Raw genomic sequence first — 140503 nt, 5'->3', positions numbered from 1 at the left:
CCACCAACAAGGAACCTTTGTGTTTCCCCCAGAGTCATCTAGGAACAGGGCTGGACATCAAATATCATGTATAAAACACCAAGCTCCAGTCCTCCTCTTGGCCTTTCCAGGGAAAGGCAGGACCCAGAACACATCCAACCATGCATTCAGAAGTTTGCAAGACCACTTGTATGGCCTGCTTTGTGTGATGCTAATGTTCCAAGTGAATGGCTCATTGCTCTGCACAATAAACCTTCTTCTCTTCATTCAATGCTCTTTTCCAGAAGGTCTTCTTTGTCTCCATGACGACAAATAAATTGCTTCTTGTTCACTGAAATCTGCTAAAAAGCTCGTTATTAAGCTAATGTGCCCAGGGTGCAGAGGAAGACGGTCCTGCTCCAGCAAAGGATGCTTTTCTTCTTGGTTTCCCATGTGGACACCACTTCTCTGGGCTCTCAGGACGGTGTTGCTCTCATTTGCTGTCAGAGATGCTTCAAAAAATCAAAGATATTTGAGAGAGGAGGAGAAAAAACTCTTGAGTGTGAGCCAAAGCCACTGATAATTGTCTGCCTGCCCTTTCCATCTGCCTCTCTGCCTTCTGCTGCACTCCTTCCAAGCTCTGCTTCCTCCTGTGCTGCCTCCAGCACACAGAGATGCAGGGGTGTCCCCAGGGCTGGGGTGCCACCAGTGCCCTGCTCCAGGGTGCTGCAGGGGGACAGGCAGCATGGGCAGGGGACAGGCAGCATGGGCAGGTGGCATGGGGTGAAGGGATGTGCTGTGCTCTGGCTCTCCAGGGTTCTCCAGCACTTCACCTTGGAGAAGAGAAGGCACCTGAGAGATTCCACAGGATCCTCAGGAAAACCCCCAGGAGTTGCTGGTGGCTTCTCGTGGGTTGCCAACACCATTTAGCATTTCAATGTTCACCTGCTCCTTTCCCAACCACAGCATTTTTTACCATTTCTTGCTCTCCCCACAATCCAAAGTGCTAAAAGGTCCCGTGAGAGTGAACGGTGAGAGCTTTCATGTGGTTTCTGTCACTAGGGAAACCACTTCCTTGTGATTCACATGTGCTCTGAGGCTCTCTTGGTTTCCCTCAGCTTTCAGAAAGGTAATATTGTGCTGGTACACGGGGGGGTGGGGCAGGGAACAGGCAGAGGCAGCAGGAAAATGGATGAACATGCAATTGATTGCAGCGTTTGGGGGGAAAAAACAACATCGTGCCAGGGTAGGGTGGAGCTCATCGTTAGGGAAGGATAAATATTCAGAAAAAGTAAAAAAAAACCCAAACTGACTCAATGCAACAGTCCCACCAAAAAAAAAAAGAAAAAAGAATAATTAAAAAAAGGGCCTTTTCTCCCCTTCTGATATTACTTTTCAACCTGATCACAAAAGAGCCCATCATTAAGACAGGCAGACAAACTACCACCATTTCTCTTCTCTTCTCTTCTCTTCTCTTCTCTTCTCTTCTCTTCTCTTCTCTTCTCTTCTCTTCTCTTCTCTTCTCTTCTCTTCTCTTCTCTTCTCTTCTCTTCTCTTCTCTTCTCTTCTCTTCTCGTGGAAGAGCTGCTGGGAAGAGGGAAAGTGGGAAGTGCCCTCTGCACACCCAGGTAGGTGGGGCAGGAGAGGGAGGGTTGCCCAGCAGGTCAGAGAGGGGCACAGACACAGGGCTGGGGTGTGAGACAGGGCTGTGGAATCAGCTGGGATGAAATAACAGCCAGGCAGCAGAAACCCAGGACTTGGAGAGCATCTCAAAGCTCAGAATCACAGAATGGTTTGTGTGCAAAGGAATCTTAAAAAATCATCTCATGCCATGGCAGGGACACCTTCCACTGTCCCAGGCTGCTCCAATCCCATCCAGCCTGGCCTTGGACACTGCCAGGGATCCAGGGGCAGCCACAGCTGCTCTGGGCACCCTGTGCCAGGGCCTGCCCACCCTCACAGGGAAGTTTTTCTTCCATGTATCTGACCTGAATCTATCCTCCCTCAGCTTAAAGCCATTTTCTTCCTGGGCCTGTCACCACCAGTCCTTGTTCCCAGTCCCTCTGCAGCTCTGGGAGCCCCTCAGGCACTGGAAGGGGCTCTGAGCTCTCCCTGGAGCCTTCTCTTCTCCAGCCCCAGCTCTCTCAGTCTGGTTCATGTGCTGGAAGTTTGGAGCCCAGGAACACAGAAGAAACATGAAAGCCCTGGGTTATTCCTTGTGCCTCAGCCCCCAGGCTGGGGCCAGAATAAAGGGCTGCAGAAATTGATGCTTTCTTCAAACACAAATAAACACACTTATTCTTGCTTAAAGAAAAAAAATTACTATCCTTTGCATTAAGAGAAAAATTTTAAATTGAGATTATTTTTTATCTACCCCCAGTTTTTCATTTATATTCATTTTTGCAAAACATGTTTTAATTCAGAAGAAAGTGATGATTTAGGGGAGGTAGAAGAATGAAATCTCTGAAAAGAAAAAGGCTGCAGTCAGCCCTAATCTCAGTCAGTTCCTGGTGTGCTCCAAGCATGACAGAAGTCACCAGGTCTCTGGAAGAGTTCCCATGCAGAGCTGGGATGGGAATGTCCATCCTGGAGCTTCATCCCATCTGTGTCTGTGCTCTGTCCCTGCCTCCCTTTGCAGCACCTCGCTGAAATCACATCTGTGCTGCCTCAATTTGCTGCCCCACAAATTGAGTTAACATTCCAATCCCTTTTATAGCCATGGAAGGTAGGTGCTTAAATCAAATGAAGATGAATATATTTGCTGACATATAATTGTTTTCTTTAGTAATTGCACTCAGGTCTCTTTATATCTGCCCGTTAATGCTGGGTGAGGATTATTTGTGAAATGTCTCATTGTTTCTGATGAATCCTATGAAAAGTGACATTCCTGATTATTTTGCCATGCAGGAGATTACACCAGGCTCTACTGCTAAGCAGTATTGATAGACCCTGTGCTGTCTTTTACTGTTTAGTTGCTACTAATAAATCAGAACTTGGTCTCTTCTCCATGTGCTGAATCTTTTATCTCATGCAGACGTGAGAAAAGAGCTTTGGATGTGGCAGCTTCCCAGGGATGTCACATGGAGGGGTGGAGATGCTGGTGCTGCTCCAGCATGGGGCTCAAGCAGGGGGTCCTGAACACCTTCCTGGTGACCCATGGTGGCAGCAGGACCTGGCTCCTGGTTATCTCATGGCATGCCAAGCTTTTCTGTGGTTCTGGGCTTGGCAGAGGCATGGCCTGATCCCAAAAGGGAGATCCCAGCACCTGCAAGGTGCAATTACAGCTGCCTGAGCTGAAACACTGTGAGCAGGAGGTGACAGAAAAGTGATGTGATGTGTTTCAAATCCAAGAGTTGCTGTTCTCTGAGATCCCCATGACAAACCCACAGCCAAAGGGAGCACAGAGAAGTGTGAGGGGTAGGAGGGCATGATGTGCCCATCCCAGGGTACAGGGACATGCCCTGGAGCCTCCCATGTGTGCCCTGCCTGGCAGCATCCAGGACAGGATGCCATGGGCAGCTGGGAAATATCCCTGGTGCCAAAAATCTCAGCCCCAGCCCAAAGCCAAGCTGGGAGAAGAAAGGTGTTCAGGAATGTCAAAGCTCAGGCTGGAGCACTCCCAGTGCTCCCAGACATTCCCCAGGTGCCACCAGGGATGGCAGTGGCTCCATCCATCCCCTGGGGGATGCCCATAAACCTCAGGGCCTGCAGGAGGGCCTGAGGGGTCCAAGAGGGAGAGTGAGAAGAAGCACACACACGCCTCTGCATCCCCCCCAGCCTAATTGAGCTAATTAATTTAGCAAAGAGACAGCACTCTGTAATTTGCCTAATTCACTGAGAGGAGAGGCAGCAGCAGCAGCAGCAGCCAGCCCTGCTCCCCTGGATCCTCTCCTGGTCCTGCCAGGGGCTCAGCCCCCACAGCTCCCACCAGCCCAGGCTCAGCACCAGCAGCAGCTGCCCTGGAAACCCCATGAACATTCCTCACATCTGAAATTCCCAACAGGAATGGAGTGACTCAAAGCGAGCCCCTGACTGTCAGGAGCAGTGAGACCTCCTCTGCTCTCCCTTGTTTATCCTCCCAGTGTCAGGGTCCCCTTGCTGCAGTGGTGACAAAGCTCTTGGATAAGCAGTTTTTCACAGTCCCCTCTTCCACAGGCTGCTTCCCTGCCTTTCTTGCTTTTCTCTCTCTCCCTTAACGAAGGTGCTGTTGGCTCAGCTCTGAAGGGGTTCTGGATAGGGATGAAGATGTGGAAAATGCCATTACAGGAGGCTGAAGTGAGCAGGCAGCTGCAGGTTGATGAGGAACCACTGAACCCCCTCCTGCATGGCCCCGGTGCGGGAACGGGAGGGACTTCTACTCTGAAATGGAATGCAAAATAAAAATTGCATCGAGCTGAGGTCATTTCTTGCATGATGTATCTTGGGAAAAGAGGGGTTTCTCTTCTTTCCCTGAGATATTCAGAAATTCAAAATAAAAGCTTTTTGTTGAGGTGAGCAGCATGGCAGAGCAGCACAGGCAGGAGCTCAGAATACTGTTAATTTTGCCTTGATTTTTTCCTCCCTATCTGGCAATCTTTAGGAAAAAAAAAAAATCTTGACATTTTTGTTTCCTTATTTGCTTGTCTTCTCAATATGTCAGGAAAGAGATGAGATTATAACACAATCCCTGCTTGCAGCAGACATATATTTGCCATCCAAACAGGTTTTCCCCTTTTAATGCAAGCTATTAGCCCAAGTTATTGCTATAAATGTAGCAAACCCCATCTATTTTAATCAGCTTGTTTATGAGCATCTTTCCATTCCCAAATTGCACAGGAGCTCTCCTGCTAAATACCCCTTTCTTTTTCAGGTAAGATAATTTCTGGGACAAAATGTCAGGGAGCTCAACATATCCCTTCAATTACTGCTGTACAGATTTTCTCTGAGCTACTGGACAATAAGTAGCTTTCAGGGAAGCATTAAGTAGATTTGCCCTCAAGGGTTTGCATTTCAGTGGAGTGACAGTTATTTTTGTAAATACAAAATAAAAAAATAAAAAAAAGAGGAAAGAAAATAAGGAAAAAGCATACATATGCCATCCCCCAGCTCCAAGAAAATAGACAGACACGGGCTAGACAACTGCTTATTATCTGAGAACCTTGAATCAGATAGGAAAACCAGAGTTCCTAATGTCTTCAAATGTCACAGCATTATGATTTATACCAGAACACAGTGTACCATGCTTCATTACAGTGAAAAAAATAAAGAAAAATTGAATTACTGAACTAATGTCTTCCCCCCTTTTTTTTTCAGACTACTCCGAGGATATAAAATCCATCATTAGTTGTTTTTAAGCTTGTCTCTAATGATGAAAAAAATAATGGGGCATGAAACTCAGACTTAACAAAACAAAAATACAAAACACAGCATTTTACAGACTTTACGTAAACATAATGTGACAATGCACTTCCTTTCATTCTCTGCTATGACAGTTAATTCCAGACCAGGAAAACTGTCAAAAATGTTTAGTTCTGCTTGGGTTGAGTTAATTACAGGCCCTGGGGCTGTGTTGACTTTCTCCTGCTAATGGCACTGTGCTACAGGTAAAAATCCATTTGCAAGAATGTTTTCAGAGCTACAGATCTAATTTACTGAATATCAAATATTTATGCCATTGCAATTAAAGTGACAACATTCCACCCCTCTTCAGCATACGAGCTTGGGCTTTTTAATAGAATTTATTATACAGTAAACATTTGGTAAAAAGTTTTGCTGGAGCTTATAATGTGAAAGCTTTGAATATTTTATTGATTTTATTTCTTTTGCACTCTATCCCTATCAATGCTGGGACATTATGAACTTCTGCAGCACATGGAAGAGCATTCTTTACTGTCAGAGGCAGAGGAGCTCACAGACAGAGGCTGGCACTGAGGGATGGAGCTGTGCTCTCACTGTCACACCAGGAGGAAGAGGAGGGACAGAGGCAGGGACAAAGTGACTGGCCAAATCTGCCAAGTTGGAGCACCAAGAAAATTAATTTTCCTCGTTGGATGGATGGGTGAGGGGTTGTTCTGGTTTATATCCCCAGTCAGATCCATCAGCACAGGGAGCCCAGGGTCACCCCTGGCACCCCCCAGGCAGAGGGACCCGTGTGCCAGAGGGAGCAGCGTGGCTTTGCTGAATCCAGGGAGCCTTCACGAGGCTCTCCTGATGTGGGTGATGGTGGAGGGTGTCCTGGGGAGGGGAGAGGCTGCTTTTCCTTTGCTGGTTTGGGTTTTGACAGCAGAGGTCAGGCTGTGAATTCTGCACTTTGTGCAACTCCCCATCCCCACCCCCCCCTCACTTGGACATTTGCCATTGTTTGGCTCTGTTCACTACAAACCTTGCAGGTAACTTCTTTTCTTTTTTTTCTTTTTTCTTTTTTTTTCCATCTGAAGGATCTGACAAACCTGCTCAGTCTTATTTACTTCTGCTGAAGATATTTTTATTTGCAGGGAGAAAAATCAAAAACAAAAAATATTGTTTCTGACCACATGTTTTAAAAAGTCATCTTTGGTTAAGATCCTAAACATTTCCTGCAAAGAAAAGAGCTGTGCAAAAGGGAAATAAAGAGGGTGAGGAGCCACTAAAATTGTCTGTTCTGCCTTAGGGCCTGTTCTGCCTTAGGGGCAGCATCCAGTCTTGCTCTGGATTTGGGAACAGAAAATCATAGAATTATGGAATTGTAGAATTACTTGGGTTGGAAAGGATATTAAAGATCACCCAGTCCTACCCTCTGCCATGGGCAGGAGCACCTTCCAAAGACCAGGAGCTCCAAGCTCCCTCCAGCCTGGATTTGAGCTCTTCCAGGAGAGATCGCCCTGTCCTGTCCATTCTCTCTGTGCCTTGCTGTCCATGAATTTGTGCCAGCCCCTCCTTGGGACAGCCAGCTCCAACAATCAGCTGGGAAAAGCAGTGCTCTGACTCTGTTTTAAACCAATCCCCAGCAGCTTTACTGAATTCCCCTTGAGCTGCTCTGCAGCTGCTTGCTCTCTGCACAGCTCTGGTGTCCTTCTCTCTCATTTTTAGGCAGTTCCCTTATTGCAGACAAGCACCAGGTGACAGGGTGGTTCACCTTGCTGCCCTCACTGCCAAGCCTGACCAAGGACAGGGGATGCCCCCCTGCACCTGCATCAAGACTAAACCAGAGCAGCATTGCCCCTCACAGGCTGTACAGCTGATCCTCCTGGGACACACATTTGTCACATCCACAAGTGCAGTCCCCAGTGCAAGCACTGACCTGGCTTGTCTGTGAGTAGCTGACACTTCCCACCTGGCCTAAATTTGCAGCTTTGCTCATCCCATTCAATGTTTCCCCACCACTGCTCTCAGGGTAGAATCACCCTGCAGTGTATTTTTGTTATTAAACCTGGGGTTTGCCACCCACAGGGATCCCCTCAGGCTCCTTTTTCCACCTGGTGTTTTAATCATGCTCTGCTTTCTATTGCCATGTCCTGCTACCCTCCCACCACCCTGCTGTGTTCCCACAGTAAAGCAGCACCTTCCTGGGTTATCCTCCCTCAGCAGGGCTCCCAGATGCCCATGGAGCTGGGGTCAGGGGTGATGCCAGGCAGGTGGGCTCATTCCCCTCCTTCATTCATGGTCATTGTTGTGTCCAGCCAGTCCTTTTGGAGGGGAATTGGGCTGCACCCACTAAAACAGCCAAACAGGTCACCTGAACCAGGCACTCCTCCTCCAGCTGTCCCCAGGATAAACATGCCCCAGGATCTCTTTGGATGATGCCAGCCCTCGTGTGGCTCTGCCAAGGTTAAGGTGCAGCCCCCCTGTCCTGTCCTGGGTCCTCACCTCCTGCTCTGCCCCTCCTCTCCTCTGAGCACCATCATCTCACCATCACACCAACACTCCTGCTTCCTGCCTGCCCCTCAGTTTGAGGATCACCCTCAGTATCCCCAGGGTGCTGCTGCAGCAGTTCTGGAAATCAGCCTCTGCTCAGCAGCCTGAACCTCCCAGAGCAGCCACTGCACTCCTGCCTACAGCACTGGCACCAACACAGAGCACAGCAGCTGTCAGTACTCACCTGGATTCATCCTGTGTTCTAATAACGCACCCCTGGGAGTGTCCCAGGCCAGGCTGGATGGGGCTCTGACCAACCTGGTCTAGTGGAAGGTGTGGGTGGGACAGGATAAGTTTTAAGGTCCCTTCCAACCCAAACCATTCCATGATTCCATGAATAATTACATTTCCCAATACAACCACTCAGGTCTTGTCTTGGAGGATTCTCTGCTGTGGGAGCATTTTTGATAAGAAGACCCTGGAGGGGAACTCAGCTACACAAAGTCCTCTCATTGATTTCCTTCTGCAGGTCTTACATCTTTCCCCATCAGAGCCAGGCCTGCTGTGTGACATCCCTGCAGGTCTCAGGCAGGAGCTGCTGTTCCCTGAGCCACCCCACCAAGCCTCTCATGGCAGGAGGAAACAAGTGCAGGAGAGAGGGGAGGTCACCAGGAATGTGGCACTCTGTGTAATAAATGGAGTAGTCCCAGCTCCTGGGGAACACCTATGTGCCTCTTGGGCTTAAATGAACTTAGAGTCTCTCAAAAGGAAGGGTTAAAATCACTCCCATGAAACCAGCTCAGTGAGAAACACCCAGCAGCAGCAGAGCAGCCCACAGCCCCCTGCTCTGCAGCCCCTGGAGCTCAGGTTCTGCTGTGACCTGGCTGTTCCACTGCTGCCTTTATCCTGCCCTGGCTCTGCCCCAGGGCCACATTCAGACCCGCAGAGACAGGACAAGAAAGCCACGTGGATGTTCAACTCTCCTGTGCTGAGTGGAGAAAGAGGTGAGAAGGAAGGTGATGGAGCAGTGTGGCATTGCAGGCTACAGCCAGGGGTGAGGCAGGCTGTTTGCAAAATCCTGCAGCAGGAGCAGGAGGCTCCCTGATCCTGAGCTCACAGCTGCCTCCTGGAGCAGGTCAGCTGGTGTGCAAGGTCACTGCCATCCCCATACCAATGTTCAACCTGAAGAGTCAGAATTTGAGCTGGGATTTCTAACCATCAGACAAGAAGAGGACAACAGTTAGGATGTATTAGGAATCCTGGTATCAGGAAAGGTTGTTGCCCAGAGGGTGCTGGCACTGCCCAGGCTCCCCAGGGAACGGGCACGGCCCCGAGGCTGCCAGAGCTCCAGGAGCTCCAGGACAGCGCTGCCAGGGATGCTCAGGGTGGGGTTCTGGGGGTGTCTGTGCAGGGCCAGGGGCTGGGCTGGCTCATCCTGGGGGTCCCTCCCAGCCCAGGGTACCCTCTGATCTCATTGTTCTGTGTTCCCCAGTGTGGGGGCACCTTTGTGCCTGCCTCCAGCTGTCCTGCTGGATGTGCTGCTGCTGGGCAGCTGCAGGGGGACAGAGAGGGGACAGCAGTGCCACAGACACCTGTACAGCCCAGCCAAGTCCTCCCAGAGTCACTCACACCACACTCTGCTGGCCATGGGCAGGGTCCCCTCGGGTGAGGGTGCTCAGAGTGCCCAGCTCTGTCCTGCCAGCCCAGGGCCCTGCAGTGCCCACCACAGCGATCCTGTGCTCTGCCAGCCCTGCCAGCCACTTGACCTTCATCCTCCTGCCTCTCTGCACATCCAACACAGGCACTAATCACTTCAAACCCCTACTGCTGTCATGTCTTATTGCTTAAACACCAGCTCTGCCAGCTGCACATTTACATCCTCAGCATTGACTCAGCTAATGTAGCTGTCATTTAAGCACCAGTGATCTGCCAGAAATAATACTGGGTACAGCAGCTACAGAGGGTCGAGGCTTGGGGTTTTTGCTTGCATGGAGCAGTACCTGGATGCCCCAAGCAGGGCTTGTGGCAGCTCCCACTGAGGGATATTTTCAGGGTGCAGGTGAGCAGCATATCCTCACACTTTGTCAGGGATCTTTGTCAGGTCCACAGCCCCTGCAGCCCTCCTGGGAAGGGCTAGAGGTGAACCCAAAGGATGTGGGATGAGTTCTTGGAGGGGTTGCCAGGGTTCAGGGTTGAGGTGAGTGTGGTAGCATCCCTGGGATGGGATGTGAGCAGAGGCAGAATTCCTGCTGGACAATTCCTAAAGGTGGAAACCTGCTCTGATGTGAAGGTAGATGGCTGTTCAAAGCTGCTGTGGAAGCTGCTCCAAACATGGGCTGCTCCCACATAGCACTCACAGGAATTTGTTCTCTCTACCCCACCCCTCTCCTCTCCCACCAGGGTCTAGAATTGGCTGAATAGAGCTGAGGGCAGCACAGCCCCTGAGCTGAGGCAGAGGAGAGACTGGCAGGCTTTACAGGAGGATTCCATGCTGGAAAAGAGCCCCTGCATGCACTCAAATCCCCTCTGATTGCACCCCTAACTGTGGAGGTCACATCCTCCAGTGCAGCTCTGCAGAGCTCAGGAGCTGCTCCCAAACCTGCCCCAGAGCTCAGCTCCCTCTTTCCAAGCTTTCTCATCTCTGACTGTCTCAGTACATCCTGGGGGCCAAACCCACACACTGGAGGGACCAAGGAGCTCTCAGAGAGCACACCTGGAGGTGCCATGGCCACAAGGACATCCCCTGCAGCGCGGATCAGAGCTGCTGTGACAGGCTGCCCTTCCTGGCATCACTGCCTGGTCCCTGAGCTGGGCCTGGAGGCTCCTCCTGAGCTGCTGCCAAGGGAAGAGCTCATGTTCTGCCTTTGTCACTGCCTTGTTTCCATGAAAGTTTAATGCACTCCCCTCTCTCCCTGGAAGTGAGATGCCTCCTGTGTCCCTGCACAGCACAAAAGCCAGGCTGGGGAGGATGAACCCAGCCTTGCCTTCTGCAGCCCCTGCATCAAAGCAGCACAGTGGAGATCAGAGCAGAGATCTTTGGCTAAATCCTCCCCACAGGTGAGGTGTGTGTGAAACAGGAGGTCCAGCACTGGTGCTTAAATAATCTGGGCCAGGGCCTGGGGGAGCTTGTCCAAGGTCTCACTGAGCTTGAGGAAGCAGGCAGACATAATGAAATCTTTCATTCGTCAGTAAATGTCACTGTATGAAGTGTAATTAATGGATTTACCAGGGCTGGATGTAGCCCAAGCTGAAATATAAGCACTCAGGGAGCAGGCTGGGAGCAGTGTCCTCTACACCCTTAATTATAAGGTCACTGCCAGAGCACGGGGAGCTCCGCTCACACTCCAGCTTGGGGAAATCTTGCCAGCTCAGAGATGTTCTCCAGCTGAATGATGGCTTTTGGTGGGCAGGGAGCACTGCCCTGCAGGCAGCCCTGAGCAGGGAGGTGGGGCAGGGATGCAGGTAGGGCTGGGCAGTGTGGATGTGGGATGGATGTGGAATGGATGTGGAGCCTGGTGTGCTCCCAGCTCAGGGCAGAACTGGACAGGTCTGCACTTGGCATCCAATTTTGTCCCCATCTGGGGGTTTTTCTGCTGGTGCCTCTGTGGGTGTGCTGTCTCACAGGTGCCCTGAGCTGCAGGGGGTGGGTGATGCAGGGGCATTAAGGATAATGAATCTCTGACTGGCTTCCAGGCTTGGCATCGGTGGCACCTCATTTGCTCCATGCCTGCAGCATCCTGCCATGCCCAGCAGGAGCCACATTCCCAGTGTCCCTCCTCTCCACCAAAGTTCCTCAAGCAGAAAGTGGTGAATATTAGCACTGAAGTGTTTTCCTCCCCAGCAGAAGGAGCCTGGCTGCATGGAGCTGGTCTCACTGGCTCCCAAAATCTCTCTGTGACCAAATACATTTCCACTTCTGTCCTGAAGTGATTAACATCGATCCCTTGCAGCTGAAGGAGCTTCATACATGAAAATAAATCTTGTGCACAGAGCCAGGCAGAGTTTTTTTTTTTTTTTTTTCCTCAAGATTATCCTTCAGACTAAACATCCTTGCATTCAGGATGTTCAGCAGAAAGTCTCACCCTGGTTTTTCAGGTGCCACCAGGGCCTCCAGCTGTTTACAGGGCAGCCTTGGAGTGCAGGTAGCCCTTCCTCCTTGGGAGCCTCATGTCTCCAGCTGGAGAATTTATTCAGCCAGGATATATCTAACTCCCATTGAGCCCCAGCAGGAATGGATCTCCAGTTTTTCTACTATAAAAATAATAAATAATGGTCAAAAAAAGTCTGCAAAGAGACAGAGACAAGCATGAGTCTCCTGTAACCTGTTTCATTCCTGATGAGGATGTGGATTCTCTGCAGCATATTTCAAAAACCCCAAACCCATTATGAGGAACAATCAGCAGCAGATTTTAATAGATGCATTTTGCACTCAGCTGTCACCATCTGTGTTTCCCCATTAGAAATGCAGAATGAATGAGCTGCACAATTACAGCTGGGAGGGTCTGGGAGGCCCAGCACCCCTCCTCTCCTCCTCCTGGGGAAATCCTGTCCCTCCAGCAGGGCCAGCTGCAGCTGGGGCCAGGGCTTGGGCAGGAGGGTGTCCCAGGCATGGGGCATCACCCTGTATGTCCTGCTCAGGGGAGGTGTGCAGCCTGGGGGACCCCAGCCCCAGTTTGTCACTCAGAAATGGTGCATGATGGCATGAGACACTTCCAAAGGACAGGCTGGGGGTGCTGCCTGAGTGCCCCAGACCTCAGAGGGTTCCTGTGCACGCTCCCACAGGCTGGGGAGGGCACAAAGCAGGAGCTGAGGCTGCCCAGAGGAAGCTGTGCCTTTCCCTCCAGCCTTTCCCTGCCTCCAGGAGGCTCTGGAGGGAACCTGAGGGCTCCTGACCCAGCCCCATGGGCACCCAGAGCTGCGCTCAGCTGCCAGGGGAGGGGGATGAGTGGCACTGCTTGGGCTCTGCCTGCAGCTGGGGGACAGGAATGACAGAACCAAGGGATATCCTGTGCTGGGGGCACTCACAAAGTTCAAATCCATCTCTGGACTCAGCACAGGACACCCCAACAAATCCCACCCAGCCCCCAGAGCAGCCCCAAAGTACGTCCAGAGGGAGGAGAGGAGAAGCAGCTGTGCCTTGGCCTGGCACAAAGTTGTTGTGTCCCCTGGGGATTCTGCAGAGGAGCCCGAGCTGGAGGAACCTGGCAGGACGTGAGAATCCACGAGCTGGCAGGATAATTACTTTTTTAATCAAGTCTTTTCAAAACATCTAATTTTATTACTTTATTCTTCCATTTCAATAGCAGAACGATTAAGATGGAATCTTAAAGGAATTCTTCACAACAGTAATGACGTCTCTTATCGCAAGAGGCAGTCTCTGTCTGCTCCGTCCTGCAAATTCACAGCATTTGAATATTAAATATATTCAATATATCAAAAAAATCCATTTCAGTCCGGAAAAATAATAAAGAAGAGAAAAAAAATCTGCATGCAACAGAATTTTTCCCCTCCTTCTGCTGAAAAAAAAATCAAAATTAAACAGCTCCCAATTCTTTTCCCCTCCAAACTGCCTTTCCAGGAGGGAGCAGGACAGACCTCCTGCTGCTGCCAGGCCAGGCACTTCCTCAGCTGGAAAATGAACCTTTCCAGAGCTCTGATGCTACAGAAGCCACCCAGGATGTGCTGCTGGGTTTGGAGGAGGATTGGGCTGGGCTGGTGCCTTAGGAAAGCAGCTCCATCACTTTGTGAGGCTGATGCAGACAGGAGGATGCCAGCCCTGGTTCCCAGCACAGTTTTGGGACCCCAGCTGGGTTGCTGTCTGCCATGCCAGTGCTTGATTTGATCACAAGAAGAGACAGTGTCATCTAAATTTGGGGATCCTGAGTAATGCAGGCTGTGTTTGCACCCTTCTCTTTTCTAGGAGAGCACATGGTGAAAGGAAAGTCGTGGTGCAAGTGGTCAGGGGAGGGGAGTGGCAGTGATAGGAATGTGTTTGCAGTGTGATTTTGGGTTGTTTGTGACAGGACAGACCTAAACTTACCTTTCAGAGCTTGGGCTGCAGAAGGAAAAATCCAAAAGCCTTGTTTTGAGAAAGTGCCCACGGAAATAAGATAAAATGTTGGAAATAAACACAGATGACCCTGAGCTACTGTCTCATTCCAAAAGCATGCATGTAATTTCCTAACTTGTTTTGCTTTGCTTTCTAAAGGAAAGAGGTAAAAACAAATTCTACTGTGTCAAACATGCTTTGGATGGTTTCCCTTCCTGCCCCAATTCTGTGGGGATGTGCAGCAGGAGCTGCTGTGTAACACCCCAGGTCTTCCCTGGGACAAAGCCCTTGTCTCCATCACCTGGAGCCTGCAGTGAAAGGAGATGGGAAACAGCCCCAGAGTGATCAGCTGTCCTCATTTTTAATTGTCTGTGTAACAATTGCAGTTTCTTTACAATAGCCATAAATAATTATCTTTCCTTACAATGATTTCCTCCATTTTCTCTCCACGTCCATCCCAGTGACTCCTCTGTCTCACAGGTTCCTCTTTGGGAAGTGTTTCAGGGGTGTCCAGGGCCTCTCCAGTGCTTTTCCCCCAGCACAGCTGCTCCATGCAAACCCCAGGGAAGCTGGGCACCCAGCACCCATCGTGCAGGCCAGGGCTGGGTTTGGTACCAGCACTGGCAAGGAGCAGCTCAACATCCTCTCATGAGACCCAGGACCAGCCCAGGGTCTGGGAGAACCAGCTCCAGAGCTCTGATGGACAGCTTCATCCCAAGCCTCAGTGAAACACGATGGGAAAGAGCATCTGAGTGATCAGCAATTGTTTGGATACTTGATGCTGTGATTTCCCACCCCAGGTCACTCCAGGCCTGGGGAATGTCCCTGCATCAGCTCAGGGGCACCCAGGGCACTGCTCACTGCAGGTCTGGCAAATAAACCCCACCAGGGGACAGGGGAGTCTCAGCTGTTTGTAACTAACCTGGGTTGGGGCTCTGGGGCTCTGGCAGGTGAGGGATAACACAGGTGTTGGACTGCAGGAGCAGTCCTCAAGAAAACCAAGTTTATTCCTGTGGTGTCCCATAGACCCCTGAAGCTCAAGGAATTTGCCTGGCTTTTCTGTGCCTCAGTTTCCCCACGAGCAGAATGGCATTTTCAATTATCCCTGAGGTACATTTCCCTGGACTGCCTGCAGAAGCAGCTGTGGGGAGCCTGGAGGCTCTCATCTGTTTGGCATCAGTCTCCAGAACTCTTCCCCACACACATCATGAACTTTTGGGTCAGGATGCTCTGATAACTCCCTACAACAGCATTTTGTTTTTGAGGGGGGCCCTGGGTTTGGATCAGTTACCCAATGACAATTCTTTAATGTTTTCCTTCTGTATTGACTCCTGCAGATGAGGAATTTTAAATTGATGTCTAACAGGCTTCCCTCAGTCTCCCCTAACATCAGCTGCTGAGCTGCTGGTTAGAGATGAAAATCTGCTCAAGCCTGAGCAGCAGCACTTCATCAATGACAGTTGTTTCACTAGTTGATGTGAACCCACTTAAAATAAATTCTAATTAAACCAGAAACTGAAATCATACATTTTTTGACCACTCCTATGCTGGTGGCATGCTCTGCTCTGCTCTCCCCTTTCCAGACCTGTTATTACTCAGTCCCTCGCCTTGCCTCTGGTGATGTATCAGACAACAACAAATAAATAGTGTTTTCATTAAAGTCTTTGCCAATCCACCAGCAGATTGAATTATTTGTCCCTCAAGGTGCATGTGAATGAGAGGGAAAAGACAGAAAAGGGAAGAGAGCAGTGTGCTCCTGTCTTGACCAAGCTGGAACCAGGGCTCATCCTCTTTTCCTGGCTGGGATGCCTGGAAAGGAGGTTTAAAGGAAGGGGCCCTCTGGGAGCTGCCTGCAGTGGCACCCAGGTGTTGTTTGGTGCTGGCACATAACACCCCCAAGTATTTGCCACCATCAGGAATTCCCTGGGACAGGCTGCCCAGGGAACTGGCGCAGTCACTGTCCCTGCAAGTGCCCAAAAATCAGGTAGATATGGGACTTTCTGACATGGGTTAGTGGTGGGCTTGGCAGTGCTGGGTCAATGCTTGGACTCGATGATGTTGGAAGTCTTTTCCAGGCTTAATGATCTGGGATTCTAAATTCCCTGATGTTGGTTGAATCCTTTGTACCACACAAGAGAAAGGCAGCACTGGAGCCTGCAATTTGTGCAAAGAATTGGGCAGCTCTGCAGAGGTGGAGGGATGTCCCAGAGGGGGTCAGGGTGTGCCTGCTGCCTATCCCAGGTCCTAATGCCCTCCCAGGGCCCCCCCAGCCCTATTCCAGTGCCCACCTCCCATCTGGGATGCACCAGCTGCCCCAGAGCAGGTACAGCCAGCGCCTTGGTGGCCATGGGGTGTCACACAGAGCTTGGCTGGCAGGTCACAGGTAAAGCAATCAGCACTGACAGGGCTGCACCCCACCCCCTGCCCCTTTGCTCCCAGGCCAGTCCCAAGCCCCTCACTCCATCCCTGACCCGGGCAGTGCTGCCCTGAGGAGCTGGGACAGCTTCTTGCCACCCATACATTTTGGTTTTTAGGCTCAGTTCCCACAGCACACAATTTCAGAAATGCAAATGGGCCTGCCTGCAGATTTTCAGGCAGGTGCCAGGGAAGGAGAGGGACAGAGACAGAGAGGGATGCTCTGATTTTATCAAAATCAGTTTTCCTGCCCAGGGGAGGATGGAAAGCAGCTAGTCAGTCTCAGGAAGACGATTCTATTTAAACCACAGGATCATGTTGTAGCTACTTCTTATTTACCAGACTGGAAAGTTACATTAAGAAGTTATCACTTATCTTGCAGGGGAACAGATTAAGAGTGAAGGACCATTCCCTGGTTTGCATAGAGCTGCACTTCCCAGGTTACTAAAAAGACAATTGATGTAGCAGTTCAGGAAGAAATATGATTTTCATTACGATACGCAGGCATCAGGGATTGTGTTCTAATGGTCCCCTGTCACCAGTGAAGAGCAAAATGGCCTGTGACCACTGTAATGGGAAAAAGCTTTCTGTGGTGTTGTGCATAGCATGGAGGCAACTTTCTGTTTGGGGTTGGGGTTTTTTTTTGGCTTGTAACCTCCTGTTGGTAGCATTAAAGGGAACAGCACCTGCTTTTTCTGAATAAAGGATTCAGGGCCCCACTGTGAGAAACTTCTCCCCACTCACAGCAGAATATTTATGTTTGAAGTGAACTTTTATCCATGAGGTAAAACAGCAGGCTGCATTTTCAGCAGGAGGCTTCTCCCAGACTCTCCTCACACCTCTTTGGGCAGCTGAAATAGGAAGGTTGTATGGAGTTCCCTCATGGTACAACTCTTTTTCAGGGTCCATTCAAGCTTTTTTGAAGTCAATGTGCTTCAGGCTGTAGGAAAGCACCCAAGGGCAAAAAATGCTGGTTGGTATTTAAACTGTTGTCTTGGTTTGGAGGACAGGTGTCTGCTAAGAAAGGCAGAAGCCTCTCTTTGAAATGGAGAATGTAAACCCCCTCCCTCCAAATTATTATAATTTTGAACTCAAGGGGCTTTCAGGCAAAGATATGGGAATTAGGAATAACAGTTCTTTACTAGGGAAATTAAAATAGAAATACAGTACTACAAAGAACAAACCCAAAACACTGACAGAGTCAGAATCCAGCCTGACACCCATCAGTCAGGCAGGGTGTTGGCAGCAGTCCCATTCCATGGTGGCTGCATCCTCCTGCAGTGACAGATGTGGCTCAGTTGGAGCAGTGCTCCTGTACAAGGTGCAGTTTCCTCCAAAGGCCCAGTGATGATGTGGAAGGGTCTGGTTTTCCTCTGGAATCCAGTGGAAAAGGCTGCTCTGATGTTCCAAATCTCAGATTTTATCCGGGTAGGAAATGTTTGGCTCCTCCCCCTGGCTGGAGCATCTCCCCATGGGATGATGGAATTTTATCAGTCCTGCAGTGGGACTCAATGGCCATGAACAGGAGATATCTCCTGGAGGAAGGATGGGCTGTGAAAAGATAAAGAACAGTGCCCCAGCTGGTTTAACAGATGGTGACAGAATCCACACTGCTGGTCACATCCTGCAGTGCAGCCCAAGACACCTGCAGACCCTGTCTGAGTCACAGGGATTGCATCCAAGCTGTGTCAGCCCCATGCCCAGCCCCAGCCCCTCCACTGCCCCTTTCCTCTTCTTTTCCCACCATGGGCAGTTATTTAATGGAGGAGGAAAGTGTGAGTGAACACTTCACCAAAAGCAGAGCTGTGTTTCATCACAAAGTAGGATCTTCCACCCCAGTATTCCTGCCTCATTGGCTGGGAAGCAGAACCAGCCAGGCAAGAGGCAGGAGCACACAGATGGCTCACCCCACCCAAGGGCAAGATGGGAATATTGCTTATTTCACACAAATTATTCAGGGGTAATTCCCAAAGGGAGAATAGAAAAAAATCTAAACCAAATTTGTGAATTATAGAAATTTTTAATAATTGATAAATTAAAGGCATTCACTTTGAGTTTCAGAGCAACAAGGAAGATGGGGAGGATGTAGCAGTAAGTGATGTGATTTTTCTCTCCTGTTTAATTACTTGACTGTTGTAAAAAACCAAACCAGGTTTCAAAGGTAAATCAAATCCCCCATCACTAAACAGCACAGAGCCCTTCCCATCCTGTGAACTTGCAGACAGCTGGGCTGAGCAGCTTTCCTTTAAACCCACCTAAGTTAAAGACAAACAATTTAGGTCCATTGATCTGGAGTTGCGGAGCCTCCTGTTTAAACTCGGGGAGATGGAAGGAGCAAAAAGCGAGTGCATAGGATTTTCTTTGCATTGCTTAGATTAAAGGACATCAGGATGAGTGCTTTGTGTGATGATCAAAAGATTCAACACACTCTGCACCTGTCACAGGTACGAGCTCAATTCCTTATGGATAAAAACAGAGCGGAGCTGGCAGAGCATGAGAGACTTGCAGGAAGGGATGCACAGGGAGTATATTTAAAGCAGGCTGCATGAATATAGGATTAAATGTTAGTATTGGATGATAAAATATTAATTTTTCTTAATTAGGCTGTTTCTAGCATAGAGTTGCTGTTGATCAGAGCACTCCCCACCAGATACAGAGTGTGATAGGGAATTGTCTTCATAGAAATAAGAGAAAGATTCTAAATAGGGATTTGGGAAAAAATAAAACCAGTAAATGGCTGAATTGATTGTTTGCACCAGGCCCTATTGCCTGACTGGTATGGAGAAAATGGGAAACTCATCTAAATTGGCTGTTTTACTCTTCCTCCATAGGGTCTGACTTGCCCATGAGAATGTGGAGTCTCTCTACTTTCACCACTCCTAAAATTGGACTGGAAATCTGGAGACTGCTGGGACATGAAGAGGGCTGCCCTGCCCTCCCCAGATGCATTTCCATGGTCAGAGATTGTTATTCCATGACAGCTGAACTCAGCTGGAGAGATTGCATATTCTGTTAGACCCTTTTTTACAATTTTTACCAATTTAAGCAGTTCCTGGCCCAGCATCCACCTGCAGAGCCCAAGCAGCTCTGATGCTCAGGATTCCCCACTGTTGCACCTCCAAGAAGCCTCCAGCCAAGGAATGATCTGTGCAGGGAAGAGGATCCTGAGCAAAGGGTGCTGCTGCTGGGAGGGAAAATCCAGCTGTGGGATGCACACTGGATCCACCAGTCTTGCCACAGGGCTTTAGCTGCCATCTGCCAGGATTTGGCACATCTGGAGCCTGAAATTTTCACAAATTCCTTCTTCAGGGAAAAAAAAAAAACCATGAGGAGTCAACCTCTCTGGAAAAGACTGCTATGTTAAGTGATCTCCTAATGCTGAATTTCCATTTTTCCATGCTCACAGCAAGTTAAAAATAAATAAATTCAGAAAAACCATTAGACAATTAATGCCTGTATCAAGATGGAACAGGCATGATGCCAAGGAACAGGCAGTGGGGTGATGTTGATTTGGTGATACTTTGCATTTTACACCAATTCCTGCTGATTACTTGTGTCACACCAGTGTCACTGGGCTGCCATATCCCCGCTGCCCATGTGCATCAAAAGGCACAAGCAGAGAGGAGAAAAAAAAGCTGGCAAGGTGCAGGAGCTGTGCTTTGCTCTTTCCTTCTCTACCCAAGGACACAAAAATCAGCTCCAAAGATTTCTGTTTCGTTGGGAATTAACTCCTTACATTTCAAATCCTTTATTGGACTAAAAGCCCATCTTAAGAACAGGGAGATTCAAGGAGGAAGGTGCAGAGAAGGGCAGGGACAACAGCAGGAGGCACAGATCTGCAGCTGGCCTGGAATGCCATGGATGAGGCAGTGCAGATGTGCTCCTTGTGCTTTCACCTGCATGGACCATTCCATGTCCCTGCCACACTGTGTGAGCCAGGGGAGCCTGCAGGCAATGCCACACTTGGATTTTCATATTATCCAAGCTGTCCAGGAGAGACAATGGCTCAGGGACAGCTTTTGGAAAACCAGCACCAGCCCTGCAGGAGGTTGTGGATGTTGAGAGCTCCAACTCTTTGACCAGAGATCTCAAGTGCCCCAAGAAACCAAAGAGTTTGTCCTGGGTGTCACTTGTCCCTTCAAGAATCTGCCAAGATGGGTCTAAATCCCTTCTGGCAGCTTTTGTAACCCTGCTTTGCACCCCTGCTTTGGTCATTGCTGCTTCCACTGAGCCAGCCCTGTCCAGCCTGGCCTTGAACATTTCCAGGGATCCAGGGGCAGCCACAGCTGCTCTGGGCACCCTGTGCCAGGGCCTGCCCACCCTCACAGGGAGGAATTCCTTCTGCATATCTAATTAAATTTCCCTTCTTTCAGTTGGAATTGTTGTGATTTCAGCAAGTGCTTCTCTGAAGGAACAAATTCCAAGCAGGGATTCTTCCTCTGGCTGCTCACGGATGCACAACTCCAATTTTGACAATCTGACCAAGTGTCCCTCCTTCCCCACACTCCCTGTCCAAGGCCAGGTTTGACCTGGGACAGTGGAAGGTGTCCCTGCCCATGGCAGGAGGTGGAATGAGATGAGCTTTAAGGTCTCTTCTCCCCCAAGGCACTCTGTGATGCTGTGACACAGAAACAGCCACCAAGAGTGACACTGAGCTGGCAGGTGGGCAGGTACCACAGGTACCCCTCCCTCATCCCTGGGAAATAAAACTATCCCAGTGCTGGGCTTGGAAAGGGTTATTCTTCATCGAGCAAAAAGAATACTTAAGACTGCAAAACTTCTTTTGACAGGGTTGTCTTTTAATTACCCTGTGGAATGATAAAATCCCAGCACTGAAAATGTGTCTTTACAAATCTCTAGCTGGAGTAATTAGTCCCGTGCCTGGCTCTCCTGAGAGATTATTCTGCCTTCTTTTCAGATTACTTACCCAAATAGAAGTGGAATCATTGCTATGTTTGACAGTGAGATATAAAATATCAGATAAAGCTGTTAAAATACTGTTTCACACGCTGGGTTTCTGCAGAGTAAGGAAGCATCTGCTCTCTCAGTATCAGCAGCAGAGCTGAGCAGAAAATTCACAGCTGAGGGCTGAGAAGATGAATCTCACTTCTCTTTTTCTTTTTTTTTTTTTTTTTTTTTTTTTTTTTCTGTTCCTGGCCATTCCTAGAAAGATCCAAGTAATCAAGAAATGAGTTGTTAATAAATACTGAATAATGTTTGTATCCATTTTAAGGCTTGAATGTGTTGGTAGGGTTTTGGGTGAGCCCCTCTTCTGGTCTGAGGAACTCAGCCAGGATATTTGTGTGATAAAGGCAGAGGGGTAGCACTGAACCCTGCAAAATCCAGGTCTTGTGGCATCAGGCAGAGATTCCAGGTGTAAAGTCTCAATGCAGAGGTACTTAGAGGGGATGCAAACACAGGTAACATTTCTCCTGTTACATCCTTAATGGATACACTCAGAAGGAAGTTTCTCAGTAAATATGGCACAGATCTGCAGTGAAATTTGTCTCAAAGAAATTCCAGTTGCTATTTATTACTTTCTAGGGAAACAAAAATAATCTTTCTCTGGGAATTAAAGTGCTTCCTACATTATGTCAGGCTGCTGAGCTCACAGTGCTCAAAAATGCGTTAGTGACAATCCTCATCAGTGGCTGAGCTGTTGTGCAGATCCCATCCTGCTTATTCTCCTCTTTCCTCATGCACAGGGCAGATTTAAGCCCATGGAAGGGTGTTCCCAGGCTGGTGTAGGTGAGGTTCTGGCTGCAGGGGCAGGGTGTGCTCCTGCCTCAGGGAAGGAGCATCCCAGCCTGTTCAATAATCTGTTTCCTGCCATCTCAAATGTTTTTGTGTCATTCTCAGTCCTCCCAAGGCAGCTTTTGTGCCTCATTGACTTCTGATGTAACTCAGCATCACAATGCAGACATTCCCTGGGTCACCAGAGAGACAAGGAGAGCTCAGGCAGCTCAGTAGGATGAGGAACCACCAACTACCCTGTGTCCAGCGAAATTAAAAACATCCTGACGCCTTCCAGGAACAAACTTTATGGGGCAAAAGTGTGCTCTGAAAGTGTCTAGTCCAGCCCATACACTCAAGTGGGTCCAGCTGCAGCAAGTTCTTCAGGACCTTCCTCACTGGAGTCCCAGCTGTCTCTGGGAACAGAGACTCCACCAGTTTCTCTGAGCCTCAGCTCCGATGTCTCACCACCATACAGTGACATCATTACAATACAGAGTGTGATAAAAGGTATCTGTTCTATCACCATCTGTTGAGGGTGGGGGCAGTGATCCTTATCTCTGTGGGAGATATTCTGCTAATGGGCCATCCATTGAAGCCAGGCAGGGCATTGTTCTTTATCTTTTCACAACCCATCCTTCCTCCAGCCAGTCATTTTCTGCTCATGGCCATTGAGTCCCACTGTGGGACTGATAAAATTACTGCATCCCATTGGAAGTTGCTCCAGCCAGGGGGAAGAGCCCAACATTTCTTACAAAGATAAAAACAGAGGCTTTGGGACACTAAGGGAGCCCCTTTCTCCACTGGACTCCAGAGGAAAACCGGATTTCTCCACATCACCACTGGAGCTCCAGAGGGAAACTGCACCTTGTACAGGAGCACTGCTCCAACTGAGCCACATCTGTCACTGCAGGAGGATGCAGCCACCATGGAATGGGACTGCTGCCAACACCCTGCCTGACGGGGTGTCAGGTTGTACTCTGACTGTGTCAGGGTTTGGGGTTTGTTTCTTTGTAATACTGTATTTCTATTTTAATTTCCCAGTAAAGAACTGTTATTCCTAATTCACATATTTTTGCCTGAAAGCCCCTTGATTTCAAAATTACAATAATTTGGAGGGGGTTTACATTCTCCATTTCAAAGAGAAGCTCCTGCCTTTCTCAGCAGATACCTGTCCTCCAAACTAAAACAGCAACTTTTCGTTCTTTGTCCGTATATAAGCCGCACTTCGGGTTCGGACCAAAATTTTAGTCAAAATTTTGCGGCTTATAATCGTGAAATTACTGTACTTTTATAACTGAGTAGAACTTTCGTGATGCCTTTCATTGTCCCACTGCGTGCCTTTGGAAGAGCCTGACCCATCTTCCATGCACGTGTCAGCAGTGAAACCTCCCCTCTCTCTCTGAACAGCCTCAGCTCTGCCCCTCAGCCTCCCCCACCTGTCCCTGCTCCAGCCCTGCACACTTTGGCATCCCTCAGCCACCCACTCCTGTCCAAGGGCAGCACTTTCCTTGTCCTAGGGAATCCCAAACCAGCACAATGTGAAACACATCTGGCTTTTCCCACTCTGGAGCCAGACTGGGGCTGTCTGGTGAAAACCAGGAATGCTGACAGGTGGGAGCAGAGAGACCTCCAACACCTGACTGGCTCAGGACCTGCTCCTGGGATCAGAGACTGACAACCACCCCAGCATGTAAACGGGTTAACTGCTCCATCTAATTAGTGGTTTGTCTTCATTTCCTTCTGTTTGCGCTCAGAGTTAGGATTAAAAACACAGAGGAGATTAATTTTCTCGGGTTTGGGCTTGGTTGTTTATTAAATCTTATCTAAAGTACAGAGAGTTCTGCAACACTTCTAGCTATCAGCTAAAAGTGAGCAAAATGGAGGTGAACTTAGCTAGTCACAAGGTCTCTTAAAGCTAAACAGTTCAATAAAGAACTAACACCTATATTATTTATACTTTTGACCCAATGACCCTCAGGGCAGCACTGACTGTCCAACCAAAAACTGCTGCCTGAAACCATGAAGAAGAAGGAAGAAGAAGACAGAAAGAGACAACACCCAAGAATGTCCATCTTGTCCCATACCTATTACTGTATTCTGGAAACCCAAAATTCCAAACCTCTCACCATGTGAAAGCACACACTTCTATTTAACTACACACCCGTGATCCCAACTCCATCACTCAAATTTGGAGCCTTCTCCAAGGCCTCAGGTCACAGCAGTGTTCTCCTGGGGGTCAGGGTCAGAAAGCACAGAAAGCTCAAAACTCCCAGAGTTCAGGGCTCCAACACCCCCACCCCTTCCTGGTGCTTCCCACAGCCTGGAGGGGGGAAACATGAAAAGGTTTGAGCCAGGGATGCAGCTGGGCTCTGCTGCAGCTCCTGCAGCTCCTGCAGCTCCTGCAGCTCTGAGGGGAGCTCACGCTGGGATGGGCACAGACCAAGCCAGTCCTGTGGTTTTGCTGCATCAAGGATCGTGGTCCCAAGGATCTGCCCACCCCTCTGCCCTGGCACTGTGTCCCCAGCACCGCTGCAGAGCCCCATGCAAGGTCACCCACGGGGCTAATGCTGCATTATTGGTGATAATTGGTGGCAGGCATTAATTTCTGAGAGCACAAGCTGCTTCCCTTTATTGCATTTGATTACACTTTTTTTGGTTTTGCATGATTCCCTGCAGTAAGTAGCTCATAATTAACAGTGGATGAATAACATTTCTGCCACTGTGTGTATTAAGTTTTCTCACAACAAATGAAAACATAATTGCCGTTCCACAGCGCCCTTATCGGAGTGAACACGCCGCCTTGGGATGGGGGAGATTGGCTGATAGGCACAACTTCCACAGCTGCTTAGGGATGGGAACAAAATGCTGCTGGCTGAGGGGCTGGAGCTGTTGGGCATGCTGATCTGGCTTCCTGCAGCATCTCCTGGCTGTCCTCTCCATAGGCTCACTGCCAGGAACAGCTCATGGGCTCTGCAGCTGAGGAATCTGAGAATCACAGCATGGTTTGGATCGGAGGGACCTTAAAACCCATCTCATTTCATCCCCTGCCATGGCAGGAACACCTTCCCCTGTCCCAGGCTGCTCCAAGCCCTGTCCAACCTGGCCTTGGGCACTGCCAGGGATCCAGGGGCAGCCACAGCTGCTCTGGGCACCCTGTGCCAGGGCCTGCCCACCCTTCACCTTCTGCTGCTGCTTCTGCTATGAAGTGTTCTTGGAAAGGCTGGTCTGGTATTTCTCTTTTCTTTTTTCCCCTTTCTTTTCAGTTTTTTATCCTCCTTCAGTAAGTTCAGTTAAAATAGAGACTCTTCAACCATATCAGCACTGCTCTGCCTGAATCTTGAGTCTCTCCATTTGTACAGTGATAGTTTGCCCCCAGAGGGAACACCCTGGAGCATCTCTTCATGCTTTGCTGGTTTGCATCTGTAAAAGTCCCAGCTTCACAGCCACTGTCATGATGCTGGTGTAATACCACAGACAAAATGTTTAGGGGGGATATAATTGGCTTCATGAGCTGCCTCTCAAAATCTTACCTGGACTCTTTGTGAGTTCTCATCACAGGATAGGAGAAATAATGAATTTCTGAGGACAGGCTGTGTCCTGGCTATAATTCCAAAGCAAACAGGGGCACAGAGCACAGACAGGCAGAAAATGCTGAACTACACTGGTGGGTTTCAGGAAAGAGCCTCTTCACCCATGTGCTGGGTGTGATTAGCACTCATTAGAGCTACTTATTGTACAGACACTCCCAGAGGCCCTGCCAGGAGTTCTGCTGGGCACTGAGCAAATCCATGGAGAGAAACTCCTTGCTTCCAAGCCTCAATATCTGAAAAGAATCTCTCAAGGGCAAAGAATTCAATCAGTTCTGAGGTGCAGATTGATCTCCTTGCCCAAGTGATGCACAGTGGAGTTTCCTGCATATGCAGAGGGCAGAACTTGGTGTCACACGGGCTCCTCTGCTCCACTTCTCCTCCATGAAGAATCATGGAATCATTTAGGTTGGAAAACACCTCCAAGATCATTGAGTCCAAGCTGTGACTGATCCCCACCTTGTCACCCAGACCGAAGCACTGAGGCTTTCCTGAATACCCAACAGATTGATCACTTGGCCAGGTATGTTCCTGCAGCCAGGCCAAAAGATTCTCCTTTTCCCAAGGACCATACATCCAACACATACCCAAAACTGAGCTCTGATATCCCCCCTTGGAGCAGTGATGGTGGAGGCCCCACACTAACAGGGCACCATGTCCCAGCACCCTCCAGGTGAGCCCCCATTGCCACATTCTGCATCAGGGGCTCCCCGACCCTGGGCACCTGGACATCCAGAAAAATATTTATTTATCCTTTTGGAAGTTTTGTTGAAATCCTGTTGCCATGTCCCAAACAACCCCAGCTGCAGGCTTGTCTACTCACAGGTTTTAGAAAAGCTGGATTAGAAACAAACAAAGTTACAAAAATAAACCAGTTTCTCATCATGTTACTCCAGGGTGGATGTACCTACTCAGGGATGCCCTGTGTAACTACACCAGCCCTGGAGTTACAACCACTCTGTCTTTGGACAGCTCCCTCCCAAATCCCATTCCATTTTTATTTGTCAACCACAAGTGATGAGCTGGAATCCAAATACAACACGAGTGAAAACCATTCCTCCCAAAGGGATTTACAGCCTTTAAAAGATTTAAAGCAGTCCTTCCAGAACGTTCCCAGGGCTTGGAGCTGCACCTTTTGCTCCTCACACAAACTTTGAGGATTAATACACTGTTTTCAGAGTGGCCACAGGCCATGGAGCAGCAAAGGGAGGCAGAGCTTTGGTGACAGTGTGTCAAACGATGTAGGGGCACACCCTGTCCCCTGTAATTTGCATGTGGATGTCATCAAAAGGCTGTCACCATACAGCAGTGATGTAAGAGTCTCAGGATATATCACAATAAAGTACTTTGTAATTAAAAAATAGCCCTCTGTGTTTTTTGAATACTACAAGAGTGCCTAAAAAGCTAGAAGTGAACAAGAAGGCATCCAAGATCTTTTGAAAATGAAGAATTCTCTTGATAAATGCATCTCTTAATGAAATACAAGCAATTAAACTAAAAGCCCTATCGAATACTGCTTGTCACTCCACACATCGACATTTAATTGAATTTTTTTCCATCCCCTGGTCCTTTTTCCCTGATAAACAAATTCATTCACAACGGATCAGGTTTCACTAACCCAGTAACCAGATGATAGTCAATCAACTAATTGACACAACAAAGACTTTTATACGAAAAAAAATTGTCTAATTAAAGCTGAAATGAAATTTAACGATACACAGACATCTCATAGCAATGAAAAGTCCTCTTGTATTAATTACTTGGAGTTTAACGCTTTCCCTTCTGGTCACTGAAATCATGAGAAGGATGATTGAGGCAGAGGCAGTGCTGAAGCTGCTGTTTTCATCCAAGAGATGGCAGAGTTCCTGATTGAGCAGGGAGGACCCAAAGCCTCCTTGGCTCCTCAGGGTAAAGTCAGTTAAGTGTCACTGTCACCTGTATTTCTTCTTCCCTGCCTGCCCGATGGATGGATGATAGATGGATGGTGGATGGATGGATGGATGGATGATGGATGGATGGATGATGGATGATGGATGGATGATGGATAGATGATGGATGGATGAGGGATGGATGATGAATGGATGATGGATGGATGATGGATGGATGATGGATGGATGGATGATGGATGATGGATGGATGATGGATAGATGATGGATGGATGAGGGATGGATGATGAATGGATGATGGATGGATGGATGGATTGATGGATGATGGATGGATGATGGATGGATGGATGGAGGGATTGATGGATGATGGATGGATGATGGATGGATGATGGATGGATGAGGGATGGATGATGAATGGATGATGGATGGAAGGATGATGGATGGATGATGGATGGATGGATGGATGGATGGATGGATGGATGATGGATGATGGATGGATGATGAATGGATGGATGGATGGATGGATGGATGGATGGATGGATGGATGGATGATGGATGGATGATGGATGGATGGATGATGAATGGATGATGGATGATGGATGATGGATGGATAGATGATGGATGGATGGATGGATGGATGGATGATGAATGGATGATGAATGGATGATGGATGGATGATGGATGATGGATGGATGGATGATGGATGGATGGATGGATGGATGGATGGATGGATGGATGATGGATGGATGGATGATGGATGGATGGATGGATGGATGATGGATGGATGGATGGATGATGGATGGATGGATGGATGGATGGATGGATGGATGGATGGATGGATGATGGATGGATGATGGATGGATGATGGATGATGGATGGATGATGGATGGATGATGGATGGATGGATGGATGGATGGATGATGGATGGATGGATGATGGATGAATGATGGATGGGTGATGGATGATGGATGGATGATGGATGGATGATGGATGGGTGATGGATGATGGATGGATGATGGATGGATGGATGATGGATGATGGATGGACGGATGATGGATGGATGGATGGATGGATGATGGATGGATGATGGATGGATGATGGATGGATGATGGATGGATGGATGGATGATGGATGGATGATGGATGGATGGATGGATGGATGGATGATGGATGGATGATGGATGGATGATGGATGGATGGATGGATGGATGGATGGATGGATGGATGATGGATGGATGGATGATGAATGGATGATGGATGATGGATGGATGGATGATGGATGGATGGATGGATGGATGGATGGATGGATGATGGATGGATAGATGGATGGATGATGGATGGATGATGGATGATGGATGGATGATGGATGGATGATGGATGGATGGATGGATGATGGATGGATGATGGATGGATGATGGATGGATGGATGATGGATGGATGGATGGATGATGAATGGATGATGGATGATGGATGGATGGATGATGGATGGATGGATGGATGGATGGATGGATGATGGATGGATGATGGATGATGGATGGATGATGGATGGATGATGGATGGATGGATGGATGATGGATGGATGATGGATGGATGGATGGATGGATGGATGGATGGATGATGGATGGATGATGAATGGATGGATGGATGGATGGATGGATGGATGGATGGATGGATGATGGATGGATGGATGATGAATGGATGGATGGATGATGGATGATGGATGATGGATGGATGGATGATGAATGGATGGATGGATGGATGGATGGATGATGGATGGATGGATGGATGATGAATGGATGATGGATGGATGGATGGATGGATGGATGGATGGATGGATGGATGGATGATGGATGGATGATGAATGGATGATGGATGGATGGATGGATGGATGGATGGATGGATGATGGATGGATGGATGGATGGATGATGGATGGATGGATGGATGATGGATGGATGAATGGATGGATGGATGGATGGATGGATGGATGGATGGATGATGGATGGATGATGGATGGATGATGAATGGATGATGGATGATGAATGGATGATGGATGGATGATTGATGGATGATGGATGGATGGATGGATGGATGGATGGATGAATAATGGATGGGTGATGGATGATGGATGGATGATGGATGGATGATGGATGATGGATGATGGATGGATGATGGATGGATGGATGGATGATGGATGGATGATGGATGGATGATGGATGATGGATAGATGGATGATGGATGAATGATGGATGGGTGATGGATGATGGATGGATGATGGATGGATGATGGATGATGGATGGATGGATGATGGATGATGAATGGATGATGGATGGATGATTGATGGATGGATGATGGATGATGGATGGATGCATGGATGGATAATGGATGGATGATGGATGATGGATGGTTGATGGATGATGGATGGATGATGGATGGATGGATGAAGGATGGATGGATGATGGATGGATGGGCAAAGTCTTTCTTCTCTCACTGCAATGCATCAGAAGCCGTTGGGAACATCATTCTGACCCAGAACCACAAAAAATACTCTCACAGAGAGACCCCAATCCCTGCCCTGCCTTCAGTGAGAGCAGGAGAAGAGAGCCCACCCCTCACTCAAAATTTACCAAAGCATTGAAAGCACTTGGGATTTTATCTCATGCTTAAGAACTTTTCTGAAAAAAAGTTAAGCTTGAGTATATGAATAATGTTCAGTGAGTGAATGTTTTATTGGATCAGGGCTTTGGTCTGCCACAAATCTGAACCAGCCTGGGAGAGAAGCTGAAAATGTCTCAGTGTCTGAAGTGAAAAATTCAGAAACTAAACACATAAAGGGAAGCACAGCAGATACTTCATCCCTGAAGTACCTCAAATCTTAAATATCTTTGTAAAAACATTGAACCATAGATTGTCCTGATCTGGAAGGGTTCACCCAGCCCAGCCCCTGTCCCTGCACAGACACCCCCAGAACCCCACCCTGAGCATCCCTGGCAGCGCTGTCCTGGAGCTCCTGGAGCTCTGGCAGCCTCGGGGCCGTGCCCGTTCCCTGGGGAGCCTGGGCAGTGCCAGCACCCTCTGGGGAACAACCTTTCCTCATCTCCAACCTGACCCTCCCTGGCACAGCTCCAGCCATTCCCTGGCTCCTGTCACTGTCACAAAGATCAGAGCTGCCCCTTGGGAGGAGCTGCAGCCCCTGAAGGATCTGACCTCAGGCTCCTCTTCTCCAGCTGAACAAAACAAGTGGAGAGATCACGGAGAGACCCTTGGAGCTGCTGCAGTGGCTGGGTTGGGGCAGTGGCCCATGTCCCTCAGCAGGAGCAGGGCTTCACCTGCACATCCTCAGTGGCTGGATCCTGGGGGCTCCCACAGTATGTGGAACCAGTCTTGATCAAAGCAAGGTAGAAAAACATCCCAAAAATAATGAGCAGCCATTCGTGAAAAAGCCAAATAGAAGGAAGAGAGAATAGCTCAGCAGAGGAATAAGTTTTTAAACTGTCTAATTGTTCGTGCAAGCTGAACCCACGAGGGTGTCAAGTGCCTTTTCCCTTCCAGCTCCTCCTGCTGCTGCTCTTGGCTCTCTCATCAAGAAGTAGCTATTATTTTCACAATCATTTTCTAGTGCACTTTACACCACTAACAGAGCATGCTGTTGTGAATGGTCATTTTGCTTCCAGGCAAGTTTGGACACAAACAGCACCGAGCTCTTTCACCAGCTGAAAACAGCCTGGGCTTCTCTCTCTGCCCGAGGGTTTGGAGTCTGCCAAGTGCCCGGGGCAATCCTGAGCCACGCTGCTCCCTGGGCAATGCCTCTGCTCTCAGAACTCACTTATGCTAAACAAAAGTTAATGGGGCACAGAGCGAAGAGGAAAGGGGAATTAGCAGCTCTGACAGACTCCTTCAGGTAATTATGTTTTTTCTATCTAAAAATTACAGCTGGTCTGGAAATACCACTTTATTCTGCTGTGTGTTTGGGATAAGTGTGAATGGAGAAGAGGTAGTTCTGCATGGGGAAAGCTTTGATTTCCAACAGGTTTGTCACAGGTGAAATTGCTGCAGAATTTCTTGTGACCAGGAAGAAATCAACTTCTGGTCATTGCTGAACCCAAGGGATTTAAAGATACAAGACCACACAGCTGGAGCAGCTGGATGAAATTCTTCCTATCATCCCAAAGCAGAGGTTCCCCATCTCCACCCACCAAGCAGCTCAAAGCCAGGCAGCCTGGATAGGAGGTAACTCAGAAAAGCCTGAGGCTGCTGGAGAGGACAAAGAGACAATGCACGAGAATCTCCCCAGAAAGTCTTTTTTTCACAGAGCCTTCAGTGATGGAAGCAGCTTGTCCTGATCCCTGAGTGCTCCCAGCCCTCTCCCCAACACCTCAGCCCACCAAAGCCCCTGTCCAACAGAGGTTCCTGAGCCCAGCCCAGCCCCCCAAAGGCAGAGAGGCTGTGCTGGTGCTGGCACTGGGACAGGTCAGGAGAGGGCTGTGACAGGGCCCCACGCCACCAAGGAGGCAGGTACGACAACTGAGTGGGCACAGTGGGACCAAAGAGCCCTCCAGAGTGACAGGAGTGTCTGCAGCACCTGCAGAAAGCCCTTCCCAGACCCTCAGGAGTCGCTCCTGGCTCCTGTGGAAGAAGGAACACGGGTGAGAGAGGCTGCAGGGCTTGTCTGAAGTGCAGCTGAATTTTCCCTGATATATTTAGACATATTTCTTGACATTCCCAGAGATGGCAGCCTGACAAATGCAAGTACTCCAAGGGTTAAGCGCTTTTAAATGTCTTGGGAGTTATTTGTAAAGCTATTACTTCTGAGTCTGTTAATAAATCAGGATTTAATACACCTGAGTTACATTATCTCCCTGTTCTAATGTATAAATCCTGTCACTAAACCTTCAGGCCCAAGTGCTGTGTGCTTTTAGTCTTAGCTTTAGCTACCTGGTTTCTAAAACGTTGGATTGTTTCACAAGTCAAGAGATGGATTTTTAAATCCTTCACATCTCTCAGCAAGTATACAAATCTGTGTCTGGAGTTACAAATCCGATCAGAAGGTTTGTAAATCCTAAAAAAGATTTATTTGAAAAAGTTTTCATTTACAAATTCTTGCTTTGCCTCTGGGATGTGTAAGTGACTTATTTGCCAAGGAGGATTCAGCAGCCCTGGGTTAGATGGAGAAATCCTTCCCTGCACTCGTGGCACACAATGCTGGATAAATCCTCACCCAGCCAGCCTGTAGCTGTCTCCCAAATGAAGTTTGGGGTTTGCAGGGAGCTCCAGAAAAGTCACTGGAGAGGGATGGATGCCCTGGAGGGGTGGGTCAGGCACAGTGTTGGGATGTTGGGCTCTGGAGACGGCTCCTCTCCCCACTGCTCTGAGAGGGAGCCACAGCTGACAGGAAAGGATTCATGTGAGAGAGCCTGGGGGGATGCACCTGCCCCAGAGTGAGCATGAGCATCACCAGACCCCAGCACTTTGTTGGAGCAGGTCAGGGAGGGGCAGGAGCACTGCAGGAGCACTGCAGCCATCCCCACCTGTCCCAGGCTTCTTCCTCCTGGAGATGGATCCTGTGGGGTGTGAGCAGCCACAGGAGCACCTGGCACTGCTGAGCTGGGGGTGGCAGGCACCAGTGACAGCTCTGAGTGCCTCAGTGAGGGCAGTCCCAGCACAGGACCTGGCATAGCCACCCCTGCCTGAGCAGGATCCACCCCAGAGCCCAGAGCTGAGCCCAGAGCTGAGCCCAGAGCCCAGAGCCCCAGAGCCCAGAGCTGAGCCCAGAGCTCAGAGCTGAGCCCAGAGCCCAGAGCCCAGAGCTGAGCCCAGAGCCCAGAGCTGAGCCCAGAGCTGAGCCCAGAGCCCAGAGCCCCAGAGCTGAGCCCAGAGCTGAGCCCAGAGCCCAGAGCCCAGAGCCCAGAGCTGAGCCCAGAGCTGAGCCCAGAGCTCAGAGTTGAGCTCAGAGTTGAGCCCAGAGCTGAGCCCAGAGCCCAGAGCTGAGCCCAGAGCTGAGCCCAGCAAAGCCAGAGCAAGGCTGGGCTGGGTCACCCCAGCACACACTCCGGTGTCCCCTCAGGAACTCAGCTTCCAGCACGTTTGTTTCCTGGCAGGAACAGCTGTCATGCTGGAAGAATAAGGCAGGGTGTGGATGTGGAGGGAAGGCAGCTGAGCTGCAGCACCCACCTGGTGATGCTCGAGCCCACCTTGACTGCAGTGAAACCTCCAGCACCTCCCACTCTGCCCCTGAGCCAGTTTCCATGGCCCTGTCCCTTCTGTAGGCACTCCCATCACCAGGGATAGAGTGGTTAAAGAAATTGGGAAGATCAGTTTGGGTTGCATCAAATATTTGACTTTTTAAAATAATTTATTTTTTACTTTGCTGCTTCACTTTCTGGTTTCAGACCCTTCCATTCACCTTAGAAAATTTTGCTGAGACATGGACCTCTGAGGATATGGAGGCAAATACAAAATGAGATGAAAAAAAATCAGGGAGGTTTTATCAAAAGTAGAGCACATAAAACTAATTTAATATCATTTTAATAGGAAAAGAGAGAGGAGTAGAGGAACTAATCTGTCTAGGTTTAAACAAAATATTGCATACAGAGCCTGATGGGAAATCAGTCTTTCAACAGAGATTTTTCCCAGAATCTCCATGGGAAGAGTTACAGGAGTTACAAAGGGGCTGTGGGTCCAGCTGAAGGGAAGGCTGTGCTGGATGAAATCACCAGAGCCAAAGGAGCTGCTCAAGGACCTCCTGGGGGTCTTCATGCAAAAATCAGGGCTGTGCTTACGAAATGGGAGAGGTTATGGAGTTAGAAGTTATTGCAGTGCTGAAGGAGTCTGGGCTGCCAGATTAGAGACGTGGAAATGGATCCCAAAAAAAACATGGTGTGGCCACAGTGACTCCTGCCTTGCCCAGGACAGACTGGGTCAGGAATTGTCCCAGGAGGAGAAGGACCACAGGGGTTTTCTCTGTAGGATGGGAAGTGCTCTGGTGTCCAGATGAAGTGGCTGTGGTGGGAGAAGACACCAGCAGTGCCAAGGGCAGCCAGTGCTGCTCTGTCCCTCTGTCCCACGGGGTTTGGGCTGATCTGGGAGGTGGCCAAGGCTGCAGAGACCAGGCTGGGCCTGTGGGGCTGGAGCCCAGCCTGGCTGGAGGTCAGAGAACCTGACAATCATGGAATGGGTTGGGCTGGATGGACCTTAAACCCATCCCATCCCATCCCATCCCATCCCATCCCATCCCATCCCATCCCACCCCTGCCATGGCAGGGACACCTCCCACTGTCCCAGGCTGCTCCAAGCCCTGTCCAACCTGGCCTTGGACACTGCCAGGGATCCAGGGGCAGCCACAGCTGCTCTGGGCACCCTGTGCCAGGGCCTGCCCACCCTCATAGGGAAGAATTTCTTCCTCATCTCTAATCTAAATGTTCCCAGTCTCTGTCCCTGCCAGTTTGAGGCCATTCCCCCTTGTCCTGGCACTCCAGGCTCCTGTGAACACTTTCTCCATCTTTCCTTAGGCTCCTTCAGGAACCAGAGGTGGAGGAGAGAAGATGGTCAGGACCTTCCTCTGACCTCCAGGTGCCAAAGGCATGGCTCTGAGCCACAGGAGCCTGCATGCAGCCATCCCAGGGATCCTGGAGCTGCAGATTCCCTGGAGAGCTGATTCCCTGTGCATTGGGCTGGGGGTTTGAACACAGCAGCAAATAAACACCATCCCTCCTTTGGTCCACTGCAATAAGGGTGGGCTAATGTGATATGGCACTTTTAAATTATTAAATCACCAACATCAAATAAAAGACATATTAAACCTTCCAGGAATGGATGCAGCTTTAAACTTTGGCTTTAAATTAAAATAAAAAATCCCCAAAGCTGGTTCAGTGCTGCTTCTCTGCGCGTCTGAAAATCAGAAATGGCTTTGCCATCTCATACTGCTTCTGTTTGTCCATTCTTCCTGTCTCTGTTTTCATGTTTTCATTTTTCTATGGCTGTGTGGAACACATTTCTCAGTTAAGTACTTGCTTTTGAGAGTTGTTGCCATAACAACCGTTTCATTCCACGATATGCACACTATCTCTGAAATACAGAATTTCTCCTTAAAGGAGCATGTGCCACACACATCAAAGAGGAATATGGACTCATTATTTTTACATTATTTTGTGGGCAAATAGATGTTTTCCAATACAGTTTTTTTTTTTTTCTTTTCTAACTGGATTTTCTTGTTCAGTGAAACTATGGGTTTTTTAAGCATTCCCATCTCATAGTATAATTTTTTGCCTGAAACCCAGAATATTAGAAGACAAGAATCTTTATTGTAGTTTCTTTTCTCCAAAGGTCTGAGAGAACCATGCTGCAGATAATGCATTAAAAACCCATCTTATTAGACAGAAAAATTATGTAAATAAAATCCATTAAAAATGCATAGTTCTTGAAGTAAAACCTCAATTTTCCTGCATGAATTGCTGGTGGAAGGAGGGAAAGGGCCAAGAATAGGTTGCTTCATTTTTTAGTATCCTGCTTTTGATGGTCTCTGCAAGAAGCATTATGTGTGCAACTGAACAGCAAATCTTCCCCAAAAAATGCCCCACAAAATGATTCTATTTCTGAAATGTCAGAAAACCAGAGTTTGCAATGAGATGATCTTTAAGGTCCCTTCCCACCCAGGCCATTCTGTGCTTCCATGTGCTGCTCAAACAGGAGTCCTGTGCTTTGCTCACCACCCAGCAGAGGTGTGAAGCCATGAGCACCAGAGTGAAATTGGATTTATATATTGATTTCCTAGGAAAGTCAAGCCTTGCATTGCTAACCCAGGGAGATCCCTGCCAGGGGGGATGGAGCTCTGAGCATCCTGCTCTGGTGGAAGATGTCCCTGCTCATGGCAGGGAATGAGATGGGCTTTAATGTCCCTTCCAAACCATCCTGTGACTCTGGGATGGAGGAGGCTGTTCCTTCCAACCCCAGACCCTATTACCTGCATTGCTTCCCCCACCACAGGGGACAGACACTGCTTGGCACCACAGGGCCACCACACTCCTGTCCCTGCATCTGTGTCACTGTCACAGCCCTCCTGAACCTGCACAGGAGCTGTCACAGCCCTCCTGTCCTACACAGGAGCCATCCTATCCCATCCCATCCCATCCCATCCCATCCCATCCCATCCCATCCCATCCCATCCCATCCCATCCCATCCCATCCCATCCCATCCCTCCTGTCCCTGCCCAGGAGCCCCCAGAGCCCATTGTGGTCTCTCTCTGGTGTCCCCATGTCCCGCAGTGTCACTGTCACAGGTGGCAGTGCCACCCCTGCCCCACACACCCACAGCACGGTGACACCCAGAGCCAGGTCAGAGTCAGCTGCTGTCCCAGCCCTCGCTGTGACAGGCCATCAGCCAGCTTTAGGATCAGCAGGGGGAAGCTGGAGCACCCAACAGCACGGAGCTGGCAGAATTGCCAAGATCCCAAAGCCATTTCCCTCCCTCTTGCACCAAAATCTCTCTGTAGAGCCACGAGCAGAGCCTGCTCCCAGCCTTGGAGCAGCCAGGAGATGCAGGCTGGGAGCAGGAATCTGGATCTGCAGTTCTTCTAGGAATCTGGATCTGCAGTTCTTCCAGAAATCTGGATCTGCAGTTCTTCCAGGAATCTGGATCTGCAGTTCTTCCAGGAATCTGGGTCTGCAGTTCTTTCAGAAATCTGGATCTGCAGTTCTTCCAGGAATCTGGATCTGCAGTTCTTCCAGGAATCTGGGTCTGCAGTTCTTTCAGAAATCTGGATCTGCAGTTCTTCCAGGAATCTGCATCTCCAGTTCTTCCAATAATCTGGATCTGCAGTTCTTCCAGGAATCTGGATCTGCAGTTCTTCCAGGAATCCGGATCTGCAGTTCTTTCAGGAATCTGGGTCTGCAGTTCTTTCATTGTAGTTCTTTCAGGAATCTGGATCTGCAGTCCTTTCAGCTCACATTTACAGGCTGAGAGCCCCAGCAGTGGGAGGATGTGGTGTTAAAAACGCTGCCAGGACAGGAGCTCCTCAGCAGCTCGGAAAAGTGCTTGAAAGGTGCCTTGCTCTGCGAGGTGGGTGCTGGGGAGGGGAGAGCAGCCAGAAAACACCTTTATTTCTGACATTGTCTGGTCCTGCTTCCAGCTCTGAGAGGAAAAGATCTGTGAATTGGTGCCCCATGCCCTGGGGATGAAGCTGGACTCACTCGTGGCCTCCAAAATCAGCTCTGGACAGCGATGCTGGATTTTACACAAATCGTGTAGTGAGAAAGAGACTGGGGGGAACTGAACTCCAGGTCAGTTCTGAAGGCTGGGGGAGAGCAAAATTTAAGCTCCAGGACCACAAAAAAGCAGAGTAGCTGCAGCAGGAGTGCTCCCCATGCAAAATATTTCACATGTGCATCAGCACAGGGGTTCTGAACCCCACACATGACTGGAGACCGATCCACCCTGTCAGTTCTGTCGTGAAGTATCCCAAGGGGTCTGAGAGAGAGGAAGAGGAGCTGTCCTTCAGGAGTCAGGGACCTGATCCCCAGGATGTGCAGGAGGTCCCACAGTCAGAAATGTCTGAGTCCATCAGGTAACCAACAGCAGAAGTGTTGAGGGAGAGGGGATGGAGGCAGAGAAAATCAGTCATTTATCAGAAAACATGGCTTTGTAAGGGCCATACCACAGCTCATCTGACCTGCAACAGCATCTCTCTGATTATCTGGGGGTTGGGGGCCTCTGTAGGAGCCACTTGAGATCTCCTGTGCAATGGATACAGGACAAGAGCGAGGATGTGCTCTGTGAAATCAAACTTCCTCTGCAGTGCTGGGGTGCAGGGCTCTCCCAGCCCAGGGCCTGCTGCTCCTGAGACAGCCCCAGTGCTGCAGCAGATCCCCCAGGGCAGGTCCAGCACCACCCTCCTCCATGAGCAGGGGCACTGTCCCTTGGGTCCCTGAGCACCCTGCAGTCACCAGCTCCTCTCACAGCTGGGACAGAGCCATCTCCTGCCCAGCTCCCCAGAGCTGCTTGGAACCCTCTGCCAGCTCAAATATTCCATTGATTTATTAATGAAGGGTGCTCACAAACACATGCTGGTGAGCTCCATGAAATAGCCTTTAGCTCGTGCTGATTACTCATGTTTTACATCAGCCTGATGTTTTCTAGATGCATTTCAATCAATACAATGGCCTTTTTAGCACACATTACCACTCGCCTTTGGCTAACCAACCATCACATTTCTCCTCAAGTGCCCATTTGCATCAAACTAACCCCAAAGATGCATCAGCTCTCCTTTGACTGCCACCTGAGCTGATGCAAACGTTCCCATTTAGGTTTCAAAATGCCTTGCATGCTCAAGCTTCCTTGCTGAGTGCTTCAGACAAGATGTTGGATGTGTTGTGTCATTCATGTCAGAGTTATTCTCCACACAACTTTCCTTGCAACTGCAGCATGAATATTCAACTCACTCTTTTTTCCTCCAGATTCAACGTTTTCCTGATCTAGGCTTTGGGGTCAAGGCAGCTCAAAGAAGTAAATGCCAGCAGCCAGCTGAGAACAGGGCAAATATTTTGGCTGAGCACGTGTGGAGTTGTGCACTGATGTGGTGCCATCCCTTCTGGTACCCCTGTGGCCCTTTCCAGGCCAGCTCAGATTTGGTCCCCAGAGCTGCTCTCATCTGCTTTGCTCAGCACCAGACAACCCCTGCTCCTGGATGCCATCCAAGGTTTTCATCCAAGATTTTCACTGAAAAGCAATGGCTATGGTATCCCAGTGACCTTTAGAAAAATAGTAGCACTAAGAGAGATTTTTAAATTTTTTAAATGTTTGATCCCATCTTTGAAATCCTTAAGGTTTGCCATTACAGTAATATGTGGCAAATGGCTCTGCTCCTAAAGCAGCGTAATTGTCCTTTTGATCACCATTCCAGTTAGTCCAGCCAACCCCAACCATCCCTGCCACCAGCTCTGCTTTTACTGCTCCAGCTGCACTTTTATTGTTTGGGTCATCCTGGCCAAACCTGCAATTCCACATTTCCCTGGAAGGGCACAGAGCATTTTGCCTGTTTTAAAGGCCCATTCTCTGCTGGTAGTAAAACCCACACTGTTAAATAACACAGCTGTTGTCTTCATTTGCTCAGGAGTGAAGGAAAAGCAAACAGGGAAGGGGGAAGGGACCCTCTTGTGCTGACACACACACACAAGGACAAGCTTCCCAAGCCCAGGGTTTCCTTATTTAGATGCTGACTTTGGTGAACCCTTCTGGGCGTACCCCAGCCACCACTTGGAGCTTGCTGGCATTTATTTAGACTCTGAGCATGACAGTGATGACAGGCCAAGGACAGTGGCATTCCTGCTTGCCCTCCCCCAGTCACACAGGCCATCCAAGCCAAGGTGGTTTGTCACCAGGGGGGACACTGGAGCCTGCACATGCAGGTGCCTTTGAGCCTTGCTGAGCAGAATGGTGCTAAACACAGGGACTGAGATGGAAGGTGCTTGGGCAGCAGGGTCTCTGGCAGGCCCAGGGAGGTGTGGTGCTTTCAGGCCATAGCTGAGCCACCAGAGCTTCAGCAGAGGAGCAGGTGCAGCCTCAGGAACCAGTTAGACATCAGCAAGTACCAGAGCACCTCGGGCACCAAGCAGTGAGCTCTTTCACCCCTGGATTGTGGGAAGCCCAGGTTGGGCAGGGATCACTGCAGCTCTCTCCCCTTCACAGGGCTCTCTGTGTGACCCACACCCAGCCATGCTCCAGTGCTGCCCTGCTGGGGAGGTGTTTGCCTGTTTTCCTGCAGTGCTTTGTCCTTCCTCATGTTCAGCATTTGCCCTGGACTTGAAAACATGTTTCACAACAAGCAGCCCAGAAAACTCCTGCTGGCAGACATCAGCTTTTCCAGGTATCAGCATTCCCATCACTTAAATTCCCTGTACAAACCCAGAGCTGCTCTAGCTTTGAGGTCTATACAAGCACACACCACTGCAGCTCAGGGGCAGCCCTGGAGCTCCAGAATTCCAGGGACACACTGGATATCTAAACATAGACAGATTTTACCACAGAAATGGGACAGCTGAGAATTCCTCATGGATGCAATGGGACCTATGGGAGACCCACTCCCTCCTGACACTCTGAGGCACCTTAGATTTCTGACTTAAGGCACTTTATTCACAAACCCCTGCTTTCTTTTTGTGAGAATGTTTGAATGGATGCTCCAGGATCTGCAGGACACCTGCACCCCATGTGTGGTGGGTGCTGTGCATGAGAACCATGGGGCAGGAGTGTGGTCCAAAAACTGACCTAAGCTGTGAGTGGGTTTAGAAAATACCATAGAAAACTTTGGCAACAGAAATATTCCTGCAAATAACCTGGATTGACAGGATGAGAGGGCATTAGGGGGCTATTGATGGCCCATGAAGGACTCTGCTCCTTGCCATGAGCCCCATTTGCTTCTGGCATGGCTGTTTCCAAACTCCAGTGTAACAGTGGATGATGAGAAAATGATGACAAACTTTGTGGTCCCCTGTGCTGTAAAAGGTGAGAACTGCGACAAGGAAGGGAGAGGGGAAGGTGAGGCAAAAAGGCAGCAGTGGGTATCGGTGTGTGGGCCTGGGCAGGGAACTTGATTGCTATTTTTACCAGGAATATCAGCTCATCTCACATTTCTGAGCCCAAAACACCTTTCTGAAGGCAACAAAAGTGGATCTGGTTCATCATCTTGTCTCCAGTCAGTTGCTCCTCCCTGAGAAGAGGGAGGAGATACTCACCTTTGCATGGTCAGTAGAGAGGATGTGTTAATTATACCTTTATTCCATGCAGGCAGTGAATAGCCAATCCAAGCCCAAATCCTGATTAGGTTCTCAGCTTGGGAAAAACTCCCTCATCCTGCTGTTCCAGACTGGAGCTGTCACTGTTCTGGTGAGCTGCTTCCCCTGGCTCCTGCACTGAGGTGGCTGCTCCCAACTGGCTTTTGCTGCTGGGTTTGCTCTGGTTTAATGTCCTTGGTCAGGGCTGGACAATGCTCAGTGCTGTGGCAGAAAGAGCTGTGCATGCATCAGCAGCTCCTCCCTGCTGCCCTCAGCTCTGCTCCCTGGCCAGGCAGCCCAGGAGAGGGTCTGTGTTACAGGTGAAATCATCTGGTCTGGGGGGCTCCAGACGAGACAGGAGAGGGTCAGAGGCACTGCCTGTGCTGCAGAGCTCAGAACACATCTCTTCTTTCTAGAGACAACATGTCAAGCTAAATTGAAGATACTAAATGTAATTGCAGTTTGCTTTAGCAAAATACACTCTCAGCGTTCTGCGAGAGACGTTGAAGCACTGAGTGCTCCTGATCCAAATATTAGCACATTTGTGGGATTACAGCTCCAGCCCACCCCTGATGGGAGCTCTGCACTGCCTCAGTGGGCACTCCAGGGCTGGGACTGGAGTTCCCAGGGTGGGTTAACCCCTTCTGCAGACACCAGGTGATCAGGATGGCAGCACTGTCCCTCCAAGGGACAGGATGGCCCGAAGGCCACTCCAAGCCAGGGGCACTTGCCATCAGCCTGTGCACCATGGAAACCATTGCCTTTAGCAGGAAGGACCTGGGCAGCAAACCAGGAGCTCCTACAAAACCAGAGGTTTTATCATAACAATATGAAATGGGAATATGAGGAGGGCAACAGGAGGCTTGAGTGGCTTCCCAGAGTGAGATCTATCAGGTTCTGGAATAATCCCTCCAGGGAAATGGTGGCAGGTCCACACCTTTGGAAATGTAAATTAAACTAAACACAAGACAAAGGAGAGGAATGTATTTGCGGTGCCTTTTCCAGTGTGATGGAGAAAGGGAGTCTGCAGGAGGACAGTGAGGAAAACCCGTGGTCCAGATTTGCACCAGGCTGCCAGAAATGGAGAGGGAAGAGGGGGGAGAGCTGATGGATGGCAGTGCTGGGACACAGCTCTGCCTCCTGAGGGACAGAGCAGCTGTGGGCAGTGACAGTGCTGAGCCACTGACCTGGAGGATGGAAAACTGAAAAACACAACAGAGATCCACACCTGCATGGTGCTCTGAGGTGGGATGGGGAGACAGAAAGAGATGAGTCTCAGGTCCAAGTGAGGGAAGTGCTGAGGGAAAGGGGAGGTGGTGGTGAGGACAGGAGGAATCCTGAGCCTGACCCAGCCCTGGTGATCCCCAGACAGGCAATGCAGGCACCAGCAGTGGCCCCAAACCAGCTGGAAACTTCCTGGATTCTGCCCAGGCCTGCCATCCTGGGAAAAGCAGTTCCAGGCATGAGCTCCTTCTGCCACCCAGCAAAAGCCTCCCCTTGCTCTGCTCTGGGGCTCTGTGCCCAGGAGGGGCAGAGCCAAGGGACCACCATGGTTGATGTTGCTTCTTCATACTTCGCTCTTCTCTTCCCATTTTTCTTGGAGAGTGAGGGAGAATGAAAAGCCATCAAGATGAGAATCGCTGAACTTTCAAACTTTCAGGGGGCTTAATGCAAGTTGTTTCACCTGCTGAACATGTAGCCTGAATCTATGTTTCCAACCATAGAGAAGAATTTACTTTGGCATTGGCTTTTTGTTGAAAATAAAACTGAACTGAGGGCAGGATGTTGTCCTTAACTAGTTTGAGATGACTAATTATTAAACTCATTTTCTAAAGGTTACCATATACAGAAAAGCAATTACACAGAGATTAAAACTAGTTCAGAAACCTGATTCATTCTGAAACTATGGTAAACCCAAATCTTGTACTATTTCTGATTTTTAATGACCTCAGGAACATTTTATTTAACTTAGATGTCAAATGCAATTCTGAAATGAGAGATTAAATATATTTCGTGCTTTTCTTTCCTTTTTTTTTTTTCCTTCCCCCTACATAGCACAGTGCACAAATTTCCAGTGCTAATTCTGTTAGTGGATTTCAGCAGGCTGGCAGGAAAGCTGTGCATGGAGAGAGGATCCTGGTTAACCCCTGGGTGGCTGCACTCCTTTGAGACACTCCTGGCTGGGGCATGGGTGCCTTGGGGTGCAGAATCCCCACCCTCCCTCAGACCCCTCTAAACCACAGCCTGTGCTTTGGGCTCTGGGGGTGAGAGCAAACAGGGTCTAATACTGTTGTTTCTCCTCAGGGCTGCTCCCCATTTGTTCTGGTCCTGACACAGTGACCCCAAATCCTTCTCTGGAGGCTTTTGCTCACATGGATTACCTGTAAAAGGCAAAAGACAAAACATTTGTTTTGTTTTGTGGTTTGGCAGTTCCTCTGAACCCAGTCCCTCAGGGGCATCCTGCCTCAGGGTGCTGGCACTGAGCTGTACCAAATCTTTGGTCTTCTCTGCCAGGAGCTGCCTTGGGGCACAGGGCAAGGAGAAAATGTCCATTTTTAAACAATCCTTCAGGACAGAAGGAAGGTTGACATGAGATATGATGTACACCTGTACCATTCTTGCTTTTTTGGTGTCTGCCTCTGACCACTGAGATGGAGCCTCCATCCCAGTCCTTGGGGTCATTCCTGGGACGTGAACATCAGTCAGGTGATGTTGAAATAAATCAGCTCATCCAGGTAGTGAATGGGAGTGCAAGAGGAAGAAAGAATACATTTTGGAAAGATTCTGGGGGAAATATCACCTTGCTTTTGTTTCTTGTCTTTTTAATTTGGGCTCCATAGACGGGGAAAACAAGTAAAAGGGATTTAGGACTGAGCATTTGGGTTTGGCTTCTAACAGAACCTGGAGCTGTACTCCTGGACATCCCAGTTTCCCCCAGGCTGGCCAAAGACAGATGCTGTCACCCACAGGAACAATGCTGGTCTCATCTTCTGTCTCCAAAAGATAGAGGCAGCCAAGCAATACACAAGGTTTTTAAAAACACCAAGTGTAGGTGAAGAGTTCCCAAAACAGCTGCACTGTGGAGGGGCTCCCACAGCAGGACTCTCCCCTCTGGCCCTTCAGCCCCTCTCACAGCAGTGCCACCCCCCAGCTCATCCCCCAGTGCCACCTCCCAGCTCATCCCCATGGCTAAAGAGGCGCCCAGCTGGAGCTGTGACTGGCACATTTGGGCTAAATGCACCAGTTTAGGCCAGAGTTTCAAAGCTGCATGTCTCATTTTGACATGCACTACCAGAGGCTCTGCTGTTACCGAAATGATCTCGTATGGAGAAAGGTGTCTCAATTTGCTGCTGCTGCTCACATTGAGGGCAAACTTGTGTGAAACAACATGAAACACTCCATCTTCACTTCAACCAAGCATTGCAATGAGTTTCTCTTTTTCCTCAGAAACTGGTTTCCCTTTTCAGGGCCATCCCAAGCTCACAGTCTGCAGCCACAGAGGGTTTATGTGCCAGCTCCAGCCGGGCTCTGGTGCCCAGATGGCAGTGGCACAGCACAGGGAGCTGTGGGACCTGCTCTGCCACCACAGTGCCCCAGCTGTCCCCAAGGACACTCGGTGAGTGTGCCTGCCTGGCTCTGCAGGGCTGGAGAAGAGGATCTGAGCAGGTCCCATGCTCAAACCATGACAGCACAGCAGGATTTTCCAAGCTTCTCCAGGATTACTCAGTGCTCATAGCTGGAAGGGTTTCCCCATCCCTCTGGGGACAGCCACCTGGGCTGCCCTGCCTGTGTGACAGGGCTCCATCCCACAGCAAACACGCTGCTCCCGATGGCTGGGGTTAATTAGTGCGCTGGCATCTTAATTCCAGGTGCACACTGGCCTCTAGCGGGCACAGGCAAATCCTGGGTGACAGCAGCTCCGGAGCTGCCACAGCAACGGGGGACAGCACAAGTTATACCAGTTACGTAAAAAAAAATATAAAAATATATATATATATGTACGCACATACTGTCATATATGTCTGTTCATGCTTTATACATACACACACATTTCTGTTTTTTCTATGCACACAAATAAATATCTATTTGTCCATGTATTTATACATACACACTGCATACATACTGTTCTATGGATGTCATACCTGACCCCAGCACTGCCTAGCACTTGATTTCTCTCTCATCTCAAACCCCAAGAGCTCCTTTCTGGCAGAATCAAACCATGAAGTGAAGTTGAACCATGGATTAAAATCCAGCAGAGCTCTGAGCTTGGTGGGGCTTTGGGGAATCTACAGACACCACAAACTGACTGATGGCTTTACTGGGTTCAGTGGGCTGCAGTCCAGAAAGAAGAGTGACAAAACTGGGGGGAAAGAATCATCTTGAGACTTTGAGATGAAAAATAGCTCTTCTATGAAAATTCAGGAGGGAGAGAAGTTGGTTTGGGCACACAGGGCAGGTAGGACATCAGAGGGGTCTGACCAAGCAGATCCCAGAAGTGGGAGCTCTGCTGAGCCTGAGGAGCAAGGACTGCCTGGACTGAGCTCCAAGGGAACATCAAAGGGCTGCACTTGTTTCTCCTGGAATAAGCAGTACATGAGCAGATTCCCTTGGTTCATGGCAGATCTGAAGGGGAGCTCAGCCAGGTCCCACCCTGCTCCTGGAACCTCCTGCTGCACTCAGGCTGGGGGAGCAGGGGAAGCTGCACGTGAGGCTCACTGGGAAGGAAGAAACTCCTGACATCCAGTTTTGGGGAATCTGATTGCCCAGCGGCTGATGGAGCTCTGTCTCAGGGGTGGAGGGGTAATTTGGTTTAAAAGGGACCACTAAAAATCTTCTAGTGCAACCTCCAGAGACTTCTCTCTGCTGCTGATGGTTGTATTTGTTAATGGAGATGATGCTTTAAGGTGTTTAATGCCTGGGCCAGGACACAGGGGCTCCTGGAGAACCAGGACAAGAGAAGAGCCCCCAGCACTGCCCTGTGCTCTGCTGAGCTCCTTCATTAACTCCTGTCCTCCTGTTCAACCTCCAGAGGATTGCCTCCTACCCAAGGGGATCTGATCCTTCATTCCTCTTCCTTCCCAGATCCTGGTGCATAATAAATGTGCCACACTTTCAAATATGTTTCTTGCCACCTCCAGCCCTCTCACTGGGCAGCTGCCACCTTCAGCACCCACCTGACATGCCCAGTTACCTGCACTGGGAGGTGCCCAGCTAGGATGGGTCTCCTGGCAGAGCCCACCTGGAGCTGCTGGGGCAGCTCTGCAGAGCATCAGGGCAAAGACATCAGATCAATCACCCTTGAGTGAGTGAGGGAATGGCCACAGACAGCCCCAAAACCCTGCTGGTCCTCACACCTCCAGGCTGCTCTGGCCATAAATGTATTTATGCCATGGGGCAGCTCCCACAGGGAGGAAATGAGCCACTTATGACCTAAGGAATCACAGCAGCTCTAGCAGCTGTCAGCCACCTTATCTGCTAGGCACTGGGAAAAGGGATATTTACTGACTGCAGGATGGCAGAAAAAAGGAAAGGAGAGTGAAGGAGAGGAAGAGAAGAGAAGAGAAGAGAAGAGAAGAGAAGAGAAGAGAAGAGAAGAGAAGAGAAGAGAAGAGAAGAGAAGAGAAGAGAAGAGAAGAGAAGAGAAGAGAAGAGAAGAGAAGAGAAGAGAAGAGAAGAGAAGAGAAGAGAAGAGAAGAGAAGAGAAGAGAAGAGAAGAGAAGAGAAGAGAAGAGAAGAGAAGAGAAGAGAAGAGAAGAGAAGAGAAGAGAAGAGAAGAGAAGAGAAGAGAATTCTGAATGCTGCTTAGGGATATATATACATTAACATTTCTCACACTTATGGATCCTTTGGGTGTCCTCTAGTTGTCTTCCTTTAAACTACATCCACATCACTTTGTGCTTTTCCCTACAAACACCAGGACACAAAGGTGATGCAGAATAAAAACTGAATCTTTGTGGTGCATGCCAGCTCTGAGACTTTAGCTGGTTCACAAACCAGCTGCACTTCAGATGAACTGAAAATTTCCTCACTCAAGAGTTTAGTACAAAAACATTCATCAAGCTCCACTGAAAGAATTTTTTCTAACTGTAGAGGTGAATTTTTGGCACAAGTGGAGCTTCAGGAGCTTCAGCTATAAGAAAAATATTGGTCCCAGGTGAGACATCAGACAGTGATCTGCAAAACTGCTGCAAACCTCCTAAAAGCCCACAAGAGACAGCAGATAAAAATCTGTGGGTGTCTATTATCTGATGACTAATAATGTTGATCAAAATGTTTGTAATTCTTACAGTGACAATATGTGCTGGCAAACTCAGATATTGCTCAGCTCAACACAAAGGTCTCCTTCCAACCACCCCACTGGGGTGCTGTGCAAGGAGGGCTGTGGGATTTACTGCAAGGGTTGGATTGTCAGAGAATCATGGAATCATTCAGGTTGGAAAGGCCTCTAAAACCATCCTGTCCAACAATTCCCCCAGCACTGCCACCAACCCATGTCCCCAAGAGCCACATCCACAGGGCTTTTGAATCCCTACAGGGATGGGGGCGGTACCACAGCCCAGAGCTGCCTGTCCAGTGCTTGATCACCTTTTCTGTGCAGAAATTTGTCCTAATCTCCAGTACAAATCTCTCCAAGTTTAAAGCTGTTTCCTCTCACCCATGCCTTGTTCCCTGGGTCACCCTTGTGCAGAGCCACAAGGTCCCCCTGAGCCTCCTTCTCTCCACACTGAGCCCCTTTCCAGCTCCCTCAGTCACTCCTATGTTTGTTTTACCAGAAATGCTTGTCTTTCAAGTTTTGTTTCAATGTGCATTTCATGTTAGATCTCATGGTGAGAAGGACCAGAAGTCACCCAAGCCTTGGAGGTGCCACCAGGAGGCAAAACAGCACGAGATCACCCATTCCCACCTGGCCACCCCTCTCCCAGTTGTGAGTGTCCTGGTAGGAATTTCCCACCTTCAAGTCTTTGGGCAAGGGTACTTGAAGTTCATATCAGCTGTGAGAGCTGGGGGGACTCCCAGGCAGATGGCAGAGAGACAAAAAGAGAGCTGTCATGGCTGAGCACACAGAAAGCAGCAGAAAATGGGATGTGTGCTGTTTTCAGCAGCTCAGTGCCCCAGTGCTGGGCAGGGAGAGATGGATCCTGACCCCAGGATTTTATCCCACCAGTGGGGAGGAGAGGACAGGAGGACAAGGACAGACAGAGGGATCCATCAGAAGTGTACCTGGCTGCTCAGAGCTGTGCTTGACCCACACCTGGGAAGATTCAAGGCCAGGCTGGATGTGGCTCTGAGCATCCTGGCCCAGTTAAAGATGTTCCTGCCCACTGCAGGGTGAGTTTTTATGTCCCTTCCAACCCAGACCACTCTGGGACTCCGAAATAAGAAAGGCTCTGAAAAACACAAAGGAATTGCAGGCTCCCTTCAGAAACAGCTCCAGGGCAGGGCAGGGGTTGGAGCAAACTCAGACAAACATGGAGAAACAAAGATTTTCTCTGGACCCTTCACCCTACAGGATGAGAAGCCAAAGTAGAGGGGCAGAGAGGAAAGATCACCACGGACAACCTGATCTCAGCATTAGTTCCCTCTCTAACACAAGAAGCAGACCTGAGCTGCCTATCAAATTGTTGCCATAAATATTTCTGCTTAGCAGCCAACACAAAAATGAACACGAGTTCTTGATCCAGGCCCAGCAAGGACACGTTTTTTTTCTCCCACCTAAGTGAAATAGGACAAAAAATAAAATCAGGGAATGTTTTGACTCCCTTTGAAACATTTTGACTTCCACTGAAAAAAATCCCTTGGGTGCCTGGGCATTATTTACCACTGAAAATGGTTTTTCTGCCTTTGTAGTTTGAGCTCTCCCAGGCAGGTGCCATCTCAAAATAAAAGTGGGAAGATTTTGTTTTGGAGATTTTAAGCTGATTTTTTCCTTATCTTCTCTTTTTTTGTCAACTACCAAGTGAAACATTTTGTTCAAAAAATGCCTAAACAAAATATTTTGACATCTTCAAAATGTTCTCTTGTTCCCTTTAGCCAAAACACGTTGCTATATTCAAAGCAAATTCACAGATCCCTTCAGCCCTTCCAAAATTCTCTGGGTTTGCTGAACTGCACTTTAATGGAGAGATAATCCTGCAGCCACAGAGGCTGAGTGAGGGACAGGGAGCAGGGAGGGAACTGAGATGGGCTTTGAGAAGTCAGAGAGGGAAAAATAGGGAAACAACAGCTTGGGGTGCCAGGAGGAGGTGGGAGAAGCTGGGAGAGGATGAGCAGCTCACAGAGATGGAAACAGTCAGGAGGGTGAGCAGCTCCATGGGTGTGGATGAGGTTCATGAGGTGGCTTAGGGGCACAGAAACCTGCCCAAACCAGGGCCAGACACAGCTTTTGTGCTACCACCTGTGCTCCAGCTGCTGTGGGGAAGAGGCAAACCCATCCCTGCTCCACACCTGGCCATGCAGACACTCAGATGGGCTGAGACTCCCATCCCCTGACACACCAAAACTCCTGCAGGAGAGCTCTGCTCACAGCTTTCCCCTCTGGAGAAACAGGAGGAAAGCAAAGTAGCCACACCTGAAAGGCTCCAGCAGTTGTGTTTAGTGGCAGCCCTGCCCAGAGGGTGTCAGTGGAGAGAACCCAGCCAGCAGCAGCACGGGGAGCTGCTCCCAGCTCTCATCCTGCTCCAGGGGGATGGGACACTGTGTGAGGCAGAGGGATGGGCACCATGCATTCAGCCCTCTCCAGGCTGGCCAGGACTGGGTGCCATTTGGGCTGGATGTTTCCTGCAGAAGCTGGACTGGCAGAGGTGCACTGGGAGCTGTGGGGCAGCTGCTGTGGGGCTCAGCTCTCCCTGCCAACCAGGAGAGGAGGCAAACCCAGCTCCTGGATCCAGGAGAGAGGCAGCTGCAGAGCATCTCCCCTTCTGGGTGCCATCCAAGCCTGTTTCCATGGCAAAGGGAGAGGCAGGGATGGCGCTATCAGCACAGTCAGGGGTGGGCTGATGTCTGGCTGTGCCCGTATTTCCTGTTATTTCACCAGAGTTACAGGTGAATTCAGGGCTGAATCACTGAAGGTTCGTGACCTTCACAGATACCCGGGTGTTGGGGACACTGTGGGAGGCTGCTATAATTAGTGACTAATTTGGTGAATTCAGCAAGTTAGAACTCACATCACCCTGGCACACTGGGTGCCAGCCAGCCTCGAGCTCAGGGGCAGCTTGGGCACAGCTCCCCTCGGGTGTCCCTGGTTTGCAGCACAGCTGTAAAGGCAAGGAGGGGAAGGTGCACTAAGATCCACGTCCAGACCCACAACAGACATCCCAAGCTCCCCAACACACAGCACAGAGTGATGATGGTCTACACATCATCTGCATCCTCCCCAAAAACAGCCCCTGGAGCCCCATGATGGAGAAACCCCTGTGCCTGCAACAGCAGGAAAAAAGGGGATGCTGAGAGGAAGGCAAAACAAATGGAGTTTGAGGGAGACTGTGGAAGGATGGGATCTGTTTGGTGTTTTCAGCATCACACAACTGGAAGATGTTCTGGAGCTCAGCTCTGGGGCCTGACCTCACCCCAGGCTGGCTAATGAAGGTGACCCAAACTGGGAGCAGCAAAGAAGAGATTTGGAGAATTCAGGTGAAATCTCTCAGCATGAAGGCAGTTCCAGGTTGGCCAAGCTAGATGAAGACCCTGCTCTCAGCCTTCTGGAATTGGTCAGGAGCCAAGACATGACCTGGTGGGACAATCTCAGAAGCTTTAAAGAGACCCACATTCTAAAAAAGCAGAGCATCCCTCCACTCCCACCCTCCACCACCTCTCCAGAGCTGCCTGGGACCATTGGTGCCTTCCACATAACCCAACACAGTGTGGGGTCTTCTGGGCAGAACTCAGCACATCCCCATCTTGACCATGCCACTACAAGGCCAATTTTCCCAGCAGAAGATTTGGCCCAGCAGTTTATTGTCCCATCAGCAGCACAGAGCTGCACAGATGGAGGATTTCAAGGGGAAATTATTTAGATAAGAGATTATCAGGTATACCTTGATGTCAGCTGAGCTTATGGGCTTAATGCAGAATGATGAATCACCCATCCAAACACATATTATTTTCCCTGGAGGCATTGTCCTGTGAAATTTATTTCCCACTGAAGGGCCTTGTAAATCATTTGTAGCAAATAAACCACAGTATTTCCAACCCTACATGTTCTAAACTCTGGACTCATGTCTGAAGACTGGCCTAAAATGGGATCTTTCCCTTCTCTCAGTTTCAGGAGATGGATCTTTCTCTGCTTTCTGACCTTTTTCTGCTGGCTCACCCATTTCCCAAGCTTCCCCCTCCTGGCTGTGTGTTATGTATTAATTTCCCCGTTCTCGTGGTGCTGGAGGACACGATTTGCCCAAAAGCATTTGCAAACCCAGGCACTGAATCACTCCCACCACAGTAGCAGCAAAGGGCTGCTGGTGGGATTTGGCATGCAGGGATTTTTGGCACGAAGGGATTTTTGGCATGCAGGGATTTTTGGCATGCAGGGATTTTCCCTGATGGGGAGCAGTGCATGTGGCACACACTCTACGGTAGCTCTCTGGCTTTTTCCAGGTTTGCTGGGTTATCCATGACAGGCTGTGCTGTCTCTTTGGCTCAAGCCATTGTTTGAGGCTCTGTGGGGTGATTTTGGCAATGATTCCATTCTCCCTTCTCCACTCCAGGGAATGGATGCAGAGAGACTCGTGTCCCAAGCATGGATGAAGGATAGCAGACAGTTTCCTCTGCCTGGGCACAATCCTGATTCACTGCTCCATCTCACCCCAGCTTGATGCTCTCCTCTCTTTCTGCCTCTTGGAGCTTCATTTAGAGTTGGACATTCATTGAGTTGGGCTTGATGACCCGTGTAGGTCCCTTCCAACATTCTGATTCCATGATTTCTGGGCACCCTTTCTTGGTGTCCTTTTCAGCCATCCTTCACAGCAGAGGCATCTTCACTCCCACCCTGGAGACAGCCATGAACCTGATGGTCAGAGACCAGCCTGAGCCTCCACCACTGCCCTCCAGTGCAGCAGATCCTTTGGCCACCCCCAGAGCCAGCCCACGCTTTTGGGGCATCAACATCCACTTCTGCTCGAAACAAGGTGGTGGAGGAGACCCTGTCCAGCAAGTCTCTCTGGAGCAATGCTTGTGACAGGAAATGTAATGGGAAATGGCTCATAGCAGGACCAGCACTCCCTGCAATCAACCTTGGGGCCCGAGTTTTCTGAAATACTGAAGATCATGGGTGCTGTAACAGCAGATTTTCAGCTTCCAGTGGACATTAGGGAGGAATAATTTGTGCAGAGCAAAGTCTGCAGCAGTTGCTGCCTCATATCTGATCATCTCCCACGATAGGAGCGCAGCCCTATCTGATCCAGCAGTTATTGAAAACTCAGCTGAGTGTGACTGGGATCATTTTTCAGGGTTTTCATGTTGCTCTTTAACCACAGTGAAAATTAAAGAGCCAACTGTGGAACGGGAGAAAGCGCTGTACTTTCACTATGACACTTTCTGGTAATGAGATATTTATTAATGTTCATTTCTTCTGAAAGGAAACAAACCAAACCCAATCCCTTATCTCTCTCTCAGTGTTTAAGTTATGAGTTACACGGGAAGCTTTTAGGCCATGAGACAGCAAATACACCCTGCTTGGGAGCCTGTGGGTGTAGGAGATGCAGTGATAAAGTCAAGATAGATCAAATCAACCCAATTTACCTAGAGCTTTCTGCAACTCTTGAAATGATGGGGGGATTGAAAGATGCTTTGTCTTTTTTATGAGAAAAGCAGCTGTGATTTAGCAGTTTAATCACTTTTGTAACAAAGAAATGCAAAACAAAGCCCATCACCGGGATAGATTTTTTTTCAAAGCTGTGTTTTGTTTCCTGTCGGTGAGGAATGATTTTAAATGCTAATGGTGGGCTGAGATAGACACATAGGAAACAAAGTCATTGCTTATACAGCAGCCAGGCACAGATCAGCTCCCTGAAGCTGCCATCCCACTCGTGGTCCAACTCTGCTGATTTTGGGGGCTCAGCAGGTTGTTGGGGCAGCTGGCTGACCGGAGGGTGATTTGGAATTACCACATAATCAAGAGCTGCCTTAGCACCTGGCAGGGTTTGGCTCACAGGTTTTGACTCCTGAATGACCTTGTTGAAGCTGAGCTCCCCTGCACTCACACCTGGCACACACGACCTGAGCTCTGTTGGTCTCAACTCCCACACTCCAGACCTGCAAACTCCTCACTGAGCCCTGGGGTGCGAGGAGACGAGTTTCTGAAGAAGAAGTAATTATTTCCTTTGTCATTATGATCATGCTCATGTGATTTATTAGCAGGGATGGAAACTTCACAGAGCTGTGCCAAGGAAGCTGTGGGTCTCACCAAAACCTGCTGGCACTGCCCCCACCCCAGCCACAGCTCCCTCCACCAGGTGATTTCCCAGCTGCCCAGCCCCAGCTCCTCACAAGAATCACAGAAAGGTTTGGGTTGGAAGGAACCTTCCAGATCATCTTGTTCCAACCCCTGCCATGGGCAGGGACACCTCCCACTATCCCAGGTTTCTCCAAGCCCTGTCCAACCTGGCCTTGGACTCTTCCAGTGATGGGAATTGCTTTGGGATCTTTGTCTTACACCCTCCTATTCCCTGTTCCTCACTGCAGCCCAGCTCTCCCAGTGCATACAGGGGAATCCATTTCCCAGCCTTGGCTGGTGCAGATGGGAGATGCAAAACAACCTGACTTCCATTTGAGTTGTTTGCTAGATGAGATTTCTCCAAAGCTTTGTGGTACAGCTGGATTTGGGGCATGGTATCCCCACAGCAAAATGGCCATCTGTTCCCAGGCTCCAAACCCTTCCTAAGCCTTCCCAAAGAAAGGGATCATGAGGAATTTTGTAATACATCTTATGTTTTTACACCTTAAAAATGGTGCTCAAAGGATCCAAAGCTCACATTCTGCTGCCAACCTGGACGAGAGCAGTTATACAAGATGTGGAAGCTTTGTTTCCTCAGGAGTCTTTTTTAAAACTCATTATTAATTCCCTATTTGTTGGCTTTGATGTATGACTGCATTTCCCAGTGTTTGGCTGTGGCAGTGCAGGAAAAGGTCTGGCTGTGCAGGAGAGCACAAGAGGTGATGGCTTCCCACTGCCAGAGGGCAGGGTTAGATAGGATTTCAGGAAGAAATCTTTCCCTGTGAGGAAGATGAGGCCCTGGCACAGAGCTATGACTGCCCCTGGATCCCTGGAAGTTTCCAAGGCCAGGTTGGATGGAGCTTGGAACAACCTGGTCTAGTGGAAGGTGTCCCTGCCTATGGCAGGGGGTGGAACCAGGTGGGCTTTAGGGTCCCTTTCAGCCCAAACCATTCAGTTACTCCATGTCCTTCACCCTCCAGCACTCAGGGAGCATTCCTGGGATCTGGGATGCACCTTTCCTTCAGCCCCACTGGTGAGCATGATGGAATTTCAGTACCAAGAACCACCCATGCCCAATCCTCTCTCAGAACTCGTCTTGGCAATCACCATTCTGTGATTCTAAGACTCAAGACAAAGACTGGAAGGGGAAAAGTCTTCATGGAGCTATGGAGAAGCCCTTCTCCTGGGTGGGCTGTGGGGGTTCCCCACCTGGACACTTGCTGGGTAGCCTCCAAACCACTCAAGCAGAGGCACTGCATGGTTGTTCTTTTGGAGAAAGGCCTTTCCCCAGGGTCTGCACAGCATCCCACAGGGGACACATGGTGTTCCCATGTCCTGCTCTGGCTGCACATCCATCCCTGCCCCTGAGCAGGGGAAAAATGCAGGCAGGAGACAATAAATGAGCATTTACCTTCCTTAGTTATACAGATGGGGAGTGGGGAGTGGAGACTGAGAGACTCCCACTTCAGTGAGGGGTGGATGGGAGTGAGCCTCCCAATGGGAGATGTGGGGAAACACCACACAAGGAACATCAGCTCCCAAGTGGGTCTGGAGCAGGAGACAGCACGGGTGAGAAGGCAAGAGCCAGCCTGGCTGGGAAGGACAGGTCCTGCTTCTCATGAGAAACTTCAGAAAGCCACATTTCCACGGCAGCGCGGAGCGGGAGCGTGTTTGTACCCACAGGCAGCGCTCAGAGCGGGCTGGCTGCTCCTCACCCGCCCCTGGAGCACAGCACCTCTGATCTTGGTGGCATTTCCCAACAGCACAGCAGTGACAGCAGTTGTGAGATGAGCTGGCCGCTCACCTCGCAGCACCCGCTGCACCTCTGCTGCCACGGGGCGCTTCTGGGGCAAACTGGGCTCAGGGGACACCAGCAGACCCTAAAAAGCCACAGCTCCAGCCCTTGTGAGGTGATCAATACCATGGGACATGGCAAACCCCAGGCTGGTGCTCCACATCCTGCCACAGCAGGCAGGGCAGGCAGCACGGGTGCTCCTGTCCACGATGCTCTGGTGCCGTCCCAACGTTGATTAAAATTTCAGGAGGTGGCAGTGCCTGGAGAAGGCACTGATGCACCACCAACTTCCACTGCTTTGGCCAAGCACCAGGGGCTCCCAGGAGTTCTGCTTGGTTTCCAGTGACATGAAGCTGTGTGATTAGGGTGGAGATGAGGAAAGGTTGTTCCCCAGAGGGTGCTGGCACTGCCCAGGCTCCCCAGGGAACGGGCACGGCCCCGAGGCTGCCAGAGCTCCAGGAGCTCCAGGACAGCGCTGCCAGGGATGCTCAGGGTGGGGTTCTGGGGGTGTCTGTGCAGGGACAGGGGCTGGGCTGGCTCATCCTGGGGGTCCCTCCCAGCTCAGGACATTCCAGGATTCTGTGATTCTCTCTCAGCCCAGGTGATGCCACCCAGTTAAAGAGTTCAGCTGTCACTAAGAAAAATGAAGTTTGAAAAGATCTTGGACCCTTTAAGTCACTGAAACAAGGAGGAAAACAGGCAGAGCTCAAAAGTTTTAAAACCCTTTATAATTTTGCAGCCCATATCCTGATTGCTGTGTCCTGCTGGGCCCTCAAACCTAATACAGGGATCATTTATCATCTGCTGCACAGACCAGTGAGGACCCTTGCAGAGGACACTGAGCTTTCCTTGACTGCAGGTTAAAAGATTACTCCCTAATCTGCAAAATATATCTCTCAGAGTGGTTTTCATTGGATTTTTTTTCTATTTTCAGAGAGCAGAGGGAAGTTCCACAATTTCTGAAAGGTCATATTTTCCCCTTTCAGCTATGAAAGCAGCTTTCAGTGTATACATGTGCAAAAATTCAGAAAGAGTGTGTTGGTACAAGGTATTAGCCACAAAGACACAGATAAGCATCATCTGAATTTTAACTTCATTTCACTTGCTTCACTGCATTTTTGAGTGAATGATACATGAAGATGTTCTCCAAGATGTCTTTAAAACACTCAAGCACGGTCCTGTAAACTTGAAACCCATTTCTATTGTTAACTTTCATTGAGTTTTGTTACACCACAGAAAAAACCCAACAAAAAACCCCACCAATAAAAAAAACAAACAAAAAACAAGAAAGTGGAAAAGACAGGAAATGAGCCCAACCAACCAGGTCTCAAAATGAGCAAAATTTAACTCAGACTTGTTGGCAAGAATCCTATCAAACCTGGTGCCAGAGCTGCAGGGTGTTGTTGTGGTAGGGTGGTACCTTGTTATTGTTATTTGCCTGTTGCTGCTCGTCCAACTTACGAGAAATCACAACTGCAAAGTTGAGCTGCACAAGCCACAGCCCTGAGATGTTTGCCATTGAAAAGCAGGTGTGACACAGGCTGGAATGGGGATTTGTGAGGCTACAGCTGATCAGTGACAAATTATATACAAATTATATACAAATTATATACAAATTATATAAAATTATTATTATATAAAATAATATATTATTATATAAAATTATTATTATATAAAATACAAACCACTGTAGGAAAGATCCAAGAGAAGGTCCTGTGCCCCCACTGACCATGGCATCCTCCACCCTCTGAGCTGCTGATAATGGTGCCATGATTGTGGCTAGGTGTCCCTTTGTGTCACTGCTGCTTTCTTCTTTGCACACCAATAAAATAAAAAGGGTTTGGTTCAGGGGTTGGCTTTGTCCTGAACTCAGTGGTGGACATCAACCTTCAGAGCTCAGAGCTCTCACTGATGAACAGGAACCTGTTTTAGCAGAGCTGGGAGGTCACTGTGGGGAGTTTTGCACTGTCATTTTCCCACCTGGGAGCCTGTCCCTTTGGAATCCACTGCCACCATGTCACCTCATGCCTCAGAGGAGCTCCACAGCTGCAGTGGTGACAGATTTTGTCTGGTAGGAAAATGGAGCCAGCACTTGCCTTCAAGGGTCTCTAGAAGACTCTAAATAACATAAACAGAGAAAAAAACAATAATTGAAATAAATATCATCTTCAAACAAGAGAAGCAGGAGCAGTCCAGCCCACTGACATTTGAGTATTCAGACAGCAGCAGCAGAACTGCCATGAAAATGTCCTCTCATGACATGGGGGCTACTGGACCACTCACAGTGATTGTTAATAAAGACACAACAGATTTCCTTTAAAATCACTTCCATGTTGGCAGCTCTGGCAGCTACAGCATTGTGCTCATTCCTGTGCCTTCAGGCAGCACAGAATGGGCATTTCCCCTGGGAGGAGAGGAGACCAGAGCATCACAGAGCCACAAAATCCCAGCATGGGTGAGGCTGGAAGCGACCACAGTGCTCAGCTGGTGGCACCTCCCTGCTCAGGCAGGGCCATCCCAGAGCACAGGGCACAGGGCTGTGTCCATGTGGCTCTGGAATATCCCCGGGAGGAGGCTCCAGCCCCTCTCTGGGCTCTGCTCAGGGCTGGGCACTGCCCAGGGCACGAGTTGTGCCTCCTGTGCAGGGGGAATTGCTGGGCTCAGCCCCTGCCCGGGGCTCTGGGGCCATTGCTGGGCCTGGAGCAGAGCCTGGGACTGCTCTGAGCCTGCCTGGGCACACGGACAGACAGACAGGGACAGGGACAGACAGACAGGGATAGACAGACAGGGACAGACAGACAGGGATAGACAGACAGGGACAGACAGGGACAGACAAACAGGGACAGACAGACAGGGACAGACAGACAGACAGGGACAGACAGACAGAGACAGGGACAGACAGACAGGGACAGACAGGGACAGACAGGGACAGACAGACAGACAGGGAGAGACAGGGACAGACAGGGACAGACAGGGACAGACAGGGACAGACAGACAGACAGGGACAGACAGAGACAGACAGGGACAGACAGACAGGGACAGATAGGGACAGACAGACAGACAGGGACAGACAGAGACACCTGAGAGCGACAGGGATAGACACAGGGACAGACAGAGAGACAGGGACAGGCACCCAGGGACACTCAGGGACACCCAGGGCTGAGCCCCTCTCACTGGGGCTCCTCTCCAGGCTCAGCCCCCCCAGCTCCCTCAGCCTTTCCTGGGCACTGAGATGCTCCAGCCCTTGCTCAGCTCCAGGAGCTCCTGTCCTGCTGTGCTGAGGATCCAGGGCTGGGCACAGCACCCAGAGCTGGGAACAGCACCCAGAGGTGTCCCCAGAGCTGGGTACAGCACCCAGAGGTGTCCCCAGGGCTGCCCCAGGGACAGGATCACATCCCTGAATGGCACAGCAGAAGCAGTGTCCCTCCCAGAGCCCCAGAACAGGCAGGGGTGCTGAGCCCAGAGGGACACAGGCACAGCAGAGATGTCCTTTCCTGTGCTGGACACGGATGGACAGCCCTGGTGCAGTCACAGTGCTGGGGTTGTGTCTCACAGCCCTGCCCAGAGGGACAGGAGCTCTGAGCACACAGAGCAGGCACTCAGCGTGCAAAGCTGCCTTAAAAACAGCTCTGGTTGACTGTGGAGGGTTGACCATGAGGTGTTTAGCCACCAAATCCTATTCTGAAAAGCCACTGCCAGTGAAAAAATTCTTGGTTTTTATCAATAATCCCAAACTAACAACTGAAAACTGAAAGTTTTGCTTTTAAAGCAAAGTTGCCATTATTTCAGTCGGAGAGGAGAGGAGAGGAGAGGAGAGGAGAGGAGAGGAGAGGAGAGGAGAGGAGAGGAGAGGAGAGGAGAGGAGAGGAGAGGAGAGGAGAGGAGAGGAGAGGAGAGGAGAGGAGAGGAGAGGAGAGGAGAGGAGAGGAGAGGAGAGGAGAGGAGAGGAGAGGAGAGGAGAGGAGAGGAGAGGAGAGGAGAGGAGAGGAGAGGAGAGGAGAGGAGAGGAGAGGAGAGGAGAGGAGAGGAGAGGAGAGGAGAGGAGAGGAGAGGAGAGGAGAGGAGAGGAGAGGAGAGGAGAGGAGAGGAGAGGAGAGGAGAGGAGAGGAGAGGAGAGGAGAGGAGAGGAGAGGAGAGGAGAGGAGAGGAGAGGAGAGGAGAGGAGAGGAGAGGAGAGGAGAGGAGAGGAGAGGAGAGGAGACTCCACCATCTCCTTCCACACCACAGGAGGGGAAGAACAGCTCTGTGGGAAGGAGTGTCAGGAAGGACAGGGTCAGGAGCCACCTGCAGAGTGAAGCTTTTAAGGAAATCAGTTTGCTGCTGGAATCCTTCTCATCAAACATGGATGAGATACTGAAAATGCCATTATGAAGATGCCCAGGAAGGGAGGCCAGGACCTCACCAGGAGGAGGTTATTCAGTGTGTGAGTGCACAAAGGGGGATGTAAGTTTTGAAGGCACTGAGTGCCAACAGCATGGACAAAGAAAAGCAGGGGTTTGTTGCAGAAAATGCAGCTGGGAATTCTCTCACAGCCAGCTGATGGAGGACAGAGATGTCCCAGGCTCTGGGGTGCATTTGGGCTGTATTTAATTGCCCAGATCATCACACCTCTTGCAGGGAGGAGTGAGGCATAGCCAGCACATGGATCCCACCCAGATCCTGCCAGGAGCAGGCACTGGTGCCCCTCAGGTGGCTCTGGCTCCTGGGCAGAGCTCCTGTGAGCCAGCCCAGGCGAGCAGGCATCCCCATGGGAGATGTCACCAAAGCCAGCTGGGCTGGGGCTTCCCTCTGCTCTGCCTTCCCACTACAAACCACCCTCTTCCCAAGCCACAGAGGGTGGCCACTTCCATTAATGACCATTTCCAGAGATCATTTGTGCTGTTTACATGGGAATCTCTACATCACAAAATTGGCAATGGTCAAATCAAAGTAATATCAACACAGTCTCAAGCTGCACCAGGGGAGATACAGGCTGGACATTAGGAAAGTTTTTCACTGAAAGAGTGATCAAGTACTGGAATGGTCTGCCTGGGGAGGTGGTGGAGCCACCATCCCTGGATGTGTTTAAAAAAAGACTGGATGTGGCACTGGTTCAGTTGAGGTGTTGAGCTGGGTTGAACTTGATGACCTTGAAGGTCTCTTCAGTCCCTGTGATTCTGTGAATTCTGTGAATTTTCACAGAGAAGGGTTTTCCACATTCTTACCCCAAGCAGGTTGAAACAGCACTATCAGGGAGGAGCTTACTCTTTATCCCTGTCACCAAACCAGTCTGGGGACAGAGGCAGCCATCAGGGCTGTCACCCAAATGCCTTACTGTGACACACACTGTGTAGCAGCTGTAACCATGGAATCCTATAATGGGTTGGGTTGGGTTGGGTTGGGTTGGAGCTGACCCTAAAGTTGCTCCAGCCTGGCCTTGGACACTTCCAGGGATGAGGCAGCCAGGCACAGCTTCTCTGGGCAGCCTGTGCCAGTGCTCCAAGTGGTTTTAGGTTGTTTTAAAAGGCAAACCCAAGGGGAATGCTGAAGTGCCTCCTCCAGATGTGCTCTGCTGCATCTCTGTGCTGTTCACACCACAGAACAGTGCCAGTGTCTGTTACCAGGCTCCTGTGTAAACCCCAGCCTGAGCCCAGACTGTCCCAGAGTGGCTGCTGGTGCTGTCCCTCTTCCTGCCCTGTCCCTCCTCAAAGCCTCAGGACAAAAATCCCTTTTCCCAAGTGACAGGGAAATCTCTCAGCAGCTCCAAACTGCCTCCCCCAGTCCTGCAGCCCAGTGTGGAGTCAGGCACCCCTGCACACAGTCCTTGTTCCTTGTCTGCAGCTCAGAAACAAGCTCAGCCCTGCCCTGCCCTTTGCCTAGCAGCAGCAGAGCCAGGCTCACTGACAAGTTGCAGTGGATTTGTTTTACATGACCATAAACCAGGGAATAAAATGTCTCTGCCACCTGTGTTTCCAGACAGCCATGGGAATTTTTTCTCATTGCTTCTCTCCAGCTGTAAACTCAGCCCTTCTTACCAAACTCAGCCTTTCTTACCAAACTCAGCCTTTCTAACCAAACTCAGCCCTTCTAACCAAACTCAGCCTGTCTTACCAAACTCAGCCTTCCTTACCAAACTCAGCCTGTCTTACCAAACTCAGCCTTTCTAACCAAACTCAGCCTTCCTTACCAAACTCAGCCCTTCTTACCAAACTCAGCCTTTCTAACCAAACTCAGCCCTTCTTACCAAACTCAGCCTTTCTAACCAAACTCAGCCTTCCTTACCAAACTCAGCCTTTCTTACCAAACTCAGCCTTTCTAACCAAACTCAGCCTTTCTAACCAAACTCAGCCCTTCTTACCAAACTCAGCCTTTCTAACCAAACTCAGCCTTCCTTACCAAACTCAGCCCTTCTAACCAAACTCAGCCCTTCTTACCACACTCACAGTGCTCATGTGAAAGGTGAGGGATTCTCCCCAGCACAACAACCATTTTGAAATTCAAAGTCCAAATTCTGGCTGAGCTGGAGCCACTAACCAAACTTTCCCACTATGTGTAAAGCTAAACAACCATTCTTATACATTTTTTTTTTCTTTGCAAGCCCAGCAAGGAAAGCAAATTATGCAGTAGGAGCCCGTGCAGACCCTCCTGACCATCGTGGTGCAAGGGGCTGTGAGCACACAGACCCTCACCTGTCCCCTGAGGATCTGCTCCTTGACTGTGGGGACATAATGGATTTATGGCACAGAAATTCTGCCTGTCCCCTCTGCCTACAGGCACCACTCACCTGAACACCTCGAAATCTGCCAGGTAAAAAAAGCATCAAAACCACATTCCCCATGGGAAAATCCTTGAATAAAGAAAATGAAGCCTCATTCACACAACTTGGGCAGTTCTGGACTTTATCAATGTCAGGTCATGTGGGTGCCACAAGTCCCCATTCTAAAAACCAAGACACATTGATACTAACTCGGTTTTATTTTTCCTTTCTCACTTGTTAAGATCCCCACAGCAAGACAGACTTGCACAAAACATTCAAAGTCTACACAGAGCCACAGTTCTTAGTGAACACAGTGCAAAAACTTCTGCATGGCCCAGTTTAGAAGAGACCTGGGGCAGAAGCCTGGCTTAAAATCACATCACCTAAAGGAAGGCCAGAAACCAGGGAGCCCATCAGTTTTCTGTATTTTCTGGTTTCTCCTTTATTATGTTAGTCAGGTGCTAAACAAATAAAATCAATTCTGAACTTATAAAAAGCAATTGGAAATGTCTTGTCTTTTGTAGTGAAATCTCAACTTAAGCAGCCCACAGCACTTGGAGAAAAATCAATCATCATTTCCATCCTGCTACGTGTGCTACTAAAATTAAGAATTGATGTTTGGCTGCAAAGGAAAATTATTTCAAGAGAACCACCTTAGCAACAGTCTTCAGTGTTCATAAACCTCCTATTTACAGTTCTTCTCATGGCAGACAAACTCCTACATCCCACCATGAATTATAAATATTAACCAGGGATCCTGATTTACATACAGTTTCCATCTTAATGGGCATCAAAATTGCAAGCAGGGCAACAGCACCACTAGTGGTAACAGCAAGTAGTAAAGGTGTCCTCAGCCTAAAGAGGTCATAAACCAGTGTTAAATGTCCCTGTACTTGCAGCCTCTCCCATATCCAAACTAAAGTTCAGATGATTTTGCCAGTAGCCTTTCCATAAAGAAAGCCTGGAATGGGGTATCTGAAGAAGCACTTTGCTCTGATGCAGCCTAAATATTTTAGCAACTTGCTCTGCCCATTTGGAAGCACCACTCCCTGCATCTTCTTTGGCTTACTGCAGCCCAGCCTATGGAACTTGTATGATATGTGCAAATCACATTAACATCTTCCAGAATATACCACAGCCACAGAGAAAGCCATCCCTTCCTCCAATCATCTCCATCAGATCTATTAATTAATGAGTGATTTCTAGGCCACATGTGTGACACCCTGAGCACACTGCTGTCCCCTCCAGCCCACCTGGCTTCCCAAAGACTTTTCTGTGGTGGGGTTTGTGGTGGCCACAAGAGTCACTTTGCTCAGGTGGGTTTGTAATCAACCTATGGCTCTCAGGAGGTTCCTGGGAGGGGACAGCCCCATCTGCCCCCCAAACCCACCCACAGGGGGCTTGGCTGCCTAAGGAGACGCTGAGGAGGGTGATGATCACTGCACCAAACCCAGTTTTTTAAAGTTTTTTCCACCCAGGTTTGATCCAGCTGGCTCTCCCAGCCGTTGGTTTCTCACCCACCAATCCCTGGATTCAGTCCCACTTACCCCATCCTCTGTTCATCCCCTTTTGATCTGTGATTAGTGCAATTAGCACATGAGATGTGGCCTCAGTGGCAGAGCATTCCGGGGACACTGCTCCTCCCTCTGATGCCAGGAGGGTACACTGCATGGCTCTGTCTCTGTCCAGTTCTACTTCTCTTGCATTTGTTTCAAAAAGATTTCAGTGAACTTTGAGATTTGAATAACTCTTAGATAGGGAAATTACTGTTCCAGTATGCACCACACAGCAGTGCTCTAGAACACTGTTACATCAGTCTGGAAAACGAACTTTCATAAAAAACATTCCAGTAATGTATTGTGACAGCTTTTAGTGAAATCAGCTCCAACAGTTTGATTCTCCCAGGGACACAGCAAGACACTCCCGCAGCCTTGAGCCATGGCATCAGCAAGCAGACACTTTTATGATAAATGGCCCCAGAAATCCAAATTATAGCTGCAGCAAATGAACAGTATGTTGAAAATTACTCGGTGGCTTTTTGTCGGGGTCTTTGTGCTGCTACCTGGGTGTGCACTGACACCTAGTGGGATGGCCCCCGGCTGGAAGCACAGGGGTAAACTTGGTTATTTTCTTAAAGAATATCAACATCTCTTGATGCTAAACCTCTGTGTCCACCGTGGGGTGGTTGGAACTGAGTGATCTTTGGGGTCGTTCCCAATACAAATCATTCTATGAGTCTGTATCTGCCATGAGATGACAGTGCTGGGTTATTTGTGCCTCTTCCTCTCCTGCAATCAGTGTTTTAGTTTTGATTTCTGCATGTCACCCCTCTGCCAGCTAAAGGGTTAATTCATCACTTCTCTTGTTTCTGCTTTCCCTGCCAGGGTCACCCCCTCCTCATTTATGGGCACAGGTGGGAAGAACAGCAGGGATTTGGTGTGGATCAATCCAAGTCTAGAGAACAAACGTAGAGAGAACCCAGCCAATCTCTGATGTTGAAATTCGCCATACTGGTTGAACTGCAGGGTGCCAAAATCAGCGTGGCCATACTGGGTGTGCAGGCTGGGGAACCTTTCCTGGTGTGAGCCACAGCTCACCACAGAATCCCAGAGCGGGCTGGGTCAGAGGGACCTCAAAGCTCCTCTCATTCCACCCCTGCCATGGCAGGGACACCTTCCACAGTCCCAGGGTGCTCCAAGCCCTGTCCAACCTGGCCTTGGACATTTCCATGGATGGGGTAGCTCATATCCACGGCTTCTCCGGGAATTCTGGACAGCCCAGGGGACTCTGCCCTCCCAGGAACTGGGCTGCTTCCAGGTGTGCTGGACCCACCTCTGCCCTAAGACACAGCACACTGGGAACCATGCCAGGGCAGGAGGGTGGCACCACTGCGGCACCCCATGGATCGGGCACTGGGTTCCAAAGCAGAAACCTCACCCAGAGCTAGGTTTGAATTACGTGAGGAAGGTTTGTCGGGAGAGATGATCACAGACCAACAATCTCCCAATTGCTTCGCTAATGTTCCGGCCCATTTCCAGCCCCAGCTCCCGACAGGAACCACGGCCCCTCCCACACGGGACCAGCACCTCCCTGGCTCTAACACCTCACCCCAATGGGAGCGTCACAGCACTCGTTATCTTTATTTTGGGGCTTGAGAGCAGCACCTGAAGCGCTGCCCGCTCAGCTCTTTCCTGTCATCAGCACAGCGAGTCACAGCCTCCCGAGAGGTACTGCAAGAACCTCCCGCTTCTCTGCGAGCAGTGCCCGCGATAATTCCCGCAGCCTGGGCCCCGGGGCCCCGCCGAGCCGCAGCAATGTCCCCAAGCACCGCCACCGCGTCCCGAACAGCCCGGACACATCCCCGCCGTGCGCTTCCGCCAGCGCGTGCGCTGAGCGCTCGCCGCTCCCATTGGCTGGAGGCGAAGGAGGGGCGGGGCCAAGGGAGCGGAGACGTCTTCCATTGGATGGAAGGAGCGACGGGGCGGGGCCGGAAGAGGCGGAAGCCTCTCCCATTGGTTGGAGGCGGAGTAGGGGCGGGGCCAAGGCTGAGGCGGCCCTGAGGGCGCTTGGGGCTGGGTAGCGGGAGGGACCGGGAGCGAGTCCCGGTGAGGGACCGGGTGAGGGACGCGGCCATGGCGGGCCCTGGCGCGGCCGTGCAGCGCTTCCTCGGCCCGCTGCTGTGCCTCTGGGTGCTGCGGCTCCCGGCGGGCAGCGGCGCGGCCGCCCGCGGGCTGGACGTGGCTTCCTACCGGTGAGTACGGAGCGGGCGGTGCGGGGCCCGCCCGGGCCGGGGCTGAGCGCGCCGTGCTTGTGCCGCAGGGAGCGGGTCCGTGCCATGTTCTACCACGCCTACGAGCACTACCTGGAGAGCGCCTTCCCTTACGATGAGCTGCGGCCGCTGACGTGTGACGGGCAGGACACCTGGGGCAGGTAAGGGCTGGGGATGGGGTGATGGGGATGGGGATGGGGATGATGGGGATGGGCCGCCCCCTCCGCCGGGTCTCACCTCGCTTCTCTCCTCCGCAGCTTCTCCCTGACCCTGATCGACGCCCTGGACACCCTGCTGGTGAGTAAGAGCCAGGCCCACAGCCTGCTCAAGGCCCCTGCGTGCCACCTGTACACCTGGATTTGATGTTCTGGTGCCAGAAGTCTGTTATTCATTGACCTGAGAACTTTGCTTTTCCCTTTACATCAGCCCTGGGAAGGGTGGCTGAACACCCCTTTCCTCACACCCTCTGCAGTAAAGACCTAAAGTGTGGAAAAAAAGGTGAAACAAGCTGTCATTTTTTACTAATATCTGTAACTAATGATTTCACAAAATAATAAAACCAAACTAAAATCAGCCCCAAATATTGAACTGCTTTTTTTTTTCTCCCGTGAACTCTAAGCCTGATTCTCTGTTTCCCTGCAGATCTTGGGAAATGTTTCTGAGTTCCAGCGAGTTGTCAACGTGCTGCAGGAGGGGGTGGACTTCGATATTGATGTCAATGCATCTGTCTTTGAAACAAACATCCGAGGTGAGGTGGGGTTTGTGGTGGGTTTCCTTCCTGCACGAGTCTCAGAGCTGGTGGTCAGAGGGAATTTGGGATGCAGAGAGAAAAACCCCAAACAAACGTCACTTCCTTTCAGTCTTTGCACATGCCTTTTTGCTTCCTTTCTCAAGCAGATGTGGCACTTTCAGTATTCTGGTGTGACGTTCTCAGCTTTGGAATAAATATATTTTTCGCTGGAAGCATACAGATTTTATCCTGTTGTCTTTTGCATAATGTTTTGGAGTAGAGATTATCGATTCCTAGGATTATACTTTTTTTTTTTCCTTCAAAATCACAAAGGCCTTTGGAGTCTTGCACCTTGAATACCTGACTGCTTCAGTGCCATCCAGATAAAAGACACTAAGGGCACAAAACTTAGTTATGCTTTTGTTGTTTGTCCTGCCAAATATTGCTGTGCCAATCTTTGCAGCAGTGTAATTTTTCTGTGGTTGTTATGTGACCACAGACAAGCCTGTGAAATAATTAATATTAGCTAATACAGCTGTATTAGTATAGCTATATAAGTAATAGCTGAATATAGTTAATAAATCACAGCTGCTGTCACACAGAAATTCTTGACTCTTCCTAGAAAAAATAAATACATTATAGAATCTGAGAGGTTTGGGTGGGAAAGGACCTTAAAGATCATCCATTCCACCCCCTGCCATGGGCACCTCCCACTGTCCCAGGTGCTCCGAGCCTTGTCCAACCTGGCATTGGACACTGCCAGGGATCCAGGGGCATCCACAGCTGCTCTGGGCACCCTGTGCCAGGGCCTGCCCACCCTCACATGGGAGAATTCCTTCCCAATATCCCATCTAACCCTCCCTATGGCAGTGAGAAGCCATCACCCCTTATCCTATCACTCCACACTTTCCTGCTGCCCTGCAAACAAGCAGCAAGAAACAAATCACTCCTCTTTTGAGCATTTGAATGAGACTCATTCGTCCTCAGACGGTGTAATGGCTTGTGATGTGTCCTTGCAGTGGTGGGAGGGCTCCTCTCTGCTCACCTGCTCTCCAGGAAGGCTGGGATTGAAGTGGAAGCAGGCTGGCCGTGCTCAGGACCTCTCCTGAGGATGGCTGAGGAAGCAGCTCGCAAACTGCTGCCAGGTGAGCCCCTGTGTGCTGTGTGTCACTGTGCTGGGGATCATGGGCTGCCTGCTGCCTCTGGTGGGACATGCACTGCTGGATGAGCCAGCTCAAAAACCAGTCCTGTGCTCCCTGAGCTCCAGGCTCAAGTTTAATTTGTAGGGAAGATGTTGTATGTGTGCATGTCAAGTGCTGTGTGTGCTTGTTGAGGGGAGCTATATTGAATGTAAATAATAAATAAAGGCTCAGAGACAGCAGCTTGTACAGACAGGAAGATGCTGCCTCGTGCTCTTTGGGGGCTGCAGCTGGGCTGTGTGCCCTTGTGGCATGGCACTGTTCCCTTGTGTGCACCCATGGAGTGATCACAGCCTCACTGTTGGCACTTTGCTGACCAGTGTGTTTAGTGACCACCTTGCTTGTGCTGTAAAAAATGTGGGGATGCAGTCTGCTGCTCTGGCAAGGTGGAGGAGATCCCCAGGACCTTCCCAGGACTGTGTGCATCTTGGGATACCCTCGCTGACCCTCCCAGGATCACACTCTACTGCTCATTCTATTCTCTGCAGTTCCTCCAGGTCCATTTCCTGTCCATGTGCATGTGAGGCACATGTTTACTTAAGAGTCTGTTCAACATGACATTGAGCACTTCTATGACCCCAAAATTCTGTGTTTCAGCTTTCCAGACCCCAACTGGGATGCCCTATGGCACAGTGAACCTTCTGCATGGAGTAAACCCTGGGGAGACCCCAGTCACCTGTACTGCTGGAATTGGCACCTTTATAGTGGAGTTTGCCACCTTAAGCCACCTCACTGGTGACCCAGTGTTTGAGGATGTTGCCAGGAAGGCTTTGAAGGCCCTGTGGAAAAATCGCTCAGATATTGGGCTGGTGAGTGAGGAATGGACTGGGAATGTGCTGGGCTGCTTTTTGGGTAGCTTTGTGGATGCAATTCTAGGCTTAAAAAATCATCAACAGAGAGGAGATAGAGTTGGATAAATAACTACAGTGCTCCTAACTGGGCTGAAGGCTGGTGTTTGACATTGTTCCTGAACACCTGCAGCATCCACGTCCCTCTTTACTGCAGCAGCCCAACATTATCCCATTGTTCTGGCCCACAGCAGATGTGGCTGGGAGACAAATGCCTCCTGCTGGGTGCTGCAGCTCTTGTGACAGCAGCTGTAGCAGATTAAATGAAAGGTCTGTCTGATGCTTGGTGGGACAAAGGCTTGGGGAACAGAACAAGAGCATGGCAAGTGCACTGAGATTTTAGCAGCCTGTACAGCTCTGGGGTTCAGGAATAGCCAGAGCTGGCGGTATTATCTCTGTGTTCACTGTCTATTGCTTTTCTATTGCTGCTTTTTTAACCTCTATGAACTCCTGGTGTTGCATATGTGAAGTGAAACACATTTATTTATACCCTGTGTTTATTGCAAGAGATTATTCACAGGCTGTATGAAGAAATGTTTCCCTTTGTTTGCTTTGGAATTTGTCTATTTTTGATTTATACCCCAAACCCTCAATCATTGTTAGCTTTTTTCATGTTTGCTAAGAAAGACATGATTGTGTATTTAGTTGTCCATCAGCTGGGATGTTCACAGGCTGAAGAGTGCCAGCATCTATTTAAGTATTAACATGGCACCTCTTGTGCCTTTGACATTCTTGGCCTCTGTCTGCATGTCTCCATCCTTCTGTACTCTTGTAAAATCAGAATTAGGATCAGACACTTCATGTTGAAACTGTGCATTTTTACAGTAGCATTATAATGTGTAGTTTTGGCCAGTGAGGCGTTGATATTGGAAGCATAAAATTTTTATTATATATATAAAATACATTATCAGCATGAAAATGGTGTATTCCACAGTTTGTATATAAGCATAACAGTTGTATTTTCTACAGTTTGTATTTCTCTGACACTGATAATATGTCCTGTAATGGAGAAAATGCTGGTTGGAATGGACACTGTCTATCTGTGAAACTGATGGTCTGAGAAAAGGACCAGGATTTCTTGTGTCACTTTAAGTGTCTCTCTCTTTGTCCTTCACCCCTTCCAGGTGGGGAACCACATTGATGTGATCACTGCCAAGTGGGTGGCCCAGGATGCCGGGATTGGGGCAGGGGTGGACTCCTACTTTGAGTACCTGGTGAAAGGAGCCATCCTCCTGCAGGACAAGGAGCTGATGTCCATGTTTTTAGGTGAGTGTTTTCTGTGGGAAGGGGCCCAGCACCTGAGATTCTAATGGGGCACATTCAGCACTCTTCTGAAGGTTTTGTTGTAATGCTTTTGAACAGTCTGTGATAAGAAATACCAAAGTGAGCACCATGAGAAGTCATTGAACATGGCTCAAGTTATAAGGGGGCTTCTCTCATTCTTAAATAAGCTTTTTTTGTTTGTTTTGGGGATTTTTTGTTACAGATGGCTTACCTATTCATCTGTTTCTTTACAGAATACAACAAAGCTATCAAAAATTACACCAAGTTTGATGACTGGTACCTGTGGGTTCAGATGTACAAAGGAACAGTGTCCATGCCTGTGTTCCAGTCCCTGGAGGCCTATTGGCCAGGCCTGCAGGTAAGAGCTGGCATACCAGCAGCATCTGGTGATTTCATCTGTCAGGAAAAAAGTTATAAATATAACCCTCATCTGTGCAGGTTTTAAGGTATGGTTTGATCTCTGGTGAAATCTGCAGTGGCCTGAGCCCTGTAGAAGATGATGTTGAAGAAAATGTTGGTTTTATCTAGTCTCCCATTTGTGATGGGAGGGCACTTTTGTTGTAGCAAACTCACTGCAAGTGGTCCCATAATCCAAATGGGAATGTGAGAAAAAAAACTCACACCTCTTTTTTTATCACCTCACAAATTTTTTATTTGTGTGAATTTTTCTCCCATTAGGAACTTTGCTTCCTCATCATTTCATATTTGGACTGAGACTTTGTTTTCCTAAGAGATTGGGTGCTGTGATTGACTAAACATTTGACTGAAAAAACACAGCCTTCTTTAAAAAAAATCAGTCTTCATATTATTTTTGGATGTGGAAATGTAATCCACTAGAAAAATTTCAGCCGTGCCTGTTCTTAAGGCATCGTGCCCCAGCATCAGTTGCACCACTCAGTGATGAAACACCCATTTCTGTCACTGTATTTCTCTGTCTGTAGCAGTGTGATTGCATTAATTCCTGTGCTGGTTTTTGTTCACCCCGTGTTTCTTTGCTGTTTGCTGTCTCTCAGAGCCTCATTGGGGATGTGGATAACGCCATGCGCACCTTCCTCAACTATTACACAGTCTGGAAACAGTTTGGGGGCCTGCCTGAGTTCTACAACATTCCCCAGGGATACACAGTGGACAAGAGGGAAGGATATCCACTCAGGCCTGGTAAACAGAGCTGAAATTAAAAGTGTTTTAGCAGCTTGGGAGATCAAATGTTAGTAACACCATAGTTTCCTCCCCAGTTTTGCTGTGACTCAGTTCCTGCATGGATTTGAGCAGGGATTTCCAGAGTTAAAGCTGCATGTTTTGTTTTCCCCCCATCACAAAGACAGGAAGGAAACAGGAAGCAAACCATAGTGTTACTACAGAAAGGTGGCCTGGTATTGAATTTTGTTCACAGTGTGGGATTTGACATGTTTAAGTGTTAGATTGTCTGGCATGGGGTGCTTTGGTCCTGTGAAAAGTTAAAGGGACTGCTTGTGTTCCTTAAATATAGGAAGTGAAAGTGAGTGTGAATAGACTGTTCCAGTTCTGTATCTGGGAGGGATTCTGTGTTGTCTGTGATACTGTAAGGAAATTATATCTCTTTTTTTCTCATTTTTTACAACTCTGACCAAAGAAAAAAACTTAACCTGATTAGTGGGTCCATAAATGTAAATGAGAATAATTAACTTCCTTTTGGTCTGAGTGTTCAGGGGAAGTCCACACTGGACAAATCCAGTAAAAATACCAGCTCTTACTCTCAAAGGTGTGAAAGTATAAAGACCATTTTCTTTAGTAAGCAAACAGTCCATGGTGCTTATGTTGTCTGTATAGAGTACTTCCACTGCATTGTTTAAAAACTGTATTTTGAGGATTGAATTGCTTGTTTGTAATCCTTTCCAGAAGCATTTTTTTTAACTTTGAGAACTGAGTATTAACCTTTTTTATTTCTTGCTTCTCTCCCACTCACTGAATGTGGGTCACTCTCACCTGAGCTGCTGCAGGCTGGTTAGAGGGAATTTCTTCATAGCACATCCTTAGGAAAAGGAAAATCTGTGCTTGGACCAGGCAAGCCAGGCTGTTCACCTGATTATGCTGAAGTATTTTTAAATTAGTTCAAGGAATAGCTCATGTTTGCTGTGTTAATGTTTGATAATGTTTGTGCTGGCACATGTTTGGGTGTTTTACAGAGCTGATTGAGAGCGCGATGTATCTGTACCGTGCCACAAGAGACCCTACGCTGCTGGAGCTGGGCAGAGATGCTGTGGAGTCCATAGAGAAAATCAGCAAGGTGGACTGTGGGTTTGCAACTGTGAGTGCTAAATCATCTGCCACAGAGCTGAAGGGCTGCTAAAAATCAGCTTTCAGAAGGTGTTCTCATGAGTGATGTTTTGCCAGTGAGTCAAGCAATCATTTTGGGAAAAACATGAGTTTTTGCCAACAAAGCCCTTTTATTTGTCTGTGAAGCTGCTCTGGTAATTGCTGGTCATGTGTCTGGTCACAGCTTCTTCACAGTGGGCTAAATTCTGTCATGGGCTGTTGCCCCAGAGCCCAAAACATGGGAAAGCACCAGAAGCTTCTCCTGTATTTCTCACAGGTTTTGCACATGAGCAGGAAAGCTTTCATGCAGGCTCCTCCTGCCAGGTGTGTGATTCTGCTTTCCCACTATGCCTTGAAAATCTGGTCAAACACACAAGAAGTGCAGTGAGTGATTTCTATAAAGTTACTTAATAGCATGTTAATTCAAACATGCTATCAAGCTCTATTTTTGCATAAAACTCTTTAAAAATATTAGGAGTAAGTAGGTAAAAGCCTTATGATTTTTTTTCTTTGGTGGGAAAATGATGGGGAGCTCTTCTCCTTGCCCAGACTGAACTGAGGGTGAGTTTAGAAGTTAAGAAGAAATTCCTCCCTGTGAGGGTGCTGAGGCCCTCCAGGTTGGATAGGGCTTGCAGCAACCTGGGACAGTGGAAGGTGATCCTGCCCATGGCAGGGGGTGGAATGAGATGGGCTTTAAGGTCTCTTCCAACCCAAACCATGCTGTGATAAGATACAGGGTGAGTTGGTGTCATACTGTGCTGTTTAACTGAAATTAATTCCAAGTTGTTTTATTCCTCTCCCTAAATTCATAACTTACTGAATTCAATGTAACTGTAACACACTCTGTTTCTTCTCGTGTAGATCAAAGACTTGAGGGACCACAGGCTGGATAATCGCATGGAATCCTTTTTCTTGGCTGAAACAATCAAATACTTGTACCTGCTGTTTGACCCAGACAACTTCATCCACAATGATGGCTCTGACTTCGATGTGGTGGTCACACCGTATGGGGAGTGTGTCCTCAACGCTGGAGGCTACATCTTCAACACTGAGGCTCATCCCATCGACCCTGCTGCCCTGCACTGCTGCAGGAAGCGCAAAGAGGAGCAGTGGGAGGTGGAAGACCTGATGAGGGAGTTCTACTCACGGAAGAAAACCAAGAAGTTCACTTTAAAAAGAGCTCCTAACCATGGTGAAGGGGAAAGTGCAAAAGACCCAGAAGATGCCTCTTCAGAGAAAGCTGGAGAGAAGAGGAACTCTAAGAAAAGCTCACACTCCCTCCTGAGCTGCCCCAGTCAATCTTTTAACTCCAAGCTTGCAGTACTGGGACAGGTCTTCCTAGATAACACCTGATCCTCGTTGCATCATCAGTTCAAATTTTTGAACTCATTTCAGATTCTGGGAATATATTTTTATAGTTTCATAATGGAAAATGTGGTACTTCACAATGTGAATTCTATTATGAAGTGAAACAACCTACCATTAAATTCTCAGATACCAGCTGTTGAGCTGCTGACCTCAAAGCAGTTGGTTGCCTGAATATCAAACAGCTGTCCAGAAAAAGAAAGGGCTACATGTTAAATGTACCATTTTTATTGCATTTTATGAGTTTTACGGGCTCACAGAAAGACCCCAGCTTACTTTGTTCTATAAAAATGAGCCTGAGTTTCTCATCATCTGGGGAAAAGCAGGAATTACTGTAGCTTCACTAGAGCTCTCTGTGTGCTCTATCTTTTATCTCTGGCCACTTTATAAACATGTAGTTCATATTGAAAATTGCTGCCCAGTGGAGAAAACCTATTTATTTTGAGGTAAAGGCTCTGGCAGTTCCTGTTGGGCATGAAGGATGGCTGGGGGAGAGGAGCTCTTGGAACATGGGAAAGTGCCCAGTCCCCCTGTTCCAGATCAATGTGGGTCAGTACCTCCTGCCTGAAAACCACTTCAGTAAATGTCCAGGTAATGTCTGGATAAAAAACTGAGCTGGAGGGTGGACTAGGAAATGTTTGATTGATTTCACAGTGTAGCTTGCTTTCTTTTCAAAGAATCTAACATGCTTATCTCTTATTTCCCCATTTCCTTCCTTTTTCGAACTTCCCTTTGGCCCCACGTATTTCACTGTACCTCAGTCAGCACAGCCACCCCCAGGGTGCCCCAGCTGAGCTGAACACGAGCACAAGGCTTGGGTGGAAGGGCTGAAACTGCAGCTGTGCCTTGGTACAGCAGGCAGCTGAACAGATGTTCATGAACCTCTCAGTGTTCAGCTGACCTTTAAATACATTGGTAGTGTCTTTGCAGCAGGTGTGTGCAGTGACCAAAAAAGGAGGAATCAGTCTGACCAAGATGTTTTCTTTCTAAAGGAAAAACAGAAAGGGGGGCAGAAAATTGATGGACTTTCTTCAAGACTGCTGAAAAAGTGAGGCATCTGGAGCAAGCTACAGTTATTTGACTGGGCTAGAGGTACAGGATAAATAAATCCCTGTGAACAGGGAAATACTTAAATACAGCTGGACCAGTGCCCACTCTGTTCTGCTGTGTGGTTGCCTTGAGAAAGTAATTTTTTGTTGTTGTTTTGACCTGTACTAGTGCTGTAAAGTTAAATAAAACTTGTGTTTTATCCATCGGGGTAGAAATCCTGTTGCAGTTGTGAATGAGCTATGATAAGGACATGTGTAGTGTTGGACAGGCATACTGAAAGGACTGGTAAGCTCCAGATTCTACTTGTGTCCTTTTTCCCATGGGAGCTGGGACAGTGGGAATTCTGCATTGACACAGCCCTTGCAGCCCTTCTGAGAGAGGAGCACCCAAAACCAGGCATTGTTGGAACAATGATGAAACTCTTGTTTCACAAGAGTGTCTTCACATCTCACATGCTCTTCATTGTTTAATCTGCAGAAAACAAACCCCAGGCCTTCTCCAACAGCTTTGCTCAGTGCTGGGCCAGGTCCTGAAACTCAGCATTGTCCCAGCTGTGATGCAGAGGAAAATAATGGGACAGGGGGCACATCTCCAAGTCCTTAGATCCCTCCTGACCAGGGCATTTTGATAATCTCATCCTGAACTTCAGCAGCAGAGCCAAGGGTCTGTAGGACTGGGAGATGAGATTGTTCCTCAGCATGGTTAGAGCTGAGAGAAGACATCTGTCCATGGCTACTGTTAGTAATTAGATGAATCTTGATTAGATTCCCACCTTAGTCTGAGTTGGAAGGCGCCCACACAGATGATGGAGTCCCAATCCAAGTCAATGGCCCAGACAGGAACTGAAACTTTGGTATTATGACCAAGATTCATCTCAAATGAGTGCTGTGGGGTGACTCAGAACAACACCGAACACCCTCAACCGTTCCTTCTTCCACTGTTCTTCCATCTTGCAAAGCTTTTATTTTAACAAAAAGAGAGTTCCTCGGTGAGCTTTTCTTTAAAAAGAAAACAGTGTGGCTGGGCCTCGCTGAGGGGAATAAAGGCATCGCGGTGGCAATAAAGGAATCCCAGTAGGAATAGAGGTATCCCGGTGGGAGTAGCGGTATCCCTGTAGCAATAGAGGTATCCCAGTGGACATGAAGGCATCCCGGCGGCAGTGGGGCCGGGCCTGCAGGCGGCAGAGCGCGGCAGCAGCAGCGGGCCGGGCCCGCGGCGCCCATGGCTCCCTCCCACACGGCGGGCAGCCCTTCCGGCCGCCATGTTGGGCGCCCGCGGCTGCGCGCAGGGCGGAGCGGGCCGAGGGGAGGGCTCGCTGTTTGTGTCCCCAGCGCGGAGGCCATGGCGGCCGTGGCGGGGGGCGGCACGGGGCCCGGCACCGGCATCGCCGGGGCCCGCGCCGCGACCACCAACATCTTGGCCCAGCTGCGGCACGGACAGCTCAGCGGGCGCGGGCTGACCCGCGGGGCGCAGGTAAGGCGCTGCGAACCGCCCGTGAGGGCCCGGCCGGGCCAGCCGGGGAGGGCCGCGGGGCCTGGGGGGGCCCGGGGGGTTTGGGGCCGGGGGTGCAGCGCGGCCCGCCCGGGCCTGGCGGGGCTGCGTGGCCGGGGAGAGCCCGGCTGGCCTAGCGGGGCCTGCTCGGGGACAACGGGCGCTCCCAGCCCGGCCTCGGCGCTCCGGAGCTGCCCGGGCTGTGCCCCGGTGCTGGAGGGGCGGCACACGGCGGGCCCGGTGCCCCGGTGCTCCGTGTGCCGCTCCCCGGCCATAGCCGGGCCCTGCGAGCACCGAGGGGCGGCACACGCTTCTCTTCTGCCCAGGCGTTCTCCGCCTCTTCGGTCGGTGTGGCCTTCCCTGCAAAGAAAGGAAGCTCTGCCTGGGACTGTAACAATGCAGCATCGAAATTAAACGTATTTCCTGGACAAAGGCAGCCTCGTGGTATTAGGGCTTAGGAGACATTTTAGCTCTGTAACGCAGGTGGTTTTATGAGAATCTGCTCTAGGTCTGTTTCTTATTTGTCGTCTTTCCCAGTTGATGATGCTGGGAAATACCAAGGAATGAAATCAGCTCCTCACCCCGGGCCTGTCCCCCTGTCCCTCTCGTGTGCTGATACTGGCTTTTTTGGAAAAGCTGCTCAGGGATAATGGACTATTAATTTCTTTTTATGGAGAATAAATGGCGTTATTCTTGCAGATTAAATGCAAAATGGTGCAAAGACTTGGAAAATGAAGCATGAGATAAAGGACTTGCATTTAGGTACTGATTTATTGAGCTGAAGTATCTTAAGAGAGATCAGATGGAATAAAAAATGGCATTTTCTGATTTACTAGTGCAGACAACAGCATTGTCCTTGATAAACAAGGATTCTGAGCAATTACTAAGAGAAGATTTGTTTGATGCCTTTTCAGGACTACCTGGAAACAGAGGCCAGGCAAAGTTAAGGGAACAAAAAGTGATTATATTTATTGGAGGGCCTTCAGGTACATTTAGGGCAAAGGGACTGCACCCAAAAATGGACAATGGGTCACAAGTTTTCACACTTTTATAGGTTTGGTCCATTTGCATATTGGGGGTGAATCTTCCAATTACAGCTTCAGGTAATGAAGTCCTTTACCCCAAGTTTGCTCCCCCCAACTCACTTTTGTTCACATTTCCTGGGGCCTGAGGCAGTGAGAAGTCCTTGATTCCCAGGTTGGAGAGGAATTGTTGTGTCTGACCAAAATGGGAAAGCAGCAGCTCACACTGGGTATGGAATTTATAGATTATAGAATTGCAGGATTACAGGTATATGGAAAATATAAAAGCTAAACTTCTAAAGCATCATGTTCATCATGAATGCCTTTGCCTTGTTCTGTAGCAGAGAGGTAAAAGAGTAGGTGTTTTTTTACAGCTCTTTTGTCCTTACTTTGCTGCTTCCTGAGCTGCTAGGTTGGTTAATCCTTAAGAAGAGCCTGTAATTTGCTTGAATATAAACCTATATTGACTCTTTTGAAGGATGTAATTTCCTTGGGATTGTTTTAGGGGTGGATTTCTTACTGCATGTGGACAAACTTTGTCTCACTGCCTTACCTGTCCACCTCTGCACCATTTCTTTCATACACATCATCAGCCACTGCAATTTTCAGTCAGGTAAACCTGTACCAACCTTATGCACCTCTGTTGTCTGCTGGATGGTGCTTCCATCTCTGGGCTTTGGTTTGCTTGAAAAATTCAGCTACTGTTTTCATTTTGGACTTTTAAGCTTTTATGGCAATCAAAGAAGCTTTTGCTCATTGCGTACTCTTTATAATGCCCAAGAATGAGGTGGGGTTTTTGTTGCTGGGGTTTTGGTTTGTTTTACTTGAAAAATTTTGGCATCCTTGTGCTGCCCTAAGAGTTAAAGCTTGGGCACATAGAGCTCCCAGCACTTCAGAAATGCTGTAGGAAGATATTTTAAATCACTTTGTACAAGAGCATGGAGGGACAGGACAAGGGGGAATGGCTTCCCACTTGCCAGAGGGCAGGGATAGATGGCATATTGGGAAGAAATTCTTCCTTGTGAGAGTGATGAGGCCCTGAGTGCTGAGTGCCCAGAGTGTGGCTGCCCCTGGAAATGTCCAAGGCCAGGTTGGTTGGGGCTTGGAGCGCCCTTGGCTGGTGGAAGGTGTCCCTGCCCATGGCAGAGGGGTGGGAATGAATGATCTTTAAGGTCCCTCCCCTTCCAAACCATTCTGTGATTCACTTAAACTAAGGCAGGGAGAATAACAGCTCCCTGATTGATTTTGAACTTTATAAATACTGTGTCTCTTTACTTTTACCTTGAATCAATTTTTTTTGTTTGTAGACGATCTAAATATAGAACACTTTGATGTAACTTTTAAAGAAGCACTTTTAAAGCAGTTTTGGCTGCTTTTTTTTTTTAAGTTCTATTTTTTTATCAAAAAAACATTCCCTGTTTTCATGCAGTTGACTCCTCAATGGCAGTGTGGGAGCCCTTGCTTACGTTTCTCAACTGATTTGAGAAATGCAGAGCCTGGGAGCGGGTCAGGTTGCTGTGTTGGGGTGTAGAGCAAGTCATGAGAGTGTCCTTGAAGCTCTTTCTAGCTGTGTTTTGGAAGGAAGTTTGGGGTCATGTGCTGCCTGGACTGCACTGCTGGTGTCCTGTGAGGAGGGGAAACCCTTCTCAGGATGTTAATTCAGGGAGATTGGGGAACACAGTTCCATGCTGTGGTGCCTGCCATGGGCAGCAGTAGCATTTAGCCCTGAACAAAGCTTTGTCTACTATTCTTAGGTGATCTTAAGATCCATTTTTGTATGAGGAAAGTAGGGGCTTAGCTGTGAGCTGGGAAGGATCACTGTTGACAAGCCTGCTTCTTAGAATTCATCACTCTGATCTTACAGGGATGTAAAAGCATTTTTGACAGTAACAGCCCTCTGAATATCTGGCAGTTTTGAGGTCAGCTGAGGCTCTGAAATCTGGATCCCAGTGTGTTCCTGCTGTGCTCACCTACCCAGAGCCCTTGGCTTCCTTGCCAGTCAGTGTCTTGCTTTAATATTAAAAATAAATTATTCAGAGAAGGGCAACAGAGCAGGAGAGTCAGTCATATGAGGAGTGGCTGAAGGAGCTGGGAAAGGGACTCAGCCTTGAGAAAAGGAGGCTCAGGGGGAACGTTTGGCTTTGCACAACTCCCTGCCAGGAGGGGACAGCCGGGGGAGGTTGGGCTCTGGGAACAGGGAAGAAGGGACAGGACAAGAGGAAGGCCCCAAGCTGTGCCAGGGGAGGTTCAGGTTGGACAACAGGAGGAATTTCCTCATGGAAAGGAAGGTTCAGACATTGTCAGGGACTGCCCAGGGAGATGGTGGAGTCCCCATGTCCCCATCCCTGGAGGTGTCCAGGAAACATCTGGATGTGGCTCAGTGCTCTGGGCTGGGTGATAAGGTGGGGATCAGTCACAAGTCAGACTCTATGGTCTTGGAGGTCTTTTCCAATCTAAATGATTCTGTGATAAGAAGTTGATTAACTAAAGCAGATTTCAGCAGATACTGCCATTATTTGTTCCTGTATCCGTTTTATCAATTTGCTGGCATCAGCAGCTGCCCTGCACACAAGCCTCAGTGTTGGTATCAGATTGCATAACCTTGGATCAGGATTTGCCCTGCCCTGAGCACAGAGCCAGTGCAAGGGGCTTTGCAGGTGAACCAGAAGCAGAACAGCTTAACAGAAGTGCCACATTTCTAATAAAGAAGAATATTGGTTGTGAGGGGCCTGGTGTGCTGTCCTTTTTGGGGCACAGCTGTGCCATGGATCAGAGGCTCTGGGACAAGTTTTGTGCTGCTGTTCCTTGAAAGCCGAGAACACTCTGGCTCAGCTGATCAAGCTCAAATCCGCTTAGCAAGAAGCTACACACTTCATCTGCTGCAAGCCAGCTGTGAACATGGATATGGCACGAAACCAGAGGGTATTTAGGTGCAGCTCTGGGAATCCCTGCAGACAGAGCAGTGGAGTAAAGGACTAACCAGGGATTTGTTGGCAAGCTAACATGCTCCTGGTGCAGTCCCAAGAGCTCAGCGTCAGCACTGCTCTCACCCTCATAGGTTGCCAAGGCTTAGCTGAAGCAATCAGAATGGAAAAAAGGAGTCCATTTTTCCTGCTGTATTTCGTGCTTTGCTATCCCTAGGAGCAGACACTTCCCTTAGCAGAATAGTCCCTACACACTCAAAAAGAAACTATGGAAGGAAGACATTTTCTTCCTCAGACATCCAGATTTCCACCTCCTGCCATTGCAGGTTATCAGCAGGAGTAGCTTCCTAACCCTGAGGAAAGATTTTGGTTTTGAGTCAGCTTTTTGTTTCCTCCTTACAGCAGCACTAACAAAACAACATTCACGTGAATATAATCCACTTGAGTAGCTCTAATTGTGTGGGTGTTAGCAGACTTGGCCTCTTCAGGGGAGGACAGTGAGGGACTGTTGGAAAGCCTGGATATGCTTTTGTTATGTAACAGGACCAGAGCTCTGTCATGCACTAGAAATGCTCAAAAAATGGCTATATTAGACTTAAGCTGTGTTGGTGTCTGATTTTTTTGTGTGGCTGAAGATGAGCGAGAAGAAAAAGGTAGATGTGATACTCCTTATCCCTCTGCTTTTTCTTAGATAGCCTTACAGATTTTGTTTTCTTTCAAAAGGAAGTAAGGAAGAAACTTAGGAAGTTCCAAGGAAAAGTGGTAACTGAGAAGTTAATAGAATTTTAATATAATTATATTAGTTGATTTATTTTTCTCTGAGAGTAAGGTCAGCAAAGCAAACATTAGAGCACAGAGTAGTAGTGGGTTTGGAGAGCTTCTGGTGTCAAAGGTCTGTGCTGGAATTGTCCAGCTGTGGGGATTGGAGATTCAGGAGACCTGTTCCTTGGTAGACCAGCTCTTCTTGCAGTTCTGTGAGCAGGGCTGTAGTCTGGGAGCTGTGGGAATGGTTAGGCCTGGCTGGAAGGTCTGGCATGTTGTATCCCAGGACAGTGTGTCCCTGGGTTCATGCCTGGCTGTCGGGTTGGCAGGAGAAAGGATGGGGGCCCCATGCAGGGCTGGGGAGGATGGAGAAAAGGGAATCTTGCACTTGAAGAATCAAGGAGCTGGAAAGAGGCTGGACATAAGTGCTCTTACATGGACTTCTCCCAGCAGAGTATCCTTCTAGGATTAATATTTGTGGGGCTCTGCCCTGGCTTTGATCCGAGCTCAGCTGGTGAGCTCAGCGTGTTGTGCCCTGGAGCTGCAGGGCTGCACTTCTCAGCTTTTCCCTTGGAATGCTTTCCAGAATCTGTCCATGGGCCAGCAGCTGTGTTCCTGCACCAGCTGTTGTGTCAAGACCAAAACTTGCAGGGTCATTTGCCTTGGTTACAGGCTTTTGTGGGAAAAGTGGTATGAGGAGGGAGACAGCTTAGCCGGGCTGATGGATGGTTGTTAGCAACTGGAAAGGAAAATGCTTACAGAGCTGGGATGGTGGGGCACTCCCAAAATCCTGAATAATTATTCTCCTGGCAGTCTGGCAGAGATGACTTCCTACGTTATTGCTGTTCAGAGGAAAAAATTAAACATTTAATTGCACAAATTTTAGTTTCCTGGGTTTTTTTTTTAAGGTACACCTTAAAAGCCTTGAAGGAAAGGATGTAGAAAGGCTTCACTTTTATTAAAAATACACAGATACCATGTGCTTCCATCTTGTTGTCGAGATCCATAATCTTGTGCCTGTTTCCTTTTAAACTTTCAGGACATTTGACTATATACTTCAGAAGTGCTCATGGAAAATCCCAAGAATAGAAATTCTGGTTTTTTTTAAAAGCACTTCCAGTCTTAATGTATGGTTGCAATGAGAATTTGAATTAAAAAAACCTTCTAAGTGATGTGTCATAGCTGTGAAGTCTGTCACAGCAGGAACCCTTCAGTGCTGTGAAGGATGCCTGGACACCTGAGTCACTGGTTTTGCTTTTTTAAAGATGACAGCAAACGCCCTCCTGTAGCGAGCACTCGGGAAGACACTGAAATGTTTGAAGGGTAAAATGTGAAATAGAGACACAATTCTATAGGAAACTGCTTGCCCTGCCCTGGAGAGCAAAGAGGGGATTAGCTGCTGGTATTTCTGCTGCTGTCACCACTGCTGGGCCTTCAGGAGTTTTGGGAAGAGACAGAGAGGAGTCACTGACCACAGCTCAGCACAGGGTGGAGGCAAGCTTAGGAAAATCAGAGGTTTGCTTTGTAGGGCAAGGAAAATTGTCACAGTGCAGGAACAGGGGTGGGAAGGAAAATCCTCTCTGGAAGGGGAAGGGATTTGGGAGCAACTTTATCTCCAAGAGATCTCAGGGCAGTAAGAAATGTTTTGGCAATGCTGGTAGCACAATGCTGAGGGCATGGACACAGAGCAGGGGGGGAAGAGCTGCTCCTGTGCTGCTGGAGCAGCTGAGCCTGGAGGGAGACAAGTGAAAGGGAGACTAGACTGATCAAAGGATGCATTTAGGCAAATACTAACACATAACTTCATAAAGATGTAGGTATTATTCATAATTATTTATTGTCTATCATGCATATCAAGGCCATCAGGGGAGGTTTAGGCTGGATATCAGGGAAAGGTCCTTCCCCAGAGGGTGCTGGCACTGCCCAGGCTCCCCAGGAAATGGGCACGGCCCCGAGGCTGCCAGAGCTCCAGGACAGCGCTGCCAGGGATGCTCAGGGTGGGGTTCTGGGGGTGTCTGTGCAGGGCCAGGAGCTGGGCTTGACAGTCCTTGTGTGTCCCTTCCAAATTCAGGACATTCTGTGCTTCTTATTCTATCATTTTTGAAAGGATTTAAAAGACAGTAGGATTAGAAAGAAATTTAAAATAAATGCTTAGAGTTGTATGCAGTGTCTTTTTTCAGCCCTTTCTGTACTGTCAAGGAAAATTATGCACAGAAGTTTTTTAAACTGAGTAGTGGAAAAGTGTTCCTATGGTAGTTATCAGTCTTTGGAGTAATCTCCTGGGAAATCCTCAGCTCCAGTTCCTTGGGAATCTTTAAAGAGAAAACCACTCAGTCTGTTCTACCTTGCAGTCATGGGTGGGCTGGTGACACAATTTTATCTCTGAACTTAAATCCTCTCCGAGGTCTCTGATTGCCCTTTCAACAAATCCGTGCTGGCACGGCTGGAGCAGGGGGACATGGATGGTCCTGGTGAGGTGGTGATCACCTGTCTGGGGAGCAGCATTCAGGAAACCAGGGGTGTGAAACCAGGGTTGTACAGACAGCTTTGGACTGGGACATAGCTTGGGAGCTCTGGGTGAGCTGGTGTTGCCACTGTGTTTTCAGGGATGTATCTTCCTGGAACAGAACCACTCTGGAGAGCCCCAGTGTCCTCAGCTTTCCCTGTTGGTGAGCCAGAACTGAGATGTCCTGCAGCAGTCTGGGAAGTGACTTTGTGGAGTCCTGGTGTTTGTTGTATCTGGCTCTTACAGAGATTTATACCCTGCTGCTCTTGTTTTCCCAGAAGTGATCCTTGTTCTGATGTGTCCTAACACCAGTAAGGACTGACAATTCCAAACCCAGCTGCCAGCACCTGGGGAGGTCCTGACTTTTATGGATACCTCTTCCAGCTGGGCTGCTGCAGCCTCTCCTTGCTGGATTATCCCTAACTTCTCAAGTTTAGTTGCAAGATTTCAGGTATTTTATCCAGAGGTTTTCAGTGGATGAAGAAAATCAGTGTTGGATTGCACTTTTCCTGCTTGAATGAGACCAAAAAATTCCACAGAGGGAAGGAGCCCCAGAAGACCCAGTGCTGATTTTGATAATTATTTAGTAAAATTTCCCCTGAAAGAAAACCATTTCTGCTTCTAAATGAAAAGCATTGACTTGCTGCTGTTACAGAAAAGAGGAGATGCAGATTTTAACCAAAATGGCTGTGAAGAAAGACAGCTCCACAAAGCCTGATTGAATTTTAATCCGTTCCCAGAATCCAAAATCTTTGCATTGGCAAATACCACCCAGCCACAATGGAAATATCCAGAGCCAGGGTAGCCTCAAATACAGAGCAGGGACCACAAGCCAGAGCTTGCAGTGAAACCAAAGATGTGTTAAATCAAGAGAAAGAAAACAGCTTTTTTATTTTTTTTTTTTAGATGACGAGAAAAAGGAAACATTTGCTTCACTCTTTCAGAATTTCAGTTCTGAAAGTTTCCTGTGGCTTCCTCTCAGAGCTTGGGACTGGGAGAGGAAGCCCTGCTAGCAGAGAAATGGGAGTGGAGATGGCTCAGATGGATCCTGCCCCAAACCAAGCAGCATACATGTAATTAACAATGTGTTAAACCCAGTGCAAGGTTTTAATGTTAATTAAAGGCTTTTGGATTTTCCTGGGAGCATTTAATGCTGAATTCTGCTCTGTGCTTCTGGAACCTGAGATTGCAGCCTGTGCACGTCATGCCTGCCTGTGGTATCTTCCACATCAGCTGGAGCTGCAGAGTTGGACTCTTTCCCTGGTATTTTGTTGTGTGTTTTTTGCATTTTGCCCAGCAATGAATCCTGTTCCTCCCACTGCCTGTGGGTTTGTCCTCCTCTCACACCTGGGATGGGGCAGTGGTAGAGCTCCTTGTCTCACTCTGTGCTCGGTATCTCAAGGGGAAATGGAATCTGTGACTTTGTGACTTCCAGGGAGCTGACCCAGAGCCCAAATGATGAGAACTCATTTTGGCTTTCTGGTTTGGTCCTCTGCTATTTCTGCTCAGAAGGAAATTGTGTCATTCTCTGGGAGTGCTGGTTGATTCCTCTGATTCAGAAAGCAGAGAAAAGTTAAAAACTGGAGAGAATTTTATGTCCTAGGTATGCTCATGCTGCTTCAATCACTGCTTGTAGCAAGAAAACCTGGTACTTCAAGACCCTCGAAGTTCTTACTTACCTAAAAATTGAGGTATTTCAGGAAAAGAATCCTAAGTACTTGGCAATCTCACAAAGAGAGTGAGGTCCCACATTAGCCACATGGCCAGGCTGAGTTCTCAGCTTGAATCAGTTTTCTGGTCTTCTGTATAACAAGCAGAGAAAAGGGTTAAATTCTCAGTCAGAAGTTGGAGTATATTTGCATATAATTGTCTAATCAGGAATTGAATGGCCCTTTGGAATTGTGCACTGAGATGTGGCTGAGAACGATGTCTTGCCTGAAAGAATAGGAAGCAAGATTGAAGCAGGTGGGAGGGAAATATCACTTAACCACAGAAAGGTGCAGAATGAGAGCAGCTTAGGGGTTTAGGCCTAGACTCAGAGCAAACTCACAAATATGTCAGGGAGGGTCAGGCTGGAGATGAGGAAAGGTTGTTCCCCAGAGGGTGCTGGCACTGCCCAGGCTCCCCAGGGAACGGGCACGGCCCCGAGGCTGCCAGAGCTCCAGGAGCTCCAGGACAGCGCTGCCAGGGATGCTCAGGGTGGGGTTCTGGGGGTGTCTGTGCAGGGACAGGGGCTGGGCTGGCTCATCCTGGGGGTCCCTCCCAGCTCTGGGTATTTGAAGATTTGCTTTGAGGTGCTGGCTTTATTTTGTTGTTTTTATTTGGAAGGCACATAAAACATTTGTAAACCCGGCCAGAAATCCTGCTGGAATTGTTTGCTTTACCTTATCCTGTGTTGGGGTTGGTGTAGGTACCTCTGAAGTATCAGAGAGGAAAAGAGTTGAAGTTTGGTCACTATTGACTGGATGGTGAATTTTAAGGTTCTGAGCTTCTCATTGACAGCTTCTCGTGGCATTAACCTGGAAGTATTCCAGCTTCAAAACATCTTTTGTGGTTTTTAAGCAGAATGTTTTAGTTGTGTGCTGCTACCTTTTTTTAGGTGTTAAACACAGTGATGAATACTGAGATTTTTTTTTTACTTTAGGGAGAAAGGAGGAACACTGAAGAAAGTTTGGACAGTTATAGTAGCAAATGCCAAGTGCTCTTTTTTGTGGTTCAAACTTTTTTCTCAGGATAATGCTGGCGTTGTTGTTCTCCTGATCTAGTTGGTGGTTTCCATTTAGAACCAGCTCAAGACTACAGAGAGAATTTTCTCTCTATCTTTGATATGTTCCTGCTTGTAAATCTTCCTAGTTTGGGTCATTGCTGTGACCAATAATAACTCCAGGGACTTGGCTGAGGAAATACTCCTTTCTAGCTGAATGCATCAAGTAATGAAGCCTTTCCATCCTCAGCATTCTGCACCTCAGACTGGTGTAATTTGAGATAGTGCAGGACACCCATTTCCTCCTTCACTGACCTGTCAATTGGAGTTCTGCTAATGGAATTGTTTAGAGACTAATGTGTTCCCATTTTAAAATACACAATCAATATAAAAATACAGAATGAGATTATGTACTCTAAATGACATCTGCTTTAAGGCCAGTGCTGCTTAAGATACTTTGCATCTGTAAAATTCTGCAGGTGCCTGTCCTGGATAAATTGCATGGAAAGAGATACTGGATTTTGTAAGCTCTTTTTCCAAGAAGGTGATAAGATTATTTTCCTGGTTATGAAGCATTGGACACATGGGAATCACATTCTTCCTTCCTTGCAGATCACAGAGGCCTTGTTGAAGGAAAGAGATAAACAAGCAAAATGGAATGGGATCCCCTTGCTGTTACAGAAGCTGTATGAGCACAGCCACCCAAACAGCGACTTCTCTCAGTGCCAAAGCATCCTAAAGGTACTGGCTGCTCCCTTCTTCCTAAAGCTTGAGATAATTTTGTTGTGGCTTTCTGTGATCATACTCTGTTGATTTTTTTAAGCTGTCTACATGATGGTATCTGTCCAAAATTAGCTGTAAGAGCTGGGGATGTAGGTAGTGATTATTCCACAGCTAGTGGAAGATAATTGTGTTTATACTGATGAGCAGTTTTCTTTTTGAACCATCTCTTTATTTTTTCCCTACATGCAGGAAATTTCTCCACTCCTTTCGATGGAAGCCATGGTTTATGTTACAGAAGACAGAAAAGCTGCTCAAGAGTCCAGTTTCCCAAACACATACACCTTTGACTTGTTTGGAGGAGTCGATGTAAGTGTGTTTTTTCAATACCAAAACATCTGCATGATACTCATCCCATTGAAAAATCTCTTCACTGAGGTCCTTGAAGCTTCTAAATGCAAGCTGCAGAATGACCTTACCAATTTGATGTTAAGCATTAGAATTGTGCCACTTTCTGTTAATGAAAATAGGAAAAGGGTGTATTTTTCAAGGAATTCTGCCCAAAGTGAGGTGTTTTGTTCTTACATGATATAGAATACCTGACTATTTCTTTAGTCAGCCTGTTTGTACCTTGAAAAAGATTAGACTTTTAGTTCTGAATGAAGACAGGATTCAAGTGATTCCTGGTTGTGAGACAAAATAACACAACTGGTATGGGAGCAGTGAGAATTTCCCTTAACTCTGGGGGATCTGTGGCAGCTTAGGCACTCCAGGGCTCTGTCTTAGCCAGTTGTCTGTGTTTATTGCTTCATCTGTGGCAAAGTTTTTTAAACAGATCTGGAAGGTTTCTGTGGACATTGTGGCAATTTATCATTTTGTTTGTTTGCTTTAATTCTACATTGCACAAATACCCATTTGCTCAGTTTTGTGTGCCTGACTCTGGCTTGGCTTTCATTAGAAATGCATGTTTTCTATTTTCCACTGAACTAATTAACACTCTTTTTATTTAGTTTAACTAAACAGATTTTGCTGTTTATTTCTTGTCACACTTAGCTTGCTTTTACTTAGAGCTGCTGTTTATGTTGTTTTGAAATGAGCCCTGGTTTAGTTGCTGCTGTCAGTTGTGGGCAGAAGCCTTCAGCTACCCAAGCAAATGAGAACACTATGAAAATGTTTTTAATTTCCCTTGTTTTTAAAGGCAAATAGGAGTACTTCTGTTGAAATTATTCTGACAAAGTGCACAGAATCTGTGTGTGTTGGGGACAAGGTTTTGGTTTGGTTTGGTTGGTTGGGGCTTGGTTGTTTTTTTCTCCTTGGGCTGGAGATGGTGAATGTCAGATCCACTGTAATTACCTGGTGCTATGGTCAGAGATTTGGCTGACAGAGGTGAGTTTAATGTCATTAAAGGCAGTGGTGGAAGCCAGTGCTGTGTGTTTTCACAAATCCTGCTCTAGGATTTGATCTGCTGGTGCTGTGTGTGCTGATTTTATGTTGCAATATTTTGAGCTGACATGAGTAACTCTAAAGGACACTCAGTTTGCAGTGTACTCTCTAGGCTACAATGTGTGAGAGTTGAAATAGTTTTGGATTCTGACAGCCTGTGCATTGAGGAAGAGCAAAACCAGCTCAGTGGCTCCTCCTTTTATATGAATCCATGTAAAATAAAACCTGAGAGTGCAAATACACAAACCTCATGGATTTTATACCTGAATGTAAACCCATCCCAAGAAACACAATCTCATAATTCCTTTTCTGCTCCTGCCTCTGCTGAGAGGCAGAAAACCCAAGAATTAAAGCATAAACCCCAAACTTTGAGGTGTGCATTCTCTTCCTAAAACACAAGCCATTAATGTGAGATATGTATTACTGCAGTCATTTTTCTCTACCCTATTAATGCTGCAGCTACTACTACAAATAATGGTACAAAATGTATATTCCTCTTAAAAGTTGCCTATTTATTATTTATTTGTCAGTGCTTTTAATGTAGGCTCCAGTGCTGTCAGGTGGTTTCCTCTGTGTCTGGATCAGTGGTTCATTAAAAGAAGGGTAGCATTAAGATGGGACTAACAGATCCAGATTTAAACTCTTAAGTGTCTTGTGAGTTGGCACTGACTGGGTGATGCCTGCATGGCTGTTAACAATTTTAAACTGAATTTTAAAACCAGCAGCATTTGCAGTGGTTCTTGCAGAAGTCATCAGTTCCTTCTGTTTGCCAGCTTTCATTTTTAAATCAACTTTCATTTTTCAAACATTTTAAGCTAAACCAGTGGTACAGATTAGAGCAACTGAAGATCAGTTCTGCATCAGTCAGAACCACAGTCTTGGTCTTGGAAGGCCAATTGTTACATTCCTTAAATAGAAATATGAGTGTAAATATACAGAAGGGTCCTGTACACAAGCAGTGGCTTTTTGGTGCTCAGATAAAATCTGGAGCTGCTAAATTCTGTCTGGACCTGAAATGTTTTTGAAGCCCTGCAAGACTTAGTGAAAGCCTTTGAAAAATTTGCATCTCTTTGCAATTATTGCAAAAGATTCCTTACTTTAAGAGTTATGTGATCACCATCCTTGATGTTATCTGGAGGCATGTGAAATTACATTCCTTGCAAGCTCAAATTCTTTAAAACTTGCCAGTGGGAGATTATTTTGTACAACTCTTACTGTTTCTTCAGGGTAAATACAACTATTATTTGCCTGTGATTTTTGACACCAGTGGGGGTTTGATTGTAGAGCCTTTATTATTCACCTCTGTGACTTCAGAGACAGGTTTGGGTTAGTCACTGACAAATTATTTGGTTATTTGTATCTCAGTGATCATTCCTTTAATTCTTTGTCTTATTTTTACAGCTTTTGGTAGAAATTCTTATGAGACCAACTCTTATTACACAGAAAAAGAAGCAGAAAAGTAAGTAAATTGGTGGTTTATCTGTTTTTCTCTTCCCCAATTTTGCCTGGTGTTTCTGTTTCAGACAGAAATTGTTCTATTTTTCTGTTATTCTCTTTCCATCCCATCAATTTTCTGTTGATTCATTTAGGAGTGAATCATTGGTTTCTTTGTTCTCCTTGGTGCTGATTCGTGCTGGGATTTGGGAGGGTCACCTGTTTCTGGCACAGTTCTGGAGATTCACGCACTCAGCACAGCACACTTGACTCAAAGCACTAAATCTGCAATCAGTGGAAGCTCTTATTGTTCCTGTGGCTGCAGCTACAGTGAAAGAATATTAATAATAAGCCACAAAACATTGTTTATGTAATGGGAGCTACAGAGATTGTGAGATGAGTAGCTCAGGAAAGCAGCACACATTTTGTTATGTGACTGCTCATTTCCACATTGCTGTAAGGAGAGGGGGTGCAGTGGCTTCAGCTCAACTTTCCTGCTGGAGCAGCTTGGCTGCAGTGTTTTCATTTCCTCTGTTTGGGATTCTGCTGGTTCCCTGAGCCCTGCTGAGGGAAGGCAATGTCATGGTGCACTCTGTGCCTGCCAGCCAGGGAACTTCAAAGGTGAAGTGATTTGAACTGGAGCTTTAGGCAATTGAAGGTCTGTACTGAAAACATGTTCTGAATATTGAAATGCTGTGGTAAAGCAGATTGAAAGTTTTTCTATGAAGTCCAGGTGCTGAGAAAAGAAACATGAGTTTCTAGTGGAGCAAACTGCATGAATTGTAATTTTTTTCACTAATGCAAAAAATAATTTAGTGTCTAACAGGTCGGGTGTAGAGTGTTTCTTGTGGCTTCTATCCCATAAGACATTTGCATGTATGCCCTGAGCTGGCAGCCTGAAATTGTCACCCATGCCATAGCTCTCTGTGTCCCTCCCATGGGGAATGGTGTTCCTTGGCAGGGAATGGCTGCTGACTGTCTGCTCTCTCCTCTGCAGTAAGTGATGACCTCATCAAGGACTGTTTAAGCATACTGTACAACACCTGTATATGTGTAAGTACAGCTCTTCTGGTCACTTTTTACATCTGCTTGATAAGACAACAGACTCTTTTAAGTGTAACTTTAACTTACTCTGAAACTTTGCATTAAAATTCCTTCAGTTAAATACAGGATCACTCTGTATTTTGATGTGCTGCTAAAATAATTTGTTTTCTGAGCTGCATTGTGAAGCTCAAGTTCCCTTGTTTGGATCTTTGTCTGTGTGTTTCCACAGGAAAGCTGTGCCAGCCTTTGTTATGTTCCAGCTTAAAATCTGAAGCTGGGAATGGATGCCTGTTAAGCCCAGTTACAGCTGGTCTTATTCAGAGTTGGGGCTGGCAAAGGGTTTTAAATTTGATCCTGCAACTCTATGTGCTGGATTTTAGTTCAGTTCAGTTGTGACAGACCAGTGCAAAGGAAGGTGCTGCGTTAGAGGCCTCTGGAAATACCTCGTCATTAAAATCCTGAAGCTAAAAGTCAGAGGCCTCAGATTATGCATGCAAGGAACATCCTCAGGATTGTTTACTTCATCACACACCTCATTATTCCATAACCTAGGGAACATTGTTTAACAAAAATTTTTAAAAGAGCCAGTTAGTGGCTTGGAGCTGTTGCAAAGTCATCAGTCCAATCTCCAGAGTTTGAGTCTTACTAGATCATGTCTCACTGATAAGGCTCTGTGTACACATGGGAGGGGGAGGAGAGGGAACGCTTTTTTTTTCCTTGGCTTGGATTTATTTTTTAACTGCAGGTAATGCAACTTTTGCAAACTGAGAATAGCATGGTATGCTAAAAAACAAGTTTTCGATATCTAGACTAACTGCTCTGTTTTAATTCACTTTGGTATTACTGCTGGGATTGGATGAGAGGTGTCCAGGATCAGAAATGGTCTGTGGGCAATATTAGCTGTTTTTTCTGCATAACTGTAAATATTGGGGAATTATCTTTGCTAGTCTGGTTCTGTGGGCACTGGGAATATGTCAGCCATGGATAAGACACTTTTTTCAAGCAGTGAGGATGTAGCTGTGAGTTCCAGGAAAGCCTGGTTGTGCTCTCCTCAGAGCTCAGAGATGAAAGGCAGCCCTGAACTTGGGTTTGCATGCCTCAGCCTGACTTTAGGGTTCATCACCCCACTCAGGCCAGTGCTTGATCCAGGTTGCTCAGCAGAGCAGAGCTGAGGGTTCAGGAGCTGCTGTGTGTGCAGACCATGCATGGAGCTGGTCACAGTTTGTCTGGCAAAGCAGAGCCAGGCCTGTGGTGTGCCCAGGCAGGCAGGGTTGGCTTTAGATTTGACAAGGAAACAGCTGCCTTGAGGTGAATCCTCTCATCCTGGCAGTGCTGCCAGCACCACACTGACTTCAGACAAGGACAGGAGATGCTTTTGGTTGCCACAAACACAGCATTTCCTGGTTTCAGGAGCAGCTGGCTCAGCACCACATCATCTGGAGGGCTGTCCTGCCTGTGCTGTGCCCTGGGGCTGCTGGCTGTGGCTCTCACTGGCTCTGTGTGTGCTCCTTTCCAGACGGAAGGGGTCACCCGGCGGCTGGCAGAGAGAAACGACTTTGTGCTCTTCCTGTTTACACTGATGACAAACAAAAAGACATTCCTACAAACTGCAACGCTCATTGAAGATATCCTGGGAGTTAAAAAGGTTAGTTACTGCTTTCTTGATATCATTTGTATGGCTTTTCAGGCCAGTGGAGGAAGGAGGGCTGTTTCTTTGAAGAGTTGCTGAGGATACTCATCTAGGCTGCCATTCTCACTTCTTGTAGCTTATTTGAAACCTGCCTGTTCACACTGGTAATTAGCTTCAGTCAATTCTCATGAAGAAAACAAATTCTTCTTGTGCTGTCATACTTGGAGTGCTTTTACCCAGCTCAGAGAATGATGGGAACTGTGTCCCCATGACCTGAGTACCTCACTGTCATTAAAGAACAGCCAATATTACAAATAAAGAAGATGAACCTCATAAAGTTTTCATCCTTGCCTGCTGATTGTATTTCACATCTGGAAGGCTTCCTGTATTCCTGGGCATTTGTCATCTCTCTGGGAAGTTGTAGGCTAGGGACACAGGGCTCTTAAATCTTCTGCACAAACCTGTTTATTGAACTTATTTACCAGCATCATTGCAACTCAATGCCCTGATGTGATACAAGTAAAATACTCAAGATGTAACCTTGGGAAAACCTTGATTGGAAAGTGTCTCTGTACATTTTGTGGAGAAGGCCAGGAGTCTGTAACTTGACACTTTATTATTTAGAATAAGATGGAGGTTAATGTACTTCCTGAAATAGGAAACAAGCTTAGTGTATTTGAACAAAAATGTAGTTTGTTTTTGAAAGCTATTTTCAGCATCTTTTTATTAAAAAGAACTTATGATAAAAAGGCTGAGAAATAATTTAGAAACTCTTACCTGTGAGTTTCAAGCAAAAGACAGGTTTGGAAAACAAAATTGAAACTTCTAATACCTAAACAAAATTTATATATTAATTTAGGTTGTAGTTTTGTAGGTTTTTTAGTTAGAAAAGGCCCCCAATTTTTTGTAAATATAAAAATAGTGTTTAAAATGTGGATGTCTGTACTTCTGGAGTTGCTAAGCCTGACAACAGTTGTAAATCCCAGCTAACACTGGAATAACCCAGGGAGGATCTGTGTTCACTTACTGACCATCACGTGTGACTGAGCTGGTGTTGCCTCCTGCAGGAAATGATCCAGCTGGATGATATTCCCAACCTGGCCAGCCTGGTGTCCAGCTTTGACCAGCAGCAGCTGGCCAACTTCTGCAGGATCCTGGCTGTCACCATCTCGGAGCTGGACACAGGCAGTGATGACAAGCACACACTTCTGGCCAAAAATGCCCAACAGAAAAAAAACTTGGGTCCTTCCCGAGCTGAAATTAATCAAGGTAATTGCTGTGCTGTGAACAAATCAGAATTATCTCAGCAATGTATAAAGTTTTCCTCTTTTCAATGTCACATTGTTGTTTCTGAAAGATACTGAATTATATTTATACTGTCTTATAAAGCATTTTTCTTGATTCACGCCCCTCAGATTGTTTCCTGGAAATATTATTTCATGTTTAGTGAAACTTTGTAGCTTTTGGTTTCAGATGGTGCTGCTAATTAGGTGGGTTAATTTCTGTCATTTCAGCACTCTCTGAAAATAGTTGGCTTAAAATAATTGCATTTGTTCTCTGTGTCTCAGCCACATCCATGGACTTCCCATTAGCAGCTCTCAGTAATTCTGTGTCCTCCATAAAATATGAATTTCTAAACTAAAGCTGCCTGCAGTGTGGTTGCTGTTGGAGCAGTTCCTTCTCTGATTTTATCTGATGTTGTCCTGAACAGGATGTCTTTATCAAAAAGAGAAGTGTGTTTATTATTAATTATGTTGGCCAGCATTACCAAACCAGCCTTGGAAATCAGTGGGGCTTGATCTCAGCACAGTGCAGCTTTCCTTGTTTTGCTGAGTACTTCTCAGTGCAGAATCTTGCCTAGAAGAATGAGTAGGGATTGAAAAAATTAAACTAGATGTAGAATCTGCTGTTTTCAGTTCTTAGTGTGTGAAAAGCTTTTGGGCTTCTGAAGCAGATATTTGCATAGGCCCATGCCAAGCCAATGTTTAGCTAATCATTTTTATGGGCACAATCAGAGACTAATTCTAAGGCTGAACAGCATATTCTATTTTTAAAATTTTATCAGGGAACTATTCTTTCAGAGCTGCAACTCTCATGTAATGTTCATGGCCAAATTCTTTGTCCTTTTCTCCTTGCCACCCAAGTGGGAAGTGAAGCTTTAGCCATCTATCTTTAATAAACAGGTCCTGTAATTAAATTGTTCTTGAGGGCAGAATGCACCTCCCCAAACATTTTGCAGAGCAGTGACTTCTGTCCTTGCCCTGCTCTTTCCAAGGGTGCAGTTGCACAGTCCAGACCCTCACACCAGGGGCTGCTGTGGTGTGCTCTCCCTGTTTTACTCCATGAGGAGCTAATCCAGGAACCTACTTGAGAAGCTGTCAGCTTTTCTCCCTGCTGCTGCAGGGAGCCTTTCAGTGACTACACACCAACACCACAGGAGGGAAATTGGAGGAAAGGGGAGTGGAGCTGCCCCTTCCAAAGGCTGCTTTATTTCTGCCAGCTTAATTTTCAGTCAGATCAGTTGATAAGACTGGAGAACAGCACTGAATTATTCCTGGGGTATGGATGCTCTCTTCCAGTCCTTAACAGAGAGTGCACTGAATTCTTCTATCTTCAGCTTTTCTTAACCAGATCTTTTTAACCATACACTTCTGTATTCCTAAAATAGATGTGCTGGTACCTTGTGGTGATCTTAAATAGTAATAAAATAATAAAATCTTTTTTTTTTTCCCAGCTACACTTCTGAATATTCCAGGCTTCATTGAGCGGTTGTGCAAACTGGCCACACGCAAGGTGTCAGAAACAACAGGGACTTCCAGCTTCCTGCAGGAGCTGGAGGAGTGGTACACCTGGCTGGACAATGCCCTGGTGCTGGATGCACTGATGAGAGTGGCAAATGAAGAGGCAGAGCAGAGCAGTACAGGTAGCTGGCTTGCATCCCTCCACCCACCAGCAGCTGGTGCGTGTTAAACCTTCCTCAGGGTTTGCCACGTGTTGCTTTTCCTGTCATCTGGTCCTGATTCCCCTTCTCTTGCATGGAGGGCTCACATATCAACATTGAGGTCTGACTCCTGTTTTGTTCTCGTGTAGCAGTGATATTTTTTTACTGAATTAAAATTCGCCAAAGGAGAGATCCTCCAGCAATGTGTGCCCTTTGCATGCCTAGCTAACACTGAAGTGCTGTGCATCCTCTGCCCTAACCTCCTCTAGAATGTTTAAACTAACACTCCTGAGGTAAGTGGCTTCACCAGCATTTTGGTCTAAAACTCTGGCTCATGACTTTGGGTTCAAATGTTTGACACCAAGCATGTGGCCCTTTCGTTCTTTAAAAAGGAAAGGTGGTTCCAGCTAAATTAAAAAGTTAATTAAATAATTGTTCCAGTGGAAGTGTTAATGCAACCTTAGGGAAATGCTTTACAGCACATGTGTGGTTTGTTTCTTCACCCTTTTGTATGACAAAAATGCAGTGTATGTCTGGTAGAACTCAAAGTACTTGTGCTCCTGTTTCTGCTCTTAGCAGGGTAATTCTCTCTAAGGTTACGAAATTTATTTAACTGTGGCCTAAGAATAGTGGTACTGAGGTATGAAATGAAAGTAGAGTTAATAGTAAGTGCTTGTGATAATATCCCATCTACTTTTATTACCTTTCTACCATGCCCTGGTGCAGTAGTCTATTAATTCATTTAGTCAAGCCTACTTATTTTTGGGAGATGCTGTCATTTAATTTGTTATGGAAAAAGAATTATAAATTTTCAGCTGTATTTTTTCTCCTTCATATAATTCAAATTGGTTATTCCCTGTACATCACTATTTTCAGTTAAGAAAATTCCAGCAGATGTGCTGCTGCTGCATCTGCAGTGTTCAGTGTAAAAAGTAACAACTGTAACAAATCCTTTCCTGTTGAAGCTGCCTCAGTCTCACGTCTTTGCTGACTTTTTCAGAGTCTTCAGATGAGAGTGGACTGGCCAACACCTCCACAAGGACACAGCTGCCCCAGTCCATGAAGATCATGCATGAGATCATGTACAAGCTGGAGGTGCTGTATGTTCTCTGTGTGCTGCTCATGGGCAGGCAGAGGAATCAGGTGAGCCCCAGTGGATGCTCCCACTCACAGTTGGTGCCTTTTTAAACCTGAGTGCTCATTAATGAGGTCATGGACACACAAACAGCAGGGCAAAGCTCAAGGTTCAAATCTGGGCAGTCCCATCCTGGCAGCCCTGTCCAGAAAACAGGCAGAGTTTCACTGGGAACAGCTAGGGCAGGGCTGGTCACCCTCTGCTCTGCTGCAGGAGGAGTGCAGGGGGATGCCTCCTGTGTGAGGAAGAATGTGGGTGCCTGCATGCTGCAGGAACTGCAGTCAGGTGTTCTCTCCCCTCCTGGTGGCCAGTTTGGATGGACCCCTTCAGGCCTTACCCTTCTTTGGCTGCTTTCACTTTTGGAAGTGTTCTGGGATGATTTTTGCAGCATATTGCCATCACTTGGCAAAGTGTGAGCATGCTGTTAAACTCCTAGCTGGGAAGATGCACTTCAGTGGTGTCTGCACTGGTCACTACCTGGAAATCCCACTTATCTGCTCCTTTGCCTTTCTTCTTTTTTGAAATTAAAAAAAAGTGTTCTCTGCCTCACACAGGCTTATGAAGAACCAATCACTGCAACTCAGCTGTGGTTTGATTTAAATGGGTCAAAAGCACGTTGGGAAGGGAAAAGCAAAGCAATCCTTGGTGCAGTTTTGACAGGTTTCCAGCTTTGGCAGTCTGCTCAGCTCAGCAGGGATAGCAGGGGCATTCAGATGTCCTGAACACTGGGAGGCCCAAACTGGTGTGAGTTGTTGAAAGGCACTGTGAGGCAGGAGAGGCTGTGTTGTGGGCAGGAGTTGGAGCACATTTATCTGGAGTATTTTGTTCTCTAGCAGTCACCTCCCAGGGTATCAGTCACAAACATTCCCTGGGGCAATCTCCTAAATCTCTTCATCTGAATACAGGTGCAATTGTAGCTCAGTCACAAACATAACTGACCTCTTCCTCCAAACCTGCAGCAGTGCTTGTGGGTCCCCCATCCCTGGAAGTGTTCAAGGCTGGGGCCTGGAACAGCCTGTTCTGGTGGAAGGTGTCCCTGCCCTTGGTAGGGGAATGAGATGAGCTTTAACATCCCTTCCATCCCAAACCATCCTGGCATTCTGTGATTATAGGCAGATACTTGGCATTAAGAGAAGCAGATTCTGCATAAGATGCAGCAGAGGGAACCAGTAATTCTTGCAGAAACCACAGTCACGACCATAAACAACTCCTAATCATGTTGTCATTCCTTTTAGAAATGCTGTTTCTGTTAGGCATGAAATAAAATGTAAACAAAGCCCAAAACATAACTGAAACTACCAGAACATGGATCTGTTAGGAGGACTTTGCCTTTTCCATTGTATCAAGGCAGATAATTCATCCCTGCCTGAGTTCCCCACAAGAATGCAGGTTTATAGACACTGCAGAAGCTGCTGGCAGCCTACACTCATCCTGCTGCTGCTGGAGGTGCTGGATTCCTTCCCTCCCTGGGTCACTGCTGGTGTGTTCCTATCAAATGTGACAAGGCAAAAAATCTGCTGCTGGAGCTAGCTTTGAAGATGAATTTATGTTTTAATTTCCTGGGAACACAACTCTCATAATTCATCTGCTATTTCTGCCCCTGTGCAAATGGAGAAACTAAAGATAAACTGGCCTGCAGTTCACTTCCCAGGACTGATAGAGGACTGGAGTTGAATTCTTGAATGATTTGAGTTTCTGCATTCCCAAACACTTCTTGTCCAGAGCCAGGTTTTTTTGTCTGGTTTTTTTTAGGGCTTTTTGTTTTGTTGTTTGTTTTTTTTTTGGAGGAGTTGGCTTGGGGGTTTTTTGTCCTCTTTTTGTCGGTTTTTTTTTTTGTTTTTTTGAGAAATCCTCTGCCTTTAAAACTCATGCTACATCCTTCATTCCTTAATCTGCGTAAGACTTGTGTGGCAGATGTGAATCCCCTGCCCTTCCTGAGAACCCAGCAGAGGAAGGACTGAAGCTGAACTGTTCTCCATGTGAAGCCCTGGAATGCAGGCACAGCAGAGTGCAGTAGAGCCCTCACACAAGCATTTCAGCTGCTTTTTGGTCTCTTTTCTGTGAAGGAATAAAAGCACAGGATCTGTAGCTTGAGTCTGAGCAGCCAGAGGACTTGCTGGTTTTAGATTGGATTCATTTTGCATAGAATTTTATTAAGGGCATCACAAAGCTGCTTCAGTCTGCTGTAATAATCAACATAATGGTCTGGCGTTTGCTTGAAGCAAGGTGCAGCCTCCCAAACTCCACTTGTCCCCAAATGAATCTCTGAATCCTTGGTTTAAACTTGGCTGCTGGCTGATTTGCATAAATTGATAACTGTGGCAGCAGTGACTTGGCTCCTCCTGTTGCCGTGTTGGGGATGATCTCACCCTTGGGAGTAAGTGGTGTTTCTCTGCAGATCTGGGCCTTTGCTGCCTTCTCATTATGGTCACACCCTAAATTACTTTCCTTATGTATTTTTCTAGGCTGTCTTGCGTGTCTGTGTTGTGGTGAAGAGCCATCAGCTGATTTCCTTGCTCCTGCTGTAGGGAGCCACACTTCACACACAGAAACTCAGCTTAGCAGAGACAGTTTTAGTGTTGAGAAAGCAATAGAGCAATTGCTGTGAAGCTGGATGACAGCAGGAAAAAGCCAACATAGTTTGAAGGTTGATACAGAGCAGGGATTGTCTTGGCACAGTTGTTGTAATGAGTTTGGGCTCTGGGAGAGAGTGATGCAGAGGCAGTGATGTGACTGAGGAGCTCAGTCAGGTGAGAATTCAGAGCTGAGCAAACTAAACTGCACAGATGTGGAATCTGAGTCATTTGGAAAGGAGCAGATTCAGGAGTTGAAACTGAGCATAAAGAGTTGTTCCTTTAGTGAGGATTGAGGCTCTTGCAGGCAGCTCACACACTTGGCTTCCTCCTGTTGTGCCTGTGCCCTGGAGGGACAGGGGCACTACAGGGAGCACTTTGTTCAGAGACATTCTCAGAGCTTGTTTTTGTACTGAACCAAAGTGTCCCAGAGTGTTTCAAAATAATGGAGCACCAGAGGACTCCAAGCTCAGCAATCTGTCAGGGCAGTGAGGGTGGGGTGGGAAGGAGCTGGATACTCCTCAGGTGTGTTTGAGGTGTTCAGCAGCAGGAATGTGATTTCCATAAAGATGGGAGAGCAGGTGGCTACAGCCAAGAGGAGTGCAAAAAGCCATTGCTGTGCTGCAAACTAGAACTAAAACCTGTAAATGAGCATCAGCTTCAGATATTTTGATTCATTCACGTATTTTGAGTAAATAGAGCAAAGCAGATTGATCTGCTTGAAATGCTACTGGTCTGGATCTTGGGGCAACCTGGGATATTTTTAAGTGATTTTGTTGTTGATTTTAAGGAACATGTCCATTACTTGGGCACTTAATTTTTGTAGAATGTTGGATATTCCAGTCATGTGGTTTTATTTTTAACCACATTTCAAGGAATAATGCTTATCCTAGGCCTACAGTTGATAAGAATTTCACTTTCTATTTTCCTTAATCCTCATCTTCTAAATTCCTTACATTAAAAGTATCCCAGCTTGGACTGAAGGTATTAAACAGCTGTTCACACCAAAATTATTAGCTTGTTTATATGAATAAAAGAGTTGTACAAGGCAGACTGATAAATGAACATGAGCAATTTGACATTTTTTTTCTCTAAAGTTCTGCTTCTCTTTAACCTGGAGGAACGGTGTGGTGTGGTTGTTACTGCTGCACTCTGCTCAGGTCACATGAACAAAACCAGTATTGATGGGTTTTGTTGTCATCAGAGGCCTGCCTGAGCTGCTGTGTGTGGAGAGGGAAAGGACACGGAGGGGAATGAGTGGCTGCAGACTATCCCCAGCTCAGCTCTTTGCTGTAGATGTATTTTCAGTGTGCTGGAAGTGATGTCCTGGTGCCCAAAGCTGCTCCAGAGACACGCTGGTTAATTGAAGCACTGGGGAAGAGCTTTATCCCAAAATACCTGTTTTCTATCCACATCCACAAAATGGAAACTGCTGTGATTAACACAAACACTTGCTGTTTGATGCAAGAACTCACATCCTTTTGTCAGAGAATGACATCATTGTGCCCATCTGTTTCCAGACTACATTAAATCTGTGCTTGAGGCTGGAGCAGACCTGTTTGTACCTCTCTTGTTCCCCAGGTTCATAAAATGATAGCAGAGTTCAGACTCATTCCTGGCCTCAATAACCTGTTTGACAAACTCATCTGGAGGAAGCACTCAGCCTCAGCCCTGGTTCTGCATGGACACAACCAGAACTGTGACTGCAGCCCGGTGAGGAACTTCTGCAATTCTGATCACAATTCACTGTCATCCTGGCACACAGTTCTGAGGAGCTGTGCTGAGTAACTGTGTGTTTGTATAATCAATGACTTGAGATGTGCTAGCATTCAGATTTTGGGGGATGATTGATTTCACTGAAGTCTATCCTTGGCTCATGCTGGCAATTTAGCAGGGCCAGTTTAGCCTCTCCCCTCCCTGCTAGTTCATTTGTTGGTTTTAAGCAACATGTCCATTTTGGGAACTGAGAAAGGAGTAAATTTTTGGAGGCCAGAGGTAGAAGACAATCAAAATTCAAAGAAATGATACCTAGTAAAGGCAGAGAGTACAAATTGTGCCACAGTCAGGTTTAGGGGGGTTGAGTTTTGTGCTGGACTCTTCATATGTTTCTTTCTTTCCAAACCTAGATGTTCTGAATTGATCAGGACAATCCTAAGGTTTTTTGCCTGTGCAGAGAAAAGGAATTATTACCTGTTATATGCATAGGCTTGGAGGCAATCTCCACTTCTATTTTGGGAAGTGCAGCCTCTCCATTTATGCAAGTCACTTGCTCTGCTCTCCAAAGGACTTTGATTCAGAAAGGTTTTCCATGCAGCTGTTTCATGCTAGCTTGGTAACTAATGATAGCCAAAAATACTCAAGTAATAATGCTTTTTTTATTGTTCTTTTCTCCTTTTAGGACATTACTTTAAAGATACAGTTCTTGAGGCTTCTTCAGAGCTTCAGTGACCACCATGAGTGAGTATGAGAAGCTGTGGTGGGTTGTGGCTTGGTGCTGTTTGCCTGGCTGTGGTTCCAGGTGTCCTGAGCAAGGGGCAGGCTCCATATGAAAGGAATGTTGTGCTGTCCCTAAACTTCATATTCCTTTCAGCTCTTGCTGAAACAGCCTAAGAATTTGCATTGTGGTGGGCATGTCTGAATATGTCTGGTGTGATTAAATCCAGGCCATTTTGTCTCATGTTGAAATGAGCTGAAACATGCACAGGATGAGTTAACACTTTCTGGCTGAAGGAATAAGGAGGCAGCTTTCCTCTTTTTCTGCCTTCTCCCCAAGAGCTGACAATGAGCCAGGGAAATAAGAAGAAAGTTTCTGTCTGCTTTCAAAAGGCATCCTTAGGAAAACTTGGGTCTGGTGGAGTAGTTGGAGGGGTGGTGCAGTTTGCTTGGGGTTATTTAATGCTGTGCTCCTGGTACAGAGGTGTTGGTGACTTGTGGAATTGCATCCTGCATTCCATCAGTGTCATGTTGCTCTCCTTCAGTCCTGGGAGATGGTTTCCACTTCATTCCAAACCCCTGTGTATGTTGGAGGCATGTTCACTTCAGGTGCTGCTCATTGCTAGAGCCAGGCTGGGATTTTGTGCAGGATTTTAGTCCTGTTGGATAGATTTCAAATATCAGCCTTTTTGATTGTGGAATACTAGCTTTGAGAATGGGGAGCTGCTGGACAGGGAGGGGATGCTGACCTGTTGTAAATCCTTCATGCAAGACATTGTTTGCCTGGGAATTGCTCCAGGATTTCCAATAAAATCTCTGCAGGTGATGTTACTACTTAAGTGGCTGCTACAAAAGATCTCAGGCTTGCTAGAGCAGAAAACAACTCCCAGTTGTAACATTTGGGCAAGTGGCATGTGTGGAATCTGTTTGAGGGGTTTAAATAACTACATGAACTTTTTGTGAAATCACAGATAAGCTGTGTTAACTGAGGACAGGATGAGAGCAAAGTACTTTATGTTGATATTTCACTGATAATTCAGTGAAATTGTGTCCAAACCAGACTTGCAGAACTGTTTCTTACAGGGAGGGAAGGGGTCTGTTCTCATTGCAGAAAGCTGTTCAGTCTTTACACAAGAGCCTCAGTGAGCACTAACCTGATGGCATGTTGAAGCAAAAGGAGCCTCACACTCATCACTGCATCCTCTGCTCCCTGAGCTGTCCTGAAGAGGAATCTTTGCTGTCTGATTTTGAGCTCTTGGAAGCAGAAAGACTCTCAGGGAGCACACTGCCGTTGGGCAAAGGGAGCCCCTGGATTACATTTCCACTCTGTCACATTTATCCTGCATTAGGTCACTTTACAGACAAAATAATTTATTTTCATTATGAAAAATTCAGTATTTGATAAAAAATTATTGTATGTCCCTGGGGTTTATATCTGTTTTTATTTGGATCTTTACATTTCATGATGTTTTTAAATATTTCCAGGGTAAAGTTTGTTCAGATGATCAAATGCCAGGATGACTGAGTCCTTTCTTGCAGTTTCTGCTTTCTTACTTGGAAAGAGATTTATTACTTAAAAAGAACAATCACTATAAGGTGGAGAAAAACTTCAGGCTGTGAAAAAGTTTGCTATATAATATTTATTTTCATCTGAAATTGAGCAAAATGTTGCTGAGATTTTTTTTTTAATTAGTATTATCCAAAAAAAATATTTACAAACCATAAGATACCACACAAGTCAGCAAAGAACCATCATCTCAAAGCTAGTCAGTGTTGGAAGTGGCATTTGGTAAATTTTGGAGGAGGTTTTCCCAGGCTGCAGCTGGCTGGCCTGGTGCAGGGAGCAGGGTGGGAATGCTGTGAGGAGAAAGCAGCTTGCCCAGTCCTGCAGCCCTTGTAGGCCTGTGGCTCTGCTTTCCATGGAATTGCATTTTTGCTTCTTGAACTCATCCTGCTTTTCTCCCCTCCTCCCCCACTGTCTTGCTTTAGGAACAAGTATCTCCTTTTGAACAGCCAGGAACTGAATGAGCTGAGTGCAATCTCCCACAAAGCCAACATCCCTGAAGTGGATGCAGTTGTCAACACTGACAGGTGAGAGAGGACTGAGGGTGTGGGTTGGCAGTTTGAGTTTTGGAAGCACTTAGACTGGGAGTTTGACATCAGCTGTTTGGTTTGGCTTCTGTCTGTCCACCACACTTCCATTTCAGTGACTCCTTCCAGTGGGAGGTGACCAGGTTTGTGGGATGTTGATGGTCATTAGCAAATCTCAGTGTGCTCATGCTCAGAATAAGGTGTTATAAAAACAAAAGCAGCTTTAAAACCTCTTGAAAGAGGGGTTTGAGTTCATGGCTCAGACTTCACTGTGATGTCTGGCCTTCAAGTCAGGCATTGCAGACAGACCTGGAAAGATCTGATCCCTCAAATCATTAATTGCTCCTACTAATAAATCTTAGTTCTGGCAGTGTGTGCACACATCAGTGTCCATTTCCAGGCTGCATGAGCACATCCAAGCACACCCACTCTGCTCTGAGTATTTTAAGAGCAGCTAATAACCAGAATAAGCTAAATTAGATTAAGTTGTTAAACCACTTACAGAATCTCTTCTGTTACATTTGAATATCTGTTAGATGAACTGTTTTGATCTAATAATCTCTTTAATACGTGGTTCTGCTGTATAAATCTCAGCAGATGGAAGGTTGTTTGCAGAATTTAGTTTGTCAGAATACTCCCAGGGTATCAGCAGGGACTTGGTGTGCACAGAGCAGATTTACCTCACTCCAAAAGGGAATCTCTAAGAGGATTTCTAGATTACAGTTATTATCATAATACTGTGTCTCACAGGGAAGAACTTGGGGGTTTTTTCACCCTTAGCATTTAGTTTTCATGTTGCTGTTCTTGATATGTGAGATCAAGGCATTACTTCTGTATGAGTTTAATGCAGGTGGATACTCCATTGAAGGTGCTGTTTAATACAGGCAGTATTGCAGTTGTACAGCCTCTATGCTTTTCTACACCTCATGTAGCACCCAGCTTCCCATACTCTGCCTCCTAAATGGAATTTAGACTTTTCTTGACACTTTTTGAGGGAAAAAAAGGAGATTCTTTCATTCCTAAGTTCAAATATAGTATTTTTTTCCTTATCTCTTGATTCACACAAGGTGTGAATAGGTATTTCTGAAATCATTAAAATTCTGAGAGAAAGTTTTTGTTATGGACTTGTTTGAAAGTTGTGTTGCAGGTATTGCAAGGGCAGGGAGGAGAACTCTTCTGCTGGTAGAACTAGCACAATATTTGTACTGTGTACTTCAATACTGAGATTTTAAGCATCCAGAGCCCTGAAGCAGTGACTGGATTCAGTGCTCAGTGCTTGGCCAGCCCTTCCACTCAGCTGTCATTTCTCTGCTGCAGGAGCCTTGTCTGTGATGGGAAGAGAGGTTTGCTGACCAGACTGCTTCAGGTGATGAAGAAGGAACCCGCAGAATCCTCCTTCAGGTGGGTTCTCTTTGCCTCTGGGAGCTGTTTGAGACCCCTGGATGTAGCTTTGGTTTCATCCAACTTAGAGCAGCTGAGAATGCTGCAGAACAAACTGTGGAAAGGTCTGGCTTTGTTGTGCTGTAGTGGCAGTACAGGTGTGAAGAAATCACAGCCAGTGATTTTCTGCAGGATCAACAGGTCTGACTCCAGCTTCAGAGTAGAATGAAACAGATCAGGAAACTGGATTTAAATTAAAGTTGTGATCAAATAAACTAACAAACACCTCCTTTCTTTTCTTTCTCAGGTTTTGGCAAGCAAGGGCTGTTGAAAGTTTTCTGCGAGGCACCACCTCCTATGCAGACCAGATGTTCCTCCTCAAGAGAGGACTCCTGGAGGTAAGGAGTTTGTCAGGCATCCTCCATAGCAATCAAGAAGGATTTATCTGCAGTGAAGCAAAAGTGGATAAAAATGTAGTGTTAAATATTATGCTGGGTTTAAAACTCAACAGGGAGATGAAGGCCACTCAAGCTTCCCCCTTTCAGTAGTGGGGGAATAAACACTCAGGGAGATAAATCAGGATGACACTGGAGAAATCACAATAAATGCAACAATAATAATAAATAAAAAACTGCCCCTTATTTAAATATGACAAATACTGGGAACACTTATAAAAAATCCCTGTGAATTCTGCTTGAGGCAGCCAGATGTGGCCATTTGTATAACCTGCATCACTGGGAAGTTATTTTAACAGGAGACTCATCTGAATTCTTGTCACAACATTCAGTCACCCAAGAACTTGCAGATAAATGCTTCAAATACTGATGAAATCAGAGTCTGTGTTGTGCTGCTGGCTTGGACTGAGCTGTGGCAATAACATGTTTTCCTCTCCTGCCAGCATATTCTCTACTGCATTGTTGATAGTGAGTGCAAGTCACGGGATGTGCTTCAGAGTTACTTTGACCTTCTGGGAGAGCTGATGAAATTCAATATTGATGCATTTAAGAGGTTCAACAAGTACATCAACACTGATGAGAAGGTAAATATTTGTAAAAACTGCCCCCTGTGGTTCAGATTACACCCTTTTATATCCAAACATAGCACTAAAACTCGGATTCATTTGGGTTTGGTGTGGTTTTAGAGCTTGGGGCACAATAAACATGAAGGGGTGAATTGCCAAAGTCCCCCCTCAGTGTTTTCAGCAGTGCTCCAGCTGTCCTGAGCTGGTCAGCAAACATCACTCTGTTCCATGACCAGGCAGGTCTAAGGTCAGGCTCAAGGGTAGTAGAACATTTCCTGTGAAGTAGCCAGATTTGCAGTTAAGTGATAGTTGTGGACATTGAGACAGCTTCAAAAAGTCTTTTACTGGAGTTTGGGAATTCATGAATAAGGCTTAAAATACTTGGTACTGCAAACAGACGTAGATATTTGATGTTATTTGAATTTAGAGATGTTTTAAGAAGCCATGGCTTGTGTAATTAACTATAAAATTGAGCTGCACATCAATGGACAGCTCTGTGCAAAGTGGTTTCATGTTCTTGTGCACTTTGAACATAAAACATCAGCTGGTGGGTAGGTTTTGAATGGCCTTATATTCTTGATTTTGTTACTGTAATTTTTCTTTCATTGCTATTAGGTCTGGTGGACCTTGGAGAACAGATGTATAAATGTATTTAAAAGAAAACTGTATTTGGGGTTTTTTTTCTAGTAAATTAACTAGAATTAACTAAATATTCTAGAGAATGTCTTTTTATTTTGTATTTATTGATCTCTAACTGGGTTTAGTTCTTATGTAGTTCTCATTCTGTGTGACTCCCTCACTGTATTCCTCCCTAGTGCTGTTTGCTTGTACAAAATCAGAGTGGAAAAACATGGAACTGCAGGAATTCCCCTTCTTTTCAAACAAATAGTGTATGAAATCTCACTTTCATTGAAGTGACATAGCTTCAAAAGAGATTTTAGGGATGCTAGGATAGCATTTTTCCATTCCATTGTGTCTTTAAGGGATCCTTTGGTCAGCCCTCAGTACCAGTGTTGGCTTGGGCTGGGTGAGGCAGGGCTGGGAGTGATGTCTCCTCTTACCTTGTTAGAGATAACAAAAAGGTAATGAACCTGAGTGTGAATATATTTAAATCTTTTAAATGCATCACTAAAACCTTTCTGTTCAGTTCCAGATATTTTTAAATCAGATCAACAGCTCCCTGGTGGACTCAAACATGCTCGTCCGCTGCATCACGCTGTCCCTGGACCGCTTTGAGAACCAGTCTGACGCTAAAGGTGAGCAGGGAGCAATGGGGTGGGACTGGGAATGGTTAATTAAACCTGGGCTTGGACACTTTGGGGGTTAGACAAGGAAATGCAAGTTTGAGCAGCAGTTCTTACTGCCCCAGTGCTTGGGTCAGCATGTCTGAACCTCCAGCAGCTGGTGATGGTGTTTGTCCTCTCGCTGCAGTGGCAGAAGTCCTGTCCGAGTGCCGCCTGTTGTCCTACATGTCCCAGATGTCCATGAGAATGTCCTTCCTCTTCCGTCTCATTAATATTATCCACGTACAGACACTGACACAGGTGAGGAGCTGGCAGGGACCTTGCAGTTGCCTGCTGGGACTGGAGTGGTGAGCAGGGTTTCCCTTGAGGACACCCATGTCCCTTTTTCCTGTGTGCAGGAACACTCTGTGTTTTCCATGGGCTTGTTTTATAGGTACATCTATACAACAGGTATCTTGGTATTCAGATTTTTTTGCTGTGTCATTTTTACTTCCAGGAAAATGTCAGTTGTTTGAACACAAGTTTAGTTATCCTAATGCTGGCCCGAAGGAAAGAAAAGCTCCCTTTTTATCTGCGCACCTTGCAACAGATGGAATACACGGAAAAATACCCTGGCTTCATCCTGAACAACTTCCACAGCCTCCTGCGATTCTGGCAGCAGCATTACCTCAACAAGGATAAAGACAGCACCTGCTTAGAAAATGTATGTGACCCCCTTAGCATGGCAGGAGTCAATCACAGCAGCACCTGCCTGCCAGTCCCCTGGCAGAAATGGGAGGTTGAGAAGGAAACGAGAGAGGAAGTTCTGCCCCTTGTAACTCCTGTGGTGCTTTTCATATCTCAGAGTCAGGCTGCCCCAAGGCAGGTGCTGGAAACAGAGCCTGGGGTCTTGGCTCTGGCACACAGAACTGAGACTTGCCAGTGCTGAGTGGGGTGGAGAAGGCAGAGCTGGCCAGGGAAGGGGAGGCAGGACAGAATCCAGTTCCCAGAGTAGTTAGCACCTTAGCCAGACTGTTCCCTTTTCCTGATGTGACAGACAGTGCAGGATAAATATCTGATGTAGCTGCTGGAAGCCAAGGGAGCAGCCTGCAGGTTTCTGTGCCAGAGCTGGTTTGTCCTGGCTCACTGGTGGGTAGAAATAGCCAATTACCTAGTTAGGTGTGTGACACATGGTGTGGTGTTGGACTGCTGGGGTGGTCTTTTGGCTTTGAGGGAATAATGCAGAAGGGTTTGAGCAGAGTGTGTTGGTTTTTGTGTCATCTTGGAAGTGGGGGCTACTTCCAGCACTGGCTTATCTGTGGCACCAGAGGGTCCCAGTTTATGTTGGGACTGGACAGTAAAGGAGAAGTTTGGGATTGTGGGTGTACTGGCTGGGGTCACCCTGTGCTGCTCTTAGCAGAGTCCTTGTCCAGGAGTCCTTGTCTGCATCTGGAGGGTGGGCAGCTGATTGTAGAGGGTGCACCTCTACAGCCTTTCTGCTGGGGCCCCAGGGAGGGAGGGCAGAGTGGGGAATCCACACTGGGGGCTGGGCAGCTGGGGCTGAACAGGAAGGGATTTTCAGCTTTGGGAGGTGTTTCCTGCCATGGCTTCCTCTGACCCCCTGTTGTCTGTGCCCACAGAGCTCCTGTATTAGTTTTACCTACTGGAAAGAGACTGTTTCGATACTGCTCAGTCCGGACCGGACGTCCCCCTGTGCCATAGTGAGCTACATCGACGAGGCGTACATGGACATTGACAGAGACTTCTCTGAGGAGTAATCCCCAGCTCCAGCTTCTGACAGACAGCTCAGAGGCTCCCTCTCAGCCCGGGCCTTTTCAGGGATTCGCTGTGTAGTGTGTGTGTGCAGCTTGGAGCTGCGGAGCGTCCCACCCCTGCCCCTGCCGGCCCCCAGCCCTGACCTCTGAGACTCGGACAGCTCTGGGCAACACATTCAGGGATGTATCTTCCAGTTGTTCTGGGATAAAAATAATCACCTGCACAAACCAGCCTGTATTATTTTTTTTCCTCTCTCCCAGTCCGGTGGGGCTGGCAGAAGGGGTTTTGCTGACGTGAGGGTTCTCTGTATGTGCCGGTTGAGGTGTGGCTCTCTCAGGGCTGCTAGGACGAGCAAGTTGAAAAGCACAGCAATTGCCCTCCAAGTGTGAGGTCCAAGGAGCCCAGCTGAGTGGGGCCCCACCACCAGCCACGTGCAAAGCCACCACGAGGACTCGCTGCAGCTGTAACTCTTCTGCTGGGCTTTGGGGTTGGTTAGAGCATGAGTGTGTGTGCGTGTGTGTGCTTTGAATTCCTGAGAGCCCAGCTCCAGTCACCTCTTTACCATCACCTTTTGGATCATTTGGTACTAAATCTATCTGTGCATTAGGAGAGAACCTCTGCTCCTGCTGTCCTTCCTGCAGATCCTTCCCATCCAGAGGTGTTTTGCAGTGCTGGAGAACAGAGACATTTCAGCAGTGGTGGAATTGCGACAGGGGTTGGCTTTTTCACGGAGCATTAGCATTAAAATGTACTAATTTTTTAAACTTGCGGCTTGTCCCTTCTTGGGTAACTAATCTGGTTTTAAAATCCTTTTCAGGACCATTGCTCTTGATGTTAACCTGCTATGCCTGGAAGTCTTATGTCAGTTTCTGCTTTCAGTCTTTAATATCAACACACACATTAATCTTGAAAGTGCAATATTTACTGGAGATGTCCGTTTTTTCCTGGATCTGTTTTAATCAGAATGTGTTAAAAGCTAGGAATAAACACTCCTGGTTGAAAATAATTTTGTAGGATATGTTGGGAAAAGGGGAATGGGGTTTTGGCAGTCTTGATTGCCAAACCTGCACCTGCCCTGTCTGCTCACCAACACCATGTTGCTCCAACACATTCACATACCCAGGAATGAGATACACTGCACTTAAGCCACTACATTTAAGTCAAAAACATGTCTTGCAGCTACAGCTAAGAGACCAGTTTTGAAACATACATCTGAATTTTTTTAATATTTTCTAATTTATTTGATGAGATGACCAGCTCTGAAGGAGTGAGGCTGTCCCAGAGCTTCAGCCTTTTGTCTCGTGGCTGCCAGCAGCATGAAACCACCCTGAGGCTCCCTGTGCTGGGGCTGGAGGGGTGAAGGAGGCTCCAGCCCCAGGGGCAGGACTTGTTCTGGACATCTCCCTTTTCCTTGCTCTTCTCCCACACTTCAGTGTCCCTCTCTGGGCTCACAGTGGGGTCAGAGCTGCTGAGCTTGTGCATAAAGCTGGAGCCTTGCAGGAGCTCCTGGGGATCCTGGTGTCCCTCCCTGGGAGCCACATCCAGCTCTGGTGAGGGTACCCTGGGGAGCTTCTTGCCATGGCAGCTTCACCTCTGTTCCTCACCAGGTCACCTCCACCCTTCCCCTCCCTTCCCTCAGCTCATTTCTTTCTCATCTGTACTTTTTTGTTCTTGGGTATTTGTATTTTTGGTGTATCTTTGCTTCTTCTTAACTGTAATAGATGTACACTTTAAAAATAAATGCTTCAAATTAAAAGGCTTTTAAGTTAAGGGATACCTTTTCCACAGTGTAGTTAATCCACTGATTGCTGCTGTAACCCTGCAGCCTCACTCCCCTCTCTGTGTTTTAAAGACAGTTTGGGCCCAGCTGCTTCTGGCTTTGCCCCTGGGCCTGGGCCCACACCGTCTCTGGGGGTCCTCCCAGGCCTGGGAGCAGAGGCTGGGCTTTGCTTTTGGGCTGATTCAGCAGAGAAGGGCAGGGAAGAAAGCCCTGCCTGGCAGCTCCTCCAGGGGTAGAGCGTGCTGGGCTCCAGGGAAAAGGCTCTGCCCTAGTGCACAAAGGGTCACAGGCAACTCCCAACTGGGCCACATTCCTTTGGGATGTCTGTCCATGCCAGATGCCTCAGGACATCTCATGGTGAGAGGGACCAGACCCATGGATGTGGCAGCAGGCTCTGGGCTGGGATGGGAGGGAGGTGGGACCCCCGTGGCACTAACAAATACCTCTGGAAGTCTGCACTGTCCCCATGGATTGCTGAGGTTCATCCTGCCCTAATTAATGCTGATTTGCTGATTGCAAATAAACATATTAAATGGAAACTATTAAAGAAAACTATTTTAAAGAAATGAGTGGAGATGTCTTTCTTTCCAGTGCCTTTGCCCAAGCCAGAACCCCCTCCAGGCTGTATTAGGGGGGTTTAAGTTGTCAGGAGTAGTGGCTGAGGTCTGCCATGCCTCAGCTCTGGTCTCTGCAGTTAGAGATGTGGTTTGGTGGGGAGGTATGAGGAAAAGGCTCTTTTCCCAAAACCTGTCCCAAGCCAGGGCCGTAGAGCTGGGAGAGGGAGGACTGGGCTTCTCTCCTGCCTGTGTGTCCCTGTAAAAAATGCTCTCCAAGACCCCAGGGGCAGAGGGTGAGGCCCTGGTTACCCTGTGACACACAACAGAGCCAGTTCTGCACATGAACGTTTATTCATGCAGTGCAAAGCTGACAGTGACTGTTGCAGTCGCTTGCTCCAACCTACAGCAGCAGCAGGGACAGGGCAGCCAGGCTCCTAAGGCTGGAAAAAATCCCCAGAGGGCTTTGGTGAGAGGGGGGCTCCAGAGGCAGGGAGCGCTCTGCTCATCCTGCAGCTCCAGCAGCAGAGCCCCAGCAGGAGGTGACTGTGCTGTGTGGTCACTCCCCTGGCTCCAGGGCTGGCAGGAGCCCCTGCCCACCTCCCCACACTCCCACCCAGCAGTGCCCACCTTGGAGATGACGTCCCTGGTGCGGGCGCGCAGTTTGTTGACCTGGGTCTCGGCGATGTCAGCGCGCTCCTCAGCATCGTCCAGCTCGTGCTGCACCTTGCGGTACTTCACCAGGTTGGAGTTGGCCTGCTGCTCCTGGGTAGGGACATGGGAGGGGTGGGTGCATGGGCACAGGGACAGCAGGCTCTGAGCTCCCCACATGGCTCACAGCCATGACAGGCAGTCCCAGGGAGGGCCAGCCCTGTCCCAGAGCAGCGAAGGGCACTTACTGCCTCCTCAAACTGGCGCTTGTAGCTCTTGACCTTGCTCTGCAGCTTGTCAATCAGGTTCTGCATCCGGGCCAGGTTCTTCCTGTCTTCCTCAGCCTGCAAGAGCCCCAGCTCCCTTAGCCAGACCCCAGCAGCCCCTCACCTCCACCTTTATCAGAGTCCCACTAGTGCCAGGTCACAAACACAGTACCAACCTGCCCCACCAACCCAGCCCTGTGTCACAGCATCCATCCCTTGGTCCCCCCCCATCTTGTGTCCCATCACCCAGCTCAGGAGGTGTTGGGAAATTGGGAGAAGGACCTAGAGCAGGGAGAAGCCTCTTGTAGCAGGGAGAAGCTTGTGCAGTTGTTGTCATTCCCCAAACACAGCCCAGAAGTCCAGGCTGGGCTGGACTTAGTGGATGGATTCTTGGGTAATATGAGGCCAAGCAAAGAGAAATGTGCCAGGTGCTGCTGGAGTGGGGCTGGACCTGTGTGCAGAGCTGCTGTACCTGGTAGCTCAGCTCCTTGACCTTGCGCTCGTACTTGCGAATGCCCTTCTGGGCCTCTGCCATCTTCTTCTGTTCTGCATCCAGCTCTCCCTCCAGCTCCCGCACCTGCAAGGGGCACACACTGCATCAGCACTTGGCTCCCAAGCATCAGCCCTGCTAAAGCCAAGCCACTTTCCCAGCTCAGAGAAGCTACAGCAGAGGCTAAAACCATTCTCAGCTGGGCCCAGGCCGGCAGGGCCTTGGGGACGGTCCCCTGGTCCCCCACAGAGGGATGGGGCAGAGTCTGGTGCCACAGGGACTGGGGCAGCCCCTGGAGTCGGCTCCTGAAGAACACAGCCAGGCATCTGCCCCTACTTCCTCACCCTGCCCTCCAGCTTCTGGATCTGCTTCTTGCCCCCCTTGAGAGCAATCTGCTCTGCCTCGTTCAGGCGCTGCTGCAGGTCCTTGATGGTCTGCTCCATGTTCTTCTTCATGCGCTCCAGGTGTGCGCTCGTGTCCTGCTCCTTCTTCAGCTCCTCTGCCATCATGGCAGCCTGCAAAGGCCAAGAGCAGGGGACATCACCTCAAGGCCAGGGAGCCCTGCCAGAGCAGGGGCTTAAAGGAGATGTTGTGAGACCCTCCCCAGCCACACAGCTCCGTCCCCATCACCCTCTTACATCCATGATGGCCTTCTTTGCCTTCTCCCCGGTGCTGCGACACTCCTGCACCGCATCCTCCACCTCGCTGCTCAGCTGGGAGATGTCAGCCTCCAGCTTCTTCTTTTGGTTGATCAGCCCCATGTTCTGCACACAGAGCAGGTTCAGTGTGACCAGGGCTGGTCATTCACCACTGCTGGCCATCCCACCAGTGCAGACACAGGATTTAGCAGTGCCTCACCTGGGAGTGAAGCAGGGTGACTCTCTCGGTGGCCTCCAGCAGCTCCTGCTCCGCCAGCTTCCTGCTCCTCTCCGCCTGCTCCAGGGCCGCCCGCAGCTCCTCCACCTCTGCCAGCAGCAGGTTGCTGCGGCGCTCCAGGGCACCTACCTGCTCCTTCAGGTCATCATTGTGGTGCTGGGTGTCATCCAGCTCGATCTGCAGGTCCTGTGGGGCAGCACGGGGTGAGCGGGGACAGCACCGAGCTGGGCTGGCAGCAGGGACGGCCCCGAGTTTGTCCCAACCTTGATCTGGGCCTGGAGCTGGCGGCCCAGCTTCTGGAACTCGGCAGCCTGGCGGTTGGCATGGTTCAGCTGGATCTCCATCTCGTTCAGGTCCCCCTCCATCTTCTTCCTCAGCCGCACGGCCTCGTTCTTGGCCCGGGCCTCTGCGTCCAGCGAGGCCTGCATGGAGTCCATGGCGCGCTGGTGGTTGCGCCTGCAGGAGAGGCCGCGCGTCAGCCCCTGGGGACAGCCGGGCCTGGGCAACCCTGCCAGGCCACAGTGCCAGCTCTGCCCCCACAGCAACGTCCCAGTCTGTCCCCTCACCCCACATACCTCAGGTTCTCAAACTCCTCGTCCTTCTCCGCCAGCTTCCTGTCCATGTCAGCCTTGATCTGGTTCAGCTCCAGCTGGATGCGCAGGGTCTTGCTCTCCTCATGCTCCAGGGCTCCCTAGAGACAGCTCAGCCATGGGAAGGTGGTTTCTGGGAAGGGGGCTGTCCCCGGCCACCCACTCCACCCTGGCCTTGTCCCCCAGCCCATTGCTATGGGGGCAGAGCAGGTGGAACCACCCCAGTGGCTGTGGGACCCCCATGATGGGATTCCCAGGGGTCACAGCCTGGCTCGGGGCTGTCACCCTCTGTCACCCCACCATCCAAACAGAGCTGCAGGGTGGGCCAGTGGCTCCTGGGGGCAACAGGAACATATGGGAAACAAGGATTCACCTCAGCCTCCTCCAGAGCTGCCTGGATATCATTCTTCTCACTCTCCAGCACTTTCTTCACCTTCTCCAGCTCATGGATGGTTTTGCCACCCAGACTGATCTGGTCAGTCAAATCAGCAATTTCCTCTGCCAAGGACACAAGGAATTTGGTCAGGAAGGAGTTTGTGGGGCAGCCCTGTGCAGGTGATGTCCCCAGCCCCCTGCCCAGGCTCAGCTGATGTCCCCCTGCCCCTTGGAGAGCAGCCAAGGCTCTGCTTGGGGACATTTCTGCAGTCTGGGAGAGAGCATAGAAGAGTCATTAAGGACGTGGGGAGACCTGTTTGTCCAACAGCAGCACCCCCAAGGCAGTGCCACGCCACAGCCAAGGTACCAGCACCATTTGGGAACAGGAGCCATTTGAGGGCGGGAGCCAAGTGGCTCTGCCTCTCCTCCCAGAGTGTCCCCAGCACGAGGGTAGGACACACGCCGGCATCCCAGCAGGGCTGCATCTCTCCAATGGATGGGTTGGGCAGCAAGGTCCTGTCCTGGCCAAGGAGGGACCCAATCCCACATGCCTGAGGGCAGGGCAGGAGAAGGAGCCCGGGGAGAGCCCCAGGAGAGTGCAGGAGCCCAGTCCTACCCTGCAGGTTCTTGTTCTCCCTCTTGAGGGTCTCCAGGTGATCCAGGGACTCCTCATAGGCGTTCTTGAGTTTGAAGAGCTCTGTGCTCAGGCTGCGTGACTCCTTCTGCGACACCTCCAGCTCCACCTGGGTCTCCTCGTACTTCTGCTTCCACTCAGCCAGGATCCTGTCAAAGTTGCGCTGCTTCTTGTCCAGGGCAGCGCAGGCCGAGTTGGCGCGTTCCAGGTCCACCGACATGTCCTCGATCTCGGTGTGCAGCCGGTGCTTGGTCTTCTCCAGCGAGGAGCACTTGGCATGGGCAGCCCCCACAGCCTCCTCTGCCTCCTGCAGCCGGGTGGCCAACTTCTTCCTGCCAGTGGTACCGGGGTGAGCGCTCCCTGCCCCGGGGCCATCCTGCCCCACAGCCTCCAATCCAGGCAGGTGCTGTGTCACCCCAGGTCTGGGAGAGCCCCATTGCTGAACAGAAAGCTGCCACCTACAAGGAACTGACTCAAGCCATGGGACTTACTTGGCTTCCTCCAGCTCCTCAGTCCTCTGGATGGCATCAGTCTCGTACTTGGTTCTCCACTGGGCCACCTCGGCATTGGCTTTGGACAAGTTCCTCTGGAGCTCGCTCTTGGCCTCCACCTCCTCCTCGTACTGCTCCCGCAGCAGGTCACAGTCGTGCCGGGAGGCTTGCAGGGCGTGGGCCAGGGCATTCTTGCTCTGAGGAAGAGAGCAGCAGCTGACTCCAGGCTCCAGGACACAGGCCATGGCACCAGGACTGGGAGCAGCAGCAGGGAACTTCTGCTCTTCCCCAGTGAAGAGGTGCCCTGTGTGCAGGGTATGTCCCACCTCCCCAGCCCAAGGGTCTGGGCCACTGCCACGGTGTCACTCAGAGACCAGCCATGCCCTGAAACCTCACCTTGGTCTCCTCCTCCAGCTGCCTCTTGAGCTCCTCAATGTTCTGTGTGAATGAGACCTTGCCACGGCTCAGCTGGTTGATAAAGGACTCCTTCTCCTCCAGCAGCCGAGTAAGCTCCCCTGGGTTCAAACAGAGCCAAAACAGCTACTTCAGGGCTGTAAGGCTACAATCTGCACTAACCCACATTTCTCCAGAGCCTGTGGCCTCAGCTGTCCCAGCTGTATTCCCACCAGGGCAAGCTGGGCCATGGGCAGAGGTGCAACCAATTAAAGGCAAAAGGAATCCCTCCTGAGGTCCAACTAGTTTTCCCCTCTGTGGGAGGAGGAGGACAGACTGCCCAGCTGAACCCCACTCCCCCAGCCAGACACCCCAGAGGCAGAGCAGTCCTGAGGCATGGGCCCCACGCACCGTTCTCGGTCTGCAGCCGGCCCCGCTGGGCGTTCACGTCCATCAGCTGCCGCTGCAGCTCGTCCACTTTGACCTTGGCCTCGTTCAGCTGGTCCTCGTAGGTGCGGCACAGCTTCTCAGCATTGGCCTGCAGGCACCAAGCACAGCCTGGCTGAGCTCAGCTCTGGCCACAGATCACCAGTCTCCCATCCTGGGATACCCTGCTCTGCTCAGGGGATCCTATGGGCACACAAGGCAGAGAGCAGGAGCCTGCCAGAGCTCACTGCTAAGCTAACAGCAGCTCTCTGCAGTCAAGTCTCCCAGGAAATGTCTTCCCAGAGCCTCCAGACTTGACTAGGACAGGTAAAGCCTCCTGTAGTGACACAGGGACAAGCTATGGGTCAAACAGGGACCTGGCCATGGCAAAGAGCTATTGAGACACCACTCCATGGATGTGGCTGTGCTGGTCACACTGCACCCAGCTGCACTGATGGCCACAGGAGAGACCAACCAGGACCCACCTTGTTCTTGGTGATGTACTCAACGTTGGATGACAGGTCATCAATCTCCATCTTCATCTCACTCTTCTCCTTCTCCAGCTTCTGCTTGACGCGCTGCAGGCTGTCGATCTGCTCGCCCAGCTCGGCCACGCTGTCGGCGTGTTTCTTCCTCAGCGCGGCCGCCGTGGCCTCGTGCTGCAGCGTGGCCTCCTCCAGGTCCCTCCTCAGCTTCAGGAACTCTGCCTCCCTCTTCTTGTTGAGCTCCAGCTGCGTGGCCGTGCTGCCGCCCGCCTCCTCCAGCCGCTCGCTCAGCTCCTCCAGCTCCCGCGACACCTCCGCCCGCTGCTTCTCCACCTTGGCCCTGGCGGCTCGCTCGGCCTCCAGCTCCTCCTCCAGCTCCTCAACGCGTGCCTGGACACACAGAGAAGGGCAGATGCTCCAAACTCTGCATGTAGCTCCAGCATCTCTGCTCTTCACAGTGGAGCAGTATCTCTGATGATGATGGGAGGCAAAAAGCCACAAGTCTCGCGCTGTTTTGGGAGGCAGGTGCTCCTGCTCTCCTCAGTCCCTGCCATCAGGATCCAGCTGGCATCAGCTTCTTTTCATGTGAACTTTCATGATTATGGGGACCTGTCTCTGACAGGAAAAATCCCAGTGTCCTACATTTGGGTTTTCAAAATCTGGTTACTGGATTAAAGGTTTTATTTTGGACAGAGAACTACATTCTGGGAGCTGTTCCCCAGGTTGGTGACAGTGTTCACCTCAGTAGCTCATTGTTTAATTTTCAATCCACCATGTTTTGGCAGAGGGCTTGGCTCCTGCTACCCATACCAGCTTTGTCCAAGGAGACACCCAGGCGCTCAGAGAGGGACTGGCTCATGCAGATTCCCTAGCACGTCGCATCTAATAGAAATTCTGGACTCCTAGGATGTAAGAACAGTTCTTCCTACTCTACCTGGACCTCCTTGATCTTCTTCTGCAGCTGGGCCTCCATCACTTGCCCATCTTCAATCCTTGAGTTCAGCTGACTCATCTCAAAATCTTTCCTGTACAGACAAAAGACAGAGCCTCTGGTCAAACAAACACTGTCCCAACAGGTCCTTCTCACTCCTTAATTTTCCTGCACTCTCACACCCAGGCCAGAGGATGAACAAACCCACAATGGAAAGGGATAAGCAGCAGCTCTTGGAAGGCTCACAGGAAGGACTGAATAGCCAAACTGGCAGACAACTGGCTCTGGGGGTTTCCCTCTGAGGTCCCAAGGTGTTCTCCAGTGCCCCAATGAGAATGGGACTGGAGTCTGTACTTGCAGCTGAGGCCCCAGCAGTGTGTTGGATCCTGCCAGGCAGGGAAGGTCTATCGTGCCCTGGTCTGTGAGCCTGTCATGAGCTCCTCAGCCGCTCTGCAAAGTGCCCAGGAAAACCAAGCCCTCACAGTGCCTGGACTGGTCACACAGCAGGGCCCAGAGCCAGAGTTTCCTGCTCAAACCACACATCTGCTGGATTTAGAGGTGCAGAGCAAGCCCAGAGCCCAGGCATGTGTCACACACTCACTTCTTAAGCTTCTCATCCAGCTGCTGTTTGTCATTCTCCAGATCCATTACAGACTCTTGGGACAGCTTCAGGTCTCCTTCAAGCTTCCTCTTTGCTCTCTCCAGGTCCATGCGGACCTTCTTTTCTTGTTCAAGAGAGCTTTCCAGCTGGAGAATGAAGGGAGGTGGGGTAGGGAGGGAAAGGACCTTCTGCAGCCCCATCCTTCCCCATGTCCACTGTTGTGGGAACTACACCAGTCCCCTGGGAGCTAGAGGTGCTTCCCAGCTGGTCTCCAGTCCCATTCTCTCAGTCCAGGGCTGCTCTCCATGAGGTGCTCTACACCACCTCTTGTTTCAGGGGTAGTTTGTCAATGGGATTATTCATCAACTGGCCAAATTAAAGGGGGATCTGGTAATGATCCCATACTCCAGATCCCACTCAGGGACAGCCTTTGGGCTCTCCTGGACATGTGACTCAAACCTCTCTTGCTTTATTCTCACTAGCTGATGACTCACATCATCCACTTGCTGCTCCAGTTTGACCTTGACTTTGGTTAGTGTGTTGACCTTGTCTTCCTCAGCCTGCAGGTCATCCAGGGCCTGCTGATGGGCCTCTTGCAGGGCTTTCTTCTCCTTCGTCAGCTTGGCAATGATCTCATCCAGACCAGCCATCTCCTCAATCAGGTTTTTAACCTGCATCAGTGAGGACAAAAGTAGTGAGCACCTTCTCAGAGGGAGGGGGTGCAAAGATATTCCTGCAGCCTGACCCTTGAAAGGCAGGAGTCCATCCATGGGCAACAGCAGCTCAGCTCCCCACCAGTAGCCAGCCCCTCTGCCATTGGCCAGCCTGGGTTTTCCACGCCTCAGATCACTTGCCACAGCACAGAGCCATTTGCCCACAGCCCTCTGGGCAACAAGGCAGGACATGGAAGGGTTTTCCCTCTCACATCCCCTTTTTCCCTCTGCCCTGCCCCAGTTCCCCCACACCAGCAGCCTTATCCCAGATGTTTCTCTGGTGTCCCCACAAGCATTGAGGCTGGACCCTGCAGGGAGTGAGTTACCTTGTTCTCTGTGGCATGTTTCTCCTTCTCCACCTTGGCCAATGTGAGCTCCAGGTCATCGATGTCCTTCTTCAGCTCTGCACACTCATCCTCCAGCTTGCGTTTCTTGGCAGTGAGCTCTGAGCTCATCTCCTCCTCATCCTCCACACGCTCCATCAGCTCCTTCACCTTGGCCTCCAGCTGGATCTTGGACTTGATGAGCAGGTCACAGCGTTCCTCTGCATCTGCCAGGTTGTCTTGCTCCTGGAAGAGGCACAGGAGAGCCAGTGCTCACCCTCTGCCCCAGGACTCTGCTCTCAGCCCTGCTGTCCTGGCCTTCTCCTTGTGGACTGGTAGAGCAAGCCTGAGGTGCCCAGGTGTACAAAAAATACAGCTCTAGTCACTGCCTGTCATCAAGGTTCTCAGGACAACCATTCACACTAACCAGGCCCAAAGAGCAACTCAATCTTTCCAGAGGAAGGATGGGCTGGCATGAAAAACAGCACAAAATTTGGCAAGCAAACCATCCCCTTGCCATCCCCTCCCACCCCTTTGTGAGAAGAACACCCTTCCCAGATCACAAATCACAAATCCCTGTGACAGCCTCAGAATATGATGGTAATTCAGCTCTGCAGTCTTAGGTTGTGCTTCAGACAGATTGTGGCAATGAGGGAGTTTCAGAACTGCAGGAGGCTGAAGGGGAGTTCTAGGACATTCTGCTCCTTCTTCTACCCATGGACCCTGCACTGTCTTAACTCTTAACACCCCCAGAGAGCAGTGAGGCACTCACTGCCTGCAGCTGGAGAGCCAGGTCATTCTTCTCCTGGATCATGGAGACTTGCTTCTCTTCCAGTTCCTTCCTCTTAGCCTCAGACTTCTCCAGAGCCTCCTTCAGCTTCTGGAATTCCTCCTTTAGGTTGGACATTTCCTTCTCAGTCTGAGCAGACTTGAGTAAAGGCTTGATCTTGAAGAACAGCTTCATCCAGGACCAGTTCTTGACAGCATTGAAGGCACGGATGTTCCACTGGATGGTATAGAGGGCTTCCCTGAGGGAATACAAGCATAGCATCATCAGGGGTGGACATTCCCCATGTCCCATCCTGGCTTCTGCAAGCCTGGATATGGGTCCATTCTCCACCAGCTGGACAAATGGCAGAATGGTGAATGAATGGGACTTTGTCTGCACACAGAACTGGCCCTGTTGGGATGGGTGGGGTGGACTGGATTTCAGCTCTTCCCACTCTGCCTCCCTCTGAATCTTCCAGTGGAAACCAGAGGCTCCCCACACCTAGATCCCCTCTACCCTCTACCAGGGCAATGCCAGACCTCTTCCAGGTTTGCCTCCATCCCTCAGGACCAATCACTGCCAGACACAAGCAAAGCCCACAGGTCATACCCACGCACACGTGCACAAGAGACAAGGAGACACAAAGCTCTGCCTTTTGCCCCCACAGCTCTACCTCCTGCTGATGATCTTCTGATACTCCACTCTCATGAGGTACCCACGGATCCTGGCCTGGAGCATTGTCAGGACCTTGGCCAGACGCTCATCTCGCATCTCCTCCAGCAAGCCCAGCAAACCAGCCTTGAAAAACACCTGTGGGCAAGAGAGTGGAGTCACCAGCAGGAGGACAGAGGGCTCAGGGGTTACTCAGCCTGCCAGGGAAACATGGAGCTGCACCCACACATGGCACAGCACAGGAAACCAGATCTGCCCTGAGCACATCATGCTCCCCAGCAGGGACAAGATGATGTGGTGGGTGGGATGAGGTCAGGCAGTAGTGACCTGCTCAGAGCTGTTCCTTCTCTTCCCAGCCTGCATCTTCCTCTGCCCTCCTGAGTCCCTTAGAGGGCCACACAGACCCTGCAGAGTGCAGGGGTGTGGCCAGGCAGAGACAGGCATGGAGAGCAACAGGAGGGGACATTTCTCCCTCCCAAGGATCAGCTGCCCGCTCTCACCTTGGTGTGACCAAACTTGTACTGAGCACGGTCCAGTTCCAGGGAGACCAGCAGCTTTTCTGTGGCCTTCCTGCTGTCCACAAACTTGTCTTCTGGGATGGCTGCTGGATTGAGGATACGGTAGCTGTGGGGCAGAGCAGAGGGAAGCCATGCAAAGGACTGCAGCACCAGCATCATCCCAGAGCCCAGTGCAGCCATGGGGCTGCCCCACAGGCTGCAGCTGTGTGTGAGCCAGTTGCTGCAGGGCACAGGATTGCAGGCACCAGGGAACCCTGGCAGATTTTAGTCCCTGAACATCAGGGAGACTGTGCAAGGAGGCCACTGACCTCACTAGGCCTGGGCTAAGCAGCATGGATGGGACCCTAAGGTGAGAACCCTAAGGATCCATCCCAAGGGCAGAGAGAAATCTGAGCCAGGATCAGAAGGACCTGAGCCTTGCCACCCTCCCCCTGCATTCAGCACCTCAGACACCCAGATCTCATCCCAAACTCTCCATGTCTGGCACCCCAGAGCCAGCAGCAGCGCTATCCCAAACTGGACAGGCACTGGGGGTATGTGGGGGTACAGACCAGCCCTGCAAAGCTGGGGAGCAGGTCAGAGCCAGGACAGGTCTGTCTGCCCTTGAAACACATGCTGGGTGAGGAAGAAGAAGGGGAGTTACCGCTGCTTGAAGTCTGCATAGAGGATCCTGTTGGGGAATCCCTTGCGGCAGATGCGGATCCCTTCCAGGACCCCATTGCACCGCAGCTGGTGCAGCACCAGGAAGGAATCCATGGCTCCTGCAGGGGAGGACACACATGGAGCACATGCTCAGCCCAAGAAGACAGAGGGAATGGAGCTACAGGCTGGGTCTGAACCCTGGGAACACCCTGTGGTTAGAACAGTGTCCTGCAGGTCTGTGCCGATTACCAGTGCTGCAGCCTGGGCTTGGATGGCAGAACTCAGCCTGGAAGACTCATCCATGCCTGCTGTTACACAAGTGCCAGGCTGCACAGCCAAAATGGGAGCCTGGCAAAGCTCATTCTCCCCAGCAGAGGAGACTGATCTAGGTCACAGGAGTTCCAATACTGAGATGGGGTCAGGGCTCAGTGGCAGCATGAAAAGGGTTGGGGAGAGGGTGGGTGCAAGAATCCCAGGGGCACTGCCAGGCTGCTGCCCCAGCTGTCCCATACCTGGGGTCTTTGTCTCGTTGGGGATGATGCAGCGGACGAAGTGGGGCTGGGTGGAGCGCAGGTTGGTCATCAGCTTGTTGAGATTCTCCTGCAGGGCAGACACAGGGGCTGAGGGGACAGCTCTGCTTCCCTGCAATGCTTCTCTTTCTCTGCAGCCCCTTTTCCCCATGACAGGGAGGGAGCAGACCCTGAGAGCCCTTTATGGCATGGGAAAGGGGGAATTTCCTCCTCCTATGCTGGCAGTGGAATTCCCACCTGGGGCAGGATCTATCTAATTCCCACTTGGGTGGGAGACTATCCCATGGCAGAGGGGACTGGGCTGGCAGTCAGACAAGTGGCACTGGCAGGTTTTGCTGTGCCACAGAAGTTTGCTGTGCTAGATGTTTCCCAAATATTTGTAGGTAAAGTTTTGCTGCAGGGGAGATCCAGGGACACAGGACTGAGCATATTCCTGGTACAGAGCTCTGTGCTCACCACCCTGCAATTCCAGTGCTGGTGTCCACACTAGCTGCAGAGAGAGAATGCTAGGATGTGCAGGATTTCCCTGTTCCTCCACAATGCCGTGGCAGAGGGCCCTGCTGAGGCAGACTGCACCTCCTTTTCTCTCCAAGCATTTCTACCCTTGATGTTCCCCTCCTTGTACAGTCTCAGCCTGTCCAGGACCAACTCAGGGAAGGAAACACCTTCCCACAGCTCCACATCACCATGGAGCAACTCCTCACCACTGACACCTTTCCCCAAGGCCTGTGACTTGCCCAGAAAGAATAAAGTCACACTTATCCCTGAACAAGGGCTCTGTCACAGAGCTGCCTCCTTCAAGCACCTTGGCAAAGAGTCACATCCTGAGCTAGAAGGAACCCACAAGGATCAACCAGTCCAGGTCCTGGCGCTGCACAGACACCCCAACAACCCCACCCTATACATGGGAGTGTTGTCCAAACACTCCAGGGGCTCTAGCAGCCTCAGGGCTGTGTCTTGGCCCTGTCCCCACAAGGCTGACATGGCAGGACACCCCTCTGTGCTGCTTTCTAGCTGGTTGAGCTCTGGGCTGGCCAGGTAACTCCTGTGGTGAGCTGTGATGGAGCTGTGTGACATCCTGAGCTGTAAAATGGGTCAGCTCACCCCCCAGGACAGGGAGCTGCCTGCTCAGACACCTGCAAGATCCTCCTCCGTTTTCTTCTGCCCAAAGGTAGTCCTTCCCGCTGACAGGAATGAGGAGAGAAGTAGCACAGACTTAAAGTGATGTTCATGGAATTAATTATCTAAACATCACTACAAGTCTTAACTGCCGCTCTCTCAAAGGCAGAGGAGCTGCTGCAAGCGTCACGAGGGCAGGAGCAGCACCAGCCCAGCTCCAAGGAGCTCCCCCAGCCTGGAGCCTCGTGTCCTGCCCTGGGAGCACAGGGACAGGGCTGGGGCTCTGCTGGGCACAGCATGAGAGGGAGTTGGGGGCTTTGGCAGAGTGTGGGTCCCTCAGGAGCGCTCATGGCCCTTCAGGCCCCAGGAGGTGGAGGAAACCAAGTTTTAGCAGGGAAGGGACTGTCAGTGGGACCCTCAGAGCACGTTTCCCCCACAGCCCTGGATGAGGGGCTGGCTCTCACCTTGTGCAGTTGTGACACTGTTTGGAAAGAAGCTGCCTTTTTACGTTTCTCCTTGGTCCCTGGCTTGTGAGGTTCCTCTGTTGGGTTGAAATATTGATTATGTACATCAGCAAAACATCTGCCTGCCTTGAAGGACTCAGGGGAACCCCCAAACACCCCTAAAATTCCCACAGCCTTTGCTGCCTCTGAAGCAGAGGTGGTTGTGCCCTGCTGCAGAACAGAGGCACTGACCACCAAAAACATCTCCCACAGCACCCAGTTCTTGGTGTTGTTCCTCAGCTCCTGGCAGCAAGACACCCCTGCACACTCCCAAAGTCACAGGGACACCACAACAACCCCACAGCCCCACACAAGCCCTTAAACCAGCACCCACCTGCTCAGGCCAGGAAGGATTTTAGGGATCAGTGTGGGTTTTCCCTTTGCCTGGGCTGCCAGGGACAGGGGTGCTGCACCAACAGCTGGGAGAGGAGGGGGAGAGGGAGAGGAGACCAAGGTAAACAACGGGGTGAGAGCGTTCCTCACCTGAAGCAGAGCCCACGTAGTTCTCATAGAGGGAGGCCAGGAGCTTGTTCTGGGATTTCTGGAAGACGGACACCACTGTCTCGTTCAGAGGGTCCTTGTTCTTGTCCAGCCACCCCACGATGTTGTAGGGCACCTGTCCCCAAGAGAAAGGTCAGCACATTCCTGTCCCTGCCAGGGGAAGGAGTGGGGCTGGGACAGCTGCCAGGACGTACCACACCAGCGTAGTGCACCACCTCAAAGTGCGCCTCGTATTTCCGCTTCTTGTCCGGCCGCGGCTTCTGGAAGTTGGGCGACTTCCCAATGTGGTTGTCATAGAGCTTGGATTTGAAGGTCATGTCAGAGGCTTTGGGGAACATGCACTCCTCTTCCAGGATGGACAGGATCCCCATGGGCTGCAGGGAGAGAGAGAGGACTGAACTCAGTGCTGTCACATCCGATCCCAAAACAGGGGATTCTCTGTGCCACTGAGCATGGGCTTGACCTGGGACATCCCTTCCTCATCCAGGTGCAAGACATTGGTCACAGGGCCAAGCTGTCACCAGCATATTCCAGGCTGTCTCTGACCTCCCAGTCCCATGTGGGACTGGATAGGCCTGCAAGACATGGAAGTTTGCCCTGGTCCAACAGATTGCTGAGGAGCAATCTTCTCCAGGATTGCTCCTTTCCAAAAAAAAAAAAAAATTCCTACATGCAATTGTGGAAATATTTTCTATAAGCTGCTATAATATTTCCAAGCTGCTCTGAATCAGTGAATGCTCAAGAGGCACTGATGGGCTGCAAGTGGACAGGAAAAAAGGGGAAGAGAAGATTGCTCTCTGGGGGAAAAGACTGCACCAGGTCTTGTGGCTCCCCAGTGGGTAGAAACAGAATTTTCATGTTTTCGTGAAGTCAAAATTTGTGCCATAAAGGTCTCAAGGGTTGGAGGCACTGAGTTGTAAGTATGGGAAAAAAACAGTTGGGCACTTGCCACTGACTAGGGAGGGAATATTTAATTTTGATAGCAGAGCACCTCTCTGTTGCAGCCTTTGCAAACAACCATCTCCCAGCAGTACCATTTCCATGTCCTGCCTCACACTGTACCTTCTCAATCAGGTCAATACAGGCCTGCAGGTCCAGGCCAAAGTCAATGAAGACCCATTCAATGCCTTCCTTCTTGTATTCCTCCTGCTCCAGGACAAACATGTGGTGGTTGAAGAACTGTTGCAGTTTCTCATTGGTGAAGTTGATGCACAGCTGCTCAAAGCTGTTGAACTGCAAGAACAAAACAGATCCAAGTCAGAAGGCAGAGCTCCAGAAGTGAAGGGATTCACTCCTGTGCTTTGCCTGGCTGTGGAGGGTGATCCCTGCCAGGCTCAGCTGTGTTGCTACCAGAGCAGCTAGTCAGCAATCACTAGAGATGTGCCCACAGCAACATTAAATCATTCCATGAGAGCTGCCTGTTTGCTCCAGACACATCAATTCAGACAAGAGCTCCTTCCCTCAGTTTCTAAGAGGAGATAGACTAGCTCTCAAACACCAGGGGACCGAGCTGTCCTGAGCCCTCTGCAGGGCCCTGCAGCACTCACATCAAAGATCTCGAAGCCTGCAATGTCCAGCACCCCGATGAAGAACTGCCTGGCCAGCTTGGTGTCCAGGGTCCTGTTGATCCGGGTCACCAGCCACTTGAACATGCGATCGTAGGTGGCTTTAGCCAGGGCCCCCACGGCGTACAGCACCTGCCAAGGCAGAGCCCAGAGCACACAGTCAGCTTCTCCCTGCTCCTACAGGACCCATAGGCTGAGAGAGAGCTCCTCCTGGCACACAAAGGATGGACAGACAGATCCAAGGTGTTCGTGGTTACAGTACAGGCTCCAAAATTTGTTTTACATCCCTCACAAGTGTGTTGCTGCCTGCCTGGCCTGTCTTGTCTCCACGGTCTTAGGATATAAATTTAGTTTAAAGTGACACTTTTAGAAGCCTTGTGGCAGGCAGGAGCCTGCAGCCCACTTTGGATAAGACACCAGCTCCTGAGGGCCTCTTGAATTGTGCTCAAAGACTGGCTTGCACTACTCAGGCCAGGTCTGGGTCCCCAGCCGGGGTGGGGCTGGACTCTGACAAGACACGTTTGGTGCATTTGAGTCTTCCACAAAATCAGCTCAGATGAGTATTTAGATATCTAGAGTTTTCTGCTTTTCAGGGCTGAACCCTTCCCAGGAGTGTGACTCTCTGAAGCAGATCCATAGAACCTGGGCCTCCTCTGGCTGAGTGAGACCCAACCCACATCTCAAGGACACTGCACTGAATCTCCAGCCTTGGTTAATGTGCAAAGCTATCAGCCAGCTCTGCCACCCATTTGCCCTGCTTCTAAAAGCCAGGAACTGTGGATACACCTTCTCCTGCTGCTCTGCAGTCTCCTCCTACACTGAGACAGTGAAATGAGGCACCAGTGGCACCCATGTGAGCAGGGGACATGTGTCCTGTTGTCCTGTCACTTACCTGGTCCACATTCTGACCTTTGGTCACGTACTCATTGCCCACTTTCACACGAGGATGGAGCAGCCCCTTGATGAGGTCAGCTGAGCTGATTCCCATGAGATAGGCAGCTTTGTCAGCACCTGGAAAGTAACACAAATACATGAGGAGCTCAGCAGGAGGGTCTGGGAAGGGGAAAAGGAACAAAAATTTAAAATCACCTGCTCTTATGGTTATCAGTGCTAACCATGCTAGTTTGTACACCTCCTGCAGCATCTAATGTGATTTCCCATCTTGGATAGTCTATGATGCTTTCAAGTTTGAAATTCCTGACAAGTTACTGTTTGGAGGCCTGCTATACCTTACCAAGTGATTCTCAGGTTTTAGTCTTCTTGATCTGGGATTCTCAATGCATTTTCCAGTGGAAGTTTGAATTTTCACACAGTGAATTTGAATTGACCAGAAGAGAGGCGATTGTCTTTCACAAACTCCCAATAGCAAATTGTAGCTAGAAAATCACCTCTGTAGGGAAATCACTGCCATATCAAACCCTTCATTAATTACCAGGCAGCAGCTAAAGCCTGTGTTGCCACTCCTGAGGCAAAGAGAACTTTTCCTTCATGAATGTTAATGTGACCAAGACTAATCCAGGTAGTCATTTCTGCTGGATTCCTCCTGAAACCTTCCAAATAAGTGCTAGAGCTCCCACTTCTCACCCTTTCACATGCTGGAAAGTCACCCTTCTCCCTTCAGGTTTGCTGTTCTTAAATCTGTGAATTGCACTGGATTTTGCTGAGCAACAAACCAGGAAAAGTGTTAGACAGTGATTGTTCCTACTCTAACTGCTCTTCAGGAGGCTGTGAGCTGATCAGGTCCTGCTCCCAGCCTGGCTCATCCTCTGTGGATGCCCTGCCTGGAAAGCTGTCCAATGGCAATGCAAGGGATGCAGAGCAGGGAGAGGCTGCACAAGATGAAGCTCAGCTGGGCTGTGACACCCTGTGATGCTGCTGAGACAAGTCTGATGCAGACAAGACCACCTTGCAGAGAGACTGTCCCAAATATTGCTCAAGGACGAGCCCTTGGTGCACCCCCAGCAGGGCTAAGACAGGGGGGTGTTCAGGATCAGAGCCAGAGTTATCCCAGCCTGGGCAGGTCTGGAGCACAGAGCCCAACTCACTTTCAGTGCCATCAGCCTCTGCCTGCTCCTCCCGCTGCTTTTGCTTGAACTTCATGTTCCCAAAGTGCATGATGGCCCCCACTATTTTGTAGCAGCCATATTTCTCATCGTTGCTGAAGCCCAGGATGTCCATGGCGTGCTGAGGAGACACAAAGCAGTAGAGATAGAACAAATTCACCACGCTGAGGTGAGGGTTGGTTCCTTCTCCCACCATCTCCCAAGGTACACTCCCTGTCCTGGGGCTGGGCAGGGTGCTCTCTCTGGAATACTGTCCACAGGGTTTTGGAATGTGGCTCCAGCTCCCACAAGACCAATTTGAAAGCAAAAGGACTAGCCTAGCATCCACAAGGAGGAGGCTTTCCAAGCTGAGGGCTCAGGAAGAGACCTGACTGATCTCTACAGCTCCCTGACAGGAGGGGGCAACCAGGGGGGATCGGGTTCTGCTTCCAGGGAATAGGGACAGGATGGGAGGGAACAACCTTAAACTGTACCAGGGGAGGTTCAGGTTGCACATCAGGAGGAATTTCTTCACAGAAAGAGTTTTCAGACTTTGGAAGGGGGTGCCCAGGGAGGTTTGGAATCCCCATCCCTGGAGGTGTCCAAGGAAGGGCTGGACATGGCACTCAGTGCTCTGGGCTGGGGACATGGTAGGAATGAATCAAGATTGGACTCAGTGATCTTGGGGGTCTTTTACAAATTCAATGATTCTGTGATCTTCCCCATGGGCACTATGGAAAGTGCTCGTGTGCACAGGCCCTTCCTGGGAATTGCTCTCCCTTCCCTGCCTGGATGAGCCTGTTGGTGGAGATCAGAGCCACTCTGCCCCTTCCTGTAGGCTCACAGCAACCCAAGGCCACTAAACCAGAGGGAATTCCCAACTAATTTACAGAGGGGCACACAGAAAGCCCAGAGCTGCCCAGAAGGAGGCTGTGCCCTCCCCAGCCCAGGGCTGTGCACATACATCTGTGGCCATGAGCTCTGCACCATCATCCAGGTTGTCCACCGTTGTCACCCCCTGGGAGCAGAAGTGGTAGTCGTAGGGGTTCAGGGACAGCAGCAGCATATCTGTAGGGGGATGCCATGCAGAGGGTGAGGCCAGCCTGACAGGGACATCCCTGGGCAGAGAGACAGCCCTGAACACAGAAAGGCTTCCCCAGCCTCGACGAGAGGGCACCAACTGGGGGAGGAACAGCCTCCCTCCACACATGGGTCCAGCTCTTCCATGCTTGCCTCCTGTTTGCTATCTTGGGACATGGCCTGGCTGCAGACTGATTTAGAAGTGGCCACCGTGCCCTTGTGACTCCAGATAAGATTACTGCTCTCTCAGACCTGCCTAATAAGGTGCTGCTCAGCAGCAAGCTCAAGAGCCCTCAGCCAAGACCTGACCACCCCAGGGGCTGTGCCAGCCATCCCTCTGCATGGGGAAAGGCTTCCTGAGTGTGATGGGACACCAGGAGGCTGCTCAGAGCACAGAACTGCCCCGGCACAAGCTCAGGGGATCACATCTTCACCAGTGCCCAGAGAGAGCTGTGCAGCTGTTTCCAAGCTCACCTGAAACAGGTCATCTCACTTGCTGAGGAGGCTGCAAAGCACCTCCCTCTATCCCAAAACGAGTAAATCTCCACCCTGCACACACTGAGGTCAGTGCTGTACCCACCACCCCATGAGGACTCTGTGCAAGGCAGCTCTGCAAAGCACATTCCCACCTAGCAGGTAGATCCTGGGTGACCTCTGCTCCTATGCAGTGGCAGAAAGGGATTTAGCCTGGCTTCTCAGCCTCTGAGGATAATGGAGGCTGGGCTAATGACCTCTTCAAATCCCTTCCACCCTGAATTATTCACCAATCCTATGATCCTGCACAGCTAGAAAGGCATTCAACAGCAGAGCCTGCATGGTGAGCTGGGTCTGCTCATTGCTGTGGACCCCAAAGCTGACAAGAGAGCTCTCTGGGGCTGTTTTCAGGCCATGCTGCATCTTGGGCTGCCTTACCTTGCAGCTCTGGTTTCTTCCCAGAGAGGATCTGGTAGAAGATGTGGTAGCTTCGCTCTTTGGGTTGCTGGAAAATCACTCTGGATTTTTCCAGAAGATCTAGAATGAAATAGGGCAGAGGGGTCAGAGCAGGGCTTGTTCCTTCCCAGATCTGAGCACAAATAGTGGGATGAGTTCCCTCCCCAGTGCAGCTACTCACAGATGTCAATGTCTGCTGAGGCCAATTTCCCTGAGGGACCAAAGTGGATCCGGATGAACTTGCCCTGAAAATACACACAGGAGATAAATGCTGGGCTTGGCTACAGAGATACAGTTCTGAACAGCCCCTAGACACTGCATTAATTTCCTGCTTGTTGAGTTTCTGCTGATGCCAGGCAACTTACTGGGCTCTGTAATGGGGTAAAGTTCTCTGGTTTGTAATGTGAAGAATCTCAAAGAGCATTGCCCAAGGGTTTAAATACCAGGCAGGCAGAAATCTCACTGACAGCAGACAAAACCCTGTCCTCAGGTCTATTCTTACCCCTGACCATTTCTGCAGGGCTCTGACACCAAGCCTGCCTGCAGCCCCTGCTCTGTGCTGGGCTCAGGATCTCCCCCAGCAGTGTCCCCCTCCCAGAGTGGGCTTAGCCAAAACAGTGCAGCTTCCTGGAAGGGACACCCTTGTCTGTCCCAGAGCACTCCAGGCTGTGCTCACTGTCCCTCTCAGCGTTGGTCCTGCCAGGGATGTCTCTCCAGCCACAGGCTGTGACACCAGGGCCATTTGTTCTGGCCACCATTTGCTGCACTGATGTGAGCAGAAAAACTTGGCTCTGGAAGCCCAGTGCCACTAGGAAGCAGCACTGCTAGGTGCCTGTGGCTCTCTGCTAGGTGTCTGTGGCTCCCACTGCTCAAAGCCACTGTGCATCCAGCCCACACAAGCAGCCACAGCTCCCTGTCCCACCCAGGCACTCACAAAACGCGAGGAGTTGTCGTTCCTTATGGTTTTGGCATTGCCAAAAGCTTCCATGGCTGGGTTAGCCTCGATGATTTGATCCTCGAGGGTGCCCTGGAGAACAAAACCAAAGGATGTGTCAGGTCCCACACAGCCAGAGGGGATCTGTCACCAAGAACACGGAGCAGTGCCAGGGGCTCCTTGCCTCACTCCTTGGCTGTGTGTGGGACCTGCTGCTCCCCAGGCATCTCCTTGTCTGCCCAGGCCATGCAGCTCAGTTTAGGGATCAGCAGCAGTGCCCTCTGAGGCCTTCTCCTCACCTAAACTGGAACCCCAGGCTGCTGTCCCCTCTGCACACAGCAGTCCTTACCCCCTTAGGAGCTGCACTGTGCAAACCAAGGGCAAGCTTGTGTTGTCACCACTACAGTCTGAATGATTTCAGGCTTTCTGACACCAGGCATTTCCACCAAACCAAGGCCTAGGACAGCTCACATCAACAGAATATTATGAAACAAGAGGTGCCTACACCAACAACATGCATTGCAGGGTCCCAGTGTGATGGGAATGCACCACAAGTCCCAGCTGCATGATCTGCTGGGAATACTGGAGCTCTCCTGAGCAAGCCCTAAGATAAATCCTCTCCTAACCTTGTTTTCCCACGTGTGTTTCTCTGTTCAAAGATAAAGGGACAGCCTCTGCCTAATGCAGGTAAAGCAGGACAAGGATTTGAGCAGAGGAGCAAGAGACTGGTGCTAAACCACATGAAGGATGGTGGGGCTTGCAGCTGATACAGAGTTTGGTGACACAAGCATTTGCAGGATTTTTCATGAGAGCTTTGCCCATGGTCTGACACATTACAATCTAAAGGGCTTTCCTCAGGTGGGGAACACCAGCTCTGAGCTCTGCCCACCCAGAGCCACCATCTCTTTCCAACACTGGAACCACAGCTGCTCCCCACCTCTGCAGCTCCAGGTGTGTGAAGGGCAAAAGAGATGGGGAGCAGCTGTGAATCACAGTTACCAACACACCATCACCTGAGTTTCCCTTGATCTCTTATCTCTAAATTCAGCCTGGTCTGGGAGATTCAGTGAGAGCAGCCCCAAGATCCACAGATTCAGCCCCTGAGCTGTTTGTCTCCTGTTTGTCCAGGGGGTCACTCATGTGATGATAAACATTCCCCAGCCAAGGGTGGGCACCAGCTAAAGGCTCAGAGAAATCAATGGCCAGGGATGTGTGACTGAGCCCTTGGGCTGCTGGGAGCCTTTGCTGGGTTTCCTTGGAGCAAACACCTCGGGAATGTCCCCCAGGCAAGGACATCAGCTGCCTGCAGTGGTGGGCAATGCCACTTTGCAGAGGGTGAGCATCAGCAGGGCACTGGGCTGCAGCCAGAGCACAGGGCTGCCTGTGGCACAGGGTCCTCTCCTGCCCCTCAGCACCACCACCCCAGCTGGGCTTTGAGGCCGAGGAGAATCTTCAGGGTGTGAAGGCATCACCTCACCTTTGGAGGAGCCCACACCACTGCCAGGCAAACACTGGATAGAAATGAATGTTTGAAGAGTGATTATCCCTTGAAGGAGAGGTTGGAGGCAGAAAGACAGTAAGAGAAGAAACAGCAAAGCTTCCATCTATGGGAACTAAACACTGCTCCCAGAGCTAAGGTAGAGGCCTCACACATCACCCTATCATAGATTTGTGGTGCAGTAGAACTCTGTCCTCAGCATTAAAGAGCCCTCAACACTTACCCCAGTTTTAGTGGCAAGAGCTGCCTAGAGAAAGGAGAGAAAATTGTCTTTAGAAATCCAGAAAAACCAGGCAAGAACCACGAGAAGCATGGTCAGAAAAGCAGGGCATGACCATTTAGTGCCAAAAAAAATCCAAAAAGAAAAAAACCCCAAAACTCTGAGGATAACTTTATAAGAGAGGCCAAAAAGCTGTTAAACAGATTAGCTCAAGAAAACAAAGAAATGTGTCAAAAAGCAAGAACAGTTAAATTCAAACTCTAAGAAGAGGAAAGAAAAAGTGCTGAAGTATTGCTTGTCTGATACCTGAAGCAGCCAGTTTGCTTCCAGGAGGGGAAAGCAGACTGGAGCCTCAAAGTATCCAGAAGAAATAAGCAATTGCAAGGGCAGCTCAAAAATAACCAGCACCAAAGAAAAGCAAGATTCAAAACAAGAGCAAGAAAAGCACAAGGTAGAAAAGGGTCAAAATTAACAAAAGGAGGGGGGAAAAAAGGAGAAAATGCTGAAAAGCAAGGCTTAAAAGAGGCAAGGTGGGAAATGGAAGGTTTACTTCATCCCTTCAATGCTCCTTAAGAAGATCACTGAGGTGTTGAAGGGGGAAGAGAAGAGAAAGAGAACAACTAAAGCACCTCTTGCAGGCTGCATGGATTGAGCAGCCACATTGAAAAAAAAATTCCATTTCCCCTTGAGCAGAATGATTTCAAGCCTTGCTTGTTCAAAAGTCAGGGAAAAGCCAAGCCCTAGGTGGGTCAGACCAAAACACGTTTCCAAACGCAAAATGTTGGGGAAGAAAAAGTAAGAAGAAAGGGGAGGAGGTAAAAAAAAAATATTAAAAAACAAAAAGAAGGAAGAAAGGAAGAAAACCACAAGAACTTGTTTCAAAAGAAGGTCTTACTAATTTCTTGCCCGGTGTGTCGCCCAAGGCTGCGACAATGGCAAAGTACTGAATGACCCGCTTGGTGTTTACAGTCTTACCAGCACCAGATTCTCCGCTTAGAGTAACAGAAATACACAGATCAAGGGCATGAGGCAAAGAACAGGCACAACTCATCCCAGACACCCAGCCGGGGAAAAGCAGAGCCTCGGAAGGATGGGCAGGCTGGAGCTGTCCGTGTGCCCGGGTGCCAGCCCCGGCTGTGCTCGGTCCCGGAGGGGCTGCAGCTGTCCGGGACCCGCCCCGCAGCTTCCAGCACGCCCGGCTTTGCTGGGGCATCTCGGGGATGGCAGCGGCGCGGTGCCGGGGTGGATGGTGCCCCCTGAGCTCATGGCTATAGTTAGGAGCTGCTGTCCCATTGTAATCCCAGATCACAAAGAGCCGGGGGGAGCGGGCAGGAGCCGCCACCGGACACGCGCCAAGCATCTCTCCGCAGCCCCTGCCTTTCCTAATTAGGCCATGGCCGAGGCTAAAAATGTCCGTGGCTCCTGGCAGCGGAGAAGGGTCCTTTCGAGTCCTTTATATAGCCCTTATCTATATGTCACTTGAAATCAACCTGGCCTCCACCCTCCCACGTCACCCTCCTCCCCTGCGGCCACCATGTCCCTGCGGCCTTGGCCTCCCTCTCTGCTTTCCGGCTCTCGGCGGTGCCGCTCTCGGGGCGCCCCGCGGCGGCTCCCGCAGCTGTCGGGGTGCGGGGGAGCCCGGCCCGCGCGGGGCTTTGTCACCTGGCACGGCAGGGGTGACAGCTGGGACGGGGAGGGGACACTGCCGGGGGGGCTCCGTGGGCACGGGGTGCCCGCCCGGGAGCGCAGCACGGGGGAGCTCACAGCGGGGAGGGGATGGAGGGGCACTTACGTGATGAGCATCGACTGGTTTTCACGGTCTGCAAGAGAAAGAGCGGCGTTAGGGCAGCGCTGCCCAGCTCACCCTGTGCCAGGAGCCCGGGGTGTCCAGGACGGTCCCAGGACGGTCCCAGGATGATCCCAGGACGGTCCCAGGATGATCCCAGGGCAGTCCCAGGACAGGACTTACTGCGCAGCATGTCGTTGTAGGCGTTGTCGGCGATGGAGTAGATGTGCGGGGGAGCCTCCGTGCGCCGCTTGCCCTTGTACGCTGCCACCACGGGCGCCGTGTACACGGGCAGCCACTTGTAGGGGTTGATGGTGACACAGAAGAGCCCCGAGTAGGTCTGCAGGGGGAAGATGGGTAGATGAGGGATGGGGGTGTCCCAGTGCCCCCTCACCTGCCGGCCCCACGGGTGCCCTGGCTTACGTAGATCATCCAGTGGGAGTAGCGGCGCTTCAGGTTGTAGAGCACAGAGGCCTCGTTGAGGTGTGTCAGCATGGCCATGTCCTCAATCATGTCAAACTTGGGGGGGTTCATGGGCTGCACATCGTCCTCCTTCACCACCCGTGTCTGTCAGAGGAGGGGGACACGTCAGAGGGACCGCAGTGCTCACCAAACAGCCTCTGCCCCAAAACCTGCCCGGTGCAAGGACACCCTGACCGTCCCATGCTGGCGACAGCCTTGGCCCCGGTGCCTGCAGGCAATCCTGGCAGGGCTGCACAACATTTTGGGGTGACAGGCACAGGGCAGCCCCAGCAGCACCCAGCCACAATGCCCAGCTGGGACAAGCAAGCCCAGCTTGCTCCCTGCTCAGGGAGAGGGGCTCTTGCTGAGCCTGACAGAGGGGTCCAAGCTGCTCCCCCACAATGTGCTTAACACCCCCATCCTTCCCAGCCTGAAAGCTCATGCCAGTGCTGTCTTCAGCTCCAAGAGATCCCTGGTTATTTGGGCAAACAGCTGAAGCCTGTACCCCATCACTTAAAACTGGATTTATTTAATCCCACGAGACCAAGCACGGGGAAAATATCACGTTACGCATCTGGCCTGAATGGGAGAAGCTGGATTTAGCAAATGGTCTTGTTAATAAAGATTAAATTAAATATTTCAGGGGTTTATCATTTTTATGGGTGAAGATGAAGTGCGTGGTGTTAAAAGGCGCCAGGTGTTAAAAGCAGGAGGGTACACAGAAGGGTAAGGGAGGGCTTTATGTCTCTGGAAACTTTCTGCTGGAAATGCTTATCCAGAGAAAGCTGACATCGTTTCTGATTTTGTAAATCCATGACAAATCATTAAAATCACAGTTTCAAGAGAAAACAGCAAAAGACGGTTTGGAAACTGCTGTGTTCTCAGAATCTGAAGGTGTTCTAAATATCAGAATAAACTTCAAAAATTTATAACTCCTCTATGACAAATTTCACTTTGGAGAGGGCAAATCTCTTTACTTGCTTTCCAAAATTCAGACAAAAATATTTTCAAAGCTTTGACACTTGTCAAAGACTGTTACATGCTATTTTTTCACATTTAGCAGGCACAACCCCTTCTTTGTGCTATTCTGACTAGAGATGAAATAGAAGTAATAAAGTCTATCTATCATCTACTGCCTGGTGAGGTTTTCCAAGTTTCATACCAGTGTGAGTCTCCCCTCTGCAGTGAACTTGCAGGGCCATGAGACTCCCACAGCCAAGAAAGGAATATTAATTAAGCTGATTTGCAGCTAATTGCACTGGTTATTATCTTGACAAATACCAGCTGGTCCTTGCTTGCTTTGCCGTGGAAGGCTGGAGCCTCACACCAGACACAGCCAGTCCTCCCAACAGCTCACCCCACTGCAAACCCGGGCTAGAAGGAGCAGGAATTGGCCAATTGGCCCCTTACCTGTTGTTTCAGGCTCCAGGATGAGCCAGGCACTGGTTCAGCATCACAAAGGGCAGTGCTGGGGGTGCTCCCCCATGCAGGGGCTGTGCTGGGCCAGCCCCACCGTGCCCTCGGTGTGTCCCGCAGGATACCCCGGCTGGGACTGCAGCCCTCGGTGGGAGATGCTGCTCTGGTGCCACTCTTGGCAAGGAACTGGCCTACGTGTGCTGACAGTGCCGTGTGTGTCCCCCCAGGGCACGAGTGATCAGCAGGACAGGGTTATCAGCAAGAGCTCATGGCTTCAGACGTGATCCTGTCACACATATCCCCCTCCACACACACTTGCTCTCCCTTGGAAAAGGAAAGGTATTTGCTTACTTCCTTATCTTTGGTTTCCACAGTGACTTTGCCACCAGAGCTTTCTTTTATTTCCACTTCTATATAGGCTTCCTTCTCATCTGGGATCCAAGCTCGCTTCTTTCCTGGAGGAGAAATGGAAAAGGAAAGGGGAAAGGAAAGGAGAAAGGAAAGGAGAAAGGAAGACATAATACAGATTGAAATGTAGAAGACCATGCAAAATTGTCAACTGAAAGCCACATAAATGCAGTTTGATAATGTGGAAGGACAATATTATTCCTTCCTATGTTCTTGGTCATAGAAGCTGGGATTTCTTTGCTTTCTTCATGTTTGGCAGCTTTTTGTCTTGGGGTCAACTGGCCTGACAGAAATCTGCTGTTTCATGTTTGCCTGCACTCAGACTGCCGTGAGAAGAGGACAGTATGAGAAAACAAAACTCTCCAAGAGCACGTTGGACCTTGGACCCTGAGCATGGCAAGCCGTGGAAGAGCAGGGTGGCTGGGACAGAGAGGACACCTCCAAAATTAAAGAGCTTCAGAAGGTTTTGATACTGGTTCTTCAGCCCTCCTGCCCCTCGGGGTCGGGGGAGATGAAGGATCACCTCCACCCACACCTCAGCAAACCAGGGGAAACTCAAAAATCCGCTTTCTCACTTGTGAGATCTTGCCCTCCAGGGTGCTGGGGGAATTATCCCTGTGATGCCTTGTTCTGCAGCACAGGGAAAGGGGCAGGGAGGATCCTGAGAGAGCCTTCCAGAGGGGCAGTGACACCCGGGGACAGCTCGGGGCTGTGCTGAGCAGCGCGGGGCTCTTACCATCGAACGGGATTGTCTGCAGCTTCAGCTGCTCCGTGTAGCTCTTCCGCAGGTACGGAGCTGCCTCCCCAAACTCGCTCATGTCCAGCAGAGACATCTTGTCCAGCTGAGGAACACTTGGGAGCAGCAAAGGAAGAGTGAAAGACACCTGAGTGCTGAAAGGAGGGAAGGACAGGGGTCAGTGCATGGGGAAAGTGCCTGCCGCTGGGCTGAGAACAGAGTGACACGGACACCAAACACGCTTTCAACTTTAGGGAGGGAGAGAAGACAGCAACAATGCTAGCTGATCACAATTATATTAATGAGACAATTACTGACACTTTCCCTTCTGATGCTGTCATCCCCCCACTGGAAGTCCCAGCTGAGTGAGCCAGAACCACTTTGGTGTCAAAGTGCACGTTCCCACTTTGGGTGAGATTGTCAATAACACCCTTTCCTTGATAAGCTCAGCTAAAACCTGTCCCAGCTCTACAGACCCGCTGGAGCCCTAGGGCCCTGCACAAACCCTCTGCAAAGACCCAGGGCTGTTCTCCTGCAGCAAGATAAAAGCAAGGCTGGATGTATTATCCCTGGGAAGACTCTTCTAGAAGGCTGCGTGGCAGCTGCTTGGAAAATCGCTTTTATGACCGTGCTTCCAAATATCCATCTAATGCAGTGCCACCCTGCAGAGCTCTGCAACGCCACAGCCATCACGGATGGAGCCACAGCTTGGCAAAACACACAGTCCTCAGCAAAAATGCTCGTGATGCAGGTCTGTCCCACCCTCCCCTGTGCCACCAGAGGCAGCCCCTGTCCTCTGGGATCAGCCACCCTGCAGGGGTGAAGCGGGTTAGTACAGGGGACACGCGTGCACACAGACATGCTCTGTATTACTGACCTTGGTGCTAGGACTGAGTGGCTCTGTGCATGCTGCAAAGCCCCTTTTTATTGTGTCTGTCAAGGTCAGAGTGGGAAAAGATATGTCAGAAATTCCCATGTGTCATGTCCACACAGCTCCATTGGTGCTGCTGTCCCACTGCCCAGACAGACACAAAAGGCAAACTTCACTTTTATCTCTCTGCAAATGCAGCCTGGTTATTTTTATTCCTGTATTGTCAGGCGAGTACAAAGGCAGAGTGAGAGATTGCAGCTTGGGAAGGCAGCACAGCTCTCCCAGCCTTCTCTGCCTGCCCCAGTGGGGAGCTGAGGAATGAGAGCTCTGCCAGTTCTTCCTGCACCTGAGCACTCGATCCTGTTCTCCTGCCTTGTACCATGCCAGGGGAGCTGCTCCTTGGTGGGATGTGTGTGGCTGCTGGCTTTTCCAGCTGGAACATCCAAACTTCTCACTCAGCTCTCATTTAGCTTCTCCCAGACAGACTGACTGGAAGGGGAAGGACTTCAGGACTTGATCCTCCAGGTTCTGCTCCCTGAACTCCTGACCTTGGCATGGGAGCTTGTTTGTGGCTAGACCAAGTTGATAATCTCCCAACAGAGAGGTTGCTGGGTTTCCTGCACACCATTTTACCCAGACAGTACCCAAAGGTGCTGTGTACAACACGATGATCACAGCCTGGAGCACACCTCCATCCTTGCAGCACCACCATGGGCTGCCCAAGACGGGAACAGGACACCCTGGGGCCGTGCCAGCTCAAGGAAAAGCCATTAGCTGCTGGCATCCAAAGTACAGTGAGGTTTCTACCCTGGAGAGCCAGGGCCCGTGGCTGCAGGGTTTGGTATTTCCCATTCAGCACCTCTCACACCCCAAAGTAACTTTGGGCTGCTGTACCCTCCTGACAGTGGGGGAAACTGAGGCAGGGAGTGGCTAAGGATCAGCTGTGCAGTGCTGTGCCCAGGCTGGATGTGGCACAGGCTCTGTCACAGCCAGAATAGCAGCACCAGAGGCTGCTTTGGGCATGTGGCTTCAGCCTGGGCACACAGCCGAGGCTGCAGAGAGATTTTTGCAGCCCCAGCACCTGCCCTGAATCCCAGCCTCAGCCATAGTCAGTCTTTCCATCCAGCACACAGGTCTGCTGCTAAATCCCCCCAGGCTGGGTTCCCAGTGCCATCTTCTCTGTGCCCCCCAAAAGAGGTCCCTGTCCTCCCTCGCTGCTTTGGAGAGAATTCTGGCAGATTCCCGGGGTGGAGGAGGACTCCAGACCCATCCCCTGTGGGCTGAGCCCCAGCAGGGAGGATGCCTGGGCTCAGGGCTGGGTTGGTGTTGTCCTCACAGGCAGTGCAGTGCAATGTCAGTGCTTTGCCTGGTGCCAGACTCCCCCAGGAACTGAAATGCTCCCACAGGGGAATCTGTCACGTGAACAAGGACTTTGGGTACCTCAGGATAAAATGGGGTGCAGAGCCCCCTCTCCATGTCCCATGTGGGCACTCCTCAGCAGGTTAGAGCTCAGGAGTGCAGGTCCTCAGGAGTGCAGGTCCTCTGGATTTGTGAGCAGCTGGTGCAGAGCTGGACTCCACCAAAATATCTGCTGCAACCCCCCAGGGGACACCACGGTGACACCAGTCCTGAGGTCCTTCTTGACCATGGCATGGTCACTCCTGCCAAGATGGCAGAGTTACTGCAACCTGAAGAGCCACAGCCTTTGGGGAACCACAGGTCCCTCTGAGGTTACCCTGGTGGTCTTCTGCCTCTGTCCTGGGCTCAGAG

General features: G+C 49.3%; 3 protein-coding genes across 4 annotated transcripts; 2 read left to right on the top strand and 1 right to left on the bottom strand.

Moving 5' to 3' along the window:
- The first annotated feature begins 65762 nt into the window (after window positions 1–65762).
- On the top strand, window positions 65763–74914 carry LOC117004419 (ER degradation-enhancing alpha-mannosidase-like protein 2). The gene is made up of 11 exons (XM_033075185.2): window positions 65763–65910; window positions 65979–66089; window positions 66186–66225; window positions 66571–66676; window positions 67678–67803; window positions 68455–68666; window positions 69830–69971; window positions 70223–70347; window positions 71003–71147; window positions 72155–72276; window positions 73146–74914. Exons 1-11 carry the CDS (start codon window positions 65792–65794, stop codon window positions 73635–73637), a joined length of 1740 nt encoding a protein of 579 aa, XP_032931076.1. The 5' UTR covers window positions 65763–65791; the 3' UTR covers window positions 73638–74914.
- Window positions 74915–76019: 1105 nt separating this feature from the next.
- On the top strand, window positions 76020–110726 carry LOC117004204 (transient receptor potential cation channel subfamily C member 4 associated protein). 2 transcript variants are annotated; one of them, XM_033074791.2, is made up of 19 exons: window positions 76020–76172; window positions 86721–86849; window positions 87081–87197; window positions 89673–89730; window positions 90703–90758; window positions 92266–92394; window positions 93447–93648; window positions 95114–95302; window positions 96321–96463; window positions 100610–100741; window positions 101427–101485; window positions 103451–103552; window positions 104870–104953; window positions 105240–105330; window positions 105831–105971; window positions 107101–107209; window positions 107385–107497; window positions 107694–107900; window positions 108817–110726. In XM_033074791.2, exons 1-19 carry the CDS (start codon window positions 76041–76043, stop codon window positions 108952–108954), a joined length of 2331 nt encoding a protein of 776 aa, XP_032930682.1. In that variant the 5' UTR covers window positions 76020–76040; the 3' UTR covers window positions 108955–110726. The 2 variants fall into 2 exon arrangements, with proteins under 2 accessions (XP_032930682.1, XP_032930681.1); XM_033074790.2 differs by having other exon boundaries at window positions 95114–95338.
- An 895-nt stretch (window positions 110727–111621) lies between these two features.
- Window positions 111622–138810, bottom strand: MYH7B (myosin heavy chain 7B). Its single transcript, XM_033074789.2, has 43 exons — window positions 138740–138810; window positions 137863–138017; window positions 137070–137173; window positions 135264–135407; window positions 135024–135180; window positions 134847–134874; window positions 133950–134046; window positions 133058–133081; window positions 131337–131429; window positions 130584–130647; window positions 130385–130483; window positions 129357–129460; window positions 128396–128534; window positions 127243–127361; window positions 126333–126482; window positions 125848–126018; window positions 124980–125159; window positions 124768–124900; window positions 124246–124322; window positions 122645–122732; window positions 122134–122251; window positions 121473–121596; window positions 120974–121110; window positions 120304–120559; window positions 119535–119777; window positions 118990–119166; window positions 118496–118641; window positions 117898–117988; window positions 116964–117353; window positions 116464–116590; window positions 116056–116174; window positions 115660–115856; window positions 115151–115500; window positions 114533–114657; window positions 114145–114260; window positions 113833–114025; window positions 113552–113755; window positions 113332–113457; window positions 113038–113208; window positions 112676–112780; window positions 112186–112281; window positions 111917–112051; window positions 111622–111729 (listed from the first exon to the last, which is right to left on the bottom strand). The coding sequence occupies exons 2-43, from the start codon at window positions 137957–137959 to the stop codon at window positions 111724–111726; spliced, it is 5820 nt and encodes a 1939-aa protein (XP_032930680.1). The 5' UTR covers window positions 137960–138017; window positions 138740–138810; the 3' UTR covers window positions 111622–111723.
- Window positions 138811–140503: the final 1693 nt, after the last annotated feature.

The sequence above is a fragment of the Catharus ustulatus genome, chromosome 17, assembly GCF_009819885.2.
Source record: "Catharus ustulatus isolate bCatUst1 chromosome 17, bCatUst1.pri.v2, whole genome shotgun sequence".
In the NCBI taxonomy this organism is placed as follows: domain Eukaryota; kingdom Metazoa; phylum Chordata; class Aves; order Passeriformes; family Turdidae; genus Catharus; species Catharus ustulatus.
Note: the sequence above shows the minus strand (reverse complement) of the source record. Positions and strands in the feature narration are given on the sequence as shown.

What these genes read in the sequence shown, in the direction of transcription:
- LOC117004419 (XM_033075185.2), top strand. Translation starts at nt 65,792, where the DNA reads ATGGCGGGCCCTGGCGCGGCCGTGCAGCGCTTCCTCGGCCCGCTGCTG. An exon ending in ACGCCCTGGACACCCTGCTG is followed by an intron (nt 66,226 to 66,570) that starts GTGAGTAAGAGC and finishes GTTTCCCTGCAG; the next exon opens with ATCTTGGGAAATGTTTCTGA. An exon ending in GCTGATGTCCATGTTTTTAG is followed by an intron (nt 69,972 to 70,222) that starts GTGAGTGTTTTC and finishes GTTTCTTTACAG; the next exon opens with AATACAACAAAGCTATCAAA.
- LOC117004204 (XM_033074790.2), top strand. Translation starts at nt 76,041, where the DNA reads ATGGCGGCCGTGGCGGGGGGCGGCACGGGGCCCGGCACCGGCATCGCC. An exon ending in GGCTGACCCGCGGGGCGCAG is followed by an intron (nt 76,173 to 86,720) that starts GTAAGGCGCTGC and finishes CCTTCCTTGCAG; the next exon opens with ATCACAGAGGCCTTGTTGAA. An exon ending in GCAGTTGTCAACACTGACAG is followed by an intron (nt 103,553 to 104,869) that starts GTGAGAGAGGAC and finishes TCTCTGCTGCAG; the next exon opens with GAGCCTTGTCTGTGATGGGA.
- MYH7B (XM_033074789.2), bottom strand. Translation starts at nt 137,959, where the DNA reads ATGTCTCTGCTGGACATGAGCGAGTTTGGGGAGGCAGCTCCGTACCTG. An exon ending in AACCAGTCGATGCTCATCAC is followed by an intron (nt 134,047 to 134,846) that starts GTAAGTGCCCCT and finishes TGTTACTCTAAG; the next exon opens with CGGAGAATCTGGTGCTGGTA. An exon ending in GAGGAGTTTGAGAACCTGAG is followed by an intron (nt 114,026 to 114,144) that starts GTATGTGGGGTG and finishes CCTCTCCTGCAG; the next exon opens with GCGCAACCACCAGCGCGCCA.